The sequence below is a fragment of the Tinamus guttatus genome, unplaced genomic scaffold (genome assembly GCF_059628265.1).
Source record: "Tinamus guttatus ecotype Peru unplaced genomic scaffold, ASM5962826v1 Tinamus_guttatus_pri_ptg000260l, whole genome shotgun sequence".
Taxonomy (NCBI): Eukaryota; Metazoa; Chordata; class Aves; order Tinamiformes; family Tinamidae; genus Tinamus; species Tinamus guttatus.
In genome coordinates this window covers 5403692-5547870 of record NW_028288794.1, presented here as the reverse complement: position 1 = coordinate 5547870, position 144179 = coordinate 5403692, and the positions used below count along the sequence as shown (strand labels likewise).

General features: G+C 43.2%; 2 protein-coding genes across 2 annotated transcripts; both read right to left on the bottom strand.

The window, feature by feature from the left end:
- Positions 1 to 31421: 31421 nt before the first annotated feature.
- On the bottom strand, positions 31422 to 40813 carry CHRNA1 (cholinergic receptor nicotinic alpha 1 subunit). Its single transcript, XM_010211793.2, has 9 exons — positions 40771 to 40813; positions 38608 to 38753; positions 38398 to 38442; positions 37852 to 37961; positions 37039 to 37234; positions 36366 to 36603; positions 34978 to 35201; positions 33576 to 33815; positions 31422 to 31739 (listed from the first exon to the last, which is right to left on the bottom strand). Exons 1-9 carry the CDS (start codon positions 40811 to 40813, stop codon positions 31608 to 31610), a joined length of 1374 nt encoding a protein of 457 aa, XP_010210095.1. The 3' UTR covers positions 31422 to 31607.
- Positions 40814 to 49795: 8982 nt separating this feature from the next.
- CHN1 (chimerin 1) lies at positions 49796 to 139239 on the bottom strand. Its single transcript, XM_088527040.1, has 13 exons — positions 139196 to 139239; positions 121581 to 121619; positions 119194 to 119249; positions 113785 to 113816; positions 112678 to 112791; positions 97441 to 97729; positions 79177 to 79254; positions 67426 to 67510; positions 56665 to 56838; positions 55797 to 55874; positions 54671 to 54808; positions 53537 to 53642; positions 49796 to 50730 (listed from the first exon to the last, which is right to left on the bottom strand). The coding sequence occupies exons 1-13, from the start codon at positions 139212 to 139214 to the stop codon at positions 50559 to 50561; spliced, it is 1380 nt and encodes a 459-aa protein (XP_088383166.1). The 5' UTR covers positions 139215 to 139239; the 3' UTR covers positions 49796 to 50558.
- Positions 139240 to 144179: the final 4940 nt, after the last annotated feature.

Sequence of the window (144179 nt, the reverse complement as noted above, 5' to 3'; positions counted from 1 at the left end):
AAGCCCCGTGTCGCCAAGCCCTCCTTGCTCCAGCCCAAAGCAGCAGCAGGGAGAGCGCCTCAGAGCACTCGCGACCACTGCCCGCACGCCCTGGAGCCAGCGCCTCAGCCTGCCCTCCCGCTCGCTCCCTCGCCCGGCCTTTGGGAGCGCTTTTGTCCTGCTCTCCACGCGCAGGGCTGGAGCTCGCTCGGATGTGGCCGCTTTTTCCAGTGTCTCATTACTGCAGAGCCAATCACTCGGTGTCGTGTGGGTATCCTGCAGCACGCACTGCTCTACACCACTTTCTCCCACTAACTTTTGCATTCTTAAGCTCCACAAGATGCTGGTAAACAGGCCAATTTAGAAATTAAATTTCCCTCTGAGTTACCGCAAGCTTCTTTCAGCCCTAAATGAGAACCCATGCCACTCGCAATGGTGCTCGCTGTCTGACCAAACAGGCTAATTGGTGAAGGTGACAGACAATATGCATAAACAGGTAGGTGACACCAGGAAAGGATAGTTCCCTCACATTGTCATCCATGGTGAATGAGAGCCAAAAGAGCGTGGACTGGCCCTTGGATTCTCCTAGCTCATTCATGTGAAATACAACGCAGAGTTCACATTAACTTTCTTGCCTTTTGCCTTTCTAGTTGAGTAGAGGAGCTATGTGCATATGTATTTCTGGAATTCTTTTGCTTTACATAGTGTGAAAGAAATTTTGCCATTTGAAACAAACTGACAGATGTTTGGTGGATTTTTCTCTTCTCCTCGCTGGTTCGTGGTGTACCTAAAGTACCAGGAGTTAGGAATTAACCTGAACGCTTTTAGAAGGCTGGAGCTGCTCAAGCATTGAGCCAGCATGGCAAGAAATTTGAGGAACCAAATGTGGTGGAAGCACCCAGGGATGTTGCTGGTGGGCCTGTGCTGAACGCAGTTCCCCACTGTGGTGCCCTTGGTCCCCTTTCCTGCCGTGGGGACACGGAGATATGAGGCTGGGCTGAGAAAAGCCTGCCTGGAGTCAGAGGTTGTGTAGTGGAAGCTGTGGCCCTCCGCACCACATTCTCACGGAACGCAATCAATAACACTGTGACCCTCATGTCCCCATTCCCAAACACCGTCTTCATTCATAGTTCTCTTCTTAAGAACAGGGAGACAGCAAGCCTCAGCAAGGGGCAAAAAACAAGGACCTTGAGCTATGTCAGACTATTCTACTCAGCAGGCATAAATTCAGAATTAAAATAACTGCTTAGCGGCTTTTTAAAAAAAATATATATAAAACCATCTTCATTACTATCAACTAAATTTATTTTAACTAAATGTAAATTTACTAAATAATGTAAATTTAACTAAGTTTACAGTGAATTTGCTGGTCCAATAAAGCAGGCATCTATGAAATAATATTAAAATAGTGACTACCTCTGAGGTGGAAATCTGAGGAATAAAAAAGCCAAACATATGGAATCGGTTTAACACAGTTTTCCAATCCCTCTCTTGTAAATACTGCAATATTCTTGTAAAAATGTAGAAAAACTACAGCATAGAGAAGATATCTGTTCAAATTTCACATCAAAAGCCCAAACAAAAAGTTAAGTGATGGGCGCAATCAGCGGGGAAGGAGCAGCTCCATCAGCAAGAGCTCACTGTAGTTTTTACAGCCCAGGTGTCGACAAGAATTAGAGAGTAACCTGAATACCTGTCACAAGAGGAGCAATCAAAGCCTGATCTGTCCAGAGTGTGGGAAAAACAAAACAAAGCACAACCCCAGATCTGCATAATGTTCAGCTAAAGACAGTTCAGAAAAACAAGTACCACCTCAGAGCCACATTACCATCAATAAAAGCCTCTGTTCAGTGCAGCAAGCCCCATAAATCAGTTTTGTGAGGAATAGGCAACCACATCCGGTAGAGTTTTTAATTAAAAGAAATTTTCCTTTCTAAAAGTCAATTTGTGTGATTTGAGGCTGCAAAGTGCCAAGGCCCCAAACTTCCACTAAAGTAGGTAAAGATGCGAGTTCAATTTTACTCTCATTCCAGCCGGTATCAAGGTCTTCAGGACAGCGTTTCGGTTGTGCTGGAGGAGGCCTTATTGGACCTTATAACTGCAGGAAGTGTTTGAACTGAGATGATCAGACTTAAAAACCTGATGAAGAGTATCCCCAGATACCAGTACCGCTTGATACCCTCCAGAGAACAGGACTTTGCAGTGTAGGTAGAGATTAGTCATTAAACCAGAGAGAAGGACATAGGTCAGACCTTCCAGACCAGCTAGATGCCAAACGTGGACTCATTTTGCATAAAACTTTCATCTCTTGGGCCACAAACCTTATAACTTTTTAACAAAGTTATAAAGTGGCATCTGATCTGCTATTTTAATGCTTATTTCAATAATACTGTTATGGAAATTTTAAGGTCTTTGTAGACTCTGATGGCCTTTACAAAACAATTTTCTTTCATAATTCACATTCCCAAGGAAATTAATGAAAGTTTTCAAATAAAGCAAAGCTAAAATGTAAAAAATAAACAAACAAACAACAAAAAAAAAACAGCTTATTGAGGGCAAATGAACATACACAAAACACACTATTTACTTCCCATAGTTTCTATATTTTGTTTCTTTATCTACTCTTATGTTTTAACATAGATCCTTTTTGGAGACTAGCCGCAAAATGAAACTCTCATATCTAATTTATGTAATAGCCAGCAGACAGTTATTAAAATGAACACCAATTTTAAAATTTGAAAACCCCAAAGCATGTGTAGTGGGGTAAGGTACCCTGGGCATCTGCACATGCAGGGAGTGGGATGACAAAGTGACCATTTGCACAAGCCATCAAAGATACTCTGAACATCAACATCCCCTTCTGCCTGCCTGGAAGAAGACTTCCACCCTCTGAGAAGAGGGCTCAAAACTATCTCTAGACATCTTAAAAACACTAACAGATCACATAACATTAAGTAAAATACATTTAAGATTGCCCTTGATCTTTATATTGTTCAGTTCTTTTATCATATGAAAGGTTTACCAAACCAGACCAAATATCCTTTTTTTCCTCTTTTAATAATGTATTTTTATATCATACTTGCATTAACTGTTAATCCACTGTTGGGTTGTTAAAACAGCAAGAACAGCTTAATTTTAGAAGTCTTTTATGTTTTATATAAATAAAATCTTATCAGCTATGCTTAGCTCATAGGAACTGCTACAGTTTTCCTCCAGAGCCGTATACGAAGGCTTGTACCAGCTGGAGACACAGCTCCAAAGGAGCAATGTGAATACGTGTGATCAATCATGAGGACCTCCAGTCCAGACCAGGCAGGAAGGTGAGGAGCTCTGGTTCCTTGTACAACATGAAGCAACTGAAGCCTTCATACACCCTGCCCTGGCTTGACCAGGGCTTACCCACCTCCAAGACTGGCTACTAGAGAAAAAAGGCTGCTACAAAATACCAATACATATGTAAACTCTGCAAAATATGTAGAAACCCTGCAGAGATCTGTTCTGCACTCACTGCTGAGGACCAGCAGCTCCTACATGAACCAGACTGTCACTGAAATCAAGAGAAGCGGGAGGACAGACCTGAAATTCTGCCTCCTCTGTTTGGATTTAATCTGGCTCCCTGTGAAGCAGTAAAAACTTAACCCCCAGTGCACTGAATATCTCTCCGTGTAAAATAGGAGAGACCTCAGCCCTCAACATCTGAGGCTGCGTGTGCACAAGTCACCGCAATGCTCACGTACTGTTCCTATCACCGACTATTTCCATTTGGCCCAATCTGGAAAACATCCTGACTAATGTGAAGATTTTTCTCTGTTAAACATTTCCAGTGCTGCCTTTTGGCAAGAAAAAAATGCCCAAGTCACTGGGAAAGGAAAGGCACAGCTAAGAGACGTTTCAACTATTTTCTAAATAAGCTGCCAAAATGCAAAGAGTAAAATCCAGTTAATAATAATATTCTTCATGTTTACACCACTATAAGCAAGAGTAGTGACCAACCTCAATTGCTTTGTTTCATTTACATCCTCAAATACATTCAGAACACATCATATTTTTGAATACAGCTACATAAAAGAATGAATTCCAAATGGGTTTGCAAGGCTATTTTTACATATATTTTGTAGTTTGATCCAGTTTTGCAGGCAGGACACAATATTTACAGAATCTAGCCCTATGAGGAAAGATAGCACCAAAACTGGGGCTTTTACCAGGGACACTTCAGCCTAAGGCTCAGACTCGGTATTTGGGTGATGCAGTGTGCACATAAGCACCTCCAAACTCCTCTCCCTGTTGCAGTGGAGGATGCCAGTCTAAAGAGCCCCAATATGGGCACACAGTTCAGCTCTCCTTGTTTAAATGGGCAATAGAAGCATTAGGTTAAGAGCCTTATAATTAAGACTAGATTTTGAGCATTTCATTTATAAAATATGGCTCTACACTTACTTCAGCACTTATCTAACAGACAGCAAGCTGCAAGTTCTAACTTCTATCCGTTTGTGGTTCTTTTAAACTCAGAGCAATTCAAAACCTGTATAAAAGAGTCTCTAGTAACCCTGCCTGCAAAGGTAGACTCTTTGTTCTGCCTAGACTGGCACAAAATGTTTTTCTAAGAAATATAATTTTCAGCAAAGCCTGTATTTGCTTTTAGTACCATTTTAAGTTGTTTCAAAAGATAATTTTGAAACTTTCTAATTTCTGAAATTTAAAATTTGGGTTGATTTCACCTCTGTCCTCAGGGGAAAGATGGGCCTGATAAGCTTAGTCTTATCAGTTTTGATTTAAATAAATAATAAATTCAATAAATATGCCCTAAAGAACTATAACTATGATAATTTTGGTATCCAAATAAAACTTGACAAACACAGGCACCTGAGTTCCCTCCACCTTCCAGCTGCCCCACTGCCACAATGTGGCAGGCGCTGAGCTCACAGGGAGCCCTTGCTGCCCTGATCCATCGACACACGAGCAGACTCGGTGCTACTGGAGCTGCCGCTGGAAGGACATGGATGCTGACACGCAGGGTCCTGAAATCCTGCAAAGGGCATCAGTTTAAGGCATGGCACAAATCAAAATCAAGGCAACAAAATAAAACGCTCCTTTTCCTTTCCTCCACGGCTCTGATTACAGAAGCCTTTGCTCCAGTTTACTGCAGAGCTCACTTCGGAAATAACTTTTCAGCTGCACATGGCCCATACTTTGCTAGCGAGTGAGGAAGAGAAGCTGGAAAGAATGATTATTAATGGACTCGACCAAAGACAGGCAGGGGAGAGTCCTTCACGGATTAACGGCAGGAACTAGAGAGTCTTTCTGTGGACAAGGAGGAGGTACTGCTTTCCTGAGAAGGAAGTTGGAGCAGCCACATTACCTACCACAGCTACCCTGGGCTGTCCCATGGGGAGTAACGCTTCTCATCTGAGGGACTAGTAAAGTCCATACACATTAAAACGGAGAGTTTGCTAAAAACGTTGTTAGTTAAGAGCAAGCAATTTCATCCAGCTATCTGTCTCTTATTTTAAATATTACACCTTTGTCTTTTTTCCCCACGAGCTTCAACAATCAAGTGTTTCCTTGGAGGACATACAGCCAAAGGCAGCCCGTCACGCTGGCGCCTGTCCTGAAGGGCACAGCTTGGCCACGAGAGCTCAGAGGACCGCAGGGACGTCACATCTGAGGTCCCATCTGCCTGCCCGTGCTCTCCTCTCCCTTCTCAGGTAGCCAGGGTGAACACACCAGGAGACCACTCCAGTTCTGGCCCATGTGAGAGGTGATAGCTCCTGCTGCCCTCACTGGGACCTGCAAGCCACTGCTTGGAGAGGGACAAGCTCCCACCCAACAGCTGCTCCGGGGCTGGCAGTGGCTCCCAGGTCCTGCTGGATTTCTGTAGCAGGTCCCAGCAAGTTCCCCACCACTGTGCCAGGTGGCAGCTCGAAGCCAGCCTGCAAGAACTTGGTGGGAGCCCAGGAAGCAGCTGAGATGGGAGGTGTTTTGCCTCTACACAAGGGAGCGGATCTAGCCAAGCTCCTGCGGCATTCAGAGAGCGGCTTTTTTGCACAAAAATTAGTAGTTTGGTGCTGTTTCATCTAAAAAAAGGAATAGTATAGCATACCAGTGCCATGAAAAAAATACATACCCACAAAACCAAAAGCAGCCACATAGCATTCTTCAATTGCATTTCTCCTTTTGCAAATACTTAATTGATGAGTCCTAGAATTCCATACAGCTACTCAAATTTGCCCTTACTAGTGCTAGTCTGCCCAAAGCTCAAAGGAGTCAGTCAGTCAATCACTTCAGACTGCAATGCTCAGTGCAGTTGTCTGGAGACAGCAGCTATTGAGGACAGCTGCCAATTTCCTCTATCTCCTTCAAATAGAATTTGTTACAGTTGCTAAACCCTAGCTAAAGCTAGCATCATATATGCTGAATCCTTTAATATAGCTGAGACCTTGAACAAACTAGCCAAACAGTTTGGCTAGCACACGTAGACAAAACCAAGATAGGCTTATTTTAAGGTTGGAGACCAAGTTTAGCAACTAGCTCAGTACTTTGTCACATTACACAGCACAGGGAATTTAACTTAGCTGGTGACTCCCAAATTAGAAGAACAAAATCTCTTCAAGATACCCAACAGGTATGTACTGCACAATGTCTTAAGTGACTAATCAGCTTTCATCCATAGTGAGAGAAATTTAAAGTTACTGTCAACAAAAAGATGGAAATACAGAACAGACGACAGGGCTGGTAGAGGGCACATATTCTTCCACTCCCAATAAGGTACAATCTATTATGATTTTACCATTCCTTACAAGAGTTTCTCTCTACTACAATGATACAAGCTACAATGATAGAAATTGTAAAATATCTCAGTCCTCTACTCCAGCACTTCAGTAGCCTTACAGCTAGTGAAGTTTTCACCAATACCTAATCTAAATCTTTTCTGTCATTTCTTTTGTTATTTCTCACCCTGTTTACAACTGATGCAGAGACTCTGAACACTGGGGCCTTGCTGTGCAGTTTTCAAGTATGACAACATTATTTGATTTAAGACAGGACACTGTGAACTCCCTGTGTCTAATCAAATTATATCTGTGTGTTGCCTCCTGACCTACCTGTGAAGTCTTAAAGCCCTCTACTCTAGCCCATGTTACTGGAAGGAAAGTAACCTGCAGCACATGTTAAATACTTGGAACAGAACCTGACACCAGCCAAGGCACCTCCGTCAAAACGGCAGCACCAGCAAAGCTGTGACACACCACAGCACATCAGTAAACTCACTAGTATTGTTATTAGTCCTGTCCTGGAAAAAAAAAAATCTCTGATATCATCACTTTGCGACGATATCATCACTTGTGACTTTAATAGAAGTCACAAGAGGCCTCTGTGCTTTCTGATTGTGCAGACAGCATCCGCACCAGAGGCTGGTTTCCCTCTGCCACTTCTCACATGGTGACTCCTCCCCACACACCCGCCCCGGCTCGGGTACCTCTCAAGTAGCAGGAGAGACGCCGGGACAGAACACAGGGCCTGGCAAGCTCAGCCCAGCACGCGGGTGCTTGAGTTAATTATATTGCAGTAACATTTCCCAGGATGTGCGTTCCTGCAAGGAAAGAGAAAAGAGCTATTACTTGCAAATTCAAAATGTCTGGAGACTGTGCAAGCTTGGCACACACCTATTGTGCCTTTCCCTGCTTAAGTAGAAATTTTGCAGGAAAAACTGGCAGCACGTGAAGAGAAGGCTGCCTCCATCAGGAGGAGCCCAAACAGAAAAGTACAGCACGCACTCAGTACCCACGGCGAACGTGACTCCCTGTGGCCAAAGGGCCCAATTTGTTCTCAAACCAACGTAAATTTGAAATAATTCCACCAACTTCAACATAGCATTGGAAAAGCCAATATAAATGGTGGAATGAAAGCAGAAGAGCCCAAAAATGTGTGGATAGATATTGTGGAAGGCTGAAGGGAGTATCTGCTGCCACAGTTGCTTCTCTTAAAAGCCCTGATTCTCTAGACAGCTCTGTAATAACAAGGTTTCTATAGTTCAGGCTAGAGAAAAATGCATGCAAAAGCTGAAACAGATCAGCTAAACAAAAGCAAAGCCATCCTGCTCTCAACCTCTAGATGCTTTATCAGCTCATTACAGAAGCGCTTTGCAGAACTTGCACTGCCGTGTGCGTGCGGGGAAGAGCAGGGACTGGCCAGCGCGGCGAGCGCAGTGCAGCCGGCCCGCGGCCCCACGGCGCGGAGCGGAGCAGCCCTCGAGAGCGACGTCCTGCGCGTTTCCATGACTCTCATCATTTGCCGAATCAGGCAGACTTCAAAGCTGCTTCCATCTCTCACAGACGGTATTGCAAGCTAAGTCGTACGTTAATACTGCCCGAGGGAAAGCAACCAAAATAAGTAATATTGTTGAAAAGATCACACAGAAAAATGAAGATTTCTTCATGGGTCTTATCAATGAAGTTGTACGCAAGCACACGGGCACACACACATGCATGCACATACCCTCCCTTCCTTCTGAACTTTAGTAAAAGAGGTTTTGAACACAAAATCTGTGCCCATCTGGTTCCACTTTTTGATATTTTCTTTTTTTGGTTTCCCTCTCTCCCATTCCAATCCATATTTATTTCCTTTTGTTTAGTCTGTACTCTTTATTCCCTTTCCTCTTTTTGCAGATTTCTCTTTTAATTTGTTTGGAAAAGAAACATTCTTTCCCTGATTTTTATAATAGGAGCTGGTGCCACAGGCCCATTCAGGATTTCCTCCTCTCTTTTACTCTCCAGCTCTTGTTGTCTGTGCTTGATCTTGATGGCGGAGTAAAACGTTAGGCTTTATTTATTTAAGAAAAGTGTATTGGTTTATTTTTAAATCCAATTTTAGATATCTAGTACAAACCTCTGTGTGGAGGCTCAAATGCACTACCAATAAGCCAATATATTTAGATACATCAGGAGCCACTTTAAGCTCACTTAAGATGAACCTCTATAAGGCACGATTAAGCTGAAATTGAAGTGTCTGCAGGGGGATTTAACTAATTGGGTTTCAAATCGCACTGTGGCTCAGAGCAGAAGGGCTGAGCTGCACGGAGTTCAGCGGGAGGCTGCAGACCCCGGTGGAGCAGGAGGACGAGCACTGGACAGGACTGTGTGCTCCTTGCAGGGCTTGCTGCTTCCCGAGCCGGGGTACCGGGGGGAGGCAGCGTGGGGAGCCCCCCCGGTCCCAGCCCGTGAGCCGACGTTGCCGGTCCCCATGACACCCGCGCGGTCTCACCGCTCTGAGCCCGACGTTCACGTCACGCGGGTGCCCTGACGTGCAGAGGGCGGCAAACGCGCTCGGTGAAACCAGGAGACACTCGCTGGCTCACACAGCAACAAAAGCTTGCCCCCCCTCTTTTTTTTTTTAAAGTAAAAAATTTTTAAAGTTATGGGAAGAAATACAAACAGCTTCAGAAAAGCCTGTTTGAGACACAAATCTCTGATTTAAATCACCAGCGTGCCCTTAAATCTGCACCTATCGGCCCCGCCAGCTGTGCTGCGTGCGAGATCTTGTCGCTCATGCCATCAGAGGCGCTGTGCCCATCCGAAAAGCTCAGCAGCCTCTCGGCCTCAGCCTGTCCCTGTGGACCCTGGACACTCACCCTTCCCTGCCTGACCTGCACCAGCCACGTGTCAGGCTCTGTTGGCTTCCATGAGCCTCAGATCTAGTGCAGTGCTGCTGCTATTCTGCTCCATCCCCCTTATGTCCATTTTCCTCTGAACTTTCATTCTAATCCTGTGTTCTGATCTGTTAATTAATCAGTGTGTTCTAATTATGCTTGAAAACAAAGAGAGTGGCTTTGCCTAGGGGGATAAAACGTGCTCCTTGGTAGAGCCGCTTGCCTTGAGGGCTCTTTTTCACTCCTGATACAGAAAATTTCTAAGCCAAAAAATTCCAGCACCGAATTCCTCAATGGAAATCTTGAGGAATGAGAGACAAGAGGGAATATATCAGCAAAATCCAACAAAACTGCTACATTCTCACTATCAGCCGAATCAAACAAAACAAAGCTCTCAGTATAGCCTGCACTTGAATAAAACCACTAAATTTACTAACACCAAAAGCTCCTGTTAGAAACTCAGCTCTTGGTGTGCAGAAGCGTCAGCCAAGGCGCAGAGAGCTCGTGCGGGTTCCTACCGCGCACGCAGTCCCGGTGCCGCGTGCGACCCCGGCACTGGCCTCGCGCACGCCGCGAGCATGGGCGAGCTTCCTGCTCCGCTGTGGGCCACCACCTTGGAACAGAACGAGCGCCACGCGCGCGAGAGACCGCTCGCTCCTCAGAAACACCGCCCGAGAGCTGCAAAAGCACAAAGCCCTTCGGCATGCTGAAAGCAGAGGCTTGGAGACTAACCTGCGCTATTTGCATCCGTCGGAGGTCACCCACGTCTGAACTTCCCCCGCGGCTCCAGCCCCGCTTCCTGTGGCATCGCGCTTCCGCGCGGCACCTTGCTACGCTCGCTGCTTCAGCGCGGCCCGAGAGGCTCATCGCCTCGCGCAGCACGCCCCAGAGCGGCCTGCTCTCGTGCTGAACCGCTGACATTTCTGCCGAGCCAGAAAACGGCCTCCCTCTATTGCTTTCTGAGTCACTTTATGACTCAATGGACCTTTTTGTGCTATTTCCTTGCATTACTACTCAACTCGGAACGCTTGAGCTGCATTCAACTGCCCTTTTGCTTTTTTAGAGGAGAAGAAAGCAACAGGGGAGAAGGCAACTAGGCTATGAGCATGGAAAATTTCAGCGTAAGGATAATTGCTTATCAAATTCAGAGCGGTAATAGATTTGTTTTGAATAGAGATGTTAACAGTTTTCAGAAATATTTTTCATTTGAACAAGTGAAACAATTTTCACAGGAGTTTGCATCCCATGAAGTATAGCTTATTACTTGAAAGGAGGAGATATTCCCTTCCCAGTTGTAAGCGTGCACCCATAATGTTGTCATCTGACAGTGGGACAAACATGCCTGGAAGTGCATATTTCACATAAAGGAAGACAAGAAGGTCACAAGTTACAGGAGTCAGCAGGCGGTATTTTAGCAGAGAGACTGCAAGATGAGTGAATTTCGGAGAGGCAGTCTGCTCACCAGCAGCATAGAGATAGGCTGGAGGGAAAGCAACACACTGAAGTACCGCCCTGCTTGAAGGCATTCCTAGCAGCACATGCCAAACGCCCTTCAGGCAGAGGAAAGTTGACGCCTGCCGAGGCAACGCTCTGAGTACCTGTCAGCCCGGCTGGAGGGGTTTCCTCCGAGACCATCTGCAAACACACATGCTGGGGCACCGACTGGACTTAGATTCCTGTCAGCGTGTGTGTGAAGGCGCTGGAGGCAGGAGGGGGACAGCAGTGATGCTGCATGCCGGGGATATGAAGCTTTCAGCAAGGAGCCAACAGGAGCTGCTTCTTGGAACGTGGTTTGCTGCATTATGCAATTTGCATGCAAATTAAGAGACTTCCACTAAAAATATCTTCTGAATAGCACCAGACAACCACACTCCTAGCAGCCTGCAAGTGACCACCAGCCAGCAATGACCTCTCAGACTTAGGAGTTTCCTCCTAGCTTGCTTCAATCAAATGAGCTGAATTAGCTCCTATATATGTATATATTCATCAGTGGATCAAACTAATCTGACTGACTCTGCTGGAAAGTGTGGAAATGCTAACCAGGACCCTTCTACTATCTGTTTGCAGAGATGCGCGAGTTGCTAACACCAGCAGAGGGGTGGTGACAAACAGTTGAGGACAGCACATACTTGCAGCAACTGCCCTAAATTGGGTTAAAGCATCCACAGCAGGATGGTCCTACCCTCCCTGGCAGACACAGTATGAAGTGCTAGGCTCAGAAAAGGAGAGGATTCGTTCATTCTGACAGTGCAAAACCAGCACAAACCCTTAAAGGACAAGGATGTTCAGCAGCTCCTGTCCACATCCACCTAATCGGAGATGCAGCTATTGCACATGTGAACCCGCAGACGGTACAGGACTAAGACCAAGTGCATGGACGACAAAATGGACGATATCACAAAATGGACGCATTTGCATGAAGCTTGTCGTGTGCCTGCTCATGCACACATGCCTGCGCTCTCATGGCTGTTGCATGAGTGAATGTGCAAACATATGTCCACAGACACATCTGTTCCACCCTCGGTTCAAAGTCTTGGGCCAAAGGGCCACGGCCACCACTCATTCAGGCCCGTATTATCCCAGCAAGCAACTCGCAACAGTGCTCAGGGTATTTTCCAGCTAGGCCAAGAGAAGGTGTCATGCCCACAGAGCCCTCACAGCTGGGTTCGTCCAGCTTGTTGGTGCCCAAGCCACCACAGATGCTGAAGGTCCTGCCAGCTCTGCCGCTGCCCACCAAAATGTGAAGGAAAACAGATCTGGCAAATCCTCTGTAAACAAACCTGTTATTTCTCCATCCTTGTCATAGATGAGAAACCTGTTGACTGGCACTTTCTAGAGGACTGAAGTCAGTCTCCATGGGATTTTCAGCAGTAATCTTATACAATAAGCCAACTGCTTGCAACTAATGCTGCTAGTGTAACTAATAACTCACTTTGTGCATGCATGAGACAAACGTTTCTATCTCTTCTGAGCAGAAAGCATGCCAGAAGCTCTTACGTGTACCTGGATAACTAATGAAGACATGAGCTAGTGATACTGCAGATGGCACAAGTTGTATCTAAGACTGTAAATTAATAACCACCTTAGCCTCAGTTGTCACTAGAGAAAACAGTATTTGACTTATGATTAAAGGACTACACCTAGGAGCAATGAGTTGCAAAGTGGCCTGACTACACAGGGTTCATAGCACACACGGATGTAGAGCCATTTACCCAACCAACCTGCTGTTCCACACATGCTGTAGAGGTGGAAAGGCAGTCATGGGCTCTGCAGTTTCTGCCTGAATTAGAAGCATGCAGCTACTCCTTATCGACATACCCGAGCACTGTGGATGAGAGTAGCATGCTCAACCCCAGAATCCATCAGTAGTGTAAAGCCCATATTTGTTCACTGGCTCAAACACAGATTTTCCTATGGAAAATCCCCTCCTTGACAGGCAAGGGTAAGTCCACATGCACACCCTGGATGCCGGAACAGTGTCAGCAGCATTTTCTGCCTGGGAGCTGTCACCAGCAAATACCAGCAATTACCATCCCCGCCATGGGGCAAAGCAACCTGGGCTGCCCCTGACCTTGGGCAGGGGCACCACACAGGAAGGCAAGAACTGCCACGGAGCTGCTAGCCCCTAACTGCAAGAAAACAAGTTTGTCGGCCAAAGCAGAGCCGAGCACTAACACGGAGGTGTTTGAACTTCAAAGCAGGAGCGCGGTCGGCAGGAGTTTGTTGAAAGAATTACAACCAGGCACGGAAACTGGGACATCTCAGTGGCATGTCCTCCCTGCTGTTTCCATTTCCTCCTGCTCATTATCGGCACAGAGGGGGCTGAAGATTAGTAAGCAGTGGGTGTTTAGGGTGAATTAGAGCGTGTGTGATGTAGACCCAGGTATCCTGGTGGCATCGATAAGGCTTTCTAGAGAGATGTAAATATTTAATGTTGCCCACTATGCTTCTTCAGAAATATCAAATATTAACATGTTTCCCAGCTCCTTATAATATAAATAGTGGCAGGGGAATCATGTCAGATAAAGCAGAGAATCTGCTTTAACCTTCATCCAAAATATGAACAAAATTCACTGTGGCAATTTCTCCTCCGCCATCATCTCTGCTTGAAAGATGGAGAGGTGTTTTTGCAGTGCTCCCAACAAATCTGGAAAAATACAAGCTTGGTGCACAGGTGCACAGTTGTCCTGCCCTTTTACATGCATTAAAATAAGTTACCTCCAAACAACAAAATATTCAGAGGCTTCAGATTTAATCATATATAGGATTTTTAAGACTTATTTCTAGATGACAAATGCAGAAGTAAACAAACTATTAATACTATTTGAAATTATTCTGCTTTTAGGCATTTAATTTTCAAGGGGATTCTGCTACTTTATTTTTAAGTCTTCTAAAAACTGATGTGCTCTCATCTCAACAGCAACAAAAATCTTACTTTAGCTGTCATTTTAGGCATTATAATATTGTTAACACAAAACTGCATGACAGTTAAGAGTAACACCTCCCTATATCCCTGATATATCCCTGATAGCAGTTAGGAAAAGCAATCCAAGCAGGCATAGGAAAGTTTGACATTGTTTCATTTTATGCCTTTTTTTTTTTTAAATTAAGCACAAAGTCAACAGCTACATGTGTATGAGACATTACATTTTCAGCCATCAATGCTCGTTTCCCTTCCCAAGGGCTTTACTAAAAAGCACTCCAAAAACCCACACATATAATGCTTAGAAACATCAAAGTATTCCTTGACTTGAGCAAGCAAAGCTGAAGTGAAAAACCTTCCTCTTAAAGTTACCCCCCAAAATAATATTGTACATATTAGCAGACTACTGAAGCAGGATTCATAATTTATACAACTTTTTTTTTTTTTTCTCTCCAGGGATTTTATCTAATCTTCTTTGCAAAGCAAGCCCCTTTCTCCTCTACTATCTCAACATGGGCAGCTGCAAGATTTGAGCAATTAGTTTCATTTTGAAAGAAAAAAGGCTCCTTTTGCTTAATTCATTTTGTCTTTACATACTAGAAGCACTGAAAACTGGTGACCAGCTAGAAAGCAGAAAGGGAGCCAACTACAAACAGGATAACGCAGTAGTATAAACAGGCATGATCTTGCTGGAGTAAAAAAAGGCTGTCCACCAATTTACAGTAAACAGCATCCTATCCAGAGTTGGAAAAGCTCAAGTACTTACACTTTTTTTTTTTTTTTTTTTAAAGGAAATTCCAATCAACAGGATCTTTAGTCTATTTTTGGCATTTTTTCCCATGGATGGCATATTCCACAGCAGGAATATCTGGTTGCCAAATATAGGCACAGGCTGGAGTCTGTGCATACTTGGCGGGTGATTATAAAATACCACCAACTTCTCTGCTGTATAATGGGTACGATCTTTTAATCCTTACTTAGGCACAAGTGCTAGTAAGTGCATATAGATTGGCACTACGTCCGAATACGGTGCGTAAGATCAGACTGTGGATTTTTATTTTACTAATCTATATCCTTGGGGTAAAGTTCTTTCTAATAAATAGGAAAAAGGGAGTCTTGGTATATAAATAGGTATATTCACTACATGCTGTATTCTCTGCATAAATAATATCCTTGCATTAACTATGAATTAGGGGAGGTAATTACACTGAATCAGAACAGTTAAACAAGCAGGAAATTGCAGGGGTGAAGGACATCCAGGCAGCAGCTGCGGAACATCAAGTTCTCTGTTCATTTATGTGGTATAAAAATTCACCCCCCGCATTGAGAGAACTGATGCAGATCCCACATCTCACCTATGCTCAAGGGGTGCTACAAGGGCTGTGTCCAAGCAGGCTTCTGTCCAGTATTGGCCCTGGTTCAAAGGGAGCAGGGAAAGGATCCTTGTTGGCCATCAGGGAACACGTTTAGCCCTCACCCATCTTTCACATTTGGCACGACCTTGAGCAGGACCTTGCAGAGCTGGGGATTACTGACTCACAGCATTTGTACTACCCCAAACAGAACCACCGAACACATTTCTAGTCTTTGTAACTCAAAGTGTGCTTGGGCTCCTGATCACACACACAGTCCCACAGCACATCTGGGAAGTGGCCATCAGGAGAAGCCCCCATGTTTGCAGACTGACAGTGAAAGCAGAGGCAGCAATTTTGTCTTCCAGCTGGGAGCGGTGGGGCATCAGGAGGCTCTTGTTAGCAGAAGTTTCTCAGAAGAGTATAGCGGAACAGGGTGATTATAAGCCACTCTGCATGCACTTTGTTTCTTCCTCCTTCTCACCCTTCCCTATTCCTCACTTGAATAACAAAAGGCTAAACACTAAGTAACAAAAATAATAATTGAAGTTACAGTTAAATATATGGCTTTTGGCTGTGACAGTGTTACATGTGCATGATGGAAAACCTGCCTCCTGGTTTTGAGGCAAGGCAAAGGTGCTACTAAAGGAACAGATAGACAGTGCAAAATGATTTCTGAACTCTGTTCAATTAAGTTCAATTAAGTGACTGCAAGGTCGCACTACATGGGTGACCTAAGTGATAAGAAAACCAGCAGGGGCGCTCCCCAAAACCCTTCTGCTCCACTTTGAAAATTCAGGTTGCCCCAGAGTAGGAAGCTGCAGCAGCACCAGCTCCTGGGGGAGAGGAGGACATTAGTCACAGTCGTTTTGGTAGGAATGCCCCCACTGCTCAGTTTTTCTGCAGGCCACATCCCAGCAGACCCAGCTCCGCGGCAGGGCCCCTTGCGGGGAATGAGTTCGGAGCAGAGCGAGCAGCAGCGGCTCCAAGCGCCACCGCGATCCACGGGGGCTCCCGAGGAGCTTCTCCACCCGCTCCCCACCGCCCCGCGCTGCCAGCGGGGCTCCGCGGCCCCGGCGGCTGCGCAGGATGTTTGTACCTACTTGAGCTTTTATGGTGTTACTAACTGAGACTTCAGCCAACGCGGGGACGTACTGAACTTGGGGTGTTTTCCTAACTGGGACAATTACTCTTCTCAACTTCCACAGAGCAGTGTGGTGTGCTAGCTTCTAAACCGGAAGCCTGCTTTTGCAGAGCTTTGTCCATATGAGACTTACCATTTGCACATCTATAGTCTATAGAACTATTAAAAAAACATCATTTTATGCTTTCTCTTGCATTAGACAGTACCTCCAGTGACCGAGTCTGAAGATCCTGTACTAGATGCTTTAAAGAAAATTACAGTGATACCAGGAGTCATATGCTCTGAGAAATGGAGAAACAAGAGCCTGATCCTGACAGCATTAAATACACAGAAACGAAACTAAAATTTGTGGGAATTCTGCTCAAGAGAACTGAGACTTATTGCATCATGCATGCCGAGGGAAGTGGTGGGCTTCCCTCGCCAGCACTTACACACAGTAACATTCTACTTGCTCACAGTAACACTGCAGGCCTCTAAAAGGAGGATTTCAAGGGCACAGGAACTTTAGAACAGGAAGAACAAAGAAATAACTCTACCCTCAAAAGGAAGATTTCTGAAAATAACCCCTGTTCTCACTACCTAGGGCATAGAGCCATGCCTAGCTGCTAAACGGTAGGGGGGTACTTCCTTATCCCTACCTAAAGGGAAGAAGGTTAAAATACACTATATTTTTTCACTTTCCCTTGTAGGATTTTTCCATTCTACTTCATTTGCTTTTAGCCATACCTCCCTGGAAAGCCTGGAGTGAACACAAAACCAACACCATTTAGTACAGTCTATGCCTTAGAAGCTGCTAGACACACTATACATGTAGTATCATTACCATGACTTCTGTGGTGCCAAATCAGTCTCAATGCTTGATAGTGAAAAAGCATATTTGTCAGAAGAACAAAATGTTTCAATTTGAGCAGAGAGCACTCTTATATCACTCTTACTGTGAATAACTAAATCCATTATCCTTCCTAAGAGGAAACTTTCCTGGGGAACTTGTTAAATAACAAAAAACAGAAGATGACAATAACATGTGCTTCCAAGGGAAGGAACTATTATTCCTGTAGTGTTTTCATTTAAGTACTGTCCACTTACACACAACCATGTTCTACCCCACAATTCAGTTGCATTATCAGAAATGTTCAACTGGCACATTTTTAAATGAATTAAAAGGAACTTGTCCCATCACCTCATGCACTTTGTCAGTTATGGAATACTTCATTTTCTAGTTCCCTGTAGCAACTATAGGGAATTTGTCTTCCTCTTGGCTTCGGTCAGTGCATAAACACTTTAATGGTGTATGAATTTTTAAAAGTTGCTATAAATCTTGGGGACCTTGGTCCCCTGCAAAGATATGCTAGAAAGAGGAAAACAAGCAAATAAGGAAAAAAATGTTACTCTCATGCTACTTTATCTATTCCAGGCACTTACGGGAATAGGACGACATGCAGCAGCCTCTCAGATGAGATTCTTTACTTTGAAGGGCATCATTGTTTACAGAACTTAAAATTGAAGCTAAAATGTAATACCATGTTACCAGTCTCAACCAAATAATATTTTCTGGGGTACTTCTAAACCCTTAAAACTTTAAAATACTTTTAGATTTTTCCAGTCCTCGTCACTGTTTCAGCTCAGAGGCAGCAGTTCATGCATCCTGCTCCTGGACTCCAAGACAGGAACACAAGCTGCTCATTCACACAAGTGATGCCAGTCAATTCAATTAAGAATAATCTATTTAAAATAAGTTGTGCCACTAAAGAAGAATTCTGTCCCTTTCTAAACCATCTAATACAATTAAACCCAGAACTTACACTTGAAGATATGGAAGAAGGGTTCACCACAGAATTATTTCTATGTGGCTTGTTGTTGCCTGGTATTACAATTCTGGAGCTATCTGCTTCCATTCGAAAATTCGGTCTCCATTGTACCACCAGCACTAATGCTTTGGAAAGTTTTACGTGTAATTATATGTCTTACTGCCTGAGTTCAAAGTCAAGTAGTGTTGGTCTGGGATACTTTGAACACAACAGAGACAAGAATGACAACTTTCTGGTAGGTGGTGTCTCTGTGGTCTCAGGTGGATTGCTTTATCTCTATGATTAAACACCTTCCACACCAGGACATTGCCATTAGTTGAATTTTCACTTTATCCAGTTGGAATACCAAGTGTATTCTATAGGGCATTGAGCAAATACATTCCCTATCTCAGGGGGCTGAAATGTAAGAGGAGACATATGACAATATAAGAAACAAGAAGGAGCATCTGACCAAGTAAGAGAGGAAATAAGATCAATACTCTAAGTCATACAGGCTCACTACATGCCTGAGCAAGTGGTTTGTTCACTTCTAATATATGCAACACAGTGATGACCTTTGTGGTTTTCACTATACTTTAACAGCTGTTTTTGGTAGCTTCTAATATGAAGAGATGTTAAAGTAAGGTGAAAATGCTCTGTTTGGCATTTCCAGCCCAAGCAAAACTTGTGGAAATTTGTTAGCCAAAGAGGTTTAGTCATTTCCCAGTAATAAAATGGGAATTCGACCCATTTTATCCACAGTGAAGTCTTAGAGCCACATCAGAAGGTTCTCATACACCAGCAAAGCAACCTGCAGAAAAGATCTGCCCTAACCTATACAACTTATGCTTGGTAAAGTTTTGCTAGCACCTGGCAGGAGACACTCGGCTCACTCTGAGGGTGCTTGAGGCCAGTGCTGTGCAGGCTACGTAGATGGGGCTTTCCCATCTGCGCTCATAGAGCCTGGGGAAGCCAGGGACATGACCCACTGTGCAGGAGGTGAGAACACTTCACTGCTAAGAGCTAACGCTGGCCCAGGGAACAGGGAAGATCATTCCCACAAAGGTCAAGGAAGTGAGAACAGGGGCCAGCAGGACACAGGCTGTGCAAACTGGGGAGAGCAGGAAAAGGACGAGTTCAGGTTGCCTTGCTTTTTAAAGAAATCCTGGCATTAAGGCTCTTCACCCGCCGGGTAAGTTGGGAGGCCAGGAAAGCAGTAACTGAAACGAGTGGCTCAGGGAGACCGATTATCCAGTGCAAATTGAAAAGTGCACTGCAGAGCTGAGCGCTGCGGGGATGACGCTGTCCGCGTGGGCCACGCTGCCATCTGGAAGATTTGATCAGAGGGGCCAAAGCAGTATCCTTCAACCACTACACATTTTATAACAAGCATTTGCCCAGATAGGAGGCAAGGAGGAAAATTAATCTAAATATACCTTCCCAGAGAAAATCTTTCTTTGCTCATGTCTTTCTAATAACCATGCGACCCAGCTGATGCCGGTTATGAAACCAGTTACCCCTCTGATTACATTACTCAGAGAAGGGAGGCTTTTCCCCAGTAATCTGGACATTAGTTTTAGAAAGGCTTTATTTTGAATGTTGCAGATACTAAAACTAAAGGTCACACTCTGATTTGTTGTTGTTGTTCAGTAGTAATTCTCTTAATAAAAAGGGGTTATAAAACAACCCTAATTCGTATCACCTTCTCATTGCTCTGGAGAGCCAGCACAGCAGCTGGAGCTTACAAGCTACCTTTAAGAGCACATCCTTCCTCAGGGACAAGGGTAATGTGAGGGCTGTTATAAAGGTCCATGATCTTTGCCAAAGTAAGGTAAGCTAATGAGACAATTTGGTAGAGAAAGAGACCAATGATCTAGGGCAGCAGCTCACACTTAACGGTTCACATCATATCCTAAAAGAAGTTGTAAAAAGAAAGGAGACTCAAGCAAACTCCTCTTGCAGTTTCTTGAAAAAGCAGCCAGGGCACAGCTCCAAGTCACTGGTGCAGGGTCTGTGGCCTGCAGGGACACTATTTGCTGGATATTAAGAAGCTAAAACAAGTTCCAAGAAAAATATATCAAGAATTATATATTTTGTGTATTTGACAGCACTGCACTCAAAGCCATTTCTATACTCTCTCATGTCTATAGAGGTCCTTTACCCCGCAGCGCAGGGAAGACAAGAGAGACAAGAATTCAGAAATGCAAAACAGAAGCCTGGGTCAGAAAATTCTTTAGATAGACTATGATTTAGTATGTAAAGATACGGGAGATTGTCTTCCACATACCCCCACGTTTTGGCAAGAGGACTCTTCCTCTGCCCACCAAATCTGGTGGTGTGTGGAGGCACAAGCGGCTCAGCAGGCTGGGGCCTGGCTCTGCCAGCGCAATGCCACATGCATTTTCCTTGCTAAGAAGCCCCCAGCTCGGTTCTACGGGTGCTCCATCCTAAAGGCCCCTTTGCTAAAGCTGAAGGCAGTTTGTGGCATTCAGCTCACACGATGTGTCCAGGCACGCGCACCCGCCTGGCTTCCCCGGCCCAGCAAGGCCGCGCGCGCCGCGCAGGTGCCGGGCTCAGCTGCCCCGGGCCTTCACTCGGACACGGCTCCCTCCCGAGCATGGCGGCACGCAGGCGTCTGCCGGCAACAGACCTTGGCGACATGAAATAACGCGTTTATTGTATCCGATTTCTACGACTTAAAGGATTTCCCCTCTTTCTGTGCCTGCTGATGCCCTCTCTGTATTTAGATGCCCATGTCAAGTTAAAAAAACAAAACCCAATCTGTTGTACTGGTGTACAAATGATGGGCAGATTTGCTGAATGATGCAAGGCTTCACTGACTTTAGTTACGCTTATGTAACCCAATAGCTTCACAGCTGCTAATAATTAGCAGATGACCTGCATAAGTGCTAGACAAATAAAAAAGAGACGGGAAAGCAGAATCCTCCTCCATCACTTCAAAAAACAAGCTACTGAAACAAGAGTATTGATTTTTTTTCCCTCTCTCAATAGAATCCAAACAAACAGAGCACAAGGAATTCAGCATAACTTATAACCAAAGATCTGAATGGTGCCTTGTTCGCAGGGCTGAGATTTGAAACACAGATGCTATTAACTTGGCTTAGCTCCTTCTACAGCACTCTTAAAAATGCTGATCCGTTTTCTTCTTAATTTCCACATAAATATAAGTTTAAGTTTTATTTTTATTTTTTTTAAACAAAGACAGAGTCAGTCTTGGATTCATTGTATAATTTCCTTCACTCTTCTCCTCTCTCAAAAAGAAGAGATTAATTGTTATGCAGCAAACTGGGAATAACATCACTTTCTAAAAATTTCCACTGCAGTTCTTGTCTTTATTTCACCAAATTCTTTTCCAGATCTAATGTTCTGTGTTTCCTAAAAAAGGAAATACAATAAACTATTCCTCAGAATTAAAGTGCCATGAATTTGACAGATAAAGCAAAAAAAAAGAATTTTTAGAGGGCAAAAGCAGTCTTTCAGTGCTCTGAAAGTAGTCGAGTAGGGGAAAGAGCATTTTATGTTGAAAGACACAGTCCTTTAGCTAAGGCTAGTGCCTGCCAGTCAGGCACCCAGGCAAAGCAGTCTGCCCACACGACACTTCTCTAGTCACTCCACTTTCAGACATTATTCCCATTTCAGATTCAGACTTCAAGGCCATTTTTTGATATCGAGACCATTTTTCTTTCCAGGTGTTTGGGTGACTGACAACAGCAGCCATGCTCACGCAGCAATGCAGGAATGCAGAACAGGGTCAGAGTCACTTCAGTGCCTTACAAGAGGGAGGTGCTCCTCTACCACGTCGGAGTAGGGACCACTACAGCCCAACAGGTTGCTGGGGCCTCATCCTCTCGATTTAGAAGCATCTTCAAGGATAGCTCCATGACACCTCTGGACAGATGGTTTCCAGTGCTAGGCTACCCTCATTACGGAGGATCTAGTTGACTGTTTTTGTCAAAAACATAACAAGGCCATTTCTTCATAGGTTTCACCTCTGAACCTGTTATACCCAGGTTCAGGAAAAATCACAAAGAAGTCTGCTCCACATTGTTTTGTTTGTTTGTTGTTGTTCATTTTTTGTTGAAAAAAATCAGCATTATCACAAACAACATTCGCCAAAACATTACAAGGAAAGGGGGGGGGGGGGGGAATGGACCCATTTCCTGAAATTATCACAAGAGAATCATCGCTACCTATTTCACAACAGCTGAAACAGCTAATAGCTTTTATCTTGACTTTTTTCCTCCTTTTAAAGAGTATCCTGTAGTTTCTCCGGTAGGAGAGAGACTAAAATTGGGCTCCAGTAGGGAAAACAACCCACCCATGAAAACATGCATTTGCAGAGAGAAGAGCTCTTCATGCAGGCAGAGTCCCAGAAGCAAAGTGGCAGGAGCTACACACACCAAAGATTAAAGATGACGAGTGCCATATAAGCAGCTTAAGTATCAGCAGCTTTCTCTTCCTGCAACTGCTCCTGCAGTAGCTTATGGAGTTACCAAATTAAACAGTTTAAACCCAAAGCATAATTAGAACCAAATGCAGAGACTCCTGAAGAAAGGTTACAACAGAGTTAAGCGTTGCAGAAGAGAGACTTTTACACTGCTACTCCTCACGCTTCCTGTTTGCCTCCTTCCAGGAATAAGTAAACTTTCTATCCCGAACTTTTGGTCCCTCTGCTTTTGATGAAACTCCTCCCTATTTACACCTCCAGTCTTAGAGGTTCAGCCCCAGTCCCAGGGAGCAGAGATATCAGGACCCAGGGACAGCAGCGCTGGCACTTGGGCAATGCTGAACAGCAGCACCAATTTTCCACTGTGTGTTTGAGAGTCCTGACATCTGGGGTTAATTCCAGAGAAAATCCTCCTCTTAAGATTCAGATTTCACTTGCATCCTGGCAGCAGCCACGTTGTGCTTGGAAGGCATCACAACAGAGCATTAACAGGGCAGCTAAACTATGGACTTCCTCCCCCTTCCTCCTCCTCAGATACCTGGGTGCATTTTCTACAAGTATTGTCTGCGCTATTCCAACAGCTACGCTCAAAATAAGTCCATTGAAGTCGCACTGCTAAAATGGAAGGATGCAAAACTTTAGTCAACATACCACACTCGAGTGGTATGCTATCCCTGCTATCACACTGGTCACCACAACATCCAAAAATATTTTAAGCAAACCTTCTACTAAAGCATGGTTATGGACATCTTTGTTGCATTTTGTTCCTAATAATCCCTCACCTGGCCTATTTGCCAGCTAATCAGCAATTACTATTCAATAGTAGACAGATCTTTCACACACACCTCCCCACTTTGAAGTAAGGAACCAAGTAACAGATCAGTTGCTAACTGCACACTCAGTGGCACAGAGAATAAACAGGAGCCTTGAGGATTTACTGCTGCTCCGGGTGTTCTCATCTCTGGGGCTATCCTGATCTGCTCCACCAAAAAAAGATCCGTTTCCTTCCCCCTGCTCAAAACGCAATTACAGCTACTCATTTTGAACCAAGATACCCCACAGACCCTCTCTATAGCAGAGCCAGCGGATGAAGTGTCAGAGTGCACCACAGGAAGAAAGGCAGAAAAACATCAAGAGCCAAAAATATAAGAAATTAGCGGAAACTATACAAAAGCATTTAATTAGATATTTAAGAGTTCATGTATTTTAATTATGGTCAAAAATGAACTAGTAGGTGTTGGCAAGAGCATAAGCTTTCTTTAACGTTTCCCCTCCCACCTCTTTACTGCATGTTTCTCATGGTTCCCATAGGCAAGTCCATTATCTTGATTCAAGATGGTCAAGAGCATAGTAAATTCCTGAGGGCTGGTGGCAGCGTGAAGATGTTTTACTAGAACATATGCACACCAGGAAGAACATAGGTGCCTCCAAAGGAGTCCTACAAGCATTGTCACATTTGCCAGACGGCACTAGCCAGACATACATTCTTTTCTTCCCCATGAAAACTTGGTGGCGATATAAGCCAGGCTGAAATCTAACAGTTACTAGAACTTTGCATCCTTGCAAGCCCTGGAGAGCAACACTGCAAGTGCTTCCTTCCCAGACAGAGCTGCTTAGCTCTTGCATCTCAGCAGCCTCTCCATTGAAAAGGGCCTAAATTTCATTTGATGTGTGGGCACACACGTGTCACAGGTGGGAGATGGCCCTTTTATAGCAAATACCTTTCCTGAGGCACCCACTTTCAATTTTGCCTCTGTTGCATTAGCTCTGAAGTTCTGATACTGTTTAGTGATAACTCTGGACTCCTCATCCAGAAAGAGGAAGGGTGAGCAGGCTTTCAGCAGCACAAGTCAAGAGACAGCACCTTACTATGTGATGCTCTTTGAGAGTAATGTAACATTGTAGAAGTCATAACTTCAGGAGAAACACTAAGGCAGCAACTGAAACCAGAGAGAAGTTAGAGATTTGACACTGCTTTAAACCCCATTTGCTGGAATGGGTGGTATCGTGCCCCAGAGGGAGAAAAAAAGGCCGTACGGAACTGATAGGGGACATTTGCACAGCCACTCTTCCTCACCTCTCTCTTTCTCTAACCGGGATTGCGGGGCTTTTCAGCAGCTCAGCTGCAGCACAGCCTCACAAGCAGCTGAGATGGGCCTCGATGCTCTGCAGCACAGGGGAAGGACCAACGGCAGGACAGCAGATACCAGAGCGATGTGGGAAGGACAGGAACAGACAGCTCCCTCAGCTCCACCTTGGGAGGGCAACCGCATCCTCTGCGGACCTCCCTTGCCCCAAGGAGCTCGCATGCTAATCCAGACCCACTACAGGAACTGGTGTGTATCTCCCTTTACATTCCTAGGAAGCGTGCCTGAACCAACTGGGGAAATAGCCACTCATACAGCAGCATCAAGATCTACATAGTTGACAGGCAGGCACCAAGGACAACGTCCTGCTCAGCTCAAAGTCAGAGGACACTAAGAAACACACTCAGTGCTAGGAGAATTAAATGCAACAATTGTGGAAGAATAATAATGTAGACTCTTATTAAAGGGGGAAAATAAAAAAGAAATAGAGTTCTAACAATATGACTGTGTATCATTTGCCCTGTTTCTAACTAAGCAGACTGTGACAGGAGTTTCTACACATTTTCCTCTCTATTTGCAGCTCTCTCTGTAGCTCTGCCTCTCTGCTCTTCCTGCGTCGCTGTGCTCTGTCCCCCGCTCACGTGCTCGCTGCACAGAGGGCAGCGGGACTCTGCAGCAGCTGCATTTCCTCCTTCACAGCCCTTCCCCTTGCGGGCTCCAGCAGAGGGGAACGCACAGGCCAGCTCAGCGTTCCTCGTGCTGCACGAGGAGCAGACTGCGGGTTAGACAGAGGAGCAAGCACCTAAACTTCCACCCTCTGCCCGAGGTCTCTGTGCACAGGTGGTACCTTTTGCCTAGGAAGGAAGCACATTACCACGAGTGCTGAGATCTTCAGGGCCCTCTTGATACCCAGGCTCCTGGGCTGCCTGCCAGGTGAGACCAGTTCTTGGGTAACACACAGGGCCCAAGCACTCCGACAAGCCAGCTTAGGTCCCCACATTGCACGCCTAAAAAATCAGGTTTGAAGGAGGGAACTGGTAACCAAAACGAAGACAAAAACGAAACAAACCCAAAACAAAAAGAGGAGCAAAACACACCGCCCATTTTCTAGAGCTCAAAACTAGCAGCTTCTCAGGTCAAGGACTTACAGCAGCCCCTTCTTTGGGGAATATTACATAGAAAAAGGATTTAAAAGTGCCCAATAGGGGGCTCCCGAATAAGCACACCCAACCTAAGGTCACACAACTCCGCATTATTTTGCTTTAAAAAAAAAAAAAAAAAGAGGCCTGAGTAGCTTGAAGAACATGAACTTTCAGAGAAGTGACATGATCCTGTGCTGCAGAGTATGTTTTTCTTAAAACATGAAGTGCAGCCATGAGAGCAGCATGCACAGACAAATGGGGAAACAAGCTAAAACCTTAACGTTGTTTACTTGAAGTTCCTTAACTTGACTCCTCCAAAACGCCCCTGAGAGCTCACTCTGATGGCAGAGAACCGCTTCATTTGTCGCCAAAGCTTTAAAACTTCAAAGCCGTAAACATCACCCTCGCATTCACCACAGGTCAAAGTACTTGAGGCTGCGAGAGACACTCGCCCGATGCCGCTGCTCGGCGGAGCACGCTGGGGTGCCGCAAGCGCCGTGGCCCACGCGCAGCCCTCGCGCCCCACGGCCTGACCCCGGCTCGGGACGCGTGGCAGCGGGGAGGGCCGCGAGGGCTGCCAGCCCAGGGCGCTGCTCAGGGCTGAGGCGCTGCCGAGAGGGCTCGGGGCTCAGCACAGAGGCCACGCAGCGCCCACTGCCGCCCTCCATCCCCTGAACACGCCGACCCCCGGGAGCGGGGAGAAAGCGGGGGACCCCAACCCGGGAGGAGCGGGAGGCGCTCCGGAGCCGGGAGCGCGCGGCAGCCGCGGGGAGACGGGAGAGGCAGGCGCGCTGCCCCGCGCTGCCCCTGCCCCGCGGCGAGGCGGAGGCCGCCGGCAGGAGCGGGCCCGGCCGCCCCGCGCCCCTTCCTCCTCCTCCTCCTCCCCCGGCGGAGGGCGCGAGCCCCGCGGCGGCGGCGGCACCCCCGGCCCGGCCCCGTGTTCCGCACCGCTCTCTTACCGCGCTCGGCCGCGGCACGGGAGGAGGCGGCGGCGCTGCAGCCGCTGGGGCGGCCGGGGCCCTGCGCCCGGGCGGATATTTATAGCGGCCGCAGCGCGGCGCAGGAAGCGGCGGCCGCGGCTCTGGGGCGCCGCTCCGCGCAGCGCGGCCCCGGCTGCGGGCATCGACTGGGGGGCCCGGGCGGCCGCGCAGCCCAGGGCACTGGAGAAGGGAGCGGGGGGCCCCGCGCGCTGTGTGCTGAGCTGCGCTGGGGCTCAGCGCTGCTCGCCCAGGGCTCGCGCTGGGGCCTGGTTGCGCTTGCTGCCGTGTCAGTGGCTGCTGGCAGCCCTTTGGCCTCCACAAGAGCTCGTGGCGGCGAGTTGTGTGGGTGAAACATGCCCCGTGTGCTGTCTCATCCTCCCCATCATACTAGGAGAGCAACCAGTCCCCAAGGCCTTGGAGCAGCCTCTGCTCACACCGCTGCTCCTGACGCTGCTGACGGAGCTGCCCTCGTGCTTCCTCTCCTCACCCACCTGCAATGGCCTCAAGGGCAGCAAGTGGGGACACCCCAGAGCTAGGGGTGGTAGCACAGACACGTGCGGCGCTGCAAAAATGTCATTAAACAGTGGGAAAGAAGCGCTGGGGACTTCTCCTTTAAGATCTGCACTTTGTAGGGGTGTGGGAAGGTCACTTACCCCCTGTGATAACCCATGAGGGATTTATTCTTCTTGCCTCAATCATGTAACTCACTTATGTTGAGATCACTTTGCCAGACAGGGAATAGAGTCTGCTACCTTTGCCCCTGAGCCTGACTAAGAAAGAAAACTTTAATTAATAAATTATTTAAAACCTCTGGTTTTGTGTCACTGTGTGCTTGGGGCATTACAGACCTAACACTCTGCCTGTCAGTGCCCACTAGGGTGGAGGGAGATCTGTGCAGGGGTGAGAGGGGATGGGAGCAGCCCTCGCTAGAAGGGCCTCCTCCCTTGGAGGGAATCCGCTGGTGACCCCGCAGCTCCATGCTGGCCTACGGAGCCTCTGTCATCCCTTCTGTGGGTCGGCTCCTGGCGCGTCAGGCACCAGGAATGGTCCCATCCTTGTTCTGCTCTGCCCTTTATGCCAGATCAGGTGATGAAGTGTGGTCGTTTTCGCAAATCCTGTGTGGAGCAGTGCGTGATCGCCCTGGCTGCAGCTGGACTTCGATGCCCAGAAAGCGGCAGTGGGGAGGAGGGATACTCCAAAGGTTTGTTAGGAGTCTGTGGACACGAAACATTCATCAGAGCAGCTTGGGAGACTTGTACTAACTTCACAATTATGACAAGCTGCAGAGCTAGGGAAGAGGCAGAGAATCTTTCCCCAAACGTAGGCCTAGCAGCCCGGAAGCTGTGCTAGGCTTTATCTAGGCCTCGTTAAGAAGCGAGGTCCTGTGCCTGGAGCCAAGTATGGCCACCTTTTAAATGTACCTAGTGTCAAAAGCGTTTCTGTTGTGCTAAACTAATGGTGACTTAAACGGTGACATCTCACAGGCCAACATACCAGAAAACAAACTTTTCTGGGGTATAATATGCCTCCTTTTGATACCGTTACCAGCACAGTGTCATGCACCCCACAGGCCCTACCTCACACACCCTCTTTCACCCCCCATTCCCTCACCCCATGGCTGTGGAAGCAGGAACCGCTGACTCAGCACGCCGATGACACTGGTGCCGCTTTCACACCTCAATGCGGGGCTCGGTGGTGACTTGTATCCTGGAGACAAGCTGAGAACTTGCTACTGGAAACAATAATCTCAATAATTCTCCACCTACCTGAGGCTGAGATGCTTTATCAGGTCTGGGGCAGGAGCTTTCAGGACGTAAACACTAGTTTGTGGTGACTGATCAACTCTGGCACATCCGAACTCATGTTCAAGCCTTTAGAGGTCAGTGAATGTCTGTTTCCATGCTCCTCCTCTTCTGCTCCTTCTCTTCCACAGCTTCAACTCAACTGTGTTTTGCATAGCCAAGATGTAGCCGGCTGAAGAGACAGAATTAAGGCCATCAAATTTAGCTTATCTGACTGGTGACTATGCAGAGCAGCAGCTTCTTCTGATTGCAGACCCATCTGGAGGTGAAACTGCTCTCTTGGAAGTGTTATGGTGTAATGGACTTTTCCAAATTCAGACCAAACAACCTCCTCCAAGGGGTCAGGTCCCCTGAATGTGCAAGTGCTAAAGGGGAGAGCATACCTGAGAGCAAAATATCCATGGCGCAGTGGAAAGTAGCTGAAGGTTATGAAAGGGATGGGAAGGGGAAAGTTAATTGCCAATATTGTTTAAAAATTGGAGAGAGACTCAGACTTAAAAATAAGCTGGAGAAGTTCCAGAGAGCTATTCTGTTAAGGACGCATATAGGGCATTATAGACAAGATCAAAGTGAAGTGCTTTAATAGCAAGAAGATGGCAGTTAAAAGGGAGGCAAGTGAACTGCTTGGAGCACTATCACTGTCAGAAGGACACCTTCTCACCCCTGTCCCACAGCATGCATTCAACTTAGATCTGCCTCGTGGTGTTTGGGTTTCATTATTTTTGACACTTTTTAGAGAAACTTGAGGGTGATTCTGTTCTCTCATTTGTAGATGAAGAAAATTTTTAGTTACAGATATACAGATATATAGACATATATAGATTAGAAGGAATAGTCCTTAAGGAAATATGGGTACTCTGTTTCTGTGCACAGATGCTAATAACAGGCGATGTTAGTGATGCTTAAGAAAAATGCGACCATGAAGGTGAGCCTGGAGCAGAGGCTGAAGACGGCTGGCTGCGGTGCGAGGGGAGCGGGGCTGCGAGGGGCTGCGAGGGGCTGACGTGCATCCTGCACACACATGCACCGAGGGAGCGGGCACCCTCGGGCGCGGGACCCCACACCTGCCCTGCGCGCGCTTTGGAAGCCCCAGGAGGAGGATGCTGTGGATGCCTGCACCATCATCTCGCGTTATGGTTATTTTTAGTGCTAAAAGCAATGCCTTAGGAGGCTTGTTCTGTCCTTTCCATCCAGCCCCGGTCTCCCACGTAACGGGTCGCAGGTACCGCGGTGCTGCCCTGAGCTCGTTGCGCGTGGGCACCCGCATCCCGGGGCCGCGTGCTGCAGGCGAGAGCTGCAGCCAGCCCTGCTGCTGTCAGCAGAGGTTTAGCCCAGCATATATCTTCTGCAATGGCTTACAGGTGTAATGATCGTCCAGGGAGCCAAAGATTACCATCATCAAAACTGTAAGGCCAAGCAGAGTGATACAAATGATCTATTGACCTAGACAAACTATTTGCCAAGGTTAGGCCTGCAGCTCACCAAAACGCCGCCGGCCAACGCTAGGCAGTGCAGCCCGGCAGTCACTGAAACGTCACCAGTCTGCCCTACAGAGCAGTCACTGCAGACATTAGCCTTCGTGTAGGGCAGCGTTAACATGATACAAGTTATTTCATCAAACCCCCATGAAGATATACACAGATCTCTCTGTTACCTTGGACAACTAGCTTGGAAAGTGAGAGGCTGGTATCAGCTGCCCCACATCTCTCTTTCCCTTTTTAAGGAGAATAGGCAGCAGTGCTTTAATTCCCGTATTGCATTATTAAAACAAATGTAGGCTTGTTGCCCATGTTGAATATTGCTTAAAATGTGGCGCTATCAGTGGCCTTTAGAGAGCAGCAGCAACGCTGCATTTTGCCACGAGAGCGAGCTGCTGCTCCACATTTCACTGCCGCTCAGCCGGGTTTGGGCTGCTCGGGTCACTCGGGGCTCCGTCAACTTGATACCTAAACTGCAGGCTGCCCTCATAATGCTCCTCCTGGTGCTGCATCTCCGTGCCTCGGCTCCCTGCCAGCAAGGGCAGGGGAGGCTAAAGAGAGGGTCAGATCAGGGCTTGCTTTTCCTTCGGCCAGGTAACCACCTCTAGGACCTGCTCTCTTGCACGCTGAGGTGCGATATGCTCCCCTGGCTGCGGGTTAGCGGGGTGGTCACAACACAGGGCTCACGGATAATATAGGGTGGAAAACCGTCACCTGCCAGAGCACTTTACCAAGAGACTTCACAGCAAAAAATGACTGAATCTGGATTCATCCTTTAGCTTCTGTCTATGAAGCCCTCACTGCCTCCTCTTTGCTGGACCAAGAGTTTCTAGAGGTAGAGGCACATATTAGTGTCAGTCATTTCAGATTTATCCATGAAAATTGAGATATAACCAGTGGGAATATCTAGTGTTACAAGAAGAGTCATCTGAGACATTGCCAATACATAAACCACAGAGCAGACACTGAAAGCAGTTTAAAATCAGATACAGATTTTCAGCTAATTTAAAGCATACACTAGAATTGTACTTGCAGGTTACAGTCAAACAATCCTATTGACACATCGACATTTTTAATAACTGGTAAAGCCTGGATCAAAACCTAGTTTACAGCCATTCAGTCTACCAGTAGCATAAAGGCTTCTTTTCTGGCAGTGAAACATCACTGGGCAGCAGCTGAGATGTGCTGAGTATGGAACTCTTCATTTTATTACCCCATTCCCAGGAGGACCGGTTCCTGCCTGTGAAACTTCCCGAGGCTGGCCAGGTTTTGATGGTCATGTCAGATGCTGGCTAGGGCAGCAAGCGGTTTCCATTTCACGTTCATCCCTGCTGATTTAATTCAATAAGGCGACCAGCAAAGACAGCTAATGTTCCAATAATACAAACCAGCATAAAAATACCAAGGAGAAGATGATCAAGCACCATTGCAACAAACTTCCACTCTTCTGCAGCCTGGGGAAGAAAGAAAGGGGGTGGTTACAACCTCTGCAGAACGGTTTCTTATGTTTGTTCTATGTTTTTGGAGTTTTCCATCTCGAACAGTGGAAAGGTCCAACAGTGGAAGGGCTCTTTCTTTTTTCAAAACTGGAATAGTGGTTCAGAAAGACCAAGAAACACAAGTTTCAAAATTAAACTGTTAAAAACCCCAGACAATTTGGTGAATGGCTACATTTAAAAGAACTTATGGAAAGTTTAATTTTTGGTTGAATTGTTTCCTTTTGAAATGGCGCTTAAAGTAAAAAAAGCAAAAATGCTTATTTTGAGGGAACTTAAGTAACTTGTAGTTGAGCTGCAGTCCTTGCTTTCAACCCCAATGGGTAGGTGCTAAAATCTGGGACCACCTTTTCCCCTTGGAAGAATTTGCAAAGTACTTGCTCTGAGGCAGAATTTTGACTGAGTCATTAATGTGGAAACCCAGTACCACGAGAAAGAGCACAGTGTGGGACAAAGTACAGGATTATCACCTTGTACCTCTGCCCTTGGGCCTCAGCCTGTCTCTACTTTTGCCTTAGTTGCTCCATGGGTAGGAGAGGCTGTTTTAAGTTATCTACAGGACACCGTGATAATCAAGTGCTGTGTTAAGTGGTTCATAGGTGAAGGCAGGGAACTCTCACCCTTCAGAAACCACAACCTTCAGTTTATTTAGGAATTTGATTTTCAAAAGCTCCTGGAAGTGGCATCGGTGCTGCTTGGTTGACCCAAGCAGCTGGGCTCCACTGCCGTAGGGGGCACTCGGTATTCAACTGAAGAGTCTCCTCATAAGCACGGAAGGAACCGAAGCCCAAGAACCCTGGAGTCATTGAGCCTGCCGCAGGTAACACGCTAGCTCCAGAAAGGCACTGGAGTCACCCAGAGCACAGACCAGAGCCAACACTTTTCACATGCTCCTGGAATCTGTCCACAGGAACAAACATCATGATGTTAAATTTTGCCTTTGTGAAAGAAAGGCCTCTTTTTATTCCAAGAATATGGGCCAAAACACTGTCCCAGAGAATGTTTTCCCTAGCTTCGGTCTTCTAGACATCGCAATCTCAGTGAGATCTATCTGGCATCATTTAAAAACATGAACTCCTGACACTGAATTATCCACTTAAAAGCTGTGTGAGCTGCAATAACTGAAATGAAAAAGGGGGTGGTTTGTGGTGAACACGCCAGGAGGAGGCAGAGCTCGGTTTTCCTGGGGAGCACTGCCATATGCGGCTGCACACGTGTTTATCCTTACTTTGGCTTGCAACGTGGAAAAAGCCCGTAATCAGAGTGGCTCATGACATGCTCCACTTGCAGGGACTACTTGTAGCATGCAGTAATGAAATAAAACCTTACCGAAACCGGAAAGTCACATTTAACAATTCTTAAATATAACCATTTCTGACGAGTTTGCCATTGGGCTTGCCTCCTGGCTCTCAAGAGGAAACAGAGGGTTACTGACTACATGGTGAGGGTGGCCTGAACGCAACACATAAGGAATGCATTTTGGAGCTTTACCACATTTTTTGAAACTGCTTTAGCTAGTTACAGTCACTCCATCTCTCTGGCTTCAAATATCACATTTAGAAAACTTTAGCAGTGCCACTTTTTTTTTTTTTTTTTTTTTCTCCTGGCCACAATTCAATTGCCATCTGTGACTATTATACATAGCTCCTTTTTGACTGCACCAAGGGGACAAGACTGTCTTCAGTTAAAGCCAAAATTGTCTGGAGTGTTTTCGTGAGCTATGGCTATTTTTCTAAAAAAATAAGATGTAACAGTTTAAAAGCAAAAATGCATCATGCACAAAAAATGCCTTACATCACTGGATTCTTGGTCTGATTTCATCGTTTCCGCAATGTATTTGATTCCCTCTATAGCATTTTTCACATCTGGGTTTTTGATAAGCGGGGAGTAGAAATTGACAGGCGTAGGATCTGGTTTGCCAGAAATTTCAGAAATATCAATATCTTCTGCAAAAGTATTTTGGTCTTGTCTATCCCTGGATGGTCGTTTCATTGTAGAGAAAAACATCATGTTTGGGATTGTGTCAATGAAGACCTGAAAACAGAGTGGCAGAAGAAGAAAGCTCCTGTTTAGCAGCCAAATGGTCAACACCAAAACCTCCCTGCTTGGCTCTGCCAAGCAGCTCCTCCTTGCAAGGTGGCACCACACGTGCCAGATTCATGCTGCTGCTTTCATAATCTCACGGCCCGTGGCATTTTGGATTGTGCACAGGCTGTTGCACGTTTTCTGGAAACAATTTCACCCCACCACATGGCCAACGTCTCCGTGTGATGGGGCAGGCTTATCCCAGCCTGGAATGTGCCCTGACATCCCGGGATCGATTCTGTCCTGTTTGGAACATGCTGCTTACACATCCGGCTTGAAGTGTGGGCTACAAGGGATCTTTTTTTGGTTGCTTATGCTTAACTTTGCTATCGTAAATGCTTCTGTTATAGGGGCACATAAGGTTTACAACAATTTCCCATAGAGCAGTAGAGGCTCTAAGACTCTCCCAGACCAGTGTCTCCTCTGCAGGAGATATTTCATGCTGCAAAGCAAATGTGGTAGAAACTGCAGCCTTAGAAGATGTAAGAATCTGTAAAACAAGCTACTGTTCATGTCATGGTTTAATATGAACAGAGGCAGGCTTAAAAAAAATGGAAAGAATGACCTAATTGCACCTCTTTGGTCCTTCCTCTCTGGTTTAACAACACACTTCCCATTTTTCTGTGGCTCCCAATTACCAACTATTCATGGGCGAGGGCCTCTCTGCTTCCCAAGGCCTCAGGAGTAACAGGACTTAGTGGAGAAGCACGGAGCAGACAGTGGCTCTCGATGAGCTGTGTTCTGGGAAGCGGGAAGCTGCGCACGGGCATGCCGGATGCCTCCCGTGCTCCGCAGCCGGACGCATGCATGAGCTCGGCCATCGTCCGGCAGCAGCGTTACCCAGTCTGATGGAGGATCAGATCAGTAATGTGGGCGAGCTACACTCAAACCATTTCTTTTTCATTTCTTTTCCTTGTTTCACCTCGTCTAGTCCCTGCAAGGCTCTTACCCAGCAGAATTGCTCACTGGGATAAGGAGCAACTTGGCATGCATGGACACAGAGCTAAGCGGTGAGCAATAGCTCTTGTGCCTAGAAATGCATCTTCTTCCTCAATTCCTGCCAAGGAAACACTCAGTGGAAAACGGGAGCACGCAGAGCCGAGCAGCTCACCTTCCTGACCCACTGCGGCATGGTGTGGGTGCTGGGGGAGCGGTGGTGGGTGTTGATGACTATGACGGTGATGATGATGGAAGCGATGACGAACACCATCGTGAACAGCATGTATTTGCCGATCAAAGGCACTGCGCTGGACGTGGAAGGAATCAGTTCCACAATGACCAGAAGGAACACGGTCAGGGACAGCAAAACAGAGATGCTGAGAGTCATTTTCTCACCTGCCATGCAAAAAAAAAAAAAAAAAAAAAAAAAAGACAATCCTACTGCTGTTCCTATCATTCAGCATAGAGATGATGTTTGAGAAGGTATGATATGGGTGATGGCTGTTCATAGACGTATATCTGTGTGCACCTGGAATGCCAGTATCTCTCCTAGTGTCCAAAGCAAGTAGCTAGATTGACCAAACCTGAGAGCTTGAGATAGGATCAGCTCCAGCATTAAGGTTAAATAAATAAATAAATCACCAGGCATGACTAGATTGAGAGACAGATGATGAGCACGGAAAGTTTACTTGCTTTTACTTGCTGAGATCACTTCACGGGCTGTGGATTTTGAACAGTGAGATGTATGCACCTGATCAGTGCTTGTTCCTTGGAGCCAATCTCCTGCAGGCTCATTTGCCTTGCTCTCTGGCAGACTCACGCTGGGCTGAGTGGGCAGACGTATTCATATCTGACACCCGAACTTAGATGTGAGATCTTCCAGTAAGAAGGGATGTCAAAACCAAACTATAAGACATGATTCACACATCTATCATCTATCCAGTTGCACTTTATGTTCTTTTTGGTGGAAAACTTTATAGAAATTCTTTTGCAGAAGGAGTTTAAAGGCAGATTTCTAGTGCAAAGTAAAGATTAATGCAGCACTGGAAATAGTTGCAAGTTCTTTTCTCCAGTAAGAAAGAGAGCTGCTCTGGAGGGACATATGGGAGGTCAGAAGAGACCAGAGTTACTGTTTGTATCAAATGAGCTTATGCATGAGAACAGCAGAAGCAGTTTGGGCTCCAGCACTGTGCAGAAGTGTCTTAGTCACTTGTATGTGTTCACTTGCTGTGTGGCCTGCTAACACACTAAGTATGCAAGGGACGAGATTTGTAAGTCAAGTGGCCAAATCTAGATTTCATTGAAGTTGACTGAATAGACTGATTTCAGTCAGACTGGAAATCAGTCCAGTTTATCTAGATAGCAGTGGTTTCAGTTTCCAGAGCATCCTCTTCATTTACAGAATGTTTAAAACTAGTATTGTGAGCTGCAGTGTTTGATTTTTTAGTAAGTGCTGAGCATCTGCAGCCCCCAGATTTGGCTGGGACTTGAAGTTCTCAGAATCTCTCAACAACTTGTTAGAACAGTTTTTATGGCATCAAAGCGAATAAATTCACATACCTGAATCTGTGGGTAGATAAAAAACTAACCCAGTCAGAAAGGAGAAGAGCAGACAAGGAATGATGACATTCACAATGAAGTAGAGAGGCAGGCGCTGCATGAGGAAGTGATATGTAATATCCAGGTAGGGGGTGTCAGGGCAGCAAGCGTAGTAAACCCAGTGCTTCCAGCCTCGGTAATCCTTCATCACCCACTCACCACTCTCCATAAAATTGCTCAGATCTGGGCGATCGCTCTCCTGGCAGCAAAAATAAAAATTCTTAATGTTAGATGTTCTGAACAAAATCAAAACTTGGCATTCACTTAGGAATAGGATGCTCAATACCTCAGGCATTTCATCCATTTTTGTGAGAAAACCAACCATTCTTATCTATGTTTTTTTTAATTATTTTATTTTATTTTTACGTAGAATTCAACTTAGAATCAACTTAGAGTCAACTAGTCAACTAAGAAGAAAGACTGACGAAATATCTAGAGATAGGGGACATCCCTGAGGAGACAAGAAGAGAGTCCTTGTAAACAGAAAATCATGAGCAGAAAGAACCACCCCTCAAAAAATAAGAAAAATAAAGCAGGCAGTAATGTAAGAAGATGTTACATATGAAATCTTAGATTTCCCTAAAAATATATCCAGATCCTTACTGCTTTCCCCAGTTACAAAATTACTGCTTACCGGGTTAATAACAACCACTGTACCATCATACGTCCAAGTGCCCAACTTCATACTACAGTTCTGCTCGTCAAATGGAAAGTGTGTGACTATGATTTCACAGTAACTTTTAAAAATAGCTGGTGGTGTCCAGGTGATGAGGCCTGTATGTTCTAAAAGAACTTTGGTGTATTTAACAATAGCAAAATCACCGTCTGCACTGCAAAAGGAGAAAGGACATTAGCAGCAATATGGACAGCATGACTAACATTATCATAGCAGAGGGTTGTCTGAAGCAGTTATGGAGGGAAGAACACTGGGCAGAGAGATCATGTTGAGATAACTGGCTAGCAAATTTGAAAATTGACAATACAAAATTTAGAAGTTTTAGACCAAAAGTCATCAGGCACTCAAATGTTTTCATCTGACTACAAAGGCAGGCAATGGTTTCAAAAGGTGGCCCTGGTTTCTTTTCTTTATTGACCTACTGTCAATACTGTCTTTGCTAAGTGAGCAGTTTCCTCCTTGGTTGATAGTCCAGGCATGAACCCCAATGAATTTCCCTGATTGGGGATAGCCTCCTCTCCCCAGCCTCACCATGCTCCCTCATGGAGAAGTTCTCTCTGAGGATGTGATCCACTGGCCCAGATGAAGTCTAGTCGTCTGACAAAGCCTATCTCTACTCAGCTCTGAACTCTAGGGGTGGGAAGGAGGCTGCTCTGCAACAGGAATAAGGAATAGATAGCGGGAACCAGCCCTCTGGCTGCTGCTGTCCACCCCCTACTCCATTTAACTGCTCAGATCCCTCTTCCTTCCCAAATAGTTGTCACTCCTTACTTGTTGTAAAGAACAAGGTCTGGGCGCCAAATGTCATCTGATGGGATGCGGATTTTTTTGACACCACCATATTCTTCTGGATTCCATTTTAGGTTGACATCTGTCCATTGCTAAAGGGGAAAAGTTTTAACCAACAAGAACGTATTCCAATACGGTTGGAAGTAGTTTTAATATTTCCCGGAAATACTTAACTCATTTGTTTTGGGGATTTGCAGATAAACATAAAACATATGCTACCTCCTAGGTAGAATTTTACACAAATTTAAATTTTGGCTTAAAAACAAACAACAAATCCAAAATACGTATACCGGAAGCTTACGGTTAGAAATAATATCAGAAAAAGAACATCCACATGCAAAATTCTTTTTAGAAGGATCTCACTGTTTTGTGGACCTTACTTTTAAGAGTCCAGAATGAAGAAATACTCTATTAGCTGAACCATCTGTCCAAGCTGCCTCAGGAATCATAACAGAGTAGTTCATTCCTGGCTGCATCCACTGTGCTTATTTAAACAGGAATAAAGGGCTTAGCACTGTTTAGAGTTACCTGTTTCAGACGTACATTCGTTGTTACAATCTGATTTACTTCATCCTTAAAAAAAAAAAAAAGAAAAAGAAAAAAAGGGGGGTAAGAAAAGGAAGAAGTAGTAGCCAACATCAGGATTAATGGAGAAAGACCATTTCCTGAGAAAATGACCCTGCTTGGTGACACCATGTAATCTAGCAGTTGAGCATGTACCACACACTCATACTGTACCACATTAATAAGCTGGATGAGCTGCAGCCCGACGGTGACGACGACGGCATCCCGATGGTCTTCCACGGGGCGCACCACCTTGTTGTAGTCCCTGAAGAGGTCTTCAACGAGGCGCGTCTCATGCTCGTAGCAGACGCCCAGCCCGGCTGCGGGGAGCAGGGCCGACATCAGCGAGGTGCAAGGGGTGAAAGGGAGACACTATCAACGGGGACACCGGGGCCGTTGGTGTGACCCCTCTTATTTCACATGTGCATCGCAACCACCGTTGGCTGGGGTGGTCACCTGCCTGATCTGCAGGCACATCAAGGCAACAACAGTCTCCAACCAGGAGATGGACAAAAATTAATAACCCTGATGGAGGAAGCTCAAACTTGGCATTAGGAAACTCCCTCAGGGTTTTGCACCTGCAAATATAGTGGCCTTTGAAACTTCTGGACATTTGAGCAGAGCAAAAGGCACTGAAATCAGAGATTTTCAACATTGTTGTTCTCTGCATCCTTGATTCTATGGAGAAGCTGATATCATTAACATGAAAGAATAGGCAAATCAGAAACTCAGTCACTTAGGTAAAAGCACGGCCTCGACAGGTCCTTCTCTCCTGCAGTCTAAGCAAAGCAGCAGCTCCTGCTCATGATGGGAGCTCTCTAGCTGTGCTTATGATGAGAGAGAAGGAAACAATATGTTCTTATATTTTTATTTCCTGTACTCTCTTGCCCACTAAAACATTTTTGTTTTACTTTCTGTCTCAAATGAAACTGAATCAAAACCAGCAATTTCAGGCCCAGTGTGAAGAAGAAAACCACCTTTCCTTTCAAACAACATAATTTTGCTTCATATTTGTCAAATTCTTATTTCATTTTAATTTCATTTTCTTATCCCACATCTTTTCTGTCAACTGAGGTATGTAGTCTTGCAAGCAGCATACAATGAGTGAATATGGCAAGTAGCAGCTTTGATGGGGTGCAGCTTTAGCCATGCACATCATCATTTGCCCAAAGGGCAAGAGCTTAGATTTCTACTTCCCAGAAAAATATTCAGGTCACATTTCCAGAACGAGTTGTGAGACCAAGCAACTGCATCAGGTGTCCAGACTGTAGCTACTTCACTGGTTACAGGGAATAAAGCAAATAAAAGGGTGTGTGTTTTTAAAAGTAGTAACAGGGAATGGGGACCCATCTTTGTTGCTTTCTGAGACTGATCCTTCCAGCAGGAATTAGTTTCCACACAAGCAAGACTAGCCTAGAAACAAGCCTGTCCTTGCCCTTTCTCCCTCTTAGCTTGAATCTTGGCCATTGAAGTCACAAGAATTTTGCTACTGACACCAAAATAAGCCAAGATTTCCCCTCACTTCCGAAATGACTCGTCATGAGGTCCTCTCATGTAGCTGAACTGGGATGCCAAGGATACCGTCTCATCCTCTTCCTGTCATTAGGTGGCATTAAAATATTTGGAAGTCATTGACACACTGTACGCGTACTCTTCGCAGCCAGGCACTGCTTGCTTTCGCTGCCAGCGAGGGCTCAGCTTTCAATAGGTAAACCCTGACCACGGCACTGCATCCAAGCTAAGCATTTTATTATGACTTATTAATCCCATTAAAATCAGTCACAATTGTTACCTGCCAATATGCCTTGGCAGAAATGTAGTGTACTTCTTGAATTTCACAGAAAATGTTTAGGATCACAAAATACTTACCCTTCCAAGGGACAGTTTAAGAAGTCAGATCTAAGTCCAACCCTGGCACAACACATGCAGCTGCCAATCAGCTCTGCTTCCTTGCCAGTAGCTCCACAACTCAGGGAAAATTCTTGTTATGAAATGTTACCTTTTGATCCATGTTTATGAGAACCCTCAGCATTTTGAAATAAATATAGCACGAGAGCACGGCAAAAAGAGGACAAACGAGGGAAAGCAATTAAACACAAAAACATCTTTCTTAAAAATATTTGGCATTCCAAGATACAAATATTTTTAGCTGTTGCCAAAGCACTCCAAAACTCACTTAAAAGAGCCTGTATTTTTTCCCCCCTCAGGAGCTCATAAAACAGAACATGTTGTTGTGGGAGCGCACGCTTGTTTATACCACATATACACAGAGCCACGGTCCTACACATTGCAAAAGGCACAAGCCTCAGTGGAAGGTGATGCATGGGACACGCTTACCTGAGGAGAAGAGCAGGAGGAGAAGACCAGGGAGCTTCATCATCCGCCTGCCGCTTGCTGCGCTCAGAGATGGAGGAGCGTCCGTGGGGCCCGCAGGCTTCGTGGAGCCTCCCGAAGAGGGGGGCTGTGCTGTGTCCTGCCAGGCAGGATATAACCGCCGAGGTGTTGGTTTACACCACCTGCTTTTGGGGAATGACAGCTGAGGGCCGCTGCACCAGCTTGGGAACGGGAGCACACTGTATTTCCATGGTCAAGTATCTGCTATGGTTTGCGGAAGGTTGTTTCTTCTGCGTGGCAATGTGTTTTGCAGTTAAAATAAATAAAAACAAGAAAGGATTATCTGTAGAATAACTGATCATATCAGGGAGATCACTCAAAACGTTCCCAGACGGAACACATGCCGCTGCGTGTTACCCTCTATGACACGAATAACTCGCCAGATCCGGGATTTGTTTCTTCCTGGGAAAAACTGAGCTCAGTTGGTTATTGCTCTGATGTCTTCTCGCTGTTGTATGGACTGTGCTCTGGGAATTGATGCTGTGGAAGATAAGAGTATGGAATCAGGGAGAGAAAGGGCTGGTGCACTCTGTAAGACACTGATGGGTCTGCAGAAGGTAGACTTCAGATTCACTCATTCTTCCAATACAAAAAGCAGAGGGCATCAAGTGAAGTGTAGAGTTGCCAGTTAAGCCAAGCCACTTCTTCATGCAGCAATTAAATAAGTTGTAGCACTGTGCTAGAGGAATTCATGGTCACCAGATATTCGTGTGCATTCCTCTCCCAAAAAAGAAAAAAATTGATAAATACAAACCCCGAAACTATCAACTCTCTGACTCAGAGGAGGACAACAGGGTGTTCTGAGGAAAAATTGCTAACTGCTTGCCCTGTTCTTGTGCTTTTCCCTAGACATCTACTCTTTGGAGACAAGATGTTGGACTGGATGCCCTGACACAACCATTTTTACATAGTGATCCAAGCTTCTTCCCCAAAATATTTTCCACAAAAGCTTTGCCTCTGGTTGACACCAGATATACTTTTTATTTCTTATGAGAATCCTTTTCTGCTTTCTGTGGGTTTCTCACTGTTTTTTTTTTTTTGGGGGGGGGGGCTGGATATTTTTGTTTGTTTGTTTTTTTGCTCAGCCCCTCCACTCAGCATCTAGCCTCTGCATTTACATTTATCCTTCAGTTAAAACGCTTTGCCTATGCATAACTCTGGCTTTATTTCTGACTGGCCTTGCTCGTGGCTTGTGTTTTAGTCAGTGGCTCCTATTGTTCCAGCTATCTTATTTCAAAAGAAGTGCCTGCCCGCTCCCAACCTTCATCCCAGAGCCGGGCAGCTGCTGTGCCCGCTATAGCTACAGTCACGGCGAGGCGTTGCGGGAACGCTGGGAATCTGGCTTTGGCTCTCAAAGAGGCTTGTTGAGGCCTCTCAAAGCGTCCTTTGCTTGCCCAAGGCAGAACTGGTAACTTCACTCCTAAACAGATATAGGGGAAGTCTCAATATAAGAAAATATAGCTCTTGAGAAACATAAATTTGTATCACTTCAAAGGTGTAGCAGTTTGGAATAGTTGAGGATGTTGTGACTGTTTGGATATTATATGTTGATAAAAGGGTATTTTTATCTTCAAAGCATTCAGATTTTTTTTTTTAAAGCTTCATTTCCACATACAAAAAAAAAACTTTTCTGCACGTATCTCTACTCTGAGCTTTTCTGGCCTGGCTTGCAAGGGTTTCCCCAGATCTCAAACAAATCTGGTTTTATCCAGTACAGCCAAGAAATAAACACGAGGACAGAGGGATTGGAAAGAAACATAATTCAGCGCTGTCCGAGTTCAGGACAAATTTCCTGTCCTCTCTTCTCTGAGCAAGTCGCACTATTGCTGGTGACTTAACTGAGTTACCACATGCAAAACGATCGGCACCCCAGCCCGTCCTCTACGCACGCACACTTGTCCGCACAGGAGGTCTGCGTTACCTACCACTCAAAAATAACACTTTAAATCCTACTCGATAGATATTATGTCGGGGAAATTAAAGGCATGAGAGCTGAAAAACACCAGCAGCGCTGCCTCTCTTGCCTTTGGCTCCTGAGTGCAGGATTCCTCCGCAGCAGTTGCAGGTTTTGGTGCAGCTGGGTGCCAGGGCAGGCGGCATGGCGGGGGTCAGCGCACCAGGGCCCGTTGCAGAGCAGGAGGCAGACGGCGGAGCGCGGCTCGGGGGCTGCCCCGCGGTGTCACCATCTTGCCCCGGCCGCACACAGCGCGGCACCCGCTTCCCTGGAGGCCACCGGCCCCAGCCTGGCCCTCGGCGCTGCCGCCAGCAGGTGGCAACAGACGGCCGGGAAAGGCGGCGGGAACGGGAGCTGCTCTGAGGAGACGGCGGTCGCCGACGGGCAGGGCAGGAGCAAAGCAGAGGGAGTCGGTATTTCCGGGAAGAGCTGCGGTCAAGGCGTTAACACCGGGCCTGGGATCCTGTGACAGCGCGCGGGTGTTTGCTCAAGCGCACATAGCGACACACAGCCAAGAGTTAACGCACGTGTTAATTTTAAAGCAGTATGAACTGACAGATAGGAGTTTAATCCCGTAAATCTCAGGAACTTATAAATTTCAGGTTTCCTACTGAGACACCTCTCAGCTGTCCTGCAAATTATATTTCAACCGCACTGCTGTTTGTGAAGAATTTGTTTCCTGTGTGTTTCCTTTATCTTTATCTTTTGCCACACAAATCAAAGAAATTAAAATACCAACAATCTATGTCAGGTTTGAGGACTTCTCAAATACTCTACTTCTGTGGTCAGGAAAATCACACTGGGTAAGAAGACACCTCCATTGCACTTATGAACAACTCCACTCTTTCCCAACCACACAAATTGCCATCCAGCAGCCTCCTATACCTATGGAAAAACGTGCTCATCTTGGGACCAACTACTACTGTTACATGTTACTGCTGGAAAAACCCAGGTATGAGATTTATTCCCGAGATCATTAGTAGTGAAGAGCAATTTGATCTGAGCTGTTATTCCGTATCTGACACAGGACATCCATCACGGCCGTGCCTGGAAGTGCTCTTCAACCCATGCTCAGCAGAAGTGGGATGTTGCTGCACAGGCCTGTTAGAGGGTTGCAAAACACCCCCAGGTCTCGCTAGTTTAAACATATTTGGATCACTGTGACAAGGTGATGCCAGGCCACACGTTTATGCAGCATCTGCAAAATCATTCCTGCTGCTTGTTCCTAGCTTCAGCCGCAAGCTCCAGGGAGGACTTTTCTCTTTGGAGATGCAGAGGCACTTTGCAAGGCCCAGAAATCCTGCAAGCAGGAAGCAGACTGCCCAGGAGGACAGCCCAAGCGCCCAAGCTGCGATCCCCAGGAACGTCCAGCTCTTCCCCATGCTGATGGTGCAGTCACCTAGGGCCTCAGGCACCTCCGGCCTCTCGCAGAGGTCACTGCCTCTGGCGACGGTGTTACGTTGCCGTACTGTATTTCAGGTACATATTCTGGTTCTAATCTGCTTTTGTAAGCACATGGTTGAGTTATCACAAGCCTAGAAAAGGAGCTTGGCACTGCCTGACTTTGGGCACTGCAGCTGTATCCTGTCTTACCAGGCCATATTCCATTCAGCAGCCAAGGTCTGTCGCTGGCAATCTCTGCACTTCCATCATTGCAACACAGATGCCTTAAGTGTGTCTCTGGGTCCTGGCATTTAGAAGTTTTAAACCATATATTTGTTAGGAGGTAGACTGATTCTCCATTGGAGTAAATTCAGTTTCAGCTTTACTGAAAGCTAAGCTGGTTGTTCAGGTCTTGTGAGGTCAAAGAGATTTTGGCCAATATTCTGTATTTCAGAGTTGTTCTGAAGACACTCTGAGCTCCACTTTATAACCAGAGAAAAGAAGAATCAGCAACACGTGAATTATGCTTAAAAACTGCTGAACCGATCACCCTCTTCTCTTACCAAGTTTGCATAGAAAAAAATTATCACATCATTTTAGTTCTTAACTGACACAAACTCTCCTTGGATCACTGGTTTATCAGATTATCACTGACTACAACCCTCTGCTAAGTCATCACTAAAGCACAGGAGCAATTAGCCCCTGGCTCCCAGAGCACCTCCGGCACATTCCCCACATAGCTCAGGCTATGGAGTAGGGACACGCATCTGGAGGTCGTCTGCTTCCAGCCAAGCTCCCTCCTCACAGTAAGAGACAGATGTGTTAAATCATCTTACATCACACCTGGAATAAGTGCAACTAGCACAAACTTCTGTGGCCTTGGGAATGCCGTGGTAAACCTGTGAGAGCCCCAGGATATCTAGTCCTGGGGTCCAGATTCCTGCACGGCTGGTATTTCCTGGATAAACACGTAGAAAAAAGTTTACTTTATATCTTATTCTGAGACTACGCAGGATGGCAGAACACACTTCCCCTTCACACCTGGCGCTTCCCCTCCTTAAGCACTTGCTAATCCCAGATAACACTTACTGGTGATCTCTGCAAAGCATGCACCTCACCTCGAGCTGCGGTTTTGCTTTTAAAAAGTCAACATTTACCTCACTGCGCTGAGACACCGCAGCCTTGTAGAGCAGGAAAGGCTCTTTCCTGGCTGCGCGTGCTGTGAGCTCCCAGGGACTGGTTTCTATTCTTGCACATGACCTACCTGGACTTGCTGGTATGTACTTCAGCAGACACCAACTTCATGCCAAAATACTCACTTTTATTGCTTGCTTGTGGATGTCTGCGAGTATGTGAACAGTGTTCTGTTGATAATTAATGAAAATACTGACTTCTATGGTTTCTGTTGAGTACCTCTCACCTGTCACATTCTGTGCTCATTTGCCTGCCCCTTCACCAGGCCGTGAGCTCTTTACTCAATGTGTCCTACAGCAGACAAGAACAAATTTATAATCTTGTGTCTGTAACTGATCAAACGAAAAATCAAATGGCAAGTGGTTGTGTGGTGCTAATGAGCACTTTGTGTGCAAACAACAATACCAAGTCCAGGCAACCAGTATTGCCTTGGACAAGAAACAAGAGGAAAATCCACCCTGCTTGGTGGGTTTTCCCAGTTCTGAGAACTCGGTGCTCCCTCCCCTTTCCTTACGTGCCCCCTGCACATGGAGACTGCGCTGTGATGGGGACGGGGGAGGACACGTGCTGACAGCTGTCACTGCGGGGAGGCAGCGAGACCCTCATTCGTCCTGTCACCCCCAGCGTATTACGGGGGAGCCGGGAATCAGCACGTCACTGCTGTGTGCGTGACTGGGGCTACGCACCAGAGTGAAGCTGGGTGAAGATGACAGCATTCACTCTTACAGTTCATCTTACTTCAAGCAAATACAAGCAAGCTAAGCTACAGAAATGAAGCTGAATCTTTGGGCCATTTAAGGCTTGTTACAATGCTGGGGGTAAGGCTTCAGTTGCATTGCAAACACTGATCAAGTGCTTTGGGTCTGTGGCAGCAGCAGTTGCTCAGCTCTGGGAGCTGGGCAGGCGGCTGGCTCCGTGCTGGCCCATCCGCGCAGGCGTTCCTCGGCGCGCAGCAGGAGGACAGCAATGAGCAGGCCAGCGTACACACCGACGGTATTCCTGACCCGGCCCACAGGCAGCAGCACTCTTGTGAAGCTGTGGCCCTCACTGTTATGAGAAACAGTGCCAGGAGGAGTGCGAGGAGAGGCCCAGAGCTAGCCAGGAGGAGCAGCTCTGCGAGTGCCGCGGCTCTGCCGCCCGCCTGGGAAGCGCGGGGGGCTGCGGGGGCTGCGGCCCAGAGCTGCGCTGGATTCGCAGCCCGAGCTGCCTGCAGCAGGGGCGCTGGGCTGGCCTCTTCTCCAAGCGCTGCCCCAGCCCATGCTAAACGTGGAGCTGTGCTCTGAGTGGGTTAAAACACAATATTGGGATTCCAGTGGTTTACTGGAAAAACATCATGCAAGTAGGTAGGCGCAATGACCAGTGTATGTTCAGCACCATGATGCTGGAGAACGGGAAAGCAGATAAATGGATAAGAGTAATTGAAGGGATCTGCCTCTTCCCCCCACAGCAGAGCAGGGCTGCAGACAAGCAGCGAGCAACAACACTTGCCTGAGCCAAACGCATCTAGGTTGAGTGAAGGGTCCTTCAAGCAGGATGAGTATTAACACCAGCACATTAATACTCATCTAATCCACAAATGGGCCACTGTAATCATTTGGACAATCCTGTTTGCATTACTCACACAGTTACTTAGTGATAAGGTATCAAAAAGCAGGCAAAGAGCAAAAGGGAAAAACTTGAACTCAAGAATTCAAACAAAGGGAAAGAAAAAAGAGCCAGTACAATGTCTGAAAATAAATCCTGGCTGTCTGCCAAAGAGATTTTTCAAAACAGCTCCTAATTGCCAAGAAATGCATTAATCACAGGATCCCTGAGCCCCAAAGACCATTTGCTCTGATCCAGTGAGACTGAGCTGTGACGGAGACTCAAGTACCACTAGGAGCTGCGTTTGTCCTTGAGACCAAACACACACGTGAGCGCCAGGAAAGCAGCTCTGACTAAAAGCTCTTAGACAAATTCCTTGAGCAGCTTACTGACGTCACTCGGGAGAAATCAAGCGGGAGCAAAAGCAATCCTCCGAGCACAGCATCGGCAAGAGGAGGTAGAGCCGAGTGTGATCGGCTGTCTGAACCGTTACACAGAAGGTGGCAACCTCGCACAGGGCAATCCAGGCCAGTGTTAGGAAAGAGTCAGACTACAGAAGGACTCTGGAAGATGGTATAATCTGAAATTGCCATGCTCAGAAGAGAGGAGATGCTGCCCTTCAGCAAAACCTCCTGCACGTGAACGCGGCGAGCTCCTGCCTCGTGCGGTTTGCTCAGCACGCACTTCAACCCACAACACATCTCCCAGCCCTCCTTCTCTGGTGCTATGTAAGCTTTCTAGGGCTGATGTGCTGTTGCTAAGCAGTAATTTTGCATGACTGAAAAAGAAATCCATGATTGTTAGGTTAACCAGATTTTTTTTTCTTCCTTGTTGCAATATAATTACAGCTATATAATAAAAACATTCCAGGATGCTCATCAGCATGCAAAAACTGGGTGAGGAGCAGAGAGGAGATATCATTTACACCTTTGGGGAGCTTTGACTTTGTGTCTCGCCTGCACACACACGTGGGAACAGCACGGGTTTGGTGTTACGCTAAACCACGCGCTACAGGAGGGTTTCGCTCCGCCGGCTCCGTGAGGCGTAAGCGGAGGCGCACGGCCCCGCTGCCGAAGGCCGCCCGCCCTCGCCTTGCCTGGCGGGCTGTCCTGCCCAGCTGAGCTGCGACCCAGCTGCCTTCCAACCCCCGCTCCCGCTGAGGCGGCGCCGGCGCCTCCGCGCGGGCCAGCACGGGCGCCCGCGGCACCGCCAGCCACGAGGCTGATCCGTAAACTACCGATAACTCCGATTCTGTTAGACCCATGAGGAAGAGCGGCGAGCCCGGTAGCTGCCTCGGGAGCAGGGTGGCCATAAACATATGTGGTTGCTGGATGCGACTTGGGAGCATATGGGCCGTCGCGCTTGGGCTGGGGAGGCAGCTGCGCCAGCTCACGGAAGTAAACAAGGTAATAAATGTGTGCTAATTAATACATGAGTTAGAGCAGCAAGTCAGCTTTCGTACCGCAAAGGATGGAACGGGAACATGCAGCAGACCCCTCGCAGCTCTCCAGGACAGCCTCTCTGCCAGCCGCTCTGCGCCGCGCTCACCACTCGGCTCCCGCCTCCGCTCCTCCTTGCAGGCCCCAGTGCTCCCAGCGAGCAGGGCAGCAGCCAAGGAGCAGCCTTGACCCCTCGCCCTCCATCCCTGTCTGTGCGGGAAGGGAAGGGCACTGCAGGCAGCCCCTTCCTGCTCCCAGGAGGGCAGCAGCTGCCTGCAATCCCCAGGTAATTCCTGCCTCTCCTCCTCCTCCAGCTGCTCCTCCCCAGGGCAGGGGTTGGGACCAGAGCCCATCCAAGGGATTTTGCTGCTTCCCCTCCTTTTTGGCCCACAGGAGGTTTCCTAGCACAACTTGGAAGGGCCTCCAACTCCGCTGCAGTCTCATCTCTTGAAAGGTTTGAATGGAATTGATGTGCCCCTTGCAACTGATTTGGTATTAAAATTTTCACATATACAAGGCAATGAAGAATAAGAGCTAGGCTGGTAAAACAAAAAGATAAATCAACCGTAGAGAATGCAGCTCATCTTGTCCACTATCCCCAACTGCAGTAGCAGAGTCAGAAACCCTAAGACCCTAAGGTTTTTAGTGCTAGAATGAGTACAGCACAGAAGACTGTAATAGTGCCAAACAACATTAGCTGGCACTATCATTTTTGTCAGAAATCATAGAAACTAAAAAAATCATATTTTTAAGGACTGCAAACCCTCCCAGTGCAGTACTCCACAAAGCAATACCTGCCGTGCTTGAGAAGGTGCTTCTGCCACACCACGAAGCCTCTCTGACAACACAGTGACCAAAGGGCATGTCTAGATCATGGAGGCTGCAGCGGGTTCAGGAGCAATTTGTGTGCACGGCTTTATCAGGCAGAACCCACATATCCCTGTTTGTCATTCTCCTTTCATTTGGAAGAGAGCACTTTTGCCCACTTTGCAAGCCTGTTGGATTGGTGTTGAACAGTTTAAGCACCAAGTAGGCCAAGATACTTGCATTTAAAAGTTAGTGGTGTGGTCATCTATTCTGGGCATATGCAACTGTGTAATGGTAAACTGCAATACTAGTTGGCATACAAGTAATTATAACTGCACATACCGTTTATGAAGTAGTGGATGCTTGACTTTTTTTCTTTTCCTTTATTTGAGAGTTCTACAGCATCCAGGAGAAAGAAGAAAATTTTCAAATAAAATAAGGAGAAATTCATGGGAAACTTACAGTTGTCAGGCTCCAAAATACTTAGGTTAGTACTTTGTCTCATCACCTTTTTCATTTTAAATAAAGGCTGTTTATCTTTAGTAGAGTATTAATGTACACAATACATCAAACGGTATTTTAAGAACACTCATTAAGTAAAAATAACTTAGAGTTCTAAAAGCAAAATTTAATAAATTAATATATGCATGCCAGATAAAAATACAAAATTACAATTGAAATAGCAATAATAATAAAGGAACACTGCTCAGCATTGCAGATTCACTGCAACCACCATAAACATCATGGAGAATTACTTAAAAATAACATTTAAAGTACATATTTTGTTTCCATTAAAACAAATTACTATATGATGGGGAAAAAAAAGAAAAAAAGAAAAAAAAGCACAAGAAAAATCAGCCAAGAAAGTGGCAGAGAATGATATGAAATGTCAATGAACTGCCAGAGGCTCCATTTCACATAAGTTGGTGTTCTTTTAGTATTAGAAACCAATTACATAGAACATAAAAGCGAAATCACAACAGGTTTACACAGAGAAACATGCTGAATTACAATCACAAACTATCCAGAACAAAGATGCTGCACCAGTTCAGTTGTTTTCTTCATGGAATGATTCTCACCAGAACAGGGAGAACAGGGAGCCAATCATGCAATAGGTTTAGTTTTTTGTTTTATATTTAACATGATAAACACCCAGGATTACTAGTACTGGAAAGTATGTGTTAACTTTTTTCAACATCAGCTGAATGGCACTACAGAAATGACAAAGAGTTCCTTCATTTTTATCCTGAATACACCAAAAGCTCTAGCAAATATGGAATTCAGCTACAAGAGCAATTAAATTACTTTAAAATATTCCTTCATCCATAGAACACTGTTGCTTCCTTTTTATTACAAAATCCCCAAAATATTCAAAATAAAATGTCTTCATTTTTTATAAGCATCTCCACCACAAGTCTCTGATAACGGATGTCATTCAGTGCAGCCATCGCATCCAGTTCTGGCGCTCGCATAAGAGTTGGTCCAAAAACTATGCCCAGATTCTCCGCACTCATGAGATTTTCCTTTTCGTGAAGCGTTACTCTGCAAAAAAGACAGTTTTTACACCGACTGCAAGATTCCTTCCATGCCAAATAATGCCGACATGTTCTTGAAAATAATCCAAGGAAGGAAGAACCAGCAACCCGTTTTTGCCTTTCCCCAGTGCCTGGGAGAGGCTGCCCTTTGCAGCAGGATGCACCGGGGTGTCCCGCAAACCTCCCGCCGCTCGTGCTGGGGTTTGTGGTGTGCCGGGTGTCTCTGTCCTCCCGCGCACACAGAGCGGGTTTGCTGCCAGGAGGAGCCATCCGGGCTGAGGGAGGGCCTGATGATTTGATCTGGGCAAACTAGAACAGTTTTGCTCTTGCTCTCTAAAGACTGCACCATGCAGAGACTGTACCTATGGGAAAAGCTACTGTGCTCTGAAATATCCTCTGCAAGTCTGTTATTACGTGAGCAGTTTCACAGTCGTGTCCTGCTGTTGCCACATGCCTGGGGTCCTGCCCAGCCTCCCTCGATTACGTGACTCTGTGCTGACAAGCTGCTTTCCTCACGTACACGCTACTGCAGTGCAGCTGAAGCACATGTGAATGCACTGGCTTTGCACATTACCAGCTAACCAGGATAAGCCGGACTGAACATCCCCGATTCCTCCTCGATACAAATCACATCTTGTCACATATTCTAAAGTGGCTCAAGAAACCATCACTTCGGGGCAGCATTGAAGCCATCAGGATCTCACTGGAACCTCATTTCAAGGCAGTCTGAGCAGGTTATTAAACCTGTTCTGACAGGCCTATTTCTACCCCCCTCTTCTTCCATGGTGCTTAACAGCTGCCCCGCATCTCTGGCCTTCCATTGCCAGGCATCCGGGGCCTCCTTTCCATCTGCAGAGGTCAGAAAGGATCCACAGGAATTCAACCTTTCCAAAAGGAGGGGCTGGAGCTCTCCGTTGGGGCAGGCTGCAGGTACCTGCAGAAACACAGCTCGTGGCCAGGGATTATACCCACGGCAGGAGCATCCTCTGCTGGGTCCACTGCAGCACCACGGCCCGCTCCAGCAGCAGCGGCAGGTCACTGAGGTCCAGCCAGCCACAGCAGCCTGCAGTGTCACTGGGGCCCTTCTCACGTGAAGACCCCCCTTACGCTGCCCCGTGCTCCTGTCACCGCGTGGGCAGCAGGGGAAGGGGCTCTGCACAGAGCGTGGCCGGGGCGTCACGGCGCTGCGTGCGCCCATCGCTGCCGTCCGCTGCAACGCGCAGGGAACGCAGGCGTGCGCCTCCAAGCACCTGCCCTCACCTGTGCTGGGGAATTGCCTCAAAAACACGCCCCAAAAGTTCTCAGAAACAACTAAGTATGCAGGGGCAGTAGCTGCAAGTGTTAGATTATTTCACTTTGCTCCACTGTGATATCTTGCATTGCATTAAAAAAAAAAACTCAAAAAAAACCTCAAAAAAACCCTCAAAAAAACCCACAAAAAACCCCTTTGCTATAAAGTCAACATTCTTCTTCCTTTTTTCCCCTTTCTGCCTTAATTGAAAGAAAGTTGAACTACTGCTTTTTAGTTTATAATTCTTCTAGATAAGGGAGGAGCGTTTGATTACCCCATTCAGCAGTGGGCAACAGGTCATCCTGTAATACAGCTCTTTTTACCAAGTGGATTAAAATAAAGTTCTTTAAAAATCAGTGAACTATGTTACCCTTCCAACTGATCATTCATCTGTACCAGAAATAACATGTACAAAAGCAAACTTCTAGCTGGGTCAGCAACAGCAACTCGTGGCCAGGAGTTTAAAAAAAAAAAACAAAACACAAGCTTCACACACATCCCAAGCAGTGCGACTTTTGGTTTTTCCTCTCCCAAGTACCTTGTCACCAAGTCTCTCATGCCAGTGTCTATTCTAAAACATCAATTAGAAACATCCCTGAAATAAGTGAACAAATCAGACAGAATCCCTGAGGCTGAGTTTTGCCTGCAGTGCTCAGAAGAATCAACACATTCCTACTTTAAAACTACAAAGAAAAAAAGAAAAGAGAGCTTAAAATAAAAACTTATTTTCCCCTACAGAAAAGGAATAATTCTTACAGGCCATAGGCTTATATCTCTTAAGAAACTAAAGTGGCTATGCTCATGCCACATCCATTTTCCCCTTTCCTTTCCTAAAGGCAAGAGACCTTGTACAGCTGTGATCAGTATTCATCTGTCAGTGTCTCTAGTAACTCGTGAGCCTATTGACCAGTTTCAATCATATCCGAGGGAGAAGAAGTCTCAGGCAGATGTTATTTTCCTATGGCTTTGAGGAGGTGGCAGGTGGAAGGAGGGGATCCGAGTTAACGGGGAAGGGCTGGCAGACCATGCAGCAGGTGGGACTGAATGGCCAATTACCACACAGCAGCTGAGGGGCATCAGCTCAAGCCTAGACATCTTTTTTAGGTAGTCAGAGATGACCAGGGTAGCAGAAGCTTAGAGGGAAAAGATATCAATCTGTAGCAATTAAGTTTTAATAGTTCCTTGCTCACATAATGATTTGTTACTCCTAGAAGCACTAAAGGCAATTACTTTTTACTGTAAATATTTATAGTGCAAATTTATTAGGCAGACAACTTTTTGTTTCAGAATTGAGAGTTTGTTCCTTAAGTAATTTGTGGTGCTCTGAGGGGAAGAAAAAATGGTGTCTATTCATCCATTATTTTGCAGTCCAACAGTATCCTCTACAGCCTCCAAAAGCTACCCAGGATTTGTTTTGCAGAATTCTGTGGGTTTTGCCTAGACTTGTCTGAAGGTCCTAACATGGATTTTGTTAAAAAAAAAAAAAAAAATCAGCTCAGGTCTTCCCAAATAGCCCACCTACCTCTTCAGATGTGCCATTAGATACCGCAAGGTTTCACAGTGTGCGGGTGGCAGCAGTTTCAGTGCCTCATGGAGAATTTCCAGCTGTTCATCCGGATCAGTGGTTTCTGAAACACAGATGTTTAATTGTTGCCACGTACATAGCCAGAATTCAGACACAGAAGGCCAAGAACGTGGCCTGCAGAGGAGAGGGGGGACCCTGCAGCTGAACTATTTATTTCAGGAACACATCCAAAGCTCATTATGGAAAAATTCATGCGCCTAAAGAGGTGCTTGGAGCACAGGCAGGAGCAGCACAATGTGTTTTTGACAGAGAGAGCTCCCACTACAAATGGCACATGCTAGCAAGAGATTCCCTGCAGCCTGCTTAAAAATAAATAAATAAATAAATCCCTTGGTAATCATTGCTGGCCAGGCCATTGTTGCATAAATAATCCACAGGTGCAATTCTGGAACAGCAGGACACATTGGGAAGTTTGCCATCAGCATCCTCAGCTGTCTCCATACTACTTGGAAAGAGCCTTCTCCCAAGCAGCAGGAAGCCCCTCTTTTGTACCCTGGCTCCCTCGCCCCTTTCCAGGTGTGCCTGGTGGGTGCTCATTGCAGCACAGCCTTCGGGCTGATGTGGCTGGGGGCAAAATGCTCTAGCTGGGTCTACAGCAACTTGGGGGCTGACTGTCTACAAGGTTAGTTGTGAGGGTGGCCTTGAGAAGTACCCGCCAGCATGTAAAGACACGCCAACAGGACACTGAGAATGGTTACCTTAGAAATTAATCACTTTTAATCTTACACTTCCATTAATTACCCTGTTTCTAGCAACAGAAAAATAGAGAGACTTTAGTTATCACTATTGAGTACTAAGGATTCACGCAACACATGCACAGCAGTGTGTTCCATAACGTGACGAAAGGGAAGCGTTCCTGGTAATGAGGCAGGAACAAAATGTGACCGTGATCATAGAGCACCACAGAGTCATGTCAGAATGTGCAGGGCATATTTAGTCCTGCAATACTCATTAAACAGGGCACGCAAGGGAAGCTGATGGGACAGCTATTAAATCCACAGGCAAGTCATGCAGAAAAAGGAGAGGAAAGGGACTAGGATGAAGAACAGGAGGAAAACGCTTTATACATACTTGCAGACTCTATAAACTTTGGGTAGGCGTCATACGTGATAAGTGGAATTGGCAAATCCCTGAAGTACAGTTTAAGTGCACCAGTGATAATATTGATATCTTCATACATATTCACAGAAATATCTGCTTTTTCCCCATCTGTGTGGAGAAGGCACTAACATTAAAGCCTTGGAAATGTAAACAGATGTAACATAGCATTCAAATGAGAGGTTTATGTCGCTTAAGCATTAGAGGGACACAACTACAGATTTGGGGCCTTTATGCGCAAAACGAAGAGTATTTTGGGGTTGTGGAGTTCATTGTTTCAGATGAAGACCTCAAGCCTTTTACACAGAATCTTATCCTTCTTTCATTTCAAATGAGCACAAAAAAATGCTGTGGAAAAAAACCCCGCCTGCCTGTTTTAACAGTTTCTATGTTGGAGAAACGTGTGGAAGCTCAGCTATTTCTGTACACATCACGTTGCCAAAACAACACGTTGCAAACAACACATTTGCCAGCAGCGAATGTGAAATTATGGGAGTCTGGGAAAAAAGAAAAAGGAAGGGAAATCAACTCAGTACATAGCCCCCTCATTTTATAGGAAAAACACGTGTTTGCCATTTAGCCTCGGCATCCTTTTCCCACTGCCTTTTGCCAGGGAGGAGAAGCATTTGCTCCCACTGACTTTTTTTTTTTAAAAAACTGTAAATATTCCAAGTAACTACAGATACAGATATTTCAAACTTTGTTTGCACTCTTGTGTTTATCCTCCTAGATCGAAGCTTTCATCCAGAAAGACCAGATTTAAATTGCATGATCCTTTTCAGGCACTTCACCCATTGCCCTATTTTTCCCACACCCCCAGCTGCAGTTTTCCTTGCAAACTGGGCAATAATTGACACAGCTTTGGCCTTCACTCTGTAAATACAGATCCTGATGGAAGGAAAGCAGATTTTGACAATAAAGGCCCAGTGGGGTTCACATACTAGTCTGGCAGGGACACTCTCCTTCCCCTCTTTTGGACCACCAAACTGGCTCCTTCAGAAGGGGGACAGCAGAGCACAGGACGGGTGGGGGCTGTGCAGAAAAAGTGGATATACAAATTACAGCGACATAAAGTTAGAGCACAAAGTAAAGATTCTACCTCTGTCAAATGCCATTTTGACATCTTCAATAAGATCACTGAATCCTGAGACTCTGTATAGTCCTTCAGAATTAAGACCTGCAATGAACATTTTAATCAAGAATTAAAATTTGTATCATTTTTTAATTTTCCTTCAAACCATTCTCTTTGCCATATTCTTCTTTTAAGAGAGAAAAAATCAGATTGGTTTTAAAAGCCTCATCAGGCTTTTCTTTCAGAATGAAATCTTACCCTGGCCCTTTTAACTCCAACCCTTGCTTTATCCGTCTTGTTATATTAGCACTAAATTGTGTTTATGCAAACAATTGTAGAACTGAAGAAACATATGAAACCAATTACAACCTATTTAAAAATAGATAACGGAGATTAGCTTCCTCCATGTTCAGTCATTATTTCAGAATGAAAATAAATACACTAATTCTAGAAAAGAACACTCAATGTGCGCTAGGGGAACTACCAGGGGGAAACATATCATTATTTAGAATGCATTTCACTTTTTTTTTTTTTTTGATAAAAATATTACTGGTGAGATAGCTGCTGGTATGGAACTATAAGGCAATAATTATCCAGAATGTTTTCTTTGGTGTTGAACATTATAAAACACATATTATACACGTTCCTACTTGCTCTGTGTTTTACTTAAGATCATATTAAGCAATTTCTAAAAGCCTTTGTAAAAATTATAAATGAGTATGAACCACGAAATAATACAAAGTATGAAATTAGCTCTGCAGGGTAACTGGCAGTCATAAAATGGCTCGTGCAAATCTCTTTTGAGCCATCATATGTTCGGCAGAAACCCAGATGACCCAGATCAATCTAAAGGGATTATCAGTAAAGTAACCCAAGTCCATTAAGTGCGCCTTACCTCTAGATTCAATTTCCCTAATGCACATGTCTACCACCATGGGTCTCTTGGTGAAGTGCGCTTTTACTAGCGTCGTAAGGTCACAGCTGTACACTTTTTTGACATGCTTCAGGTCTGGCTTGCAGTCATTTGGGACCATCTTGGAACACTGTTTGTGCACATTTAAACCACAATCTGAGGGGAAAATGAAAAGCTGATTAAGCTACTGTTTGGAGAAAATGTGCCATGAAGTCAGCGCGCGGCTCCTGGGGGAGCTCATCTCATCGCATCTCATCTCGCCACTGCTGCTCCTGCACAGACCTTGCACTGGTCAAATGCAGGAGGCTGCTGCATATCCAAAGCAGCATGTAGTAGTTATCCATACATTTCCTTTCCAAAAAAATTCTTTTATGCCCAGAAGTTTTAACACAAATTGATACATTTTCATAGTTTTTTTTTTAAATTAAGATCTAACACTCAGTAATATGCCCCTTTAGTATTTTATGTGCCCCTGTCACGATCTAAACCTTCTTTCTCAAGATGTTCCAGACACTCTGACACTCACATTTTTAATACAGTCCTAGCCTGTGGCACTTAGATACATTCTTGAGCAAGCTTGAGACGAAGGTACAACCCCACTGCGCAATACATTGGCAACATAGTGCTGAGATCTTAAACACCGTAGGAAACTCTACTAGTAGCCTTGCCAAGTGAGGTGGTCCATGGTTAACGTGGTTAGCGACACGGCCTGTTCCTCAGCTGGTAGGGATAAGCAGATGCAGGGATCACCAAACTGTCTCATGTTTTGCCACTGAGCAGTTGACAAAAGAATTTACTGTGCTGCAGTAGTTCTAATTCTGCAGCAGTTTCAAAGGGTTTTTGAAACACAGGGTTGGCAGTCCCTGAACAATTTTATTTACTTTAAAAATGACATAGGGAATATTTGTTGCTCAAAACTTAAACAAACAAATCGGCATCTTTATTGTAAATATACTAAGAATGAGATTTAGTCTAAGTAAAATTTAATTGAAAACAGATTACAGAAAAATGTTTGTTCTGTCCACAACCATGGAAAACATAATAAGCAGGATTTGGGGAAAAAAAATAAAACAACCAAGGATAACACCACTAATTATACAGTAAAGATGAGTAGAACAATTCAATCCCTTTTAAACTAAGCAAACATGGCAATCTAGAATACCAGTCTGTATCATATGCAATCTGTGATACCAGCATTGTGCAACGAGCCAGCCTTCTGCATCGCTTGGAGCCCTGTGCAGTCCCACATGACTGACTTTTTCACTGAAATGGCTCTCGTTTTCCAGTGGAATCAAGGAATGGAGGAACTTGGAGGTTCAATGCCTTGATGAAAATTCGCATTTTCTTCTCCCACTGCTGTACTGAATATCCCCCTGTATATCTACCCCCTGTTTTTAAGTTTTTATTAGACCAGTACCATTTGATTCCTGTGATACTGTTGGTGCTACTTGTCTTTTCATAATGCCCCACACATGATTTGCCTTTGCTCTTTATGAAACGGTGAAACTCAAGAGTTAAGGGTGAAGTTTGACTCCCAGGAGCCACTGCTGCGTGCTGCTAAAAGCGCTTAGTTTGCTCAACAGGCCCGGCACGTGACGGGCCTTGTCACCCGGCCTGCTCTGGAAAACACTCGGGCTCATGGCAGCAACTGGGCCGCGTCATGTCACCTCCCATCCGTCACGGCTTACACCAACCCTGCTCCAGATGAAATGAATAATTAGAACGCTCTTTAGCTATTCCTGTGCAGGAACGTCTCCCTTCTCTGAGAAGGGTGGTTAGTGTGCAAGATGGGGAGCTGCAAACTCTGAACTTTACACCTGACTGGGATTTTGTTTCACAGGCAACACCAGGCCAAGGCAGTGCCAGACGAGGCAGCGCCGGGGCTGCCTGCACGGTTCTCCAGCGGTGACCTGGAGGACAACAGCAAAAGCCGGTGCTTTCCTCGGGCTGGTTGTGTTACATCCCACGTTTACTCTAAAAATCTTACTTGGAAGGTGCAGGCCTATGGACAATAAAGCCAAACCTTTCAAACGCAGTCACTGCCTTATGGTTCTGCTGTGTTAAGAAACTCTGAGCATGCAAATTAGTGAAGTCAAGGAGAGCTTTATATAGATTTTACATATGGCCAGTATTATATTTAGTCTACACTCCGAAAAATCCAGTCACTATAATAGTTTTAAACCATTCCAAAATCCAAATTCATTGGGAACATTTGACCTGAAATATTTAGTTCTTCAGTTGTAAAATGGGAAGATGAGTAGGGTCTTGCCTCCTCTGGGTGTTGTAGAAACAAACTCATTAAATGTCTCTGAAATGTGGAGGAAAAATTTCTCATCCTTCAGAGTAAGGTTTGAATATTGCACCACTGGAGAGACCCAACAGTCACACATTCAACAAGGAGAAAACAAAATACAAAATAACTGTTATTAAGCAAGTACCATCCATTCAGAATTCAGAATGAGGATGAGGTTGTGGAGTAACAATAGATGTAGTCAAATAATTAAAGGCAATATCTTAATGCGCACGCACAAAGGAGGCAAATTAAGAAATGTATTAAAACAAATATAATTGTATGTGGAATTTTGAAAATTGCCACAAGAGGCACTGATTCCAAAATGTATGAAAGGTTAAATATTAAAACATTATACAGAAATGTCTGTCAGAAATGATGTGCAGAAGACTGGAATGGCTGGGTCTCACAACAACTCACCAGCAATTTTGTTAGTGCAAATTAGTAACTTCACACAGATAGTAACACACAGACAGAGAAGAGTTATGTTTACAGAAATCCAAGGTTAATTAAGACTATAATACATAAAAAAAGAGGAAATAGGCTTCTAAGAATCTTATACTTAAAACAATTACTGGATTCACTGAGATCATCCTAATGGTATTTATACAAGAAAGGCTTATTTCATTAAAATATTTCCCTTACAGAGACATTTTCAACCGAAAAACCTTGTTTCCAAAAATAATTATGCTACTCCTAATACCAAAACATTAAAATGCGTTTTGGATGTGACCTCATTAATACCAGAATAATAATTACAAAACAAAAAGTCAGCCTTCCTCCTCTTTTGTTCCTCCTTTACACTTGATCGGATTTTATGCATCAAATTCCTCCTTATGGCATTACAAACACTCCTGAGGAATATTTAAAACCTAAAAATATTTCAGGCACTTAATCCTTGCAAAATCCAGTAAGACTGTTTTCAATAATAATATTGGACTGCTCAGTATCACTCTGACAATCAAAGCTCTTTTTACTCCTTATGTAAGTGAAGAAGTTCACCTTACTTCCTTTAGTAACTGCAAATCAATAAATAACTCTAAGATTTCAGTGAATTAGTAGCACGAAATTTTTATTTGTTCCAACAAAGAAGCTGAAACTCATCAGTTGTGCTTTTTACTGGCTGAATCCTTTTCTTGTGCTGGCAATACTTTGTGAAAGGCAGAATAGTCACGATTCAATCAGTAATCTCTGATTTATGTTGATAACCACAGACAAATACTGATAGAAGGGCAACCATCTGTCTTGCTGTTTCAAACAAGATGAAAAGCACTTGGGCAGGAGGTCAGCGCTTTTCTTCTACTGAATATTGTAGAGTTCGGCAGAATGTGCCAACCATCCACTGCAACTAAACGCAGCTTACTCTTCCGTACTAGAAAACAGGAATTATACTGCAAATTGCATATTATTAAATGAAAAAAATGCCTCCTCTTCACATTACAGATGCTTCATGACATCTTAGAAACCCATTATTTTAGAATTAAGTAAGAATAAACATGAAAGCCTAGTCCTGAGTCTGAGTGCTTCCACATGGTCAACCCTAAAGCTGCTTGCCTTACACACAAGCATCATCACTTGGCTCAATTCCTTGAGTAAGACCAAGAGGATTCATGTTACCTCAAATTTAGAATCTATATATTTTCACTTATATCAAAATAAATCCATAAAAGTTGACTTCAGCAGCTTTACTACTGATTGTGCTAGAAAAAACAAGAATCTAACCAATTTCTTATAAAAGTTCATCAGAGCTTATCCACTGACTCTTTACAGGATTGTAGAGGAGCTAAAGAAAAATCCCCCTAAAGTGTCATATCTGCTGACAAATCCTATAATGATATAGGATTGATTTAAAAGATGCAGTCATGGCCCTGTGCAGGTCAATAAGAAAACTTCTGCTGACTGGTTAATCAGAATTTCACCCTATGTGATGGGTGAAGATGAATTCACAGGACTAGACTTGCATATTACTCCATTTTATAGTGCCATCAAACTGTGGCCATCTTTCATCAAAAAATACAATCAGGAATTCAAGAGCATGATGGAAGTTTGGAAATTCAGGAAAAGACGAGTGATTTTGGATGACATTAAAAAGAGATTATATTAGCTACCCTAGTCTTAGTAACATATTGATCTAGGAGTTCAGATAGGCTATGACATTATTTCTATGAGAGATACTGGATTTAAACCCAGCCTGACAACACTTTCTTATCATACCTGTGAAAAGGTTTTTTCATGTTTTAGAAACAGTTAATACTGATGTTAGCCCACTGAGCTGCAAGAACAAATAAAGCATTCATATTAATGCATGAGCAGAGCCAAAAGATATATGTACATTAATACTGGCCCATAAGCACACATTATAAATATCTGTAGAGACTAAAATATACTTACTTAGCTGTCACTTTTTGTTATGCTGTTGATTTGATTTTAGTCAGTTTTACATTATTTTTGGTTTATGATTTACTGGTTAATGTGGCCACTGATCACGCTCTGTAGGAATGACATCATATGCTATATACATCACTCTAATTACATTTTTGAATTATGCCAGAGAAAATGTATGCGTTTTGTGCATAAACGTGTTATGCGTTATGCTCCTCACTCTGAGGAGCAGCTTTAGGAGCTAAAAGGTAGATTTGCATTATCCACAACGATTTTTAAAGGCCTCCTTGGAGGGAGCGGTGTGAAGCGTGGCTCGGAGCCACGTGTGTGCTGTGCCCGCGGCACGAGAGCGGCCAAGCTGCCGCCTCTGGAAAGCGGGCCGAGGTGTGAAGGCAGTGGGTTCCACCCAAGCACAAATTATCAGCATTACTCACAACGGGGAAAAGGTCAGAACACATTTTCTCTCATAAATAAAGCATAAACTAGTAGCTTTAATATCAAAAGCTCTTTTCTGTAGAAAAGAAAGCAAAGCTGATTGTCCCCTCAGGTAGCAACCCCGCTGGCCCTGTGTGCTGCATTTTGTGCTTCCAAGCGCACAACAGGGCCATGCGACATCGCTTTGCCTTCTCCTTGCCAGACCTCTTCCAACACAGGCGACATCCCACCGTTCCAGCACAGCCACGCTGCAGAACCCCGCTAATGTGCAGCACATCTGGAGACAACCGGGCACCACCAGCATCTTCAGGCATTTGTTCCACTGTGTCGTGGCAAAGCAGTAAACATTTAAGTCCCATAACAAGGCTGCTGTGAGGCCATACCATGTCTTCTCTGAAAATGAGCTCCTGGGGTTCACTGTGAGCAGCACTGGCTGCAACACCGCTGCAGCTCCGGCTGGTTGCCCCACAGCAACAGTTCAGCCACAAGTTCATTTCTACAGGCTCTTCAGAGACAGGTCACCTGCTCCAAGTGCAACTGCTTACATGGGTGGCAGGCTGAGACGCTTCAGAGCAAATGTACCAAGGCAGCAAAAATAGCATTTTATATACAGTCTCAGAGAGTGCCTCCCATTAACAGAAGCAGCCCAAAGCACTATCAGAAGGATCTAGTAAAATACATCAAAAAATTGGAGTCTTTCCTTTAACATAAGCTAATTAATGCTCTTAAATCAGTCAATTCTAAAACAAACAAAACAAACAAAAAACTCACCTCTGATTAAATGATTTATTCTTTAAGAACAATAAGCAAAAAGATACTGAAGCAAAAGCTGAAGGAGGACCTTGAATGGCTGTGACCAGGTCAGGAGGGGAAAAGACAGCAGGACAAGGAGCTTGACAAGTCTGGTTGGGTAATACACTGACAACGTTGCTAACACCATGCTCTAGCCTCTAGTAATACAGACTCATCTCCATTAACATTTCCGGGCATTTCATGTACGTATCTTTAATAAAATGATACTTCCTGATGTTTATCTGTAAGCTTTCTTTGGCTGTTGTTATAGTTTCTCTCCTGAATACATTCTGGGCAATAGAAAGAGCCCTCCAAGCACTGAGGAGCCTTACATAGGTGGAATGTAATTAAGAATACATTTTTATGGTTATGGATCTTGAGCTCTTATATCTTCATTAGTTTCTGCTGAGCTTCAACATTTAAACAAGCTGGTGGCAGAGTAGCTTCAAACACTTCTTCAGTCATTCCTACTTGCACAAGGACTCTAAGGAAAGCCCCTGGAGATGAAGCACTCCGTCAGAAAAGGCAGATTCCTTGCATACAAATGAGTCTCATTTGACAACATTTTTAAGAGCCTGTGGTTAGGATGCAAAAAATTGAAGCATGACGCTCAAAGGCAGATATCTAGCATAAGGATTCAGTTTATGAAAATAATTCTATCTTTAACAAGCTGGCGAAATCACACGTTTCAGAGAATAAAATGTAAGGAACAATGAATGACATTTGTTTTGCTGTGGATATACATACAGTAAAATTCTAAGTCCATCGATTCATTTCTTTCAGTATCCAAATCCTGGACTTCAGCCTAAGTCTTAATTATGGAAGGAAAAAGACATGGAAGGGTAAAGGTTGTCTTTGTTTGTCATGCAGTCTACATAATGTTAAGATAGGTATAGCCTATCTTCCAGAGGATACCTGTATGGGACTGTACCTGAGAAGGTCTTGAATATACTCAAAGCCATGTTTTGGCTGGCAAGGATATGCTGTTCAGTCACACTGGACTGAAATAAAGAATAGTTCACGTTGCTAAGGCATTCCAGCTGGTTGCTATGGCCTGATGCATCTTTCCACAAATGTTTGGCTCTAGTTTATTATTTTTCAAAGGATCAGCTTGTTTGTATAATATAATCTAACAACCATTAGAAACAAGCCTGACTTTCTTCCTGTCCCTCCTACTCTTTTCTGAAACAAATGACATTTATCTTCGTTGTGCAGTTTAGACTGTCCCACACTTTCATTCTTCCATATGTTCTCCACACCTTTATTGACAACAGGATTTTAAATGATAGAACTTAGCAGCAATACATTCATATTTGTTAAGCTTATCACTTCTGTATAGCTCAAAGACTTCTCTTGAGATGTGCAATTGTTTGTTTTAAAAAGGAAGGCTTTAAAAAGTATAAAATTACATATGGTAAATGCACTTTTGCTCATAGGTATTTTCAGTGATTACATCAACCACAAAACTAATTCTGTGGATTTCTCTGGGGTGGCATTGAACCCTATCCTCCTAAAATCTGCAATTTTTTGAAGTAAGAATCTGTTTTGAAAAGCAATGGCCTTATGTGGCTCCTTGTTTATTGTATCTCAGTATGAAAATTTTTCAGTTGAAGCACAAAATGCTTATTTTTTTTCTTTGTTTAAACTACCATCCATGTAAATTAAGCCAAACCTGCTTATATTTTACCACCTGCTACAAAGGCCCTCACTGTATCCGTGCGCCTCTGACTTCGGTCTGGTACGCTCGAATCTGCACAACTTCACACTCTGATGGTGTGCACAGCCTTAGCTGGCAGGAGTGGGCAAACACTTCTGTGGATGAGGCACGAAGAGGAACACTGAACCCTGGCTGTTTGGATGAAATAAAGTAGGACTAAAATAAATATATTTAAAAAAATCCAACCAAATGAACTCCCACCCAAACAAACAACATTTCAAAATCCATAATCTAACCTAAACCAGACCAATGAACACTCAGTCAATCAGCCTTCTTCCACCGAGAGGAAACAAAACCCACAGAAAAGGCCTGCTGTAAATATCTGCTTTTTATCTAGCTGCTATTCTTTATTCGTACCAATGTCCTACATATTCCTCCAGCGCAGCATGTGCGTGGACTCCCTCTGAACTGCCTGGGCTGGTGGCCTAGCTCAGGGCAGACACAGCCAAGGCTGAGCCTGTCCTGCTGCCTCCCCTTAAGGGCACCTGGATCGGAGTTTTTCTCCTTCACCAGCTGCTAATTTTCCTAAAATCTTTGAGGATAAAATGATCTTGAAAGCTTCAAACTCTGTCATCTACTGTTGAAGTTGGCCAGTGGCTGCAGGAGCCCTGTGATGAGACTAGTGTGTCAAGTGAGCTTGGCAGCCAGCTGGATGGACATGCTGCAAATAATTTCCTTGGGAAAGCCTGATATTTCTGCCATTCAACCTCAAGTAAACAACTCGGAATACACATGGGAAACAGATCTGCCAGGCTCAGGAAGTGAGGTTTTTATAAATCTGGTTTTCAGAGAAGCATGTTTAATTAACTATTTTTTAAAGGAATTTGAAGGCATTATTTCCACACCTCTCCAACAACGACATCAACATGTGCGCTGCATGCCCTTTGGTATTTCTCCCACTTCTTCCACATCAGAGTCTCTCACAAATAACTCTACCGTTATTTGTGACGAACGGGATGGAATTTGTCCTGCTGTCGTCGTGCCACAGCGAGGAGGTTGCCCAAGAACGATGCCAGCCACCACTCCTTCCGGAGAAGGGAGCCGAGCGCCTGGGTGGCCGGAGGGTCCCGCAGAGCCTGCAGGTGGTCTCAGCACGCACATCTTGCCCTTGGCTGTCTCGGTGCTGCTGCAGGGGTGTCCTGCATGTCGTGACTTCAGTGCAAGCCCCGGGTCCTGTGTCAGGGCTCTGGTCATGGCCTGCGAAACCTTCACCACGCCGTGCAGCAACCCTTCGCACGTGCTTTAGCAAGCAGGTGATGTCTTGCTACGGGCAGTTTTAAAACTTAAATAAGATCACTGAAACTACTGCAGGTTATCGACACTGATATGATAACTTTAAAGAAGAAAGCAAGCCCTAATTATAGTTTCTGAAACTATGAGGTCATTTAATATACATATGTTCCTGTACACAGTCAAGGAGGAAAAAAGACGACCCACAGTGCTTATTTACTATCTTCATAAGAACGAAAGAAAACCAGTTATAAGTTTTTGGAAACTCACAATTGAGAATAATCTGCACAGATATAGGAAATCAGCTCTACTGCAGTTAAAAAAAAAAAAAAAAAAAGGAAGCAGCACAAAATAACATACATTTTAGGTTTAATTTATAAAAGCAGTATTTTTGTTCTTTCCACAGAACCACGTCATAAACCTTCAAACTGTTCATCTTCATTGAACTTCTGGATAAAAGCTACTCAACATAAAATCTGAATATACCTGGTATTTCTCCTAAAGGCCAAGACCGAGGAATCTATTTCAAGTGCGAAAAGAAGACAGTACATTTTCTGGCTCATAAACACTTTAATGTAAAAAATGCAACCAAATAAGTCTGTAGATGATCCAAGAACAAAATCGGGCTCCCCCTGTCTCTTTTAGTTCTGTGCACTCTGTTGAAAATTAACAGTACTAAAAGGTACTGAAAGGTACTAAAAATCCTGATTCATGTTTAATTAAGTGAAAGACATTGCTGCTACCCTAAGTAGTTGTGGTTGGGTGAGGGGAGCCATCACTGAGAAAGGAAACGCCATTTTTATGTAATCATTTCTTAAAATAGAACTGCAGGCTTGGTCAGTTGTTTCTATAATATAACATCCTGCACAGTGCAGAGTGTATTGATAATGATAATGATAATTGCATTTCCAATAATTATAGTGTAAGGTTTTTAAAATATTTCCATCACATTTTGGCTATAAGTTATTTTAAATTTTACATTCTTTTTTACAGTGCTGTGATTAAATGCTCTCTTATTTGCTTGAGACAAGATTCTAGAAAGCTTTAGACAGTGCAGATTTTCTTAAATTAGCTTGAAAATTCAGTTTCCAGGGTAACATATGCAGGTCTTTGTGCAGCAACATTTCTTTGCACCGTTTTTGTAAATGTGGTTGCTAGAATGTCATAAAATACTTTTTAAATGCAGTAAACTATTTTTGATCACTTTGATATTTTTGCCTTTAAAAAAGCTGACTGCCCTTTCTTTTCAGAGAATATCAATAAAATTGTCAAATTATTTTACTTCAGAGAGGTTTAATCCCAGAAATGCCTGCAGAGACACCCATGAGTGAAATACATTTATATAAGGATCTGAATGTTTATGTAACATTTCTGTACATATCTCTTATTCATCATCTTTTTTATCATTATTTTAAGCTTGCAAAGATGAGATATGACTTACGGTCTATAACACACCGGGAGTCTGCTGGCTTATACATAAAGTTGACCTGAATATCTGCTCCACAACAGCAATGAGAAATGTAGTAATTGTCTACCTGGCACATCATGACCCATAATGAGTGTCTCTCACCTACCAACACATAAAACTGTAACAAAAGAAATAAAGCTAATGACACTTCTGCCTGTTTTCTCCTCTATTCTGAGAGGAAAAAGTCCCATGATGATGATTACTATGATTTCCCCTCTGGGAGCACTTGAGAGGTGCTCTGCATTGCTGCAGTGATGATACTGGAACAGGTACCTGAAATCGTCTGCAGCAGAACGAGCGTTTCCTTCACTGACTTTAGCAGGGGTCAGATCAGACCCTTGCCACATGGGTTTATGATGGAGCAGGCAGCAAATTAAACAGTTACAACACAAGGAATGTCTTAGGAAATGAAGACTGAATCACTGTTACCTGCACATTTTACTCCCTGAGCAATGAGGCCCCACATAAAGTTGGCGCAGTATTCACACCAGTGCGGGCCCCTGAACGTGTGCACCTGGAAGACAGTAGCAGAAAGGAAAATTACAGAAAATGACCCAATTGTTTCACAGACATCAATAGTAATGTGTCGAAACAAGACAGAATTCCTCTTCTTACAAGGAACCGCATGCATTCACTGCAAGTTTTTCTTTCTGTTTATCACCACAGGAAAGGAGGAAAGAAACATAAGAATGACTGGACTGCCAAGACTCTTGAAGTCCTGTGGAGAATGTGAGCGCAGCCTTCGCCATCGGCGTTTCCTCTGATTTGCCCCCTCTTGTTGAGGTCGACCGAGTGAAACGGGGCAGGGACGGCACGATTTGGAAGTCTCAGACAATCCAGGCAGGCAAAAATATCCATGCACCACAGAAACTGAAAACACACTTAGGAGCTCTCTGATTTAAAGGAACTATAAAAAGAAACTAATTTTCTCCAGACTAATGCTATATGTTAAAAAAACTAAATTAATCTGGTAAGTGGAAACAAGAATGCACTCAGGCAAAAAAGTCAAGGCTAAGGAAGAAAAGGCCAAAGCTCCTTTTAAGCCAGGCTTGCCTGCCAGTGACAAATCCTGCCACGACCACTAGCTAGTTCTGATTTTATCCTGATAAACTTCCTGTTGTAGGAAACCACACGATTTTTTTGCAGAGAAAATCATTACTTTCTTAACCAGTGTAAAAGCCTCTCAGTGTCTATTTAAAATAGTCACTGACTGATGAAACAACAGTAACTGATGATCATAAATAATGAAATTTGAAATGTAATAAAAATACTTGATTGAAATATAATAAAACCCACTTAGGGCTCAACTCAGTCCTCCAGAGCTCTTAGAGGTTATCAGAGTGGACAGTAAACTTGTGTCTGTGCAATGCCTGCTCACATCAGTGTGAAGTGGAAGAAATGCGTGTACCTCACATTCACACTGGGCTCTGCTTATAAATAGCCAAATGTGAAGTGGGCCGACCAAGGTGCTGAGCATCTCCTGTGCCACTGATTTAAATAGCAGCTGAATCCCAGCTGACACCTCAAGCAAGTGACAACACAGAGAAACACACAGAAATTCAGATAAAACTGCATTTTTCGCTACGGGATGATCTGCAGCCTTCTGGACATTTGCAGCCCACAAAGCAGCAGCAGAAGGGCAGTCTGAAAAGCCCCTCTCGGAGCCACGCGTCGCGTTTGACCCGTGTGCGTGCGCGCTCAGCCGGGCCCCAGGGCGCTGAGCACCCGGCAGGAAGCGCCACCATTTTGGGGGGCTGCTAGCACAGGGCCTGGCTTTGCCCCGCGGCCGCTGCGGCCCTGCCTGGCCCTGCTCCGCGCGGAGGCCTCGTGCTCCCCACCAGCCCCTGCAAGTCCAGCTGATGACAGCAAAGCGCAGGGTGATGGTGCCCTCGGCAGCTGTAGTCTCCATTTCCTTTCCCTCTCACCACAAAGAGGTTTTTCACACCTTCTCCGCCATTACCCCATCTGCACTACCCACATCCTCACAGCTTTTGCTGCAGTCTTATATATTTTTCTAGGTCTCTGGCAGCTTTTCCTTCCCAGAATAGGCACACTCTAATATCCTCAAGCAAAATGTTGGGCTTTAATGTCACACTGAGTAAAGAGAACTTTTTTTTCTGAAGGTGAGGGAAGCTTTCTTTCAGTTATCATCTATTTTTTTTGTGATCAAATGAACATTCCCAAAGTAATTATTTAAAATATTTCTTTAAAATATGCTGAGAAAAACTGAAACAAAAATGATTGCTCAAATTTTAATTAAAAAACTATGATTTTTGTTTCAGAATTCACTTCATTTTTATAAAAGATTCTTTTTGCTTTTTTGTTTGTTTTGTTTTAGTATTTCTGTAAAGCATTGGGACATTTGTCTTGCTCCTTGAAATAAATGCTCTGGCACTTAAACTTCTCACTTTAAACAGAACAGGACCAAATTCAGAAATGTTATGTTTGAAGTGTTAATATTTCTTGTCAAATAAAAGCAATTAAAATCCTCTACCAGCAATGGTACTGGCACGTGCTTCTCCAACACCTTGCTTCCCTCCACGTTCATTTCTCACATGTTGCTAGTAACAATTATCCCTTTAGACATAAAACATGCACCTTCCTACTGGATCCGTTCCCCTGACATTGTCCTGGCTCCCAGCTCACCCCTCAGACTTATTCTACACAACTCGTTAACAACTTCAAAACGCTATGGTCAAAACAGAGGTCCTTCTTGCCTCCTCATGGACTGGTCACTCTTCACAAGACCAAGAACTACTTTGCCACCTTCTGTCCTCAGCTGGAGATCATCAGCATTTTCTCCCTTTTCACATACCCAGGTTTCATACAAACCCAAAAACGTCTTTAAAAATTTCCTTCTCAGGAAATCAACTTCTCGGAACATCTATCCTGAGCCTAATTAGGTCTACTCTGCCCCATGCAAATTATACTTTTTTTCTCCATTATTCCGAAACGTAAATTCCAAACAGTTAAAGGCTAAAGGTAGATGTATCTGCTTTTATCCAGCTTCCTCTTTCATCTGATGTGCAGTAGTATTGTTCTCACGCAATGTCAATTAGGAGGCCCTTCCTCCGTCTCCTGTGTGCAGAAGACCAGAGGAGCAGCTCTGGTGCCACAGCATTTATCTTCGCTCTACCGTGGAACAGAATTGGAGTCCACTTCAGTACTGGTCTGCACAATGTGTCAAAATTAAATCAAATCAGACACAGTAAATGATGCCATAAAATAGCAAAACAAAATGTCCTTTATTGGTCAGAACAGCACAATTCTGTTCCATCCCACGGAGTTGAACCTTGCAACAGGCTAGAAGAAATATCCTTTTCGCTGGTTAAAGAGATAGCACCCGCAAACAATTTATTATCATGTATTTATTACATGATATTTCAATATAGTATTCTGATTTTTATATTTAATTCCCCCATCCTAAAAATTCTGCCACGTGCCTTGCTTATTTTCAAAACTAAAACATGCTTTCCAGAAAAATTTCTGAAAACTCAACAGCAGAATTCCAGAGATTCTGACTTAAAATACAAGTTTTTTTTTTTTGCTCCCTTTTAAAAACAACTTCTTGCCATATGCGAATTTTACCATCTTATAAAATGTGAGAGAACAGGTTTGCCAAGAGCGGTTTATATCTCCCAATCATCCCATTCTCACTCCCACCCCAAAAGTCTTTTTCTCCCTTTTTCCATAATAACTCAATCCTGAGTGATGTTTTAAGAAGTCTACAGAGCAAAGGGAGGAAGAGGGAAAGAGGAAATGATTTTCAAAATTTAATTTGCAAAATTCCTGGGAAAATATTAAAATGAAATGGTAACTCTTCATAATTTTAAAGCAAAATATCTACTTCAAAAACTAGAAAAAATCCTATTACTAATTTTTCCTGCAATTCTGTGATAAAAATGAGAGCCTAACATTGAATTAACATCTATGCATTTCTACTTCGAATTCTCCCACAGTATCAGTGAGGTATAAGACACACAGATCTACTGTGATTTTATGTAGGAGGAGAGTTTTCTGCTCAAGTTTGAAAGACATTTTCTTATATGCAGTGAAAAATAGCTTAGCTCCTGTGATTAATAATTATATGTGTTACAGGATTTTATTTTTGTTCTGCATTTTGTTAAAATGGTGCTTAGAACAAAAGAGAAATTTTTAGGAGAACCTAACTAAAAAAGTCTTGATGACTCTGACAACAAATTATACCAAAGCTGTGAGTTCCTCAAGTGATGTCTTGTAGAGATTTCTAAGGCTCTGTAAAGGTCACTATTGAATTTAGTTACTTACACATCTCATAATTCTGCCTATTTATTGTGCCCTTTGTATTTCCTGGGCAGTTCATTAGGTAGCCTTAATTGCTATCCGAAGGTCAAGACTGAGCCAGGATATAATCAGTACTCATAACCGGGAGAGATATATAACATACTAATAGCGGGGAGGAAAATATGGAGGAAATATGAATAAAGTGCCCTGGAAACATGAGGTGAAAGACCATGATGGATCTGTAGAGCTTTACAGAAGCCAGAGAATGGAAAATTGGGCTGGACAAACCATGTATATACAAAATCAACACCGAAACACAGCGAACAGTCTCTGTGACAACACACACGGAAGTCTTTCCTAGTTAGAGGCTGCTTCCATGGTCTCCCAAAATGGCAGTCCTGTCAGACAGTGTCTGTGCCGTTTACGGAGTGGTGCCGCCTTTGCCATGGCCCATCCACACTGAACTGAACTCTCACTGGGGAGAGTAAAGGGTTTCGAAAATCCAGGTGCTACAGTTTGCGTTGGGATGAAATACATTAACTAGAAAAGAGGACATAAAAATGTCATGGATCTGCCTTCATGAACTACAGTGGCCAGCGGTCAGGCTCTGCCGCCCTACCTAATTTGCAATTACAGCAATTAAATTGTCTGTTGGGACTTTCCCAAGGTTTTAATTGGATGCAGGAGACATCGTACGTCTTAATTAAAACGATGAGCTCAACCTCTAGCACTAATGCCTATCCTCCCTGTCACAGCTGATCTTATCAGGCACTGAGAGTCTCCGTGCTGGCACCCAATGGGCATGTCCTCTGCTGCCATCCCTGGTGTGGACAGCAATAGTCACACAGACATGAAGGAGGTAGGAAGGATAGCAACAAGAAATTAGATCAACTCAATTAGCAGTTTGGCTATGTTTCCATTTAATCTTTATATATATTATAATGATTAAAGAGTGCCTCTAAAACAAGGATCTCAAGTACTCTAAAATATTTTAGTAACTGACATTCCTCCTGCGAGGTGAATATTGCTGCTGCTGAATAATCTGAGAAGTGAAGAAACTACCATGACAACACATATAGCAGAGCTATATCTATGATAATTGCTTTCATATGAAAATATAATAGAAATTAAAGCAACTGAGAGTATAGGAACATACACTCTCCAAAGAGAGGGCCAACGTTGCCTATGCTGGCTGTGGCATTGACTGTATTGAGCCGATGTGGATCTGATCCCATAACCAAGTTCCGCGGCTCCCTGAGCTGCGGGGACGTTGCGCTTGCTGCACCACCGCCCAGAGAGACGAATACAAACACTGCCTTATGGGCAGTGGGCACACTGGCAGGAATTTTGAGCAGGCAAACTTTATTCCAGGTCCTCACTCATCTGCAGCCAGAAGCGCTGTCATGTCTGGTTTACTTTCTGCGTTGTGCTGATCATGTCAGCAGAAATGAGAACAGCTGGAAATTGTGTTTAAGCCCCACTCAGAGAGTTACGGTAAAACAGAAAAAAAGAGGGTAGCAGGCTGGTTGTTGACTATTTCTTGTAAATTAAATGAAAATGATGATTCTTTCAGGATGGAATGGCAGATATTTCTGAAATTGATAGCTAGAAACTGATACATTCTCCACTTTAATTCCAGGCTCAAGTTACTTATTACCTGTGTCTGGGTACAGAATTCTGAAACTGGAGGTAAAAATTGAAATAAAACTATTTAAAATTTTAAGAAAAAATAAGCACATACACTACATAATATTGCAAGGATAACCCCAAGAGATTCTTGAAGAGATGCATTTGCGGTGATGCTATGGCTAATTTGGAGGAAGGGCAGTTGATGATGACAGAGTATGACATGCTGTATATTCTCCTTGAGGCAAATGCCTAGTTTGCCTCAGCAAAGCATTTCTAAGCTTCACCATAGACATGAGCTGGTCAGTTCTTGGAGCTGTGAACATGGAGACACACAAGATACACGAGTATCAAGGAACTGGGATACTTGTGTGATGAGAAGGGAAATACATTATGGATTTTTAGGCAGAGGCAAAGCTTGAAACTGGAGACTAGTGCTTAGAAATCAGAGAGGGTAAAATAATCTTCTGCTACTTGGAATCTGCTTTGGAAAAGCTTTGGCTTTTCCCAAAAAAGTAAAAATGTAAAAGTAACATTAAATAAATGCTTTACCCACCAATGCTTAAAACCTTTTCTGGCCTGATCTGCCTTTTAATACACAACAGGTTTCAAGAGCAGTTATACAGAACTGACAAGATCTTCTCTGAAGTTTTGGAGAAGTTTTTCTGAAGTTTTTTTTTCTCTCTTTTTCTTTTCTCCAGATACTTTCCCTGCCTTTGAACTTTTTTTTTTTTCAAATCCTCGAAGTCTAAAAGAAAACTTGTATTTCCTGAGGTTTTCTTATCTCTGAGAACGTGTAGAGTCTCTCTCAAGAGACTATGCTAGAGGCACCCTGTTCTCTTTCTGAATATTCATGCGAGTGCAGTGACTCACTTGAAGCTTAGAAAATGTTAATGACCAGGTCTGCATCTAGCAAAAATCCGTGTACTTTATTTAGGGGACCCAGAATAATTTACCTCAAATCAGAACCTGCCTCAATTTTCATAAGATCATAAACAGAAACAAGTTTGTCTTATAAATCACAGAAAAACAGATCTGCTTAATAGAAGTTTGTTGCAGTTTGTGATCTTTTTGCAGCAAGCCTCCTGCATCCCATCTTCCAGTTCCCAGTGTTTAGACAAGGCCTTCATGAGGAGCCCTTGTTAGAATAATACTGTATGACATGGAAGTGATTTGTTATGACTTTTTACACCACAAAAACACCCAGCATGGATACAATTATACTGCTAAAATGTGGGGCAGGACCTGGTTAGCTTATCTGTTTCTAAGCTGTACAAATTTCACTGGCATAAAAAACTCTCGCTAGCATCAACAATCAGCCCATTAAAGTGAATTTTGAGTCTGTCTGCACTGGCAAAGCTTTTCTTGTGGAGACGTGTCTTCTTCACTTTCTGGACACTAACCTGCCCCCCAGTTTCTGTCTTCTGCCCCCACTGTTTTCTCTGGAAAAGAGTGCCTGGCCCATCAATGGGTCATCCTCAAAAGAGAGGGCTAAGACTCTTCTTCAGTGAGAGACAGAGAAGGGAGAAACATTAAAATAAGACATCAGTCTTATTTTCTGCTAAGACATTTCTTAGGTGAAGTAAGAGTGGAAACACTCTCCTCTCTGGAGTAAGGGTTGGTTTGAAAGAGAGTTACGTTTGAATGCTGATCCCCGATTCCCCAGAATTTAGCAGAATTAATTGACTGTGCTAGCTCAGGCATTAGTGAAATAGTGACTAAGAAACAGCGTGACAGTAGCAAATATTGCACATAAAGCTAACAAAAATAGCCTTCTGGAGACATGTGAAGAGTAAAAGAGAAATAAGACAACCTCCTTGGGAAAATGATGTGCAGAAACGCAGAGTTCAGTTCCCCTTTGACAGACACGGACACCTTCTTGCTTCAGTGAAGCAACACATCACTCGTCTAGGTAGAAAAGTGGTTTTAATATCTTGGAGTTTCAGCACTTATGAAATACCTGCAGAATGCTCTTCTGGCATGAGTTATCTCCTCAGCAATCAGGGATGTCTGATGGAATACCCAAAACAACTCAAGGGAGATAAAACTCCTCTGGGGCCCATGAATCACACAAGCTGGAGGCGAGTACAGACCTTTAAGGTTATCTAGCTGATCTCCTTGATACTGTAAGATGTTTCACTGTTGCACGCAGGTGTTTTCAATTTGCCAAGTAACAGTGAGGTTATTTCACTGACTAATGTTTCACCACCAGGAAAGCTTCCTGCTGTTCATCTCAAATTTTCATTTTCCCCTTGGTTTTACGTTTTCAGCCCATAACTCCTGACTAGTACTCCTGCCCCTCCTTCCCTCTGGTTTACATCTTTTGGGTATATATGGATTTACTGTTTTCTCCGACCATATTCAAATAGCTGGCTTTGCTCAGCAGGAGGCAAAGAGGGAGGTCAGCGCAGAAGCACCAGAGCCCAGTTCTTGGGGGAGAGGAGGCAGAAAATGTTGCCTGTCAGGCAGGAATGGGTCCAGCTGTAGCATAAATTTGTGGGAGTAATTAGGTATAAATTTACTCAACCCTCTTCTAGGAAATGTTATGAAACTATCCCATATGATACGGCTTTTCTGCCGTAAGAAAAACAACACTAGCTTCACTTACACCCCTCTTCGGAAATTTAAAGAGCAGCCTACCCATCTCTTAGAGCTTCCAGATGGAAGATGCTCTTGTTCATACTTATCAGTGGGAAAACAAACGAGCCGTCCATCAAGTACACCTTTAGACAGTGCATAATCTTTCCCTGTAATGGATAAGAAACTGAAGCAGAGGAAAAGCCTTTCTGTAGGGTTGAAATTGCGGGGATGGTGAAGTGACTGAGCTGCTTTGCTCTGACACTTTACAAGAGAGATCTCATTCAGTGCACTGGACTTGAGAAAAGCAGAGTATACACAGGGAGAGAAAAAGAGATCAAATATGAGACAGAGACCCAGTCAAGTCACACTCACAGTCCCAGCTCACCTTCAAATCCTCTTATTTAATTAGAGCTAAATAAAAAGCTGTGTCAAACAGTGTAGACAAAATCTCTTTTCAATGATATATTTGAATTAACAGAACCATTTTTTTCAATTTATGGAAGAGATTTAATTAACACAGAAGCATTAATTGAAAATAAAATTCATAAAATACAAAAAGCCCAACTGCACATTAAAAAAAAACAAGTACTTTTAATATCTACCTCTCCTCCTGAGGAATATGCATTAAAAACTCAGTCAGATCTGCAATTTATAAGTCATCATCCCTTTCTTTGCTTATGGAGATTAATTTAGCTGAATCCGGCCCCTGTGTATTTGCATTTGAGATGTGCTCCTATCAGACCATAACTTCACAACAACATAGGGAATACTATGGAGCTGAGAAGCTCATTCTTGGCTAGCCCTGCCTGCAGCGCTCCCAATCACCCCCCGCAGGTCGGGCCACCCACTCGAGGCAGAAGATGACTCAAATTCCAGGAGATTTAAACAAGATTAAAACCTCTCAAAACACAAACATGTGAGCATTCCTAGCAGGACTGCCTTTATATTCTTCTTTCAAACAAGCCCCTGAGCAAAATGCAAATTAACTGAATTAGAAAACACTCCGTGCTTGTCCTTTCTCTAGGGGTATTCACAAGTCTCCAGCCCGTACTGCTTGGAGGACCGTTCCTGCCAGGCGACTCCCTGCAGCCTCCTCTGCCTGGTTCCCCGTGTGCCAGAGGCACCGCGTTGCCGAGCGTCTGAGCTCCCCCTGCGCCCAAGGCCTCGCAGTTCTGCCTGGCCTCCCAAGGCACCTAGCGGAAGGGGACACAAGGTGCAGGGGCCCAGGGAGAATTTTGGTCTCCTCACTTGTGGCCGCGTGTCTCCTGCATCTTGCCCGGCCCCGCGCACCTCCGCAGCAGCCGCTGCTACGCGCTGCTCTTTCCCAAGACAGCAGCCCTCCGCGATGGGGATTAGCGATGCTCCGTCTCGCCTCCCTCCGCTGGGATGTTGCAGCACTTTCAGGATCGAGACATTCGAAGACCCCTCCATTTCAGTGACCAAGCAGAGAGGCAAAGGGCTAAGGGCTCCCATCTGCGGCCCAGTGCTTGCACAACGAAGAAAACATTAGGCCTAGGGCTGGCAACTAGTGGGCATCCTGCTTTTTGCTCCTAGAGTCTCTGGGGACTGCAGTCATCACTGGTCAGCTGAAATACAGAGATTTACTTTCTGCTTTTTAAATTATTATTAATTTCAAAAGTCAAGCTCTAAGAAAAGGCCTGAAAAAAATCTGAGGCTGACATTTCCTTCCTTCCTACATGGGTGGCACATTTGCAACTTGGCAGGCAACCTAGGATACTTACTTAAGACTTCTTAAATGATGACGTCTATACATTTGAGAAAAAAAAAACTAACACAGAAGGAAGGATAAAGCAGAGGATCACATGAGCTGCTGATGGCCATTCATTTCATACGTATTACACAGTAATTATGAAGGGTTTATAGTTACTTGTTTAAATGGGACAGTAGCCAAATTTAGAGCTTGTTAACATCCTTGACATTGCTCTCAGGTCGGCTGGTTGCTGCATACCCTCTAAGATGTAAGGCTTTATTACAGTAAAAATCCCCTGCGTAAGCTGACTCCATTTCACTGACTTGAGAAAACTGTACTTCAAAAGGTTTATTTCTCTAGCAGCTGTATGTACAAAGGACCTACAGTACAACTATTATAGAGAAAATAACCTTTGTGGGAAGTTTGTGCTGTATCTGGATCAGTCTTACAGCTCGTTTTTGAAAAAAAAACAATGGAAAACTCCCTGTCTTAAAACTTGCCAGAAACTGTCTCTGAAAACAAACAAACAGGAACTAATGAAAATCAGGTTGTTAGATTATTTTCAACACAGATGTGTTTCAGACTGGTAAAGAAAAGCAACTACAAAATAGAGACGTATGCAAAATTAAATATGTATTACTCTACATAAACTGTAGTACATGGAAAATCAGTGTCTATGGGCATCTGCAGGAATTATCTTCAAATTCTAAGGAAGAAATTAAAGTTGCAAGACACTTCAGGACCTTGTGAAAATATGATTGGGATTTAATTGACAGACAGCAGGATTATTTTGTGGCGAGTATTCATATTAAAAGCTTTTTAATATAGCATTTTGTATGTAATTTTCAATTTTGTGCTTTGCTGAAGAACTCAAGTCAAAACATTCTAACCACATAAAGTTTCCAATTTTAGTGGTCATCTGAACTCAAAAACCAAACGGTGGTCAAAATAAAATCAAAAGGACTGTAGGTAAATGTGCACGCTCACAGATAGACACATGTGATGGAAATCAAAACTTAAAATTAGAGATAATTAAAAGATGCTTATATGATTAGATGCCTATATTATATTAATGATTTCCCCTTGTCCTAAAAAGAATAAAGCAAAAGCTACATAGGAAATAACACCCTGAAGGTAAAGTCTAGGTTTCAGGTGCTGTATATTAAGTTTGCATTACTGCCTGCATGAATTCCATAAAACAACAATTCACTTAGTTTTGCAAATAAATAATGACTACTACATAATATAATTTGACTGAAAAGATTGAATTTCCGAATCCTTACTTGTCACTTATTATACAGGCACAAAACATGCATATATTGTGCTGACACCTGTCCCTCTTAATAAAGGATACAATGTAGTTTAAAAAATTAAAGAAATGATTAGATGCTACCAAAACGACTAAACAAATTTTAATAAAGCAAACGGTAGTTGCAAATGTCAGCAGCTCTAATAGTCCACATAAGCCATGCTCCTTTCACCACACTCAATTCATTAAGGCAGGAGAAAAGCCAGAAACTAAGGGAAACGCAGCCCATCTGCTTAATCCAGATGCAACAGAACATGCTGCCTAAATCCAAAGCTATTTACCAGTGACAAACAGGGATAAGTTTAATCCTCTAATCAAAGATCTAATAAAGATTTCACAGCATCATAAATGAAAGCAAACTAAAGGAATTGAAACAAAACTTTCCCATTTTTTCCTCAATACTCGCCTCTCCTTCCTTATAAAACAATTCTAATTAACACAGATAACCTAGATACAGCAAGTAATTCCAAAACAAACACACGCACATAAGCTCTCAATAACAAAATCCTCATTCTTTTGCTGATATGTTTTTAAAATGCCTAATTGTCTTGACTGGCAGCAAGAATCAATGGAAGTATTTAAGTGCTCAGAAACTGCATGAATATTATTTTCATGCAATCCCAGGCTCATTTGAAACCAAAACACAATAGGCCTGGTACCTTAAAAAGAAATAAGTTGCATAGTTTCTTACCTTGAAGTTATGAATCTTCTCATATTTTGGAATATGTTCATTTTCTTTCAGAGTTGCTCTTCTGACAAGCGATGTCAGCTGCGAATAAGCAAAGAGTTTAAGAGGTTGCCAGATTGTCACTGACGACTTTTGAGCACCCAGTTTCATCCCCAAGGCTGCTATCAATAAATCTTGCTGTCGGCTCTCTCGTTTGGAGTTGCGAACTGAAGCTCTGTTAGCTTTGTGCCCTGACCAAGACTCTTTGGATGGCATTTTGGAACTGACAGGAGACAAAAACAGAACCTGGTGTTGATCTGTGCTCTGTACGGATTGGGTTGAACTGAAAAATATCCCGAAGGATCACTTGGGAAAGCTAACACGCTCGCAAGGATGGCATGGTCCTCCCTGCGCGCTCCCCGGCACTGGGCTAACTTAACACCGGGCGCCCCGGGCACGGCTGCTCCTACTGCTCCGCTTTCCTGAAGGGCTCTGCTGACCGAGGAAAACTTAAGGGTCTGGAATTCGGCCGGGCAGCGGAGTCAGCGACAGCGCCAGCGAGCGCGGGGCCGCCTCGTCCATTGAGCGAGCGCCGCTGCTCAGCGCCGAGCCGCGCGCCGGGGAGCTCCGCGCTCGGCAGGGAGCGCGGGGCGGTGCGCGGGGCGGAGCGGGGCGGTGCGGTGCGGGGCGGTGCGCGGGGCGCGGGGCGGTGCGGTGCGGAGCGGGGCGGGCGGAGGGCGCCGTCTGCCACCTCCCCCCGAGCCTTCCTCGCGGGCTCCGGGGAAGGCGCGAGCGGAGGATGAGGAGCAGGGAGCGAGTCACGCGGCGCTACAAAATGGCATCTCGTGCATCCCAAAGCTAGAGCGGCTGCAGAGAGAAATACGGAAAAGCGGGAGGCACCAGAGAAAACGGCCTCCCCCGCCCTCCCGCCGCCCGTGACGTGGGGCTGGCGCTGCGAGGGAGGCCGAGGCGGCATCAGTTTATGTGGCTGTTGATGCTCAGTGTTCAGCCTTAAAAATTTTCAGTGTTTTTCATACAAAAAGATGCTTATCAAACTCGCACTATGTGACAGCCTCCTCCTCTTCCAGTGGGGAGGAACACACAAACCTCTAGAAGTCCTTTAGACCACCCTTTCCACCTGAGACCTGACACTAGCTTTGCCGCGGCACCTCTGTTTCAGGGTACATGCACCTGGGCAGCAGGTGAAGGACAAACAGCCCCAAATCAGAGCGAGACCTACAGGCTGGACTGACACAGCCGAAGAGGCCGGCAGTGCTTGCAAGCGCTGGTACAACCAAAGGAAACGGTATTTCACACAGGCACAATCACATCACTGAACGTGTCGCCACAGGACGCAGCAGGGGCCAAGGTACAAGGGGCCCAAAGTGGATCAGACGAGTGCCCAGCCATTATCGATATTGGGACCTGCTCACTGCCATCACCAGCTCTGGAGGTGCCCACGAGCTGCCTGCTGAGCGCAGAGGGGGATGGAGCTAGGACCGCTCTAGTCAGGCCTTCTCCTTCCAGTGCTCTCCAGCCTTTGCTAAGAGCCCTCACTAGAGACAGCAGCTCTGACACACGCTGCACAGGGGCTGACCGGCACGGTGCGACGTTCAGGGTTCAGGAGGGACATCTCCCTAGGTGGGACAACTGGCTTGTGCAGCAGCCAGAGCAGAGCCCTCCTCCCGCTGCCCACACGCACGCTCGCTCTCCTCGCTTCACTGGGAAAAACGGGTATTTTTCTCTCTCATGACTCAGTGACAACCAAAGACAAGCAGTTTGTCACGTGGTAGCACTGCGTGTTCTGCTGCTGCATCGCAGCGCTACCGTCCAGCTCGGTCCTGCAGCTGAGCCTCCAGCCTGAAAAATGTACAGGGCTCCAACACAGGAGCTACTATATATAATATAACTCTATGTTGCAAAAGAGAACAGCAAAAGAGGTAAGCAGTAAGACATGGCAAAAAACAGCTGCAGGATTTAAGTGGAAATAGTGGGAAATTACAGCCAGTAACTTGGTGGAGGAGGAAGCAGAGAGGCCTTTTAGCTCTTTCTCTCCTTTCTTTCTAGCTCAAGTTCTCAGAGCTCTGCTCCCAAGCCCTGCACCAGGCAAAAGCCCTCATGGAACAACGGACCTGAACCTGACCCACAGGAGCAGGGTCATCTTCTCCAAAGGGCAAGAGACCAGGTTCACAAAGCAAATTGTGAGGTTCTAGAAACAGAATCATGGTACAGGCTTCCTCAGAACCCTAAAATTCCTCCTTCAGGTTCCTGAAGCTTCATATTAGGAAATAAATTTGGAATTAGGAAATAAACATGGAATTTGTTGGAAAACAATGTATGTCACTATTGAAATAAGCACACCATTTTTAGGCATACATTCACTCAGATCCTATTGGATTCACATCCTTATTAGCTTTTGTATTTTTCATCTTAGAAGCAAGATAAACCATTCTGATTTTTCCTCTCAGTCATGTTTATACATGTTTATACAGTGCATGTTTATATTTTGACAATCAATGTCCTTTCCCCTAATTTTGAAGAACTGATTTATTGTCAATTGCACTTTAGAGTCACATCAGCAAAAATGATTTCTGGATCCTAGAAAATTAAATCCTAAGAATGCCAATAAAAAGGTAAGCAAAACAACCCAATAGGGAAAGGTCATATCTCATGGCTGTAATTAGGAAAATGCCTTATAATCTGAAAGGTTATAAGATTATGAATTTTAATTCTAACAGTAATTCATGTTAGAGTAATCTAGCAAACACTGGTGATTGATTTTACATAAAACCACTTTAAATGGCTCAGTGTAAAGCATTTTCTGGTGTTCGCAGATTTAGGAATACTGAGTATACATACAGTTACAGACCTTTACGTGTGCTATATGCATTACACTTGTGCATGGCAGAAACCTAGATTAAAAGAGAATTCCAGCCATGAAGTTAGTCACTCAGAAGTTGTGAAAAATATAAATCTTATCTATCGCCCAAGCATACTGTTGTAATTAAAATTAATCCCCATATAACAACTTTAAGATTACATCATTGCAAAATGCATGCTCATTCTTCAGCCATTTCCTAACTTGGGGAGTTCGGCATTGCAAACTAATGCTCTTTTTAACACAGCCATCACCTCTGGTTTGACAGAAGAACTGAAGCATAAGATTTGTGTTACACACACCTTGCTGACTGCAGTTTGGGTGCAGATCTTTAGATTAACAGGACCTGAGCTAATAAAGTAGCAGGGAGCAAATCTGTGTCCTTCAGGACGCCCCACCATTACAGAGAGGAGTCACAACCATTCCCAAAGCTGTCAAGAACCGACAAATGAGATCAGGGACCTTAGGTCCTGATGCAACAATTTCTGTGTGACATGGATCTCTCTCATGCCCTCTCGTTCCCAGGCACCCTATTCTCTCGTCGTTCCCAGCAAACCTTTGGGTCCTGCTTTTCTTCTTATACCCCTGACTGATCGGTGATTCTACATCAGCTCCCCCACTCCTGCCCTCCCTCCAGCCCTGCTCAGCAGCGCTTGTTTTCCAGCAGTTACCTTCAGAACTGCCTCGGCCTGAAGTCTTCTTTAATGGGGACAATTAATAGATACTGGATAAAAGGGAGGAGAAATGAAAGGAGGGAGATATTTTTGCTGCCACTTTTTGAAGTTTTGATTTTTTTTTTATTACTTGCTTGTAGACAAGCGTTTGCAGTCATTTGCATATACAGGGAGCAGTATGCAGTGCAGACTCCAGGAGGAAGGAAACTGGAGGACTGCATCTCTTTAAATTAAATTAAGGATGTGATTTCATGAGATTAAGGTGAAATTAAAAAGGAACAACTGGAAGTAATAGACAAGCAAATATTCAGAAAAGCAAATAATCTAAGCAGCCTTCTAGTGCCGTACATATTAGTGACTTAAATGAACACTAAAAAAACCCCCTAAAATCAGCAATACAACAACCTTTAAACCAAGCCAGATGTCTAGAAGTTGTACATATGTACTTAAGGACAAGAAAGAAAAAAAAGGAAAAAAGGAAAAAAAAGAAAAAAACAAACCCTATTACTTCCTATTTCACATGTTCTCATTTGTGCTAAAACTTCAACCATACTAATGTTCCAGTCATGTCCTGCAGTGACACCACTTTCTTTACTTTCCTCATGAGAAAATTCTGAGTGTGGTAGAAACAGGTGGTTTTTTGAGCACTGTTTGTTATAAATGTTACTTGGATACTATGTGCCTATTTTCTGGTACTAATGGTACTAACCTCACATCAGTAAGTCTTATTATGAAGCCTTTACAGAAATGTTTTTAAAGTCATCCATGGCTTGCTGTAAATGTTAATTAGTCATTCCCTGAGATTTCTGAAGCAGTCACATTATGCAAGTTTAATCCAGTCGTACAATTCAGTCTGCATCAGCAAATTATCTCTCCAAAAAGCAAATCAATGCATTTCCCATTGTTGAGTAATAAACTAAAATTACTTCAGAAAAAAACCCCAGAACATTCGAGAGCCACATTAGCTCACAAGTCTTTAACTGCCCTGGTCAGACTTGCTCAGACATCCTGAACTCCATGTGCATTTCCAGTATAAAACAGTTTTCAGTTTCATGACCACCTGTCTGCTCTCTCAAACACGGTATCATATTTTCTCCAATCTTGGAAGCACACATGCAATATTTTCATTCTCATATGGTATTTACATGTTGTAATGACTAAATATGCCTTTATTGATTCAGACTCGCAATCTCTTCCCTCTGAGGAATGCTCTACAATAATAATATAAACCAGGAGTTATATTGCATGCATTTTTTTAAAAATCAAGGACGATGCCCTATTGTACATATGTCAGAATGAGGTATTTGACTAACAAACATGGATTGCTATGCATTAGCCACTGTATTTTTTGCAGTGTTCTGTTTCACTGTATAGTTAACTTAGCTGAATGCGTGTGCTCAGAAATCCTTCCTTGCCTGAACGCTTTATGAGCACGTTTTATGGTCTCAGGACACAATTTTCAAAAGCTAATCAATCAGATAGTGAAACTAAGTCCAATTTCCTTCAATGCATTTCTTCTTGGTGAAGGCCTATTCCATACTAAATTTAATTTCCCCAGTCATTCTATTTACAGAGTTTTTCTATGGGGGAAAAAGCACCCCAAAATCACTCTTTATTTAAAATTGGTCATAAGCTATACTCATTTCATTTAAAAAAAAAATTATAGGAATGCTAACGATTTTCAGGCACAAACTCTATCCACAAATACATTTTGTGAGTGGAGGGTGGAATGGTATAAAAAAACCCTTAAACCTGAAAACTAGCAGTCCAGAAACTTGATGGACCACCACAAACTCTTTACTAGTAGGGTAATACTTGTGCTGCTGCTTGTACTGCTGTTAAAACATACTCACATTCTCGTGACACAGTGCTCAATGTATACCAAGATGCTCATTTGACATACAACCCCACTGAAGTCAGCAGAGTTACCCAGAGGTGAGTTTAGACCTGTCTGAATGATGAAAACTTACTGCTGAGCAAAATTCTGGAAAAGAAATGCTGAGAAAAATACTGGAACTAATATTTATTTTTTTAAAAAATCCTTTTATACCTTTTTTCTAATTAATACTTTTTTCCCAGTAAGATATTCATTGCAAAAACTAGGAAATGGCTATTTATATTTTCAGAATTTTTTGATAAAAGGGTGTACAATCTCCAGAGCAAGCAATTTTAATAAATATTTTTATATCTAGAACTTAAGAGTTTTTCAAAAAGCGTTTTTGATTACATTTGTAATTGAAAAACTCAAGCAATGTGTTAGCTTAGTTTAAAGCATGATAGTTAAATAAAAAGGAGCATCTAGAAAGAAGTTTGAATTCTTGAAAAAAACGTTGCAACGGTGCTTTTTTCTGAAAGCTACCAGTCCCTGCAACTGATTCAGATCTAGGACACTCTGCCTCATTTTGTTACTGCTAGCGTGACGGGGATGGATTTTCTTCACGCAGTTATCAAGATGGGCCTTTTGCAAATGACAAGTGGAAACTGCACACTGGCAAGAAGCACCCACTATGACCATTTATCTTTTTCAGTTACAGACTCCAAGACAGAAGCAATTAACATTTGCTTTTCTGTAGTCATACAAAAGCAAGGTACTTTTCAGTGGCAAGCAAAAAAACACATTTCTTTTCTTAGAGAGGGGGGCTATTTTGATATATGCCCCTGGAACTAGCAATGGTAAAAATAAAATAAAAAACTCAAAACTTCTCCAGTGACAAGTGCAGCTTTTGTTCTGGTTCTGTATGACTCTCTTAAAATCAAACAACTTCACATTTGGTGAGGTCAGCAAGTGGCTCAGTTAATCCGCTGATACAGGAGGGGAATTTGACAAATTTCCTTAATATTCTGTACATATAATCACCCCCAAAACACTATGTTATGTTTAATATAAATGTCACTCTCTTCTGTGTGCGGGTATGTGAGAATATTTATACAGGTATGTAAGAATATGCACAGATAGAGACTTGGATGTCACAACAAATAATGCTGCTCTACTGCCTTTTAAAAAGCGATCGGTACAGCTGTATTTACACGGCACAGACAGCCCAACTCCAGCCAGGGCAGCGTCTCCGCTAGCTGGACTGGAGGATGCCCCTCACGCTCCCGCTTTTGTCCCGGTTCAGCCCGGGGCCTGGCAGAGCCGAGGAGCTGCTCGGCCACCGCCAGCGCTACCATCTTTTGGTAGCAAGGAAACAACAACAGTTCCCTGCAAGGGGTTCTTTCTACACCAGCTCCTGCTCCTCAGCAACTTCTCTATCTTGCTCCGATTTTAATAATCACTTTCTAGCCCAGCTACCAACACTGCATTTCCTTCTGTTTCCTTGTTTGCAACTTGGGCCTCGCGGCTGGCCTACAAGGAGCTGTGCCTTTGTGACCAGGCCGTGGCGACCGCAACGAAGCGTCGCTCCAGCAAAGATCTCTTCGCTTGTGACACTAAAAGGCAAATTTTATTCCAAAATGAACTTCATAGTCATTTTTAAATGTCACAAGACAATGTGCTCTATAGGAGTGATAATAGTCACAACCAAATGCAAATCAGCTGCTGTATGAATATCACTTTTTTGGCAAATGTTCTTTGTGAGTAATATGCTACCTTAACACTGTAAGAGAAATTAGGCTGCTAGACAAATTTCACTAATTTCTGAAACCACAGAAAACCGACGATAGTTTATTTTTCATTTCACCCACATTATTATAAAGATTTCCTCAAGTTAATTAAATGAAAGGAGAAGAGAAGGCACATCAAAAAACTTAATCAGATCCTTTGGTGAGGAAACTCATCTGCCTCCTGGCAAGGAAATATTGACGGGGCCAAACTTTATGAAATATAAATAATTTACAACACTTCATCACATCAAGAATCATATGGTTAAAAGCAATTTTAAAAATAAACCTTTTCATAATCAAAAGTACATACACTTAGGTATAACAGTCATGTAATCCACAGGGACTTTCTATTATTGTATTTACAAGGGATTTTTACTCATTGAATAGGAGACTTGAATATTGGTATAGCACAGGCAAGTACTATGGAAATTTCTTTTTAATTCTCATTAATATTTTCTTATCTGATGTATAATATTCATTTCACATTATTCTTCTCTGGCAGTATAATGTCTCTGTTATCAGCCTTTTTTGTTCTATACAATAATTCAACTTAGAATGATTCTATGCATGGTCTAATTGAAAACTGCAGCTCATTAATTTCTAAATATTCTTCATATTTTAGACTACACCTGTTCCTTTGGCACATACTCTATTTTGAATTTGTACACTTCCTCCTGAATAAGCTATGTTGCTATGATACATATGCTGTCACAATTTCTTTCTTCAATGTACTTTCAGTACATAGTCACACTTATTTAACATAAATAAGACTGAGAGTGCAAAGTCTCCTACTCCTCTTTACTTAACAGTCGATTCAATCCCATGAATCAAAATGAAATTATTTTTGACTCTAATAGGATCCTGCACTTGTGACATTGACATGAAACACTCCTGCAACATTTCTAATGGTGAAATCATACTCATGGACCACCTCATTGTGGAAAAAAAAATACAAAATATGGTGATCCCAAGTGTCTGTTAGCTCTCCTTGCAGACCCTGATACCAATTTTCTATCTGTATCTGTGTCCACAGGCATAGCTGTGCCTGTGCCGTAGGTCAAGGTCTACATTTATTTTATGCAACATAATTAGGCAGACTCAGAAACTGAAGCAGGCTGCTCATCCTTCAAATCGGTCTCCCACGCAGGCTCTTAGTACCTTTGCATAAATCTCTATTTAAATGAGGATTGATTTAAACCTGCAATGAATGAAAGCTGAATCTGGTTCCACCCTTTCGTCAGTGGAATTATACTCTGAAAAGGTACCAAAGTCAATGTATCAGCTTATTGCCACCTAAAAATCTCCTAATCCCTGATTCAGGATGTTAACACATGCCTAACGCATGCTTTTTCAGCAGCATAACCCTCAAATTGACCAAAACACTGAGAGAGGACTAGAATTAACCTGCAGAAATGCTTCCATAGCACCCCTGTGAACAGACCAGCCAACAACTGCCTTCAAATTTCCAAATAAGGGAAATTTATTAGACAATGGATTTTCCTAAATTATTCAGCTAGAGTCCTCTGTCCTTTGCTTTCTTACGCTGACCACTTCTATGAAAGAAGTTGCTGCCCTGGAAACCAGAGGGCTGGGCAGTGTTTGCAGTCAGCCAGCAGTTCCTGCTCCAGCTGGAAATGATGATTATATATCCTTTCAGCAACACTACTATTTCCTCATTTCTCCTGTTCCACATATGGTTCATCTTTCCTATTTACTCTCTTAGCTTCCTAATTAACACTTATAAATGTCTCCATCATGTGGAAATTTTCATGCAAGGGCAGAAAGCATCCCATTTCCCTAAAGGATGATATAACTGGCATAGATTCTTAATCAGGACAGGTATTCTTGAAACTATTGTCTCCAATGGCCAAACTGAACATCTTTGAAACAAATTTAAGTAATGTCTTTATTTGAAAAATGGATCATTTTCAATATAGGCTGGCAATACAATTCCCTATCATAAATTTGGACTAAACAAATTATTTGCCTTAGGTAGAGAAGCAGGAATTGGCAGATGGCCAGTTTACACAAACTGTAGCACAGTGGAGAGGCCTTGGGTTTCCTTTTTTTTTTTTTTTATTCAGCATATCTGTGACTCTGCTAAGTTAATTTTCAGTTATATTAACTTTTAGTTAGAATCTACTAGTCCTAGGCCCCAATCACTAAGTCAAAAATCTACCATTTGGAATTTCAGAAGCATATAATCTTCAGATAGAAAGACTTATTCTAAGTCATCAAAGATAAAAAAAAAACAAGCTTGGGGTACAGTTTCATTTCTTAAACTCAGTTACTGAAAATGATTAAAAATATCTGCCCAGGATAACTGATTTCTTCTTATTTACTTATTTTTTAATCTTATTAGGCTTTTTTTTATTTGCACTGCTAGCATCAAGCAGCATTCTAAGTGATACTTCTCATATGACTTCTAACATTGTTATTGTTGCATTTTCAACAGGACAAATACCCCAAAGAGGATTAATCCATAAACCCCACAACAAATTATCTAGTAATCTCTTGGCATATTGATTTACTGAGCAATGAGCCTGCTTTAAGAGCTTGTGACGAGGTGACTGTCAGCTTCCAAGCAGCAGGCTGCAGCTCGGGGACAAATGCTAGTGGGGATTTGGAGTCTGAAGTGAATGCGAAGCTGTCGCAGACCAAACACTTCCAGTTCTGTGAAAGCCACAAACCTACACGATACTCTTGGAATTTTTAACTATTTGTATTAAACACATTCTTACTCTGATCTTCAGCCAAGCCTCAGAAATGCTTGAATGTAAACATAATTCAATGTCATATTAGTTTTGGTAAGTACCTCAAAATTTTCTGGCAATATAAAATCACCAGACACCTTCTCCGACCAATCTTCTATCTGATACATAAGGCATAAAGCTTTTAAAACATTTCACAATTACATGTGTAATGGAAACAGGGAATATAACCTTTCATATTTTCACAGCATTCATTCACTCTGCTCTCATTTAGGAGAGGGAAAAGGTGCTTGCCTTCAGGAGCTATTAATCTAATCCACAAATTGGAAACCATAAAAAATATATTAATTCACACACAGGTAAAAGCAAGGTTATCCTTTGTGATTCTAGCCTGTAGGTTCCTTAGACAACCTATTTCAACTGCTTTAATGTTAACAAAATAAAATAATAATTCTCACTAAAAACTACATTGTGTAAGTATATTGTAATATGATCTTTACTATTAGAAAAACATGATCCTGCAGTTATTTTTCAAGTTGAGTCAAAGTCAGGAGTATCATTACTAACATGACAGATGTTAGAGCAAAAATGGTTTTCAAGGAGTTAGATATTTCAACTTGAAGGCTCTAATGTTGCTTAAACACTAGGACTGGTATAACAGCAAATGCCAGAAGTGGCACAGTTCCTTACTGCTGATGCCATGCAGATAAAAAAAGGTTAAAAATAGAAAAGTTTTATGTTCTAAAAGTTAATGTTCTAGCTAAGACTTCGGAAAACTGTTGGAGTTGCTGTCTTTGCTGACAACTAGTGACAGGTTTAAAGTAATAAGAACAAGCAGTTTATTGAGCTTAGTAATAAAGCTGCTCTCCTTACTTTGCTCATATTCAGAAGAAAAAACATCCAGCTAGAGATGAAAGCTAAGCATGAGAAATTTTATTTGAAAATATCTTATTCTTGGAAAGACAGAAAGAAAAGAAACAAGGGCTAGAACGGCTCAACTCTTGCAGCATAAACCACAGGGTTTCTTTCTTTTTCCTTTCATTGACTAACAGATTCAAATACTTTACTTAGCCACCTCTACCTACTTCTCTTTCTGCTCCCAGTTGTAAAATAAGCATTTCTTCACAGGTCTGATGGGTTGGTAACCACTTATATGAATGGGCAATTATTAGTGGAGCAGATGTGCCTGCCTATCATGGGATTATTCGGCTGAAAAGGGGATGACGCACCAGACCTCCACTGCTCTACAGCATTTTGATCTTTTGAATAGGAGCCAAATGAGAAGGATTCCTATGTGTGAGCATGTAAACAGTGACCAATTAAACTTATTTCCCCCCTTCCACCTAAATAAAAGAACATTACAAACAGAAAAGAGAATATAGAGCTCGTATGAATAAGGGTAGAAGTAAAAGGAGAAAATGCATGGTATGTAGACTCCCTTAAAGCAGAGCTATGCAGGGTATAGAGTTGCAGGGGATATAAAACACAAGCCATCTCGGATATTAGCTCACAGCAAAAGGCGCCACCAGAAACACTTCCTGCAGCCCCTGGCTTTTCCTTGCAAGTCTCATATTCAACTAGTGACCAGACCTGACCCTGCTCAGTTTATGAGATTAGACACAATCGTAGCCCAAGGTGATTTTATGGGATTAGACACAATCGTAGCCCAAGGTGATTATCACCAGCTATACAGTGTCACATTATAAAATCTAAGTGAGGTAAGAAACTTGTAAATAACAAAATTACCCCTTTATAGGTCTCTTAATTCAACAGTCCAGACTGTTTCCTGTAGAAGTGATTAGTAATAGAAAATAATTAGGAGATGCCAGATGGGAGGAAGAGTTAAAAAAAAAAAAAAAAAAAAGGCTCCGAACTCTGAGCGCGAAGGCAGCAGAACAACAAGAGGCAGAGGCGCCAGCTCGCGGCCCGCTCAGGCCCTCCCAACCCTGCTGGCTCCTTGCCTCCGAAAGGAACGAGTCACACGTCTCCTCTGGCAACTGCTCTGAAGTGAGACCCACATTCTCTTTTTTTTGTGACTACTGAAAAGATTGTGAGAAGACATAAAAGGTCACAGAGAAACCACAGTTAACAACAACAACAGCCTTCAATTCCTTGCATGTGGATGGGAGGCTTGCACTCCATACACGCAGGCAGCCTTTATGGAAACCGTCAGTGTAACAGGGAAAGGAAAGCTGCAGACTCCCACAGAACATGAGGACTGAAGCCACGACAGCCTCGCTCGCTCACAAGGAGCTCAGGACTTCTCCACTAAGGTCTGCCTGGGCAGGCAAATCCCTCCATCTGGAGAGTGCCTGAAATTCCAGAGAGCATCCTCCTCTTCAGAAGCTATGGGACATTTCCCTTTCCTGTGGTCCTTCTTGCATGGGGCTATACCAATTAAAAAGGAGGGACGGTTTTGCCATGGAATAAGAGAAGCTGAGGAAATATGGTACTTCTTGGTGGGCATTGGAAAGAACTGTATTTTACTAGCCAGAGGCTCACACTGACTTCCCTCACACAGCACTCAGAAACACAGGAAAAGAGTAACTTATTCTTCACTAATGGCTTATTTTCATCAGCAGCAACACACCTGGTGTCCTGCTGACTGTGCTGCAGAGCAGCGTGGCGGCTTCGCCACCTCTCTGCTGGCTCCACCTGGCCCTCAAGCACAAAGGCTTGAGCCGGCGCAGGGAATACCGAGGGCAGCAGCTCCCGCCAGTGACTCCGAGGGGACATTCGGGAGGCAGATTCTTCCCCCAGGACTGGACCCCCGCGTGCTCATGGCACGCAGCTGTCGCAGCGTAGTTAGACGCTGGACTAAGGGATCTTCCTGTACAAATCTCACGTGCCAGAAAAAGCCACACTTACACATAAAGCACAAGACAAATGATCTGAGCAAGCTGTCGAGTAACTTATATCTACAAAAAAAGGCTGAAGAGCGGTGTGCAGTTACCAAACAGCAGGGAAACATCTCTGCCATGATAGCGGCACGACAGGAGGCCTGCTGTGCATTGAAATGCAACAGGACTTAAACCCCTCCTACGTGGCTGAAGTTGGCGCTGCTTTATTTAATCTTGAACTATGAGAGCACCAGGAAGGCCTCAGGTTACCAAGGCAGGCACGCAGCTTTCGCTTCGCACGAATACCGGGCTCTACAGGAGCCCTGCCGGGAGGTGCAGGGCCTGGGGGTAACTGGAATCAGCTGGGACCCCACCAGCACAGCCAGGCACTTCCCAGGGGAGAGGGAAGAGGGAATGCAGGCCAGGAACAGCCACTAGCTCCCACTGGAGCCGCTGCACATCCAGCTCGAGACCATGAAAAGAAGCCTGGCCTGCTAATGTACCCTTGTTGAGCAGGAGCTATTGACAAGAGCAGAGCGGATATTCTCTGACCTGGGAATTACTGTTAGCAAAGCCCGTGGTTTGTTTGAGAGCTTTGAATCTTAAAACAAGATCAGTTTATATAATCTTCTTAATGTATCAATTTTACTGCCACATTGAACATACATAAGGGCTTAGGTTACTTTAAGTGAGTATGAATGGAAAAAGCACCCTGGAGCAAAGATAATTTTCCTCATGCTGATGCCTGCGTGCTGGACACCAAGTGCCTTTAGCTTGCATTTCTCAGGTCTTAATAAGCATATAATTAAATTAAAAATTTATGTTTACAAAAACTTTTCATAACCATGTGCAGTCTTATTTTTGAAAGAAATATGGCATATGTATGCCATATAGAATGGCATATATGGAAATAAATCCTTACCACCATAAATGCAAAAGCCCAGAAAGAGAAGATGAGGAAAACTGTGGGTGGGACAATCTCTGCTGAGCGCAAAGCTGCCGATAAACTGCAGCAGCTACTTCTAAAGACTTGACTTTCCTTCTGCGAGGAACTTTCTGGGATTGACGAAAGTGTCTCTGCTATGAAGTCTCTGCTGAAAGATGGGCTAAACCCAGAAGAAATAAATAGAAGTTTCTGCCTTCCACAGAGTTATGTTTTATTTATAAATTACATTAAATTTACAGAGTGATTGTCATGGACACCCGCGCAGGGACTAGAAAGGAACATTTGTGCAGAAAGAGTTGACAATCTCCTCAAGTTAACCCATAGGGTTCTTCAGTGTTCAGTGTCTTTAAATGAACTTTAAGGTAAACATTTATTAATTGTATTTTTAACAGGATTATTGCTTTGTTGCTAGCCTTGTTCTAGATACAGCAGGTCTAGAGTTTTATATATTACATGCCTATCTTTTCCGGATTAAGACAAGGTGTTCTTTTCACCCACTGTTGGTCCTAGCATGGGTATCACTGGACATCAAATAATGCCACCAAAGGCCACTGCCTTCCATCACGGACCTTGCTAAGAGGGATAGGACAGACTATGGCAACTTCCTCTTCTAGCTTGACTGATACCCTTTCACCACAGAAAAAACGAGCCTCAGTGAAGGAAGCTTTTTAAACAGATCTTTCTGACCAGCAAATGCAAGTAACAACAAAAGCAGTAGTGTCATTAATGAAAATATACTTAGCAGTTCAAGGTTGGAAATAAGACTGGTCCCTCTGTGAGCCACACATAACTATGAACCTAGGTTTTGTACGCAGAGCTCGCTAGGAATCCATTAGAAACACCAACAAAAACTACAGTTAGCTTTGTGCTCTGGATTATCTTTGGAGGGAAACTTAAAAGCATGTTTCCTACTATAACCATGCAGATTTATGTTTCCCCAATTTCCTGTCTTCCAAATCTTCAAATTCCAAAATGACCAGAACTGAAGACAATCAGAGAGTTCAACATTATGAAGGCAAAAAATGACATTACAACTATAATTATTAAAAATATAACAAAAAAATTTTTGTTGGATGACTGCTGCTGTGAGAAACCTTCTCTCAACTCCTTCCATCTTTAGGAATATAAGTGGGCAGAGCTGAGTCTAGAAGGTTTTATTAACTGATTTGCAGTTACTGTAAAGTTTCTCAAAGAAATACTACTCATCATCAATGTAAACAAGAATAAATGCTATTCAGTTGCTATCCTAACGTTAACCAAGCAACCTTCTGAAAGAATAACTCATAAGAGCACTTTTCATTTTAAATGTACGTCAAAATAATAATAATAATAAAGTTTCATTTCATATTGTACAGGGCTTTGAAGGAAGACTGACATATGCATGTAGTTATTTATTAATTTCAGACAGCTACCATTTTTATAAGGTATTTGACTGAATTAAATCATCTGCTCCAAGACCATAATTATCTTTAAGGATGAAGAATTTGCGTCAGTGTTCAAGGACATGGAAAGAGCAGTAAATGTATGATAATATCCACTATGATACTGGGTATTATTTCCACTTCCTCATTGGGCCATACAGACTGAATCTGGCTGGCAACCCCCCTTTCAGAAGGATCTCAGACCTCTTTCTTAATACTCGGACTATGATGGCTGCAGTTCTAAGCTCCGAGTAACCTGCAGACTGTTTTGGGAACCAGCTTTACCTTTTTAGCGCAGCAGCTACAGGATTTATTTGGGGCATTTGTGCATGGCAAACCCTCTCCTGTTCCCAGTCTCTACTCCTCCAGTTATCTATTAGTTCTTTCATAGGTCATGAAAGTCATCAATCATTTACCAAGGGTTATTTTATTTTTAATATATATGTGCACATGGCAAGCAATCAAAATCCTTCTCATAATCAGTGAAGCACATGCTGGGTGGTGGATTAAATTCTCATGCTTTTCCCATTAAAACTGTAACTTAAAACATACCACAATATAGCCTCTTGCAAGACTTGGTACTTATGAATACGGTGAGTTGTGTTTCATGACCCTCATTTAATGATTACATAATTTTTGTTGTTTCATCTTTTGCCATCTTTAAACCCTTCTCCTTTTCTGAGACTCACTTTAAATGAATTGCAAATTCACCCAGTGTCCATTGAATTTTTCTACTATAAATTAATTGCTGAAAAGAGTGGGGAACAAATAAAGCATAAGTCTTAATGTATTTTGGGAGACATCTAACACACCTTTGTGGCATTCCCAGCCACTGACTCATACCAGATTCACTGCTAGGCCAAGGGCTCTTTAATACTTCATTTTCAAGTCTGAGGTGTGTTCTCTGGCTGCCCAATTTCATCTACTTGATTTTATGACAGCCTGTGAAATCACATTCCCACCAGCTGTTCCACAGTCAGAGCCTGTGTGTCTCTCCATTGCTTTTTCTTGAGAATTTATCTTTCATATTCTACTTACATAATACAGGATTGGGGAACAGTTGCAGATTGAGACCTGAACACCCTCAGAATCTGCAAATCTGGTAAATGCATTTTTGCTCAGGGAGATCGCTGTTCGAGACCCAGATTTTCCTCTCTGCTTACCAAGAAAGCATGAGGTGAAATGTTAGGAAGACAACTGTGATTTAAAACTGATAGTGGTGACTTGTTTCCACTCAGGTGTCAGCATCAGTATGTTTCCAAGACAAAATGAAAAGACTCAAAGCCTGGGCTTCAGCCCAATCAAGACCATTGCAACTGAAATATCGTGCACAAGAAGCAGGTTTAGTTGCTTACAACTTGTGAACAAATGGTGTGGGATGCTACAATTACATGACTAATCTCTCTAAAGGTTTATCTTCTAAAATTTAAATCTGAGAGAACTACTTAGTAATTCTTGAGCTATTTCATGAAAGCTGTTTCATAAGAATATGTATGTTTTGTTGATGAGTTCGACAGAACACCAGGCCTCCTCTATTAAAAACACTGTCTTTCAATAATAATCACTGAAAACCCTTTACTATGAAAGCTTTTTCACTAGTCTAAGAAATTCTGTGATAGAAGAAAGTTCTGTTGTCACTTGAAAATTGCTAAGTGCTGTAAGAGTTAATTTTACCAAAGAAACCTTAGTGACAAAAAGCAACTTCCATACCCATTTGATACTTACAGGAGATTTATACCCAGCCTTTGCATTACAATGAACCAACCCTCTGTGATAACATGCAAAAAAATCCTTTGAAACAGCACACTGCAAGGCAGTGGCTGTCAGGAGCTGTAACTGGGCAATGACACCTCTCCCCTTAGTAATTAAAAGGCAATAAAGCAGGTATTTCCACATGGCCAGCTAGCATCAATGTGCCCAACACTTCTTTTGTCAAAAGCATCTGATCACAACAGGACAAACAGTGAAGATCCAGACTTAAAAGTGGGTGCTTCATCTCTCAGGACAGTCAGTGCAGGAGGGCAGATCCTGCTGGAGGAAGACTCCACGTACGAGCTTCCTCTGTCCGCAGACACTGTAAGGAGCTTAGGATCACAGTTTGGTTCTCCATGTTGGAAGCCCTCAGTGGGACCTTTCATCTCCCCCCTTGCGGGTGTCAGGACAAGCTGAGATCAGGGACTTAAGTTTCTGACTGCTGGGTCAAACGAATGAGGCAAACTCAGGTTAGCATTTCTCTGTACACTATAATAGCAAATCAGATACTCCTAACTTCATTATGAAGTAGAGAGAAAGAGGGGAGAATATCAATGTTACACACGCACTAAGGCATAGACATTTAGAAAAAGTATTAAAATACGTTTTTAAAGGACTTCCATATGCAGGCTTTTCAATAAGCAGAAAGTATTCAGTTTAAATTGATGGAATTTATATTGTTTCAAGTTAAATTTGTATTGTTTTAAGTTTATATTGTTAATCCATCTGTCTCATGAACAGTTTCAGACTATTGCTTTGTCCACCTGACACGTTCACAACTTCCTTTAATGTTTCTATTTTTTACTGGTTCTAAGATTTTTTTTTTTTGCATTTTTAATTAATTTATTTTTAATCCAGGATGCAGCTGATACTGCAACTCTCTGAGGCGAGCAATCCTTCCTAAGTCTGGCTGAGGCCAAAAATAGCTCTGTCAGTTTCTGACAGGCTGAACTTAGTCAAGTGAAATGTTTTAACATTTTATCATCTTAATGAACCGGCTTATTTATAATGTGGACAACTTTATTGTCATTGTATGGAGATGGCTGAGTAGGGTACGGAATGCATTTTCTCTGAAGAATGCTGAATAGATTAAAGAATGTATTTTTGGATCAAAGGGCAATTGTCTTAGACTCTGTAAACAATTTTAAGATGAAACATCCTTAGCCTATAAAGGAGTGACATAATGGTAACATCTCTTAACTGTGAATATAACTGAAGAAAGGGACCTGACAGTTTTAAGTAACAAATCTCTGAATCACAGAAATTTGCAATATGCAAAAATCACCATAAAAAACCCCTATAACAATTTAAATATTATTATTAATACAATACTTTACATAATTAGGTATACTAAATATCTACAGAGACCTTTAGTATTATATAGTAGAGAGAGAAGGGGGTGGAAAATATAAATAAAAAGCCTAACAGGGGAGGAAAAAAAGGGTGGGTTAATGATTGCTTACCCTCTTTTCTGCTACCTCATCCTCTCCTGTAGACTCTTTGCCATCATGTGCATCTCTCAGGGCTGGCATATGTTTTTTGTGAGCTGGCTCTCTGTTTAAAGTTGTATATCCTATGTGTTCATAAATTGGATTTATTGTCATCTTGGCAATGTATTCTGCTGCCTTGGTTTCAATATAAAGAGTAATCAATCCATCTGTCACCAGGTCATGGATGGACTCAAAACGTTTCTCCCCAACAAAGTGCTTTCCATCGTAGTAGAGTCTGAAGTTTCTGGTTTGACTTCCAAATCTGCCTCAACGAAACGGGAAAGTATTTTTTAAAAGAACAGTAAGCAAGAGTGAAGAAGAGTAAGCAAGCCTTTGCAAACAATAAAAATACTTTATCACTTAAAGCTGACACTAAGCTCTGTGTCTGGTCCAGATGAGAACTGCAAAATTCAACTGCTACACACAGATAGGAAGGAGAGATTAACAACAACTGCAGATATACAGCCAAACCAGGGACTGCCCCAGAAGGGGCTGTTTGTTCTCTTGTCTTTTTAGACCTTCCATTATCCTGTGGAAAAACTGAAAATTACTTCACACTCTATATGGCTTTTTTTAGTACTTCAGCACTGCAGCGCTGTACTCCATTTGCTTGGCTCTGATATGAAGAGTTCTCATAACAGTGTCCTCTCTGACAGCTGATCAATAAAGAGTTTTGATGCAGTCTCAGCCCTCCGAACCCCAGCTTTCTGCAGGAAGGGGCCATCCAGGGTTCAGCCCAGCTTCGGTGCCAACAGTTACAGAGCCGCAGAGCCGCTGCCAGACGCGGAGCGGCGCAGGACAAAGTGGCACAAGGGCAGCCGCTCTTTAGTGCTGGCCCAAGGCCAAGGACCAACTCTTCAAGCTTTGTACAAAAGTGCCTCTGTGTTGTGCTTGTTAAGTCCTGAGCTGCAAGCAGATCTTTGCAACATACAGGATACATACCCCATAAACTATCCAGGATTAGCAATTCTGTAGTCTGGGTGGGATAGGATTTTGATATAGTCTTTTAACAACAATTAATCAGAATGTTGGTTTTACCTAAATATTAGCACCATTTGCTAAAATTCTACTTTGAATCCAGAACAATTTTCCGCCTGGAAGCAATCTAAACACGTGAAAACACATCAGCGTTTGCATTTGGCAGCAACCAACACCTTTCCTGCAGAGGAGATGGAAGCGAGAAGCTGCTTTCACAGCTCTCTCCAGTCTTATTCCTTGGTCAAACAGCAGCAAGCAATGCTGCTCAGGGTACCGGGCCCCTTCATGCAGTCAGATGTACCAAATAAATATTAAAAGCTAAATCTGAAAGGACTGATTGCTTTCATTTCATAAACAAAAGCCTCACAAGATATTTTTTACAAATAAACAGAAGCTTTACTGATGTGGTTCAATTTCAATGGGGCTTTGCTGAACAGGGAAAACAAAGATTTTATACATTGCCTCAGGTGGAATATATGTATTCTTCCAAGAGCTGCTATTGGAAATACGGGCAGAATTATTTGTTTTCTTGTTTTATGAATCAAAATGCCCAAACTTCCCATCCCCCTCACAATAATCTGATACTGACTGAAATTTCAGGAGCTGCTATTTTTAAAGAGCACTTAAATGTGAGGCAACCTTCTCCTGGGGGAACTGTCAGCAGAATTCACATCCTGCTCAGTAATAGAAGAGGACACAATGTGTAGAAACTAAACGGGCATTTGACTGGAAATGAATCAGGTACTTCTTTTCACATTTCTATGCAACACACCCTAAAAGTTCCCTGAAGGAAACTGAACAGCAATAAATCACAAAATGATAAGATGAAATGCATTTTTACGCCATGCTACTTTAAACATAAGCTTCTGTTTAAACATATAGTTTGGACTGAATACATGGAAGAGAAAGGTAATGTCCTAAGTTACAGCATAGAGATAGGAACGTGCTCAGGTTCATTCTTCAAAACATCTGTCTTCAAGGCACAAGACAGACCAAGTCTTTGAGAAGACCAGGCACAAACCAATTCTAATGGAAATGCTAATCCATTACTAAACTTCTTCCCGTCTACAGATTATTTTCTGTTGGTTAAATCTGAAAGCTGGATATGATCAATACTATCTCTACATGTCCTTATGTTCTTTATCTATATCCACAATTTAATCTTCTTCCATTACAACAGCAAGCTTTCAGAAGTGTCTATTTTCTCCACATTTGTGTTCAGCCTGCATCAAGCACAGTAAGGTCTATACTGGATCTCCTAAGAGGTAGAGCAACATAAAGACCTTGTTGCACAAAATGACAAAAACTGCTCAACTCCAAATGTGTGGCCAGCTGGCCTTGACCAGGGGATGGCCTCCTCACAGGCTCTCCCTCCTAAGTCAATACAAACCAACAGTGCTCAGCACCTGGCAGTTCCCAAGTGCTGAACCTCCACAGCCTTCAGCTAACGCCAGCGGGAACAAGCACCACCGTGCTTGGGCTTGGCACAGAAGCTTTGTAGGCCTGAAGGTAAGGAATAGCAGGCCCTAAATGATAATATGCAATAGAATGATCTTTAAGAGAGGTATAGCGTGTGAAATGCTGTTCTAATCAGTAACATATGCTCCAGCAGTACTTATGGCAGAGTCTTAAACAAACTGAAGGTCACTTATTGCTGCTCTTGGCTTTCTAGAAGAGAAAGCATTACACTAATCTCATCAAGAGAAGATAAGGCATGGAAAAGCTTCTCACAGCCTGTTACTAAGTACATATAATGTCTTGTTTTAAATAACAGCCTTCACGCCATAAAACAAAGTTCTGAAGAACAAGACATCTAAAAAACGAAGAAGAAATTCTTAAATTTTAGGGGATTCATCCTTCTCCCAAAAGCAGGTAAGTGCATGCTCATATCCCAAGCTTGGGTTTCCCTGAGAAATCTGTTTTGTTTGGATTGCTGTGCAGACAACATGTCTTAAGAAAGAGGTATCACAAGGAATAGGATTGCAAGAAGCACACAACCCTTACCCTGCTCCTCGCGACCCACCTGTTAACACACAAGTCTCTCTCAGACAACATTCCACAACTTTAATTAACAGCAGCCTGTTCCTGGACTCATCTCTCCTGTGAACCTCACAAGTAGACTGAAAATTCTCCCGCGTGCATCTGGAGAACTGCACATAGAAAATATTTTGGCAAGTGTGGCCTCTACAAGGTATGCTCAACTTCCTCAGTTTAAAATATATTAATCTAATTTAAAAATTACTGCTTCGAGAAATTTAGATAAAAAGTCTATTCTGCATCTCTGTGAATCACTTGCAAAAAGTACTTGTATCAGCAGCAAAAGGTGAAAATTTAAGCTTTTTTCTTTATTTGTTTTCCTAAACCAAACCGTTTCTACTCTACTCATTTCTTCTTTTACTGTGGGAAAATATGCCATTTCACAAACAGAATGGTATCAGAAATGATGAGGGAAAAAAAGACCACAGAAATCAAAGAATGACCAGTCTCTTTCAAAGATGCTACCATCAATAGCATGGCTTTAACAATCCTCAGTTTTATTTCTCCCAAATTCATTAAAATTTTCTGACTACACAATGATACTATTTTGATTAAATTACAATATAAATGCAAATGTGCATGTACATTTGCAAAAGATCAATTAAATTCTCAGTCCCTTCAGTCTTATTTAATATTATGGTTTAATTTTTTCCATTATGGAGAATATTTCCTTATGTTTACCCTTGCTATAATATTACTGCAGCCTGCTTAATTATACATCACTGTGGAAACTAAGTAGAGCCAAGATTTGATATTTCAACTTCCTGATGGTCTCTTCCTAAAGGGAAGCATTAGTACCAGCTGGTTTTTGTTTAAGAAACCAAAAACAGGACACAGACAATATATGTTCTCTTTTGGTTTAGACAGAGGAAGATTAGATGTTTTCCAAGAAAAAGAAATAGCCCTCTGACATGTCAAACAGTCTCATTGTATCTATTGTGCAGTTGTTTGCAAGCAGCAGGACTAAAGATAAAAGACTTTTTTTATTCCAAGTTGTCTGGAAAGCAATCACTCTGTCTAGTCCCTTTGGTTGCCAATAGGGCAGAGTGGGTAGCAACGTGGGAAAATGGATTAAATGATAGAGCAAATGTGGCCTGTAATAAAGGGCTGAAGAGCTGAATTGGCTATCATACCCTGAGAAAGATGGGGTTCGGACTCTCCGCTACCTCCTCTGCATGCAGTATTCACCGATGAGACAAAAGGAAGACATGAAGGGCTAAGAGCCCATCTGCACTTTCTTACTCTTTAAGATGGATTTTAGAGTCCACATACAGAATTGTACACTAGCTATTCACTGCTTTCACAGGCTATTTTATGATGAGAAGAGGCTCTAGGTCCAAAGCTAAGACAAAAGCATTGTTTAAAATGCATATTCAAGGCCAGAGCACTGTTAAATTTAACACCCCTCAGGGCTACTCATGTCCTCATTACTTTCAACGAGTTTGACTGAGCTGAGAAAGCACTAAGTTTTGTTCATGTGAATGAAGGTTACTTGGACTTAAATCTCCTGTGGAGAAAAAGTGTCTTAACTTGCTTTATGGCCAAAAGGTAGAAGACTCACTTAAAATTAGTGCAACCAATTCTTAAGACTAGAGATCCAACGATCCATAAAACAGGATGTGTCTGTCTCCTGGTGATGTTGTGCTCATGTGAAAGAAAGCAAATGATTCCATGGATCCTCTTTTGGACCATTTCCTTGTCAAAGAGAAATAGTGTCACCTCCAATGCCTCGTAGGCAGAAGTGGTTTTCCAGAACACAGAAGGCATAAATGAAATCAAATGCACTAGGGACTGAAAGTAAAGGTGCATTTTTCTAAAAGTGGGTACAAAAATAAAATAAAAATAATAAAAAAACAGTCACCAGCAGAGAACGGTCACTATAGAGATTTTTCCAGTACCATTTGGAGGGGCATCACTCGCTGGTTGGCTGTGGCACGATGAATGTTAATTAGTTATAATACTATCCTTAAAAGCTCATCAGACCTGTGGAATGGGCAAATGCACAATAAGTGAAATAAATGCAGCACGCTTCAGAACAGAAAACAAATTCCTAGGTTGGACCTGGCATGTGGCTACCCTGTGCCAGGCTATCCCAGCACAGTTACGACATTTGCCTCACTGTGTTCAAGGAGCGTCATTAAAAAAAATTCAAAACTGTTCTATTCTCATTGATAACAGCCTCTCTTTTGAGATTTAAGATTTTTTAGTGCATTGTTCCCCAGAATTCCTTCTCCAAGAGTGAAACAATGTGTGCAAATAGGATGCTGCAATAACATAATCAGCATGCACCAGAGCAGTGGCACCTTCCCATGGATCACAGGCAATGTCAGGAACAACACAAGTGAGAGACAGGGCTCTAGGGCAACCGCACAGATAACAGCTGCTAGAAACCAGGAAAGCTGGAAGCGTTACCAGCTCTTGGGACTATTATGGTGTGCGCTTCACAAATAAATGCAACAGAATAAAAGGGGTTTTTTCTTCAGTGTCTTATTTAAACAGCTTCACTGATTTCCATTATCTCACGTCTTGAACAAACAACAGCTGATTAGGTAACAGTAAGATCACTTAACACTCAAGATCACGCTTAACAATATTCCTGATTGCTAATAGACTCTCTAAAAACATGTGCTTGGTTTTGAAATTTAGCTCTCAGAGGCGTATCACCTGTTCTCGGTACTGTGATTTTATGTCCTGTTCCATTTAAACTAGATGGAAGTCACTGGAATGGATCTGGTGATTGAATCAGAATCAATATCAAAGCTTTGGGCAATGTTTTACTGTGTTCTCTTGTGGATGTGCTTCCTGCAATGAAAAGGCTTCCTTTCTTGCAAAGCTCATTTGCTCCTCAGTGTAGTCAGTGATTAAGACACATTTGAAGTTTATATGTACATGGGAAAGTAGCAGAAGCTTGACATTTTTCTCCTTAAACGAAAGTAGCCCTTGGGAATTTCATATTGACATGCCTGGAATAAAAACCTTCCAGAAATGTGACCGGCAAGAAAGTCAGTGACTTTTGTAATTTCACATTAAGCAAATAATTATGCTCCCTTACCAAAAATTACAAAGACTTAATTTTACTGTGTGACTCATGCTACTGATTTGTTTTTTCTATTCCTTTAAAACATAACTTCCAGGTTAGAGTACCATCTCCTGTACAGTTCCTGTACAGCAAATTTCAAAATATGCATATACTTTTTTACTCTCTGCCCACACATAGCATGTTCATTTTGCGTTATATATAATGTCTTTTCCAAATAAATTTTAGACATAGAATAACACCAGGCTTGTAATGGAAATTCTACTGCAATCTTTACCATGGAGAGGGAAGTGCCATTGCATTATGCTCAAACGTGTTCATTTTTGTTTCAATTACAGCAGTTTCTCCTACAAGGGTTTAAATCACTCCTGACTTTCATACTTCTTTGCTTGTACAGGTTCTCATACGAAAGGTCCATTGCTCCTGCAAATGGATCTTACTAAGAGAACATGTATATTTTAATTAAGTATATCAAGAAAACCTGAATGGATGACATTAAGTTAAAATACAAAGAAATGTCCTCATCATAAAACAGCTCTGCAAGTGAATTAGTTAAAGGCCTACGATTGGGGCATTACCTACAACCTGCTAGGACTTTTGATGGGTAACTAGCCCCCTTAGTATCTTTTGACCACAGTTACTATTACAGTGTTTTACCTTCTCTAAGAATTTAACTAGAATTTAATTTCATCCAGGTGGTAATCAAACTCAATGAGCACACAAGCAGCACATACAAATACATATACACATCTTGCTTGGGTATATACTATGGCTTCAAAGAGATTTATTTTTCCTACCATGAGCTCAGCAATAAAGACTCAAAGCCTTTCTATTACTACAGTCTGTTTTTCTGGAATAAAACTTCCTCTGCGCAAATGCAGCAGAAGCTAGGGAAGATCTCAATTTATTACTAAAATGGCTAGAGTCCAGTTACTCATTTCAAGTTACAAAAGAAAAAAAAAAAAGACAAAAAACCCCCAAACAACTACTTGATTCTCTTCCTAGCACCCATTAAATCAGGAACAGCTGCACAGAATGCAGGTGAGTTGCATCTCCCTCACTGAGAGGGAGAAGGAAGAGAAAAATTGGGCCAAATAACATTTATTCTTGTCAGTTGTTTCCGTGTTTGAATAATTCATAAATGTTTTGATGAAAACTGTTACAAGGTTAAACAACAGTATAAGGCTATTGGTGTAATTCTGAAAGCATATTTATATTATGCCCATAGTATTTACAGCTGAGGGACTTTTTGTGCTTATTGATGAAGCATAGGAGAAAAGTTGTTTTTCCAAGCACAGATTTATGTATTTCAAAAGCATAAAAAGAGGCCAACTAAAGGACTAACTCAAAAATATGCTTCTAACTAGCACTTTCTAAAAGCAGTAGAGCAAAAAAAGACAATCCAGTAAAACGTGCAGAAGAGAGAAATCTTCCTTTTACAAGCAAGAGAGCTGGGAGGAGGAGACGGCAGGGCCAGGCACACTGTGTGCATGTACAGACACACACACCCACGCTTCACTGCCAACAAACTGTGCCGCATTTGGACCTCTTACTACGACTATGGCAGTGCCTGGAAGCCTCCATCCACACAGACTTCATGCACCACAAAATCAGCACCGTTAAGATTCTTTTCCCAGAGCTGGGCCCGCGAGAAGCGGCCGAGCGGTCCAGTTCCTCACCTGGCTCCTCCTCCGCTCCGCACCGAGCAAACGGGTGAGATGGGGTGGGAAGCAAGTCACAGCCTCTCTGATGGAGAACTGAAGCACAGAGAAATATTTCAAGCCTTGAGCTAAGGCATATATGAACCTGGAAAGGGATCCCAGACCTTCCTGGCTTCATCACAAGCCCATGGGCCTTCAGTGTGCAGCAGGTTATGGCAGGGCACTGTGGCCCAGCAGGAGCCACAGCCAAAGAGAACAGGGTGCCCTGCAAGGACAGGGCGTAAAACACACATGAGCTGTGGGCGCTGAATGCAGCTCTTGGACAAGTCACCAAAAGGTTCAGAGCACCACTAAAGCACAGAAAACTCCACAAAGTGCTGAACTTACCCAAGCAGGATAAAGCCTGCAGCAAACTGAATCACCCAAGATAAATTAGACATTCTAGCCAAAAGAAAACAGCTGACAGCAACAACAGATGGGAAGAGGAGGGAAGGAGAACAGGAACACAGCAAGAAGACATGAACCATAAGGAAAAAAGCATTCTCATCTGTGGGAGGGCCTAAGTAGCCAGTTAATTATCCATTAAGGTTAGAGCCATTTATTATAGCTCTGTATATGTAGGCAAAGCCATCTCAGCAGTGCCCAGGTGCACTCAGGCAAGGTGGACCCCGAGCAGGACAGTCACTGCAGCCGCCCTGCTCTGCACCGTATACAGCAACTGTCCTGTATATATCTCCATGCAAACAAAAGGGGAGATTGCACAGAGCTCTCCCATTTCCAAAGCCAAAGACTCCTCCTAAGACTATTCTCTTTTCACCATCACCTTTTTAAGCTGCTTTGACCTCATTGCGATCAATATCCAAATACTCCAGCCAAACAACCAGCGTACCCATATGGCAGAAATAAGCACTTTCTAAGCTAACATGCACCCAGGAAGGGCTACTCAAAACCAGTTTAATTTCTGCTCTCATCTTATGGCTTACTGGCAGGTCAAGCACAGAGCAAAATGCTGACGGAAGCAGTTGCATCAATCTGCCCTGTATAAGTGGCAGAGAGTTTTAATTTGCATCTGCTGAGTTTCATCTCTTGGTCCTCTTTCAGTAGTGAGCCCTTTTAGACAGACATTTGGCCTTCTTTTGCATATTTCAAACACTAACAGAAAACAAAGTAACACGGGTCTCACTCAGACCTGAATCCTCAGAGTGGGGTATGTACTGGTACCTCTACCTTCCACACACAAACCACATATATAGTATTTAATTTGAAGATTTGTTTAGAAAAATAAACTTCCTTTACATAGAAGCTTATTTAAATACAGGTCCAACTGTTTTATATCAGAGCATAAAAGTGTACTCCAAAATTTATCAGCACACTCAATTCCCTGAGGCTAGCGCTAGCTCGTACGATGTACCCAGCCAACAGCATGACAGGTTTAGTTTCGGCAGAATTTAAGCTTTCATAAAAGAAGTATTTGGCTCTTCACAAGGAAAGCGAAGCCCAGCGCACTAGCTGCCATACCTGCTGTGTGAGCCTCTTAGAAGAGCTTCAGGCATGAACGGCTTCCTTCCTCAAAACCAAGTCCTGGATACGGAGAGGGGCCGATTCCAGAACGCTCCCGCAAGCCCTGTGCGCGCGGAAGCCTGAGGACAGGACCAGCCCTTCCCTGGGAACCGCAGCCACCCCCAGGGGAAGCAGCACCCTTGGCATTTGATGCTGAATGCAAGAAATCAATCAAACAGGTCAAACAAACAAATTTATCCCACCAATTTCTTTTGTCACACTTTGGAGCAATTTTCTCAATCCAGCTAAGCTGTAAAGCAGGGCATGTGTGTTCATAGAGGTATGTAGCGTTTCCCAGGTTTCTTGGTTGAGGAACAACTTTGTGTAGATCCTTTAGAAAGGTTTCCCAAAACTGAAGTCAGTTCTTGCTACTGCCAATCTAGTGACTGCCTGGCACAGGACTTCAGATAGAAAATACACACACAGAACGCAGGCAAAGCTGAGTCCTTAAAATGGTCTTTTTAAACATTTCTTTCTTTTACCACAAAGAAAGTTGCTTCAAACAATCATCCCTGATTCCTCCCTATATCCCAACTTGTACAACAAGGCTTTCTAGCAGAATGCAGATGCAGTGTTGATCTCCGAATTTGCAGCACTTTGCACACACTGAATTTTAGGCACATTAAGTATCGCAGGGGAGTCGATGCATGTTCTGGAGAAGCACTACAGGGGTGTCCCAGAAGAACCTGCTGACAAGGAACAGCATTCCACTACCAAAGCAACTGTCCTTGGAAATTAAGGATTCATTTCCATCATTATATTCTAACAGTCTGTCAGTTATTTCTCCTTTAAAGCATTAGTGGCCAGTTTGTTAATGTAAATTTGTAATTTAGAGTGAGAGAAAAATTAGTTCTTGGACAATGCATGAAACTGGTTAAGCAAACTAACGATTAATAATTTTTTACATAGTTTGCCATAACAAATCCCTCCGGATGCCACATAGTCTCAAATATGTGCTCTAAGCCCCTAGTGTAAAGAAAGTGTGATTCATAATCACAGCTAATATTACCTTTTTTTTTTTAATCATGCTGCAGAACCTTATTTCAATTCATTCTCAATATCGCAACAATAGAATTTGCAGGAAGGGAAACCATGGTAACCAACTAAACGTGCTACAGCAGCTATCTGCTCGGCAGAACATGCAGTACCAGCGCACTCCAACGCCTACCGCCACAACAACCTCTGCCGAGGCCCTCTTCATCCTCGCCCTAATTATTAAACAAGCTCTCAGCCACAAAAGGCTACACTACAAGCCAGCTCTTACTGGCAGTGTCACTTGCTCTGGGTCCTAGCATTCAGTACTACCCTGCTATTTTGCCAGATTTAAAAGCAGATCTAATACCTCCAGGAGTTAATTAGGAATTTTCAGCTCTCTTCATTTGGAACATCACAACATTACAATACATTTTGTATATTTTTATAGTCGCAGAGACTCCTCGATATGTGTGGACACATGCATACTTCAAATAATCTTCACATATTAGTAATTTTTGCAAACTTTGCCTCAGGGTTGCAAAAAATGTTCAGTAGCATTTTTTGATTTAAAATTAATTAGTAAACCTTGGTGGTTTGTGCTTTGCTCTTTTTTGAAAAATAAACTATGAAAAACCACATTCAGGATGAAATACACACATTAAGATCACAAGGTTCTGGTTTAGATGCTCTTGTTTGTGTTTATGCTTCATTCTCTTTCATCCAGGGTCTCTGAATTGATGCAATTTCACAGGTCTTCTTAGCCACTGAGCATCAATTTTATCTGAAGGACAGCTGTGAATATTTAACCACACTCACACACTTATAACAACATTTAGATCATCATTTTCTTTTTTTCAGACTATTTTTGTGAGAAATTTTGAGAAATTTGCGTTCTGAAAACAAAAAACAAACAAAAATCCTCTACTGTTTCATATTTCAATTTGGAAGTGTACTTCATCTGTTTAAAAAAACACAGGGGGATGCAAATTAAGTAAACAATAATGGAGGAGACTAGACAAAAATAGCTAGTCAGAAGATAGTCAGCTGCAGTTTCTTATGTAAGTGGAAAGCAGATTTTACAGCAACTCACAGACAACGTAGCTAACTGAAAAGCTTTTTGAGCGAGAATCACTTGTTCCTCCTTATTAAAAAAGAAGAAACATCCAAAAATCTTAAATTTGAACCCAGTTAACCACAGCATTGCATTAAGAATACTTGACTGACTTGGTTAAGACCTTAAAAGTTACTGCTTGTCCTATTCTCTATCTGTAATTTAATCTGTGTTAGGCTACGTCTGTAGCTGCAACTCAGGAAAAAGATCTTTAGATTTACTAAAGTGAGTTCTGTAAAGGCATCAGCCTAATGGCATTAATAGGATTTTCTAACATAAATCAGAAAATAATTTAGAAAGGTCTAAAAATTTCATGGCCCTGGTCATCCTGAATAGATGAACCATTCTAGTTGCCTCAACTCCTAAAGATCATCCCAGAATAAGAAAAAGGTTCCAAAAGAGATGACAGAGATTATGAGAGATATGGAAGAGATTCACTGCAAAACTGGAATGTGCAGCCTAGGATTCATTCTTCCCTTTGCAGATCGATAAGAGGAAGGTGATTGTCATGGAAAAGGTAAATGGAGATCAATTGTTCACTGTTTCTCTTCACAGAAAACTAGGGAACATAAAATGAAATTATGAGATAGAATTCTTCAAAAAAATGTTTCTTCCCCTAAGACTTCAGGCAATGAACTCATTCTAGAGTTGCAGACAGTAAAGTCTGCAAGAGTTCAAATGTGATTCTATTCTATGATTTTAATATGTGTTCAGAAATCCACAAGGGAAGAAAAAAAAAAATCTGTCAAAGCCTATTAAACACCAGGTAACATTTCTGCTTCGGAAGTCTCAGAGCAGCAAATCTTCAGAGGTTGGGAGAGGACACTAGAGAATTATCACTTGTTCTTAGACTTTGCTATTCATAGCTACCAGACAGATACTGGATTGGACTTTATACCAGTCCTTTGATCCAACTCAGTGTGTTAATAGCCAGAGAAGTTATTGATATTATAACAGAAGTACATAAACCGGGAGAAATTCTCTGCAAATGGTTATCCAGATCTCTTCCCAGATCTTCCCATTGCATGTTTGCAAAACAGAAATGCAAATCACGAGATACAAGAGAACCACTTCCATCAGCAGCCCACACATCCCTGGCTCAGCCCGAAGCCGCACAAGTATCAGGTGACACTCGGATACAGGGTCTACTGCTGGCATAGAAGAAAAAAAACAAATATGACCTTCACGCCCCAAAGCTATTTTGATGGAAACTAGCCTTCTTTTGGCCTTTAATGTTCTCACCCAATATATGCACAACCATGAAATTCAGTTTGAAACTGAATTAGGCAAAATAGGCTCTGAATTTAAAGCACAGACAAGCCCTGAATTAAGGCATCCCTTAGAATAACTTAAATAGAAGTGAAATACAAAAGAGCAGCATTAGGAGTATAATGGGGCATAAAAGAACCTTTGTGCACCAACTGCATTTACATTCTGTGCATTTTGGCAGTAGCTGAAGGTTGTAACTTATTATTATTGTCCAGTGTGTTCCAGATTTCAGAAAAACATTTTAATATCTGTAAATTCAGTCTCTCCACAGAGAACTTATGATTTATAATGTCCACAATGTATTCTCTATCTTCCAGGAAGATTAAAGTGTTCATCAAGCGGGAATCTTCAGAGCAGAGTGATGACAATCTGAGTATCTCTGGAAGATGCCTACTGTTAAGCCTAGAACTGAGAGAGCAAAGAGGACACAGACAGAACGAGAGAGAAAGCAGGTGCTTTTACCCTGGAATACAGTCGATGGCTGCACCACCACAGATTACTCTTCATGTTTTACTCAAGGTTTTCCAGGTCTTCTTCAAAATAGGTGTGAAAAACAAACAGAAAACATCTGTTTTTTGTCTTTTTACATTTTGTCACTATGTTAATTACTGCAGGATCATCATGCTTCCCTGAATTGCATGTTTCAGTTCTTAAAATGCAATGAAACTTGTTCTATGTCTGTCTGTTCTTCTAAGCTAACAGTTCACCAAGTTTTCTTTCCTCCTACATCTTCTAAAACAGTAGAACAAAGGTAAAGGAAGGGAAGCAAAAATAATATAAGAAGAGATCTTGAAATCAACATGACCACTTAAATGACAAAGTAACATTTAAGACTAGTGCAAAAAGATGAGATGAGGTCCCACAGCCTGATAGAAAGCATGTGATCCATGACCCTGAAGTCGACAGAAGCCTTCCATCCAACTTGGGAAGTTTAATAGAAGCCCATACAAACCACCTGCCTGTAAAACTTAATTTCTGGTCTTGAAAATGACATTCAGAAATTCCTATGGGGTTATCTATGTTGCAGATTAAAGTACTTCTCTCTCCTGGCACTGTAGTAACACACATCCAAACAACGGTCTCAAAAAATGTGATAAACTACAGATAAACTTATGTAAACTTATCACAGCCCACACAACAAGTTTCCCAAGCCAGAATGAAAGGACGAAGGCTGTAGAAATTGTCTAGTCTTTAAGAGACACTCCAGCGTGAGGATGATCTAGCGTGATACTAGATGTGAGCATAAAAGACTCGACACCCTGAGCAGGGATACTGGCTAACAGGTACACTGAGTGTATATAATCCCAGGGAGAGGAAAAACTGGATCTGAGCAAAACACTGCTTCCAGTCAATGGAAATGCAGATTCCTGCATGGAAACATGGAAGTTCTCAGCAGTTCAGCTAAGCAGACAGAGTACACAAAGACTGCACTCAAACAGTACAAAAGTCAACAGCTGGACAACACAGCATTACTCACTGTGGGAGGGGAAGCAGCATTCTAGACCACCACCCTTTCTAATATAACTCGTCAAGCTAGAGCATAAACGTAGAGCATAACGGTAGTGAAATGGCTGCAACAGGCTGCTTTTCCAGATTGAGAGCTGCTGGATTTATTCAAAACAAATCAATGGTGACAGCTTTGAAACTGTTTTCCCAAATGATCATCAACAGTTACCTATTCTCTTTTCTGATGACTATAAAAATAGACTTTATTGCTTTTGAAAAACTTTTCCAGTCTAACAAGATGCCATCAAACCTAGTGGAGACTTATCTTATGATCTGCTGGATTGGAAGAGCATTTTCAAAAGCAGCTATACCAAACATCTCGAAAGGCTCAGCAGCGTCATCACTTACAGTCTGCAGACCCTGGGCCTCTGCAACACCAGGAGCAAATGGTAGGAGCACTTTGTCTTCAAGTCAGAGGTTAAGACAATGTTTGCTTTTTAGTTTTGAATGAACATCGTAAGAGCAGAAGTAAATGAAATAGGTATTGCTTATTAGACCTTGCTTATCGCTTCATTGCAAGGTGTTACTTCAGGATAGTTTTATTTTAGTCAATCTTATTTTCTTCCCCTATATAATACTTTTTCTTTCTCTATTTAGATTTCAAACCTTGCTAACAGTCAGAGTTCCCCATCACAGTCTTTCCAAATTGACACATGGCACCGAGGTGCCCGACCCAGGCCCAAACAACCTCTCTTGCTCTAAAGGTAACGTCATTGTGCTTCTCAGTGGGGATATTCCTCGATTCAACTGATAGCATTTTACAGAGTGAGGGCAAACAATGTTAGCTAAAGAGTGTTCACACAAACCGCTTCACCGGCTGGCAACAGCTACCTGCAAAGAGCAGAGGAAGGAACCACGCAACCGCACAGTTATCTTGATGGTGCGGACAATAACATTTCAGAAATGGCTAAGAAAGGATAAATATACCAACCCTGCCACTGGACCACAAAGATACAAATTCATTAGACGCTGACTATGGTTAAAAAATAATAAAGGAATTTTAAGCATTAAGATCAGCACCACAGTACAATATTTTGAATATTTTATAAATCAAAAATGAAATATTAGTTACCAACCTTAATGCCAAAGTGTAGGTTCCAGGTTGCCGTTGGCTTTCACGAATGAGATAGCTTCCCTCTGCAACACTTAATAACCGGTCAGCTTCCTCCCTTGAGATCATACCATGGAATCTAAAGAACAGAGACATTTTGAAACACACTCCTTTTCAAAGTTTTAAATCACATTTTCCTCTTCTTTTGAAAAGAAATGGCTATAAAAATGACTACTTTGCAGGAACATACCCATTAATCTAATCTCTCTTTCAGCCTACATTTGACTGGCTTTAGCCAAAGTCACTTTAAATGGTTTAGAAAGGCTCTGCTTTATCTATGAAACAAGCTTATTGCTTTAAAAATAAGCTTCCATCAGTTTAATATGTGGAATTAAGTCAATTTTCTGCTGCGGGCTTAATGGTTTGTGCCATGGTACGCAACACAATATTTTGCAGCACTCAGGGACATTATGTAATTTGCTAAAATCTTGGGGATTACACATGATCTCAGCAATTAATGGTGAAATAACCCAGCTATGCTGCATAATTCGCACCAGAATGAACACAAAATCTGTTTTATTTCGACACACTAAATCTAACCATCATTGCCATAAAAATGTGAAAATACATAAGTATATAAATGTATACACATATATATACACATTACATTTCTATTACATGTATGTTCTACTCTTTTCTTTTTTCCTACCCAAAGAGTTTGTTGCAAAAGCCAGCCTCTAAGTTGGAATAAGTAACCATTTAAAACGACAGCAAGATGCATTTTCCTCAAGGTAGCACTTGATACTACTCACATGTATTGGAAAATGCATCTGTAATTTTCAACAGGCAAATTACACTACTGTAATAAGAATCTGATACTGCAAGGACATGGAGTTGCAGCAGCCTGGCAGAAATAACCAAGCTGAGGTGAAAATGCAGTGACTGCTCATGATGCACCAGCCAAATGGGAGACCTGACCTTGCCAGGACTGTGCACATGGAAAGCCTCGCCAGCCCCGTGTCCTTCTACCGGGAAAGAGGGAGAGGAAACTCTGGCGGCCCGAGTAAACACTTGCTGGGATTTCTCTAAGTGCTACAAACCAGTAAGTCACCTGCGGATATATGTTACTTACTCTCTTCCATAATATTTGGGTCTGTTCTCTACCTATTGAAGAAACAAATGGAAAAAACAGTGATGTTACAATTTAGTAAGTATATCAACATAGGAAACATGCTACGAACAATACAGTAAAATAGAAAGGAATATAAATGCGCTTCTAAATGCATAGATAAAAATCATTTACCAACCAAGGATTTTCCTGGGGGGAACTGTGATGTGAAAATACACTGTGAAAATGAACACAGCACTTAGGGAAATGTCAGCTTCTAGAAGGCCCAGAACAGTGTGTGAAGGAAAGGACTGCCCCTGTCACGCATCACCCCTGGGGCTTCGCTCATACAAACTGGAAGCATCTAAATAGTGATTGTACAAATTAAAAAAACAAAAAAAACCCCACCACCGTTTCTTGGGTGTATTATGGGCACTCCAGGATGCTGATAGCGGAGTAAGGAACTGCAGATCTCCTACAAATGAGCTCAGTAGTCTAAACCACCAGATTATCCTCCCTTGCCAAATTTAATGGAGGAAAATCTTTGGGGAATAAAATTCAACAGTTATGCAACCTGAACTGCAAGAGTCTAAAATGATTCAGCTATAAAAATGCAAGATATTCACAGCAAATAATCATCTCTGTTTCATTTTCCTATCTTCCCAGAAAAATGCCTTATAAATTAAAAGTAGCTCTTTTCTCCAGTTGTCTCAATAGAATGTAAAGTTGTCAGATGTCCAAAATATGGAAAAATATGTCTTGCCATTTAAAAAATAATTCTTCAATAATCCCAGGAAATAAAAAAAACATCATGACGGTTTATTACTTTAGAAAAATAATGCCACCTGCAGACTAATAATGTTATATATATATATATTTTTTTTTCCTTCAACACAAGAATGGACCAGCATGGTAATTGTTTTCAAATATCCTGAAGAGACTGGATCATTTCAAAAATGGGGAAAAATTTTTCAAGATTACCAGAAAAGTTTATCGAGTCTCTATTTCTTCAAGAATTTTAGGCATAAAATCATTTCCACTCAACTGCCTAAACAAGCCTAAAGATAAATGAATGCACAAGTCCCTGTAAAATCTTGCGTATTTTCTTGTTAAAAGTAACTTTTTATTCCACAGGAAACAAAAAATATGAAAACAAAAAGGTAAATATATTTTATTATTATACAAACCTGCAACAATTCATATCTTCACAAGTAAAGCTAAGTTTTAGACTGTCAAGACTCAAGTTTATTTAAAAAAATAAAATAGGAATCTTGTCACAACTGTCCTATACAAATAATTTTCAGCTTAGCAACTTAGACATAAAAGTACGTTTAGCACTTTTCCATCTCTTTTCTATCTTTAACTATTTTTAACTGCACCATAATGGGGCTTTCTGTGTCCTTTTGGATTTCACAAAATCCCTGCCGCACTTTATTTCCATAACTAACTGGAGGACCCAGTATGTGATCACTGATAGCTAAAACAAATCCACCCAGAGGCTTCTAATGGATCCTCTTTAGCCTAATGCTCATACTCCTCAGCTGTAAGTAAAAGATAAGTCAAAACATGAGCTGGATTGGACCCAAAAGCCCATCTAAAAAAAGCACTGTTAAACAGAAAGGTAACTAAGACTGTTAGCTGAAACCACACCCGGCTGCACTCTGCAAGGGCCTCCTTGTTTGACAATATTTTGGGGTGCAGTGTGGGTTAGCATGAGTCAAGGCAGCCTTGTAAAGGTGTGAAGCCAGCATAAGTGAATCTATGCACAGGTGAAAGGGGCAAAGTCAGCAAGCGCCTTCCAATGACCGGCCCTTCGGAAAGGAGCGTCCTTACTATAAAGCCTGGGAAGCTGTTCTGGGTGAACACTGAAAACAGCTCCAGCGCAGAGGCGCGTTACCCTCTCAGCCTACGCTGCACTTGCTGACTATTCACAGAGGTCGTTCTGACAAGACTACACAAGGCCGCTGGGTAACAGGTTTGTTAACTGTTAGCACTGCATTAGGATGAAGGAAAGAAAATGGCAGGAATTTCAAACATCTTTTCATATATAATTATTTAATATTTATCTCATATGACATGACATCCAAGGATTTTCTAAATATGTACATGCACATGCATATATACATACAACATAAAAAAGTATGTATTATATATACATATACAATAATACACATTATTTTTGTGCATATAATATTATATACAAAAGATTTTTTTGTAATAAAATATAAAAATAAATCTTACAATGAAAATAAATACAAGATTTTATGCACAAAAAAAAATCCAGGAAGGAAAAAAAATATAAACTGGAAATAGTTATAATATATATGTGACCCTAATGCAGAAATCAAACATCCTTAAAATGTTATAGTATCATCAACTTTGGAATTCATAAGCGAACATCACACAGTGTTAAAAGCTTCAGTTCTGCTGCACCTTCACAGTAAAAAAAAACTCCTTGATGGACACAACGCTGTTGTTATCTGAATGTAACTTCACTCGTCTGAGTTACTCTGATATGAAACTGGAGTAACAGAGTGGAAACTTCAGTTATCTGTACTTGAAAGCAATTTCACATAAAGTAGGTCATTCTGTTATCTGCATCTCCGAGAATCAGCAATTGTACAACATGTGTCTTTACACCTTAAATGAAACATCTTTTTTTAATGGTGTAATTTCCAAATACTCTTTAACAAGTGTTCTTCCCTCTCATCATCACTCTTGCTTATTTCAAGAAATGGAACACAATAATGCAAGAGAAGTAATTTATGTGCTAATACATTACCAAATTACAAGTTATTCCTTTCCACTGACCTCTTGATATTATCTGGACCAATATTCTCTTCCTAATATTTATGAATTTGTTTATACAGCTGAATGATTCAACCGCTTAGGAAAAGATCCTGCTCCCCACTGACTCGAGCATGGCTGCTAATAGAGCCCCAGCTGAGAAAGAGCAGATCACAAAGCTCAACACCAGCAGGAGAGGCTGAGACCACAGAGAAAGGTTAAACACATTGCTACTCACTGAATGTATTTGCACTTCAGATTTGGCTCAGCTGTGCGAAATGTTCAATACTTACAGTGAAAAACACTGTTAGATTCATTATAATAAAATTAATGTAGAAGCAGGAAAAGGAACAACGATAATGTATTATTTCAATTTTACCTCTATTAGTTAAACATAAGCTTCAAAGAGTTGTATGTTTTGATAAATGGATTCTTCAAGAAAATGTGCTTTTAATATGTTCTGTTCTGCAGTTAAGTATCTGCAGCTGAGTGATTTCATATGGCTTTCTTATTTATCTCAACTTTTACTAACTTTTTTCTCAGTCCCTACGATAGTGTTTGTTGTACAGATGCAGGTTTACTCTGCACTTCAAAGGCTGCAATGAAACTATATTAAAATCAAAATGTCATCTTCTTTCTTTGCTCCCCCTTGCACAGAAACAGTTTTACACTTAATTAAAAGGTTGTTATATGCCATAATTTAATTTTGAATAAATTCATGGAAATTTTACATTACAGCCAACAATGCATCCCCAGTGCTGACAGGACTCAGGAGAGCTTTGACTTGGGGCACCTTGTGCAGGTTGTCCAGTCGCCCTCCCGGATTCTAAGGGACTTTAGGATTACAGAATCAGGTCAGGAAGACCTCTCTAGGTATGAATGCTATAAGCTGAGATACCCTCTGAGGAGGGTATCATTTGTTCATGCAGGACACAACTCAGCCATCAAACTGTTCTCCCCACAGCAGTCTAACTTTTCAATTTGACAGCTATTTCAATTATATTAATAGCTAACAATTTTATAAACAATAGTTAAAATGGTCAGAATAAGCTGTATTTGAAGAAGCTTCACCAATGCTTTTACCTTTTCACGTCAGGCAAATGTATCTTGTTTGATTCTGAAAACAAAGTAATCTGGGTCTTGTCATACCTGAAGAATTTCCATCATCCCAGATACAAGAGATTTTTAATATCTAGATACTGCACACACATTTATATCTCTTATTCAACTTGATAAGCTAACATTGTTCTGAGAAACATTATAAAGGAGAACTTGGTATAAATTCTGCTTCTGACTTCTCATCACCTAGGGTATAAAGACTACGAAAGATCTCTCTGCAGTCAAACTGGTATGGAATATAATGCCAACATTATATCCCACATACTGAATATGCTGAACCTCCTCAAGCATTTTTCATTTTCACCCTGAGCTGGTTAGACATATGTGCTGTGCATATCTACATGCACAACTGTTGCAATCATTACTTTATCTGCTGCAAGACTTCCAGAACCTGTGTATCATTCTTCCATACAGCTATATCCTGCTCAACTGCAAGCAGCTATAGCTCCACCTTTTATAAAAATCCAAATCTATCAAATTAACAAAAGAAGACATGAGTGTTTCCACTATGTCAAATATTCACTTCCATTAAATCACTACTTTATCTTAGAAGTTGGCAGAATACTTGGTAGAATCACATTTGGGCATTTGAAAAGTTGACACTGAAATGCCTGTTTAATTCTCCACTGTAATCCTCCTTATGATCTAAACTGCAAGTTATTAGTGTTCCTGACAGTCCTACGGCCCCCTGTTTTTAATACTACGTCAAAATAAGTAACATATTTCAAAGATTAATTTCCCTTCTCTTAGCACATGATAAAAATGCTTATATTTTATGGCAATCATTTAATAACTTCCAGTGGTTATTCAGTATGAGTTGAGTTTTGTAATATTGCTTAACAAGTCAAACCCAACGTTTCAGCCTGCTTGGAATGGAAATGGATGCTTCCCAGACCCCCAGCCAGAGCCACAAGACAGATGCGGGTGTGAGCACAAGCTTGCTGGCGTGGGCACGTGCGGTACCAGTTAGAAGTTCTGAGGAGGTGCCAGCCTTCTGCAACACCATGGAGGCACAAGAGCAATTCAGGGGCTACCCCAATAGCTGACCCTATGAGTAGATCTCAGTTTCTGTGTCACTGCCTATCAACAGAGTCCTACTGTTTCTGCTTAGGATCTTAACTGCCGTGGCTCTGCATAGTTCAGCTGCTAGGATTAATAAGCCCAAGTGCTCTGACTCAGAGCAAGGAGAAGAGATTTCAGTCTCCTGTCTGCTGATTTATTGCATGCAATTAGCATCAGTATGTGTAAGAACAAATATGTTTTCTCTGCACCATTCTGCTCTTGCTTCAGTGAACCCCCAAAGGATCAGAAAAATCATTTCCAATTATTTAAAAACCAAAACCAGTAAATGATATTCAAAATGTTTTTAAATTCTATTTTTAAATGAAATGGTACTAGTGCCCTGAAGGCTACTTACTCTTATCACAGTGCCAATCTCCCATCTAATGGCTGTTTGCGTTGCACAACATTAAGTACAGACTTGCAATTAGTTGGCTGTATAAAACATTGAATGTATATGACACCCACCTCACGAGTGCAAGTTATCCTTCTAGGATGAGGAGCTTCCTGTTGCAACTGATATACTGAGAGAACACAGAAGTTAAATTGTGATTAATACAGAATCATTAGGCATTTTAACGTGGAACTTTGCTGTTTTTGCACAGGGACACATATACCCCTGTCTGCAAAGTTATTTACAACTGGTTAGAAAAGAGTGTTGATATTCAAACCAATTGACAGAGCACTACAGAGTCACTGGGTAAGCTCAGGCAAGCTTTACTCATGCAGATCAGAAAAGAAACTGGATAAACAGAAAAATAAATTTAATCATATGTCAGATCATGCAGGTGTCATACTTTCTTCAGTAAGCAGCTGGAGTCTCCTCCTACTATGTTGGGCACGCTTTCAATCACCAGAAATCTGTTGAAACTTTACAGGAATTACTCAGAAACTTGTGGAATCAAACCCTCTAGCTTTCACCACTACTCTTTCTGCACACAGTAAAAAATGGCCTTTGTAGATCTGAAGTGGAGTAGCGGTCAAAGGTGCAAGGCCCAAATTGTGGGTCCTTACTCATATCTTCTACTGCCTGTCCCTCATTCTCCCCTCTTTTTTTTTTTTTTTTTTTTTTTTTGGAAACAACCCTTACCAGGCCAGTTGTAAACTTAATGGTACTAATGTGCTGACATAATAACACAATGCTATCAAAGGAAGGACTCTCACCTTCTTCCACGAAAGGCGTTTGCTTTGATAATTCACCTTCGAAATGAGGTTGTCAACACTAATGTAATATTTGAATACTACTCTGAAAACTACCTTTCTGTCATTAGCACTAACACCAAGGTCTGTTAACAAATGCCATCATCTCCTTCAGATAGCAAGACCATACATTAATTTACCCAGTAAGACTTGACTTCATTGTGCTTCTCATTTGATCACAAACCTTTTCTACAGATGGAATACTGTATTAATGTTCCAAATTACATGAGAATGGAGAAAGTGTCAGAATGCCTGGAAAAATGTTTGGAAAAATTCACTCCCTTTTGCTCCACACAAGAACACCAACATTCTATGTTGATGTTACTGAAAAGCAATTCATATCACTTGGTGATACTATAAAAATATTTTTTGCTAGTGATGAAGAATAGCACATCAGTGTAGAAACCAGCAACCTTCATTTCAATCATAGCAAGACCACTTATTTGCCTAGCACCCAGATGCTCTAGATCCCCTTTAAAATGTATTTGATGGCACTAGCCCTGGTTGGTGTCCAACTGCAGAATCAAGTGGAAAGTTTAAAAAAAATCACGAAGTGAATATGGGTGTTTCCACGGAGAATCACCATCAGCATGCTCTGTAGAAATTGGCTAAAAATTGCTTATCCTTTTCCACCTTTCTTTAAGCAAGGCTAAAAACAGTTTCTGGAAGAAACTCTTCGGTAGACACTACCTTTCCTCTTCTTCCTCTTGAAAGTGCAGCAGGTAAACTAGTTAAATTACAAAACAGGCTCCCTATCCTCCTCCTGTAATTGATGCATGCAGTTCAAACTGCTCGGCACCAGCTTCCTTGCAGTAGCTGTTGCCAGGGCAGTCAAACAAGACATTCCTCTTCATCCATCATGAGACAGGAACATAATCAAGCTCCATGATTGTGCACTTAATTCTAAATTATGAAAAAGGCTCACCATGGTGAGCCATGATGCTGCAGGAGAGGGGGTACCCAGCGCGTTTGCACATACCCCAGCCTTCTGCTCCTGACAAGCTGCCAACGGGGCATTAGGAGCACGTAAAGATTACAGATGATGGCACAGAATGAACTGAACAAGGAGGCAGCGCTCCCCGAGTTCACAGGGATACAGCACTACGGTTCATTAGTAATGCTTGCACTGAAAGCAAAATATACAGAAGCCAGTAACAAGTGTTTCAATCATGATTAATGATTGGAATGAAACTTTATCAACTTTATCTTTTAGCCATTCTCTGTGAGACAAAAGCTTGTTTGCATCATTCTTTGTACAACTGCTTCAATATTAAGCGATTGATGCGCCATATGACAAGCTATTGACACAAGAAATTATGACTCAAAAGGCACTGACAGGCTTCACCACAAATTTACAGATTAATGTCCCTACCCTTTCAGCAATTGCACACATTAGCGGTTGTTAAAAATAGTTCATAATCTAAGCAAAATACTGAAGGATGGACAAATTAAGGCTTTAATATTTTTCTAAATTTAATGCCTTTGAGAATGAGGATAAACAACCATGACTGTCTCTAGATAATAATGAACCCTTTTACTTTTTATACTTCTTAACTGATAATTCTAATGAAAATAAAACTTATGATTACTTTGAAGCACTGAAATGACACATTTTACATTCAAACTTGAAAAAAAAAATCTGTCGAGATACTTACAGTAAGATTTCCAAACAGGTGGTCTGTATTCATCAGTATCTGAAAGAACAATAAAATCTCACTGTTGTGTAAGAAACATTTTAAAACAGAAACAAGTCTGCAGAAGCACTTGCAGACTCATTACGATACATACTTCACCTAACCTGAAGTTACTTTTACAAGTCACTTTTACTAGTTTCATTCCTTAGAATGAAAATGAAGTATTTTTGAAGCCTGATACAATAAGCGCCATGTAAAACCATTTGCAAGATGGCAAACACACAGATCAGAAGCCAAAATACTGAAGATATAGCAGGGGGGAAGTGCATTGTTTTATTATGTATGTATTTGTAAGTCTGATTTAAATCACACTGAAAAGATCACCAGAATTGCTTCTCTCCGACCGCCTAACCCAGCAGTAAGGGCGCTGCAAGGCCCCTGCAAAGCGCCGTCCTTGTCACTCACGGAGCTGCTGGGAGCTGCTCAGTCCTCGCGATGTCCACATCTCCCAGCGCGGCCTCTTCTCGCTGGAGCATTTGCTTTGCTCTGCTCACGTTGGTACCACTCTGCTCTACCCAGCAAACCCCCCGTTTCGCCCTGTCATTACAAGCTACATCTAGGAAGCTGCTTCTTGAGATCTGGACTGTCAAGCATCTCTGCTCTAGATCTCTCGAGCCCTCTGAAGTCAGCCCTTAAGCTGACCAAGTTTTGTTTCGTTTTGTTTAATCTCCCCTTAGCCTAAGTAGCCTTCCTCTGAATACCTGCATTGGTCCCTCCCTCCCACCTACACTCATGTCAAAATACCTCTAGTCAGAGCTTGGGGAATTGATGCTTTCTAGTTTAACGGGCAAAGATTTGCACTGAAGCTACCCAGGAGCACCCCAGCACCCTCCCTACCCTGCCTCAACTACCATTTCACTTTTTTTTTTTTTTTAACCTCATATTTTTCTGCTACATACAAACAGGGCTGTCCTTGTGGACTGCCTTGCTGTTAGCGACTTCTCTAAACACTTATTTCAGGTTAGTATTAAGGCGCTCGGCTCAAACCGCCGTTGCCCAGGATATTGTATTTTTGATCCCTGGGAGGCGCCGCGGATGTGCGCCCATGTCCCAGCACCGGGACAAAACCCCACGGCTGCCGCGAGCTCCTCGGCTGCCCGAGCTCTGCTGCGTCCGTGACAGAGGCACCAGCACCAGACACCTCGGCGGTTACTCACTCCTGCTTTGGTGCTTTTTAATTAAAGCAGTGCAAGTAGATTCATTCCAGAAACATTGTAACGGGATCCCTTGCACTGTAATGCCACATGGGAAAACGGCAGAACCCGTAGGTTTAGTCCCAGAAGGCGATTTCTACCCCACTCGCTGTTGTTTTTTTCCTTGCTATGATTTATTTAGAGGCAACATATGCATCAGTTTGATTTACAAATAAATTATGTAAGTAAAGGAGAATATGCAGTGTATTTTTAAAATATGAGCTAACTGTTAAGAAAATAAAAATATTTTGGCAGTCTACCCTACCTTTGCTTGCACTCAAGCTGTATAAGTGTTACAGCCAAGGGCAGCATGATTATAAAACCGAAAAGCAACAATATTTGTGCCAAAAAAAAAAAAAAAAAAAAACCACCCCAAACCTGGTTAAAGCCAGATATCAGCAGCAGTAACATTCGTATAAGAAACATTTAACGTTCAGAAAGTGGAAGGAATGATTTATGATATGCAGCTGTGCATAAATATTTTGTTAGAAAATCTGCCTGTAAGCTTTACTGCCTTAACGCTGCCACAAAACCCTTAGGCCATCCCCACACGAGGCAATGAAAAACAAAAGGTCATTTCTATTGTAAATTGTAAATTAAAAAAAAAAGTTATCTGATAAAATACTCTAGCAGCAGGTACAGGGCAGGAACAACAGTGCAGGGAAGGGGCTCTGCAGTTTTTGTTCCTGTGCAGGAACTCTTCTAGCATGAAAGTCACTCTGCTGTACAAAACGAAAGAGAATGACTGCTCGCCTCAGATGGGTCTGGTGGCAGTTACCTGTTTTTAGAAGTCAATTGTTGCGGTCCAAAGATTTAGCAAGCTATCAGCATTAAGGAATGCTTAACTAGGAAAAGGGTTTAAATTTCACACAGTGCAGGTTTCCATGTATGACATCTCCAATTAGGCATCCAAAAATATCTCAAAACCACTACAAGACACGATAAGAGACTAAAGAAAATGCTGAACTGAAAATACATTTCTCACTAATGCTGCAGCACCGCCTAATTAGCGCAATAAACTCTCCCCTGTCAGTTCTCAGGTTCTGCTGCAGCCCCCAGCAGTGTGGTATCTAAGCTCTGCTACATGTTTCCAGGATAAGATCACATCGTTTTCTACAAGCTGTACATCACGTTTTACCTTAGCTGTATTTTCTATCTTACACGAAATTGAATTTTAAAGCTGATTTTCCCCAAAAGTTATGAGTACCAAAAAACCAAATGCATAAAAGAATGCCACAAACTCTGTCCAGATGTGATCCTACCAACAGCAGTGAGATTTCTGCCAGCACGAAGGTCCCGCTCACTGGCAAATACATTTTTAGATCAAGCACACTGTCCGTGCACATAAATTGCAATTTCAAACCAAGTCTGGATAAGCTGACAGGTGCTGAATAATCTTCCTAACCTTTAAAAATGAAAACGTTTGATTATTTTCCTCTATTCCAGGCAGTGACAGCTTTGGAATTCTCCAGAACTTTAAGGGGCATGGTGGGGAATGCTGCAGCATACAAGACACAGTCACAGGCCTTTTAGCCTGCAAGAACAATTCGATGCTCCCAAGCTAAGGCCAGGATCGAGCTGGGCCTGCAGACAAGCCCCTTGCCCAGAGCCACGAGAGCTGGTGGGTCACGAGAGCCGAAGGCGCCACTGTGCTCCTAGCTCAGGCACGGACCTGTGTTTGCACTGTATCCTGTGTGACAGACTGCCCACCTCTCAGCGCTTTCCCTGGCAGGGTTTGCGGCAGTCTGCAGCTCCCGCAAGACCTCCGCTCTCACCGGGGTTCCCAGCACCCCGGACACCTCATCCCCGACCCAGGTACCGGCTCGGCAGCTCCCACCCGGCACCTCCCCTCTGCTCACGGCAGCCTTGGGAGCTGCCCAAACCGGGGTGTTTTCTCTCCCTGTGGGGAGCAGAGGCAGAGGATGGAGCCGCGGCTCCGCCGACAGAGCCTCTCCGGGTAGAGCCATCCCGGTGGGAAGGACACGCTCGTGGAGCCAGCGGGGCCTCCTTCGTGCACACAAAGGAACGGGAGCAGAGGGAAGTACGGAGCTCGTGAGGAGCTGTCGGCAGCGAGGGAAGCAGGGAGCAGCACAGGGCGACTGCCACAAGCACACACGAGCACCACAGAAGGGCCTCTGCTGACAGGAAAGTCACACAGCCAGTTAGGAGCAGTTCATACACAGATACAAATGCTCCGAGAGCATCTCGGATTTTTTCCATAAACACAGACTTGACTAATTGTGACACTGCGATGTAGTATTTCCTTTCATTATTTTTGGTCTTTCATGCCCACATCTACTTTATCCCTTATATAATCTGGACAACTTTAGCACTTCCAGAGCGAGCATTCTAACCACGGATACAAAAACCATTAGTATTGCCTCGCACTGTTTAGACTGCTTGTCTCCGTGTATTCCTTTTATAGGAAGGATAAAAGCGTTCCCCTCGAAACGGGACTTTCTATCCCCCCATGGAAGTTCAACCAGCTGTAGGATAGAGCAGCAGTGGCTTAACCATGCACAGCAACCCCATAGCATAGCGCAGAGCTCACTGTGAGGTTCCCTGGAAAATTCAGCTTTCCCTCTCCGTTCCCACACATCCTTCCCAGCAGCAGCAGCTGCAGCCATGTGTCACACCAGGCTACAAGGAAATAACCAGCTCTGCTGACACTGCAGCTTTCCCTCCAAACTTTGTTTTTGTTTGGCAACATCCCATCAAACAGTTCACCTTGTGGAAGAGGGCAGTTCTTAGCCTCGGTAGCAGGAAAGTGATCCAAAGAAGAAAATCGTATTTACTGTTTTCTTACACATGAGTTAAACCCTTCTGTTGTCCTGGATTTGTTCAGAACAGACACAAGAAAACAGGAGAAATTTTTCTCAGTGCTATGGCCTTGGGCCCTAACCAGCAAGTGTGAGCATGTGTTTGAAGATGCTGTATCTTGCTTTGTGTGGTAGCAACGTGTGTCAAAACATAACTCCTGGAGAGGGGCCTGACGAGCCCATCTGACGACCCCTGCAACAGGATTCCTCTGTGTGCCCAAAAACACCCTCTAAAAAACCCCTCCTCAACCTCAAAGGCTTGCTTATTAGCACCTTCCAAATACCCTGGGGATGCGCATGAGATCAGCTGACCTGCAGAAATAGAGCCAGAATTTATTTGCTGAGGAGATTCTCGAGCCACAAAACAGCCAGGAAAATGTTGCTCCCTCCCTGTTTTCAGCACATGAGAGCCAGCATTGCAGAGATGAAGTCCAGCCATCACAAAATGTTTTAGCAGCAGCCAAACAGGCCCTAGCAGTTAGGGCTTTTGTGTGCTCCAACTAAAATAAAGCTCAAATAGCAGTAAGGTAATTAAAGGCTGGATACTGCACTGCCCCAGCCAGCAGGATTAAGCCAGACGGGCTCCAGTACCAGGATTTCAGGGTGACACTTGGCTGTCAGCACTCAGTGCTGATCCAGCAGCGCAGGCAGCATTTCCAGAGGGAAACAGAGGGGAAGGAGGAAGGAGAATTAGCTGAAATAAATTTGACCGAATAAAAACACGACCTAATAGCTCTTGAAAACAAAGAAATCGATTACAAAATGCCCATAGCACACGTGACCTGGACCCATCTGGAAAACACCACGGATTTCGTTGCTACAGCAATTACATCATCACAGAGTTTCCGTTCCGGATCGAAGATACCTGCAGAGCTGAGGATTTTTCAGGCTATTTTTTTCATCCTTCCAGCATGTACAACATAATCCATTACACGCAGCAATGACAACTGATGCTTCCAGATTTTTGATGCTGCTTTAATAATGTCCTTGACACATGAATTCCTTTGAATTAAAGGAAAAAAGCCTTGAGGACTTTCAGACCTGCCAGCACCGTGTCACAAGCAGCAAACCCCATCACCTACAGAGAGGTACTTGAGCACAAGAGGTTTCAGGTAAATCCCCAGCTCTCTGCCCCGCTCCGCACACACCTAAGCAGTCAGTGACGCTCACACCAACACAGAGGCAGATGCCAACAGCTCCACACACTCCCCAGACGCGTGGGGGCCAGGATGGCCCAACCTGCCTTCCCTGAGGCACGTCTCTGGTTCAGGGCACCCTGTCCGACTGTACAAGTCACCGTGTGGGGAACAGGCGTTGTGTCAACTAACACCCAGGACAAAAACACCCGTCCCGGGCGGCCTCGGAGGAACGTCAGGAACACGAGGCGCTTTGCCAAGGCAACAACCCAGCCCCATGTCCACAGGCAGCGCGTGGCACCAGTGAGAGGCATCTGCTCCTCTTCCTTGCCTTGGTCTTGGGCCCACGTGGCTACTGTCCTCGGTGCCCTACTATCCAAAGCACATGGCCCAATGTCTAGGCCTAAAATATTTGAGCAAGAAAGGTGGGGGGGAAAAAAAAAAAAAAAAAACCCACAGCTGAGTGTTTTCCTCACACTAAAAATGAGAGAGAGAGAAAAAAAAAAACTGCCATCTGGGAAGAGCAGAAGAATACAATACAATTTGAAGGAAAGTTATAATGGGACAAAACTTAGCTAATTTTCTTTGTTCTTCACAAGTTTGCTTACACTATCCCTAACAGATATCTTGGCTTCCAAGGTGTGACACTGGGATGAACATGGCTAAGGGAGAGCAGCTGTGCGCAGCCCCCCGGGAGCTCTCCAGGCCACTCCACGGCGGCCGAGCTGACCGAGCGGCCGCTTGGCTCGCGGGAGCCCCTCAGCCACAGCCATGGGGCTCCGAGGCGCCGCGCGCTGAATTATTCACTCGCCCTCCTGGAGGGGGATGGAAAAGAACTCACTGCCACCCTGGTTTCTATGGAGGTCTCATCTGCAGAAGAAAAAAAAAGAAAAAGAAAATCAATGGAAGTACTTGTAATGGGGTTGAAGAAAAGGCACCCGCTGACAAGGGCTAGAGTTCAACGCCTTTTATTGGCAGGTTTAATCTTACTGCTTCTCTGTGAATAACAGGGAAACTTTAATGAGGAATCTTCTGCTTACCAGTGCTGCTGGTGAATAGCCATCCAGTAAATCTGATATCTGTATCTAAATAAAATAGGTTAGCAGAGCAGGTCGCAGAAGATCAGTTTCCAAACTTCCATTGAACTGATGCAAGGAAAGTACGTGTTTTTATTCGCCTTTGCCTGATGAACACAGTGACATCTGACTAAGAGGTTATTTTATAAATGGAAAAAAAGAGGTCAGAAATCCACTATAGCAAAAAAAAAATCAAAAATCAAAAACAACTGAATTTTACTTTGGGGCTCCTAACAGCTGGAGTTTCCATGTGTTCAATGGTAGGCAGAAGACACAACTGTGGGCCTCCTTCTCTAGACGCTAGTTTGTAAGGAAGGAAAATCCACTTCCCATGGAAGCGGAGTTAGCTGACTGTTTAAGAGACGTTTCAAAACCTCTAAATTACTTCTTGGGGTTGCTCTAAGTATAAAAAAACATATCTCAAACAGAGAGGTAAAAAGTGCCACCTTGTGGACATTTAACAAATAAAATCCAATTTTACTCTCAGTTTACAGCAGTCTCCCTCACACCTTCAGGATAACAAAAGCCAACTTCCAACCTTTGTTGGAATACCATTTCTCTTCTCAAATGAAGGACAAACCATGGGAAACGCTGCCTAACCCAGCTCAAGGGGTTATTCAGTTGTGGATAGTGACAACAGCCGGACTGCGGCTGTCTACAGCCCCCTGCTCTAGGTCAGCACTGTGGGTTAGCTCCAAGGCCCACAGGAATTTTGAAATGTCTGACTTATATAAAAAACACCTCCTTCTAGTGGAGGTGCTGAAAAAAATTAATGTCTTTTAAATCTGTCTATTTCAGACAAAAACAAACTTGAAAAAAAATAATTAAAAAACCAATTACGGTAAAACTGAATGTAGCTGCTGCCCCAGACTGCTGAAGGAACGTGGGTTGGGGGCAGTTCCCTGTACTTCTTCAGTGCTATTTAAAAGCTCTTTTGCAAACAAAGTTTTTGTGCTCAAGAACAACAGAAATATGGCATTACTGGATGAATCACACACTCTAATAATTTGTCCAAAGATTTTGTATATAAGGATGGTAAAGTCTTTGAGCAATTCAGATCAATAAAAGGTAAAACAAACTTGAACACCGCAATCAAATTTCCCAAGCTAAAATCCAGGCCGGTTTTCACTGGAGACACTGACACACTCTTTTTGATCCCAGTTAAAAGTTTCCTTGGAAAAAGAAAAAGAAAACCAGAATCATCTATCAAAGCTAATTTTTCTTAAACTGCTTTGCTTCCAGCAATGATTCCAGAATGATGGCCAGGAGAAAGCAGTATTTCCCCTCCTGCATTTCCTTTCCTGCTTTTGCTTGCTTGCTTTGAAAAAAATTCTTATTCTCTTACTTTAAAAATCCTTCTGCCCAGAGATCTCACTCATTTTCCATCATTCTTGTTTTAGTCCTTCCAAATACTAACAAAACAAAAAGATCATCAGTTTTACCACAACTGTTAGCAGCAACAACTTCTATAGTCAGAGTCTGAAAGCATCCTCAAAAATAAATATTGCTGATGTGATTTCTCTTAAAATATCCAGCAGGGAAGTTGCAGAGCAGCTTGACTACTCAAATATTCTAACAGTCCCACTAATAATTATAAAAGAACAATAAGATACTTTATAAAAGTGTCTTCCATCTATAAATTAATCCTTTCACCTGATTAAGAAGTCTGTCCAGCAAGGTTCCAGTGGAAGAAACCCTAAATAAAGGAAGAGCTTTCAAGCATCTCTGCAATATAACCCCTCTATCCATTACATAATACATTCACTGACTGGGGAGACACATTTTATCATTGGTAGCCTGGTTGCTTTAAATTTTCTTCACATACAGCACTGAAATAATGAACATACATGCACTTGCCTGCTCTAAAACCCACTTTTAAATACAACACTGTGGTTTAATAAAAGGTGAATGACAACAAAGAACAGTGTTGATGCTGCCTCTATCCATTGGTAAAATCTACTGGAAAGTTGTCACTCCCTGTGTTTCAGACCAAGACAACTGCTGTGCATTCTATATCTTATTGTGGGAAAAACAAGACCAAACAAAACTCACCCTTTCATCCACCCCGAGGCAAAAAAAGAAGTTACTTGGAGAAAATTAAGAGCAGATCCTGACGGACTCGTGCTCTCAAGTATGTCTCTCTTTTCCAACTATGTCAGATGGTCTAATAGATGCTATTGCTTTCCCCAGACATAACCTACTTATACACTTAGACCAGAGTTGCAGAAAAGCTATTACTGTCATTATTAGAAACAGATTTTTCATTTTCTAAAATAATTGTCAATCAGCCATGTTATTGCTCATGCACTTGTATTTTCATCCTTATTTCCAGAACAGCTGCAATACATTGACGCTCACGGTAGGAAGGCAGAGGGCAGATGATCAAGTAAAGTACCCTTGCCTGGAACCAGGATCATTTTACACTGTCATGAAGGAAGCTCCTAAAAAATGTTATTGGCAGGCTTAGAGAAAGGGAAATGGACAGAATATGGTTGGATTTTTTTTTTTTTTTTAACTGGAATTATGTTTTTTATTCCAAACGTAATTCTCCATTTGCCAGTTTGAGAGCTAGTGGTTTCATACCTTACCTCTTTCTGTGTTCATATATAGCCTTTAATGGTGGCTATATATGGTGGCATGAAGTATGATGCTCCTGCCAGGGAAGCTGAAAAATTCACTGCGGTCAAAGCACTATAGCAAAAAATGTCTCTCCCATTTATTGCACAGGAGAGCTGCCTGGAAAACCCTGTGGGATCAATACTTGACAGCAACCTACACGTCCTTTTCAGGGTAACCCCTGTTTTGTTTTCTTTTTCTCTTCCTTTTTTTTCCTCAGATATTTCATTCACATGATTTTCTTGTCTCTGTTCTAAAGTTGTTGCTCCTTTTTCCATTAATCAAAAGACAGACAAATGGATCTGTAAATAACAGAAGCCTGTGTTTAATACCTCTCATTTTATAAATAAAATAAACCAGAAACATAAGACATTATCATGGTACTTTGTTAAAAAATGAAGTTTTCAACAACTATGTGTATTTCTGGAATACCAACACATCCTTACTGGAAAGGAGACCTCATGGGAATGGACACAAGCAAAAACCAAACTTTGTCCTACTAAACTTGATCTCTAAATAGAAAATATGAATAGTGGTTGGCAAGAGAAGCAGAAGCACAAAGAGAGGAAATAACTGTGTTCTACCCTAAATCTGCCAACCCAATAATCCTCTAGGTAGCATCGCTTCTCTAGAGAGCTGCTTTTTGGTATATTTAGATCTACACTGACTTTATATATATATATATATATATATATATATAAAAAAAAAAATAAAAGTCTATCACCACATTTGGCGGCATGAAAAAAAGACATAAAAAAAAATGGAGAGCTGTAGACTGTGATGGATCAAAAATCCAGTTTGAAATTTAAAGAAGTATTTTGGCTTATTAAGGTGGCTGGATGGGGACTGCTAGGACGCAGAGTGCTGCAAAAAAAAAACTTACCAAAGAAAATTGCTAATAAAGCCCCAAGAAATGGCAAAAAGCACACACAGAAAAGGTTCTTCTGGCTTCTCATAAAATTCCACCTATGCTGCAGGCCTAGGAGCGGAGCATCCTCTGCTGCTGCCCAGGCCTCAGCACGGCAGTGAAACGGGGGCCTGACGTCACCTGTTACAGATTCTGTGCCTGCACAAGAGCGAGTCTGGACAGAATAATCTTCTCGATTTGCTTCTCGATGCCTACTGCGAGGTGCACTGAGAGAGAAAGTCTTTACACACTGTTGTTTCAACAAAACAAACAAACAAACCCCAAAAGAACAAGAGATGCTCCACTAAGCTACTGCTTAGCTTAGGGGCAGTTGGGAGGGGGTTGTGACCTACTGTTGTGTTCCGTGATATCAAAGTGAAGTGGGCAGAAATGCAGTAGATTTAGGGAATACCCACTAACCACAACAAAACAACAGTATAGTTGAACACATGAGATCTCATGATTAAAATAAGACACGTTTTTTCCTCCTTTCTCTGTTTGCTTTTTTGCGTTGGTAATTTTCCTTTGCATACTTACGTACTCTTATTTACTTAATTGCACTACCAATGAGTGCAACAATAAACAAGCACCTAATTTCTTTACCCTGTAAATTCTTGCATAGGAACAAAGTTCAATACAAAGTTTTCAAATGTTTTCTCACTAGGAAAGAATTACTAACTTAAAATATCTCTCTGCATCTATTAAAACAGACTTTTTTCAATACCTTCGGCCACATTTATAAATACACGTTTTGTAAAACCTGAAAAGGAAATCAGTAAAATTAATTGCTATGCCAAAATTACGCTTCCTTTATTGAGTGCATGCTCAGTTGTTATACCAGAGGCGAAGGAAGAGCCGCATCCTGGATTTTTGTTCTGTTTTTAGTGAAAAACGATCCGGCATTGCACTGAAGCATTATGTCTAGATTCATATGGAAGCCATAAAACACACACGGAAAAATACGGAGGATTAGATTTGGCCCTACCAAATAATTATCATCAGCTTTTATATCCTTCTCTGGATTGTGTACTTAGCAGGTATTAGTGCAGCACTGATGAGACTAACTTGTACCCTGCCAATGTGACAGCCAGGAACTGATGATATTGCACTAAAATGAGGGGTTAATTTTTCAGAACTGGACTATTACTTTGTTCTGCAAGACTCAGATTTACCTGGGGTGGGAATAACCTCCTAGCACTTATTCCACTGCTGCAGCAGTGTTCATAGACTTTGTTATATGATGCTATAAAATTTAAATGATTGCAACTGCGGGTGTACTCCATCATGTCTAGCCACAGATGCAGGTACCCAACATGCAAGGAAGCAATTCCATTCTCTAGGAAACAGTGTTACCTTTGCTTTTGGAATAGGAATGTCCCCCTAGCAATCTGCCCCAAGACATCCAGTTTCTGATCAAGGTCAGAAATTATGTTGAAATTATGAATATAATTTCAGCTTCCTGAAGAACAAGGTTGCCTAAAGGTGGTTGCTCTTGCAAAAAGGAAGTGGGAAGGAGCAGGAGACAGAAAAGCAGCCAGCTCCTCCCGTCAGCTCCCGGGACACACAGCCGGATCCCAAAGCCGATCGCGTCCGTGGCCCTTCCCACAGGGGCGCTGGGGCCGCCAGCGCGGCCGTCTCCTGCTGCGAGTGCCGAAACCTACCTGGAAACTTCCATTCTGTGGCTCATGACCAGAGCGTGCAGTTTTCCAAGGCATTCTCCCAGGGAACTAAGATTTGGCCATATGAAAGCCAGAGCACTTTCCCACAACCTATCAACAGCAAATAAAATTTTAGCCAAAAGCTGTAAGTAGCCCTGACTCCCACAGCAGCCTCAGGTCTTCCCACAAAGCTTGTCAGGGACTTGCTGGAAGAAAGAGCAAGCTTTAAGGAGCAATATACCAGAATATAGCAGAGAAGTCACACACTCATGGGAATAAATAGGATTTTATAAGTGCCTTTTCCAGAAATTACGGAATTGCTTTTCATTCAGTTATAGAATGAAGGAATTTTGATCACTGGAAATGCCTTATGTCAATCGTCTCTTTCACATTCGCAGAGGCTGTCACACACAGACCGAATACCTCCTGCTTTCCAGATGGATGTGATCAATCCTCCCTGCATTGGAAACCGCATGCAGAAACCCCTCCCAGCCTCTGCCAGCATCCGGGCAGCTACCACTCAATTACAAGACACTAGTAGTATTGAGTGTTTTAGAAGACAAAATATTTCAGTGGCTTTTTTAAAAATGCCTTTTCCTTATTTCAAAGGAAAATCTAGGGTTTCAATTTTCTACTGTCATTTATAAAGATGTACAAGGCAGACACAGTCCAGCCCAGCGATATCACAGATTTTTCCTGTTCTCTCAGAACCACAGAATGGTTGGGGTAGGAAGGGACCTCTAGAGATCATCTAGTCTAAGCCCCCTGCTCAAGCAGGGACAAAGGTCTCAGAGGAGACCTTTGATTTCTGACGAATTACCAGGCCAGTTTTTGATTTTCTGAGGGAGCACCTCATACTCTTCTCATGCCCACACAGCCGCCCTTCGGGCAGGCCCAGGGCTCGTTCTGTTTTGTCTCAGCCCAAAGCAGGCTGCTGCGGAGCCGCCCGGCGCTCTCCGTCCGCGCGGTGGAGCCGCTGAACAGCCTCAGCTGAACATGCAACGCCCCAAGCGCGGGGAAAGGACAAAGGAGGCAGCGAGGCGCTTCGGGAGCCCTTGCACGCGCGCCTACTCCTGTCACGTTGTACTTAACGCGCTTTATTTTTGGGAAAAAACCGTCGTCTCCTAAAAGGCTTGCACTATATTTACGCTTTAACTTTACTGCATAAAATAGTATTTAAGTCATAACTAAAGAACTGTATGTTCTGCATAGGGACGCATACTTTCCGTGACACTGATCTGTACTTCTTATTACGTGGACTCTGCAATCTTTTAGTACATCTCCTGCATGAAGTAAAGTAAGAAAACAAAAGCCCCAAACCCCACAAGGTGGAAAGGACCAGCTGAGTCCATAACAAACAGGCGTGAGAGGAAACCCCAGACTCACAGGGAAAAAGCAGTCCTGGCTCCTCCTGAGAGCTGCTTGGTACATCAGCAAAGCCGTAAAAGTTTTCTTCTGTCTTTGGACCCAGAGTATATTTTACTTCAGCCCTGTTTGCTGAGATGCTCTACTACACAGACTGCTTCCACGTACTAGCTTATGAGCAGGCCTTTTGTTCCGTGCTCATTTGTTTAGTGGTGTGCCCGAACTTACCGCACTGCGAGAGCATTTCTAATCTGAGAAGTCATGACTGAAATTTTTCAGCCTCATTTATAAGTGTTAGTGTCACTTTCCTAACATTTTGATGAATTCATACCAATTTCCAGTTAATGGATTAATCTTCTTTCCCCAGTTCCTAAGCATTTTCCCCTTCAGCTTCTTCCTGGCATTGCACTGCCAGCAAAATCTTTTCAAGGTTGCCGTGCTTATTTGTTTCATTAGGTTCTGTGAGCTTGGTAAGTAATCACAGCACCTAGGAGAAAATGATCTCTTGATTCCCTGCCCTTGAGCACTTTCCTTCCCAGATCTCTGAATGGGAGTCAGGAAATCAAGACCTCTAAAACAAGCCACCTTCGTTTGTAAATCTTGTTAAAAAACACAAAACAAAACACTGTCCTTACCTATGTCAGAAATATGCTATTAGCATCCCTAAGTTGGTTTAATTGTCTCATTAGGCAACATGAAGTGTCCAGTGTGACTAGATATTGACTTGCTTGAATCTCTCTCAAAAATCAGGCTGCATCAGCTGGCTGTGAATGAAGTCAAATTCATTTAAGCAAGAGATAAAAACACTTCAGGATATCTGCCTTATCCAGTCTAAGTAGATTACTTTGAATTCACTGTTTTACTTGTGAAACGATTCTAATCCAGGCAGTGCAACACGGAGCACCCATTCACTTTCAAAAGCTCAGGACCATAAGATGAGAGGGGTGATAAATTTCTCTATGCTTTCTTTTTTTGTGTGTGCACAGCAGCATCAGTGATGGGCACTATTTCTCTAACACGCCGCATTCACATTTTCTATAGAAACTTCCATGACTTAATCCAAATGAGAAACAGATTCAAAGAACATTTTTTTTTTTAAATACAAACTGTCTCTTCAACTAACGGGCACTGTCAGTCCTTTTTTACCATCACAGATTGCCACAAATCTTGAGAGTAGATCAGGGCCAGGGAAAAAAAAAAAAAAAAAAAAAAAAAAAAAGACCAGCCTTAGTTGTAGGTATCTATTTACATCCTCTCCTTAGAAGGCTCTACACATAAGGAAAGAAATAGACTCATTTCATTTCTGAGCGTTTCCTGCAGTGAATCCTCAGGTATCACCTGTTGATAAGCCACTTTAATGAACACTCACTTTCTGTACTCCTTAGACTTAGCTAATGAAGCAGAGGAAAACTTGAAAGACTTCCCCAAGCAGACAAAACACCTAGTCAGACCACATTGAATAGATTTTACTTCTATACAATATCTTTACCTCAAGACTGTTATGTTAGAAAGCATGTGCTTATACACACAGCAGTGAGCAGCAGTGAGACAGTATCTGCTTTGCATGGAGAACAGTAACCACAGATGAATAGAAAATGGCCATTTGTTAATTGGCATTTGAAATATGGAAAAGCGTATTTTAAAGGGTTTGCCTCATTCCCATAATAGCAAATAGATTAAGAGAAAATTATTTCCATCCAAGATTACATGAGAGCTGTGGAAATGAATTCTGCTAGAGTAGCAAATTAACCACAACTCCATCTCCAACACCATTCACGTGTATCCACTCAGAGTACAAACGCTTCAAAAATGAAAACTGTTTAATTCCATTTTTCTTAACCACCGGTATTTATAATGGTGATTTTTCATTCTTTGGAGGAGTGAGAAAGCACGTAAGCAAGAAAGCATGAATAACTTACAACGACTAAGTTCAGGAAGAGCACTCCTGACCATTTTGAATCGTCTTCCTAAGTCCGCACAACCGAGCTGACTGGCAAACAAGTGAACAAAAAGCAAATTCATGAAAGGTAAGGACAACTTATAATATAAAAATACTGTATAAATACATAACATAAAAGTGCTCTTCTTTCAATGAACAATAGTGGCTGCCTTTAAATGCTGATGGAGATATCCAGCAAGGGACAGGAAGATTCTGGTAAGCCTAGTTATAGAAACACAGCTGGTCTCTTGAGAGCACACCTGGTCTCTTGAGAGCAACTTCTTACCTCATGGAGATCCAGAGGACAGACGGTCCTTTAGCTTCTTCCCCAGTGAACCCAGCAAGGAGCCTCAACTCCTCCACAAAGGCCACCAGTGCAGCCACATGCTGCCCTCCCACAGACCCGTACCCAACTCCCACACATTTGCACACACACACAGGCTGGGAAAGTCTTCCCTACTCTATGGGCAAATAAGTTTCTAAAATCCCTGCCAGCTCTGGGTAGGTAACACACAAATATGAATTATCAAATCCATTGCACCTATTCCTTCCAGGAACAACAGGCTCAGCTAGCAGTTTTACCAACTCTCAAATACACTGACTGCCTCCCAGTCCTCTGCTGACATGATCCCAGCCAAAATGTATGCTCTTGTGTAACATTAAATCTGCACTGGAAGTACCTTCCCACCACAGCGACACAAATTCAGCGTACTGGAGAAGCCCCGCTTCCTACAGGCATCACAGAAGGCCATGCTGCAGAGCACAAACTCCCTGCACCCACAGCAGCACCTTTGCCGCAATGAACTTGTGTGACTACGGTGTGCTCTGGGATGCCGTTCTACACTGAGGCTGCAGTAAGCGGCAGAGGGATGTTTTCACAGCATCATAGAATGGTTAAGGCTGGAAGGGACCTCTAGAGATCATTCGGTCCAACCCCCCTGCTCCAGCAGGGACACCTAGAGCACGTGGTTTTCAGCTCCCCACAGCCCACCTGCTGCCCACGGGCTCTTCTCTTGGCTCACAGGGAGCAGGCAGCTCGCACTCAGACTCACCAGGTGTCCACCGCAGTCGGGGGACACCCGCAGCTCCCCGCGATCCTCCACGTAGACAGCCGTGGACATACAGCCTGCAGGAAGGTGAGGACTGGAAAGACACAGCTAGAGGATGAGGAGCATCAGACAGAGCACGTTACAAGACGTTACTCCTACTTACTGCCTTCCCAGCCCTTTCTTCTCCCTTGTGCTCGCACACAGGCACACATCAAAAGGAAGGGACCCACCAAACTTGCTGGATCTTTTTCCCCAAATTGACGTGGCAACTGATCCTAAACTTTGCGTGCTTTTTTCCACATACTATCAGAAGCAGCCCTGAAACATGTCGAGTGTATATCAATGTGTGTTAGAAAAGAAACAGCACCGAACCCTGAATTCACGTGAACGTGCAGAACCAAAGCAGGAACTCCCCTGGCACACCTGCAGGCTCAGGACAATTTTAGTGGTACAAGCGAAGTGCACATTTACAACAGTACAGTTACTGTTGCTCAATCTGCCAAACAGATACACTTATTCAGGTGCATTTGTTCTGCCTTTCCCCAGATTTGCTGATGCCGTTCTGGTAGGGGCTTACATTGAAACAAATCAAATAGTCTATTAACGAGCTAGCACAGGTCAGCTGCACTATATTAACTGAAAATGCAAAAACCTACAGGCAAGTCAAACTTCAATGTGAAGGTTGAAGGCTTTTCTTGAAGCCTAAAGCAAGCATGTCTTGGTCTGCCTTTGTTAAAGCCACCACAGCTCAGAGGACAAGTGGCAAACACATAAGATTGTGGTAACTCAATTGTAACTTAATCCAATTGTAACTTCGTCTCCAAAAACACCGCACCTATTTCCTGGGTTTATCCGGCTCTCCCCCTTGCATTCACAGCTGAAGAGCCGCTCCAAGGCGTTTCCATTTCCAAGGAGTCACATTTATTTATGAGCCTCCCTCCTGCTCCTGCCGTAGAGGGTTTGACACGCACCTGCACGTGCTGATGTGCAGAGCCCTCCTGAAGCGCTGGGGCTCGCGGGCACCCGGGAACACAACCAGGGCCTGTAACGACCGAGGCCGTCTGCTCCATTGCAAACTGTGATTTATCATCTTTTGCATCCTGAAAATTCAGGCAGGAAATATACATTTAAGTCAGGATACTGCAGCTAAATCCAACACCAGATAGATTTTTAACTGCACAGAAAAAAATGTTTACAACACATCCCTGTTTTAAGATGGGGCATAATGGGCTTCAATAATATAACAGGTGTCAAGAAAAACTCAGGAAACCGTTTTTATGCTTTTAAGGTGCGGCACCAGCCCAAGCATCACGAGATAAATAACAGCAAGTTATTTATTTACACAGGAAGGAAGTAAACGCGTTGTCTAAACAACACAAACACGCTTCACACAAGCGGTATTCACTCAAAGCTGCTTGCTAGAAACCACTTCTGACACGAGAGCTCCCGAACTGCTTGCAGAATAACTACCGCGACTCCGCCGGTTTGCTCTGCTACCATCACGTTAATTCTCGCTTTGCCCCGCATTGTTGCTCGCAGCACAACCAGGCAAACGGAGCCCGCAGCCAGAGCGCAAGGCTGAGGCGGCCCCCGGGGGAGCCGCATGGCCGCACTGCTCGCCCGCGCAGCCGCCCGCTCTCCGCGCGCGTGCCCCGAGGCGCGGCGGCGCAGCCGAGCCGCCCGCCCGAGCTGCCCGGCCGCGGGGCGGGACGCGGGGCGCTCCGCGGAGCAGCGCGCAGGGCACGCGCGGGGCCCGCGCCGGCGGCGGCGCCCGCCCGCCCGCCGAACAATGGAGCCGCCGCCCCTGCGCGTACTCACCGAACAGGGTGAGGGCCATGGCGAGGGCGCCGCGGGCCCCCGTGGCGGCGCGGACGGCGGCGGCGGGGCCGCGGGCAGCCGGCGCCTGCAATGAAAGTTACACGCGGCGCCGTGAGCGCCCCCCGCGGGAACGGCCGCGCCGCCGCCCGCGGCTGCGGGCAGGGAGCGGGGAAGGGCGGCGGGGGGGGGGAACCGCCGCCCGCGCCGCCCCCCGCCCCGCCCCGCGCCGCCGCCGCCGCCGCCGCGGGGCGCAGCCATCTTGCGCGGCGCGGGCCGCCGCGTTCCCGTGGCAACGGCCGCTGCCCGGCGCGCGCCGGGAGGGAGAGCAGGGACGCGGGGCCCCCGCGGCGTGTCCCGTGCGCGGCCTCTGCCCCCGGGTTGTCCCTGTCCTGCGCCGCGCGGAGCCCGGTACAGGGCTCTGCTCTGCCCTGCCTCAAAACAGCAGATATTTCCGATAAACCGCAGCTGTGCGGGAGCGCTCTGAAGTTTGTTTATTCTGCTCTAACTTTCTTCTTTCCCAATACGTTCGGAGCAATATAATAAAATACTCCAAAGTTACAAACGCTCATTTTGCTGAAGAACAATCTTGGGCAAGGGACATGCTTAGGGAAAAAAATTCTAAAAAAAAAAATCACCAACCAAGGAAATGAGTTTCTTTACTGGTTAGCATAGTCACCTTGCAGTTATTCAAATAGTTAAATGCAAATATTTACAGCAGTTGTGGTGAGCGCTGTTGGGCTTGTCAATAAAATCCCTGCACATCAGTCTGATGGCACTTAGACACGGTCAGTAACACCCGCTTGCCGTGGTCGTGACATTCAGGAAACCATGAGTGTTTTGGAAATATAACAAGTGTGCATTTTTCCTATAATTTCTAGGTCAGTTAAGCTCCAAGGTTGCTTTTGTCACCAGCAGAACGCACCTGCTGAGGAAAATTTCCATGAAAACTAGTGTGGCCAGGAGAGAGCGCGGCCTCTCCCGGTGCCTGTAAGCTCCCATGCCGGCAGGTAGCCCTGCTGAGCACTCCCGCAAGGCTCATGAAAGTCGTAAGGAATTGGCATGTGTTTCCTTCACCTTCTCGGAGCCACGCATACCTGGTACAAAAGAAGAAAGGATGTTCTTGTGAAAAGCATTACTTTTTAAAGCATGATGAAAGGCCAATGAAAAGTTCCATTAAAATGTCAACAAGCAGGCGTTCCCTGTGAAGAGAGCCAAATCATGGAATTTCCCTCAAAATTTTTATGTATGAGGAAGTTCAGCCTGTCCGACTCAATGTTTGTCACTGTCCAGGACCACAAGTTTTGAAACTTCAGTCATTTAATTGATTAGACAGCATCATGCCAAGTAATCAGCATAGTGTAACTCATTTATACATTTTGCAGTTTTTACCCAAACTCAGGTATTTATCAGTGGCCAGTTAGTACTCAGCAGCTCTTCCCTGGGCATACTCAGAATTACCTCTGCTTAGTTTGGTGACAAAACCATTTCTCACTTGTTAGCACAGCTTTGCCTTCAGCCAGAGCTCTGTGTACTGAGAATTCAACGCCAGCCTGAGCATGATCAACAAAATTGTTTACTCAAATCCAGTCCCTTACAGCTGTGCAAATCCACAGCATTCAGCAGGGGCAATTAGGTTATACAGGTGTTTTTATGAGCTTGATATAGCTCGCAGCATCTTCCCTTGGGGCAGGTTCCCACAGTTTTGGGCAATCTGGAGGAGAAAGTGCAGGTACAGAGGCTGGACATACAACCAGTTCAGTCAGTGGCTCTGTTTCCATGAATACAGCTCGGGCTCAGCAACTATACACAATAAATTTTCTTTAAACAAGGCAGCTAAAACATAAAGGTCTGTCTGGAAAGTGAATGTTTTATATAGGATGTTTCCACCTGACTTTTCATAGTTTATCTAGTCTTTCTGTAGAGAGTAAAAAGGAAAGATTTTGTGGGAAGGAATTAAATATCTGGTTTAATACAACAAAGAACATTTATGAAAACGGGTCTGTGTACCACCAAAATATTTAAAGCAAATGTTCAGTTTTGCAAAAGATCTTTTTTCTTCTATTTTCCTTTTTGTGTAATGCACAGTTAAAAAACAGGCATTTTATCCCAGAGTGTTTTTTTTTCCCCTTCATTTTGTTTCTTTCTGGCATTCTTGACTTGATTTCACAAAGTGGCTTCATTTTCCAAGCATAAAGTGGCAAAGTTTGAGAAGTATTGGAGAATACTTGAGAAGTATTAGAGAAGTATTGAGAAGTTGGACTACTGAGAGATGATATTTTAACTAGAGGAATGAAAGGAGATTAAAATAAGTGAAAAGGGTTTAGAAACAGTCACACACAAAACCGTCTTTGCCATTCTGCCTACTTATTTTGACCATTCTGTGCAAAGAGTGTTTTGTTTTAGTGTTTCAAAGTGGGTTGGATCCTAAGAGTGATTTTTTTTTCTTACGTTTCCTGGAATTAAATATCAGCCTTTCACTCCCGCTTCCTTGAATTAAATGGGCAGCTTTTACTCTTCTACCACTCCGGAAGCTTTACTGCCATCTAATTGTTTTCCTTAGAAACTTTTCCCTATTCAGAAAAAGTAATACTAGTTTTCACTATAAGCATTATCAACACTAGAGTTGTTAAGATCAGGCTGAGTGATGTCATTAGATGATTAATACGACACATCCTATTTTTGCCATTAATGCCACTAGACCTGATATTGGAGGAAGCGTGTGGGTCACTTCACAGTAGCCAGCTCCTAGTTCCACTGCTTGCTCTCTGGGGAGAAGAATGAGATATACTGGCCCTAAAGAGTATATTCCATCCTGCCCAAGGGTTGCTTAGGCTTTTACCAAGTCTTGACTGCAGGAAGAAACCAAAGGTGAAAATCAGAATAGCAAAAACAAATAGTCCAAAGTTTTTTCAACAAAGATCCCTTCCGGGCACACCCACGTTTTTGAAAGGACCTGAAATCGTCATAGCAATTTCTATTTAATGACATTATCTTAAAATTGCATAATGCCTTATCAAGGCGGCACATCTTAGCCCACCAGTAATAGCAAGGATCTAGCAGCAACCCTGGGAATTTCGCTGGTGGAGCTTGCGGAGCGCTAACCCTGCGCCGGGAGGGGAGGCCGCGCGGAGGCTCCGGAGCCGCAGGCCCAGCTCAGGGCCGCCCCGTGGAGCCGCGGGCTCCGCTGGCACCCGGCCTGGCCACGCACCCCGTGCAAGAGGCATCGCGGGAGGCCCCATCCTGCCTCACCAACATGGGCCCCGCACCCCGCACCCCGCACAAGGGGCATCGCGGGAGGCCCCATAGACCTGGGCCCCGCACAAGGGGCATCGCGGGAGGCCCCATCCCGCCCCACCGGCCTGGGCCCCGCGCCCTGCGCAAGGGGCATCGCGGGAGGCCCCATCCTGCCTCACCAACATGGGCCATGCACCCTGCGCAAGGGGCATCGCGGGAGGCCCCATCCCGCCCCATAGACCTGGGCCCCGCACCCCGCACAAGGGGCATCGTGGGAGGCCCCATCCCGCCCCACCGACCTGGTTTCACGCTGGTTTAAACAGAAGCAAAGAGGAGCTTTTTGTCTGTTTGGGTCTTTGGCCCTTAAAATGCCCTCCTTCTAAAGACTGGCTTGTTAGCATCACTTTTACATGGAAAGCTTTACTCACAGCCAGATAGAACTGTTCTGGATTTTAATATTTACAAGATGAAAATATAAGAATAAAGTCTCCAGAGGACAAATCTACAAGCAACATGCTATTCACTGGCCTGTTCACTGGCCTTCATTTACTTTCTTGCCCCGTCTCCCAGGTTTCCAGGCTTTTTAACACTGCTGCTTCGTTCTTCACTAAAAATTTCCCTGCAGGAACATGGAGTTGATTTTCACTGCTCAAAAGGACCCTCTCATTTTGTCTCCTCACTTTGACCCTGAGCGCTAAGGCAGCTGTGGCCCAGTTTCCACAGTGGGTTTGCTTTGATCCATCACCTTGTCTGAGGGTCTGGTACAAAATTGTTTCTAATTACCAGACATTTATTCTTCAAACCTCAACTAATTCACTAATCATATATTGATAAATGAGATTTTAAAATTAATCACTGACATTTATGAAGATTTATGCACAATTGTAAATAAGTATTTCGAGCTAGCAAATATAATATTGTTTGAAGAAAAAAAAACAAATTAAAGCTGTCTTTTATTTATGGGAGATAAAAATGAAGACACAGTGAAATGTCACCTGATGAATAGGGGAAGCATCTTATCACGGTTACTATCGTCGTGCAACAGACTCCCTTGACAGCAGGAAAACAGCCCTGCAGAGGCCTTGTCATGTGCAGAATTTAATTTAGCTTCTAAACACAATTGCTGGGAGCTCCTGGAGCCGGCGGCGGTGGGAGCATCGCTGAGCTCGCCAGGGCTCGCGGCCCTCAAGCTGCGACGCTCCCTCGTTGCACAGCGGCCGGGCGGGTGCCGACCACTCGTTCAGGAAGATGCATTAAATTGATTTCCCTAATTTAAAAATCGTCATTAAAAGGTTTGAAGGCTACCAACCTTTCTAGAGCTTTCTAGTTAAAATTAATATGTACATAAATGACAGGTTTCAACATAATATCAAGCCTACCAACGTATACAGAACTGTCATTGCACACTGCATTTTAGATAATCCGTATGGCTCTAATGGGAGAGTTGGTGTTTGGTTTCATCTTTTAGACACTTCTGTTACTCATTACTAATGGCAAAGCCATTTAAACGCATTATTGCACACTCTTCATGATTAGGGAGAGATGCAGCCTTTGCAGACCAAACGTAAGAGCGTTTCATCCAGTTCTGTGCTAGTCTGCAGATTGCTCTACCAATAAAACCTCTTTTCCCTACTGTCAAGATTTTTTTTTAAAGGATGCAGACTAGTAAAGTAACAGTTCTTAGAAGGAACTTGCTTCTTGAATTTCATGCTTATTGCCAAAGAATGCAAGATATGCATGTTTCTACCAA

Coding starts and splice junctions, on each gene's coding strand:
- CHN1 (XM_088527040.1), bottom strand. Junction 67,511..79,176: donor AGAAGATTCATAACTTCAAG/GTAAGAAACTAT, acceptor ACTGTCTTCCAG/GTGCACACGTTCAGGGGCCC. Junction 53,643..54,670: donor AAAGTTTATAGAGTCTGCAA/GTATGTATAAAG, acceptor TCTGTGTTTCAG/AAACCACTGATCCGGATGAA.
- CHRNA1 (XM_010211793.2), bottom strand. CDS start 40,813: ATGATGAAGCTCCCTGGTCTTCTCCTCCTGCTCTTCTCCTCAG. Junction 38,443..38,607: donor TCATCCAGCTTATTAATGTG/GTACAGTATGAG, acceptor TTTTTTTTTAAG/GATGAAGTAAATCAGATTGT. Junction 37,962..38,397: donor CGAATGTACGTCTGAAACAG/GTAACTCTAAAC, acceptor TTTCCCCTTTAG/CAATGGACAGATGTCAACCT.